Source organism: Lithobates pipiens, unplaced genomic scaffold (assembly GCF_037356315.1).
Source record: "Lithobates pipiens isolate NorthernLeopardFrog02 unplaced genomic scaffold, aLitPip1_a1.2 Scaffold_8, whole genome shotgun sequence".
Lineage (NCBI taxonomy): Eukaryota > Metazoa > Chordata > Amphibia > Anura > Ranidae > Lithobates > Lithobates pipiens.
In genome coordinates, this window is record NW_027507903.1 from 565,859,404 (window position 1) to 566,003,582 (window position 144,179).

At 44.4% G+C, this 144,179-nt stretch overlaps 2 protein-coding genes and 1 pseudogene across 4 annotated transcripts in view; all 3 read left to right on the forward strand.

Annotated features, from left to right (window-relative positions):
- Positions 1 to 21,100: 21,100 nt before the first annotated feature.
- Positions 21,101 to 116,777, forward strand: LPAR2 (lysophosphatidic acid receptor 2). Of its 3 annotated transcripts, none has more exons than XM_077470119.1 (3): positions 21,101 to 21,238; positions 73,929 to 74,681; positions 114,684 to 116,777. In XM_077470119.1, the coding sequence occupies exons 1-3, from the start codon at positions 21,232 to 21,234 to the stop codon at positions 114,980 to 114,982; spliced, it is 1,059 nt and encodes a 352-aa protein (XP_077326245.1). In that variant the 5' UTR covers positions 21,101 to 21,231; the 3' UTR covers positions 114,983 to 116,777. The 3 variants fall into 3 exon arrangements, with proteins under 3 accessions (XP_077326245.1, XP_077326247.1, XP_077326246.1); XM_077470121.1 differs by lacking the exon at positions 21,101 to 21,238 and adding an exon at positions 36,836 to 36,983; XM_077470120.1 differs by lacking the exon at positions 21,101 to 21,238 and adding an exon at positions 59,014 to 59,241.
- A 13,695-nt stretch (positions 116,778 to 130,472) lies between these two features.
- On the forward strand, positions 130,473 to 130,557 carry LOC143964622 (U2 spliceosomal RNA; annotated as a pseudogene).
- A 3,509-nt stretch (positions 130,558 to 134,066) lies between these two features.
- The window catches only part of UBL5 (ubiquitin like 5), a 17,027-nt gene continuing 6,914 nt past the window's right edge, over positions 134,067 to 144,179 (forward strand). The window contains exons 1-2 of the mRNA XM_077470122.1: positions 134,067 to 134,225; positions 142,746 to 142,809. Coding sequence (XP_077326248.1) covers positions 142,754 to 142,809 — 56 coding nt within the window. The 5' untranslated portion in view covers positions 134,067 to 134,225; positions 142,746 to 142,753. The remainder of the gene's footprint in view (positions 134,226 to 142,745; positions 142,810 to 144,179) is intronic.

A 144,179-nucleotide genomic window follows, 5' to 3' on the forward strand; every position in this document is an offset into this window, starting at 1 on the left:
GTCCTGAAAAGAACCTTTGTGGAACTAATAATAACAGCAAGTCTTTAAAATTACCCTCACTGCCTGACAACACTGCTTCCTTCCTGTCCCTATACAAATTGGCAAAAAAAGAGAACGATTAGTGGTTACTGGAACAGCTCTTTTGTGGACCTTGATAGTAACAGCTAATGATGATGATGATGATGATGATGATGAAAGACTAATCTGGCTGTCCCTGTAGCATACACCGTCCTTTCCCTTTCTCTAAACTAACAAAAGACACTCAGGCTGCTGCAAGAATCAGCAGCACAGCAAACCTATCAACACCTAACACCTATACCAGTCCTGAAAAGAACTTTTGTGTACCAAATAGCTAGTGGTTTATCTCTCCCTACTCCACACAGGAACCTGTCCCTATCTTAACAGAAGAAAGAATGTAAAATGGCCACCGGATCGGGTGTATTTATAGGTTAGGGGGAATGTACAAGTGTCCATGTGCTGTCATGTCTCAATTGGCTGTCCTGTATCACATGATAAACGTGTCACCAAAGGTTAAAGCTCTTGTATACATTAAACACGTAAGTCCGCCGCGGCGAACGACGGAAAAAGGCGTTCGAACGTGCGGACCGCGAATGTCGGAAATTCGCCGCGAAACGACCGCCGGGCGAACCGTTCGGCCATCACTACTCAAAAGATTCGAAGATAAATGTAATATCGTCTCCACTACAGGTAATAAATGGAACGTAGAAAAAGAAAAGACAATATATGTATATAAAAAATATAAAAAATATATATATATGTATATATAGTGAGGGACCCTCACTCCTATGCGTAGTAGTATTTTGAGTGGTAGACAAATGGATAAGAAAAACAATTAATGATAAATAAGACTGGTGGTCCCAATGCGATTTTTTAGGTAGCAGAGTTGCATAAAGTGGCAGTGCTGAATATAAAGAAAGTCTGTGAAAATAACTACTACTGTATTTGTTTCAGTGACTAAAGTACTATACATAAAATAGTGGACGAAATAAAAAATATATAAGGTGAATCACCATGCGATTTGTTAAAAATTACGAAAAACGCAAACAAAGTGCTAGTGCTGAACAATAAATAAATCTGAAAAGAAGATCTGCTAAAGTCAAAGTATATGTGTAACAGTGTACAAAAGTAATCATTAGCTAGATAAGGCAAAAGATGTAAGTAATGCTTGCCTTGTGACTAAAGAAATCGCATATGGTGTTAAAGCCAAGGGAGGGTTAAGCAAAGTGACTCTGTGCGGGTGTCTTTATACCATAGACTTAAATATCGGTGCAGTGCACTAAATTGAATCATACAATCAAAGAAAATAAATCAAATTGTTGAATCAAAACAAAAACGCATAAACGATCCAAGTGTTGGTGAGAGGGAAACAACCCTCTAGGAATAATCCAAAACAGAAGGAAAAAGGTGCACAGTGTTTGAAGCTATAAAAAATATAAAAAACAACAATGGAACAGTAATCCTAGTTGAAATTGTCCATTCAGCTGGTGCAACAACAAGTGGCGATTAGCCCAAAATCGCATGTAACAAGACAGTCGCCTGCAGTGCTGGTGCTTAAAATATATGTGCACTATAAGGTAGAGATTTAAACAGTGATAATGGTGGATGAAGTCACGTGACCGTGACGAACACTAGTCAGGACGCTACCGGAAGTGACGCAATCGAGCTCGAGGCTCGTTTATACACCATACAAAAACTCTGTCTGTTTGTGAGTACCAAAGCTGTTTTTATAAATAAATTTCAATACTGTTGAAAAATACTATACTATGGGGCTCCCTTCCTCCTTATCTGTTTAACCCCTTGCATAAAACCGCCAAGGTATACCACCAATTGCCCCCCCCCACGCTGAAGTACCACTGAGGGACCACTTAAAGAGCCCAATACGGCACAGTAAGCAGGAGACGCCAGGACCCGGGGACACGTGAATAGGACCTCGAGGGATAAGGACCACCAGGAACCCTGAGGATACATATACCATATGCTGTTACCTTACAGCTGTAAGGTAAGGGGACACCCATATTCTGATTACACAGGACCACGTGGGAGATATCCACCATCACCATTATCACTGTTTAAATCTCTACCTTATAGTGCACATATATTTTAAGCACCAGCACTGCAGGCAAATGTCTTGTTACATGCGATTTTGGGCTAATCGCCACTTGTTGTTGCACCAGCTGAATGGACAATTTCAACTAGGATTACTGTTCCATTGTTGTTTTTTATATTTTTTATAGCTTCAAACACTGTGCACCTTTTTCCTTCTGTTTTGGATTATTCCCAGAGGGTTGTTTCCCTCTCACCAACACTTGGATCGTTTATGCGTTTTTGTTTTGATTCAACAATTTGATTTATTTTCTTTGATTGTATGATTCAATTTAGTGCACTGCACCGATATTTAAGTCTATGGTATAAAGACACCCGCACAGAGTCACTTTGCTTAACCCTCCCTTGGCTTTAACACCATATGCGATTTCTTTAGTCACAAGGCAAGCATTACTTACATCTTTTGCCTTATCTAGCTAATGATTACTTTTGTACACTGTTACACATATACTTTGACTTAGCAGATCTTCTTTTCAGATTTATTTATTGTTCAGCACTAGCACTTTGTATGCGTTTTTCGTCATTTTTAACAAATCGCATGGTGATTCACCTTATATATTTTTTATTTCGTCCACTATTTTATGTATAGTACTTTAGTCACTGAAACAAATACAGTAGTAGTTATTTTCACAGACTTTCTTTATATTCAGCACTGCCACTTTATGCAACTCTGCTACCTAAAAAATCGCATTGGGACCACCAGTCTTATTTATCATTAATTGTTTTTCTTATCCATTTGTCTACCACTCAAAATACTACTACGCATAGGAGTGAGGGTCCTTCACTATATATACATATATATATATATTTTTTATATTTTTTATATACATATATTGTCTTTTCTTTTTCTACGTTCCATTTATTACCTGTAGTGGAGACGATATTACATTTATCTTCGAATCTTTTGAGTACCTATTGAATATATTAAACCTGTTTTAACTAGATTCTTCACCATAGTACCGCGCACCACTACCTTTTTACCTACTGTATGGGTATTGATCCGGGATGCATCCTCAAACTGAGTTTCCAGGCTCCTCCAGAGACACCAGCCTTGCACTCGGTCCTCCACTGGAAAAGTCCTCCTCTGGATCCTTCAGATTTCCTTGGCTTCTCCCCGCAGGCGAGACAGCACAGGACCACCCCTGGATCAGCAGGCCCCAAGACATTCCTGGGCCTACACTCTTAGTTGCAGAGCCTCGGGCCAGCAGGCCCCGAGGCGCAGGACCATGCGTCACAGACCCCAGGCCAGTTGGGCCCTGGGGTTGGGATCACGGACCCAAGAAAACAACGAACCCCCCTGAAAAATGGCGTCGTTACCGTAAATACCCTCTCCCAGAATGCACAGCAGGGAAACCACACCCACTGAACCATTTCTGAGCAAGAGGCGATATTGAATACCTCCAGCCTGTTGATGTTCCACACCCACGGTGAAAGCGACCCCTACGGTCAGTTGGGAATCAGTGCAACCCAGCTTAACTGGTACGGAAACCAGAACTTTAGAGAAATTAGTCTAAGCCAAACTACAGCTTCAGATAATTAAATGTAAGAAAAAAAACAATAGCGTCTTGTTTTGTTTTGCATCAGGAGCAGGGCGCTACATATATATATATATATTTGTGCCTCCTAAAACAAAAAAAAAACTTTCATGTACGTTTGACCCTAGATGTTAATACATGTAAATTGACTGTAGCCCAGGGGGGAAACTAATTAGAGCTGAGAAAAGCTCAAACAAATAAACAGCCCGCAGTGTTTGTGGTATTGTTATGTGTGATGAGCGTATACAGGACTAGAAGAACAGTGCAGATGGTCGGAAGTGGTAATGAGATGCAGCAGACCACATACAATATACACACAGACCCAATACACAGCTCAGTGTGAATGGATGAATGTGTGCTATGTGATATGCAATGATCTGTTACTGAATGAGGCTGTGTATTACTGAGCAGAATAAACTACATATACAGTACATCCAATATATCCCACAGGAAGAGTCTGATTTATTATGTCGGATAATCGGGTCCTATAGACCACATTCACACCAGCCTCCTACATTCATTTTATAAGCATATCATGTACTCCTGGCTTCTCGTTTTCTGTTTTTGCATTTTTTTTTGCACATATGTTCAAAGTGTAAGTTCGACTTTACAGAAAAAATGAGAAGGTGAACTGGCAACGATCACCCCCTGCCCACTGTACCTACCTACCTGGCTAGCACTCTCACCTAGCAGTGAAAAGGGTCGCTGGTTCAAATCCCAACCACAACACTACCTGCCTGGAGTTTGCATGTTCTCCCTGTGCCTGTGTGGGTTTCCTCCGGGTACTCCGGTTTCCTCCCACACTCCAAAGACATTCTGGTAGGTTAATTGGCTTCTGTCCAAAATTGGCCCTAGTGTACAAATGTGAGTTGGATTGTGGGCTCCTTGGGGGTGAGGAGTGATGTGTGTGTGGAGCGCTGTGTAAATTGACACTATATGTGTACCTTAAATATAATAAACTATATAATGAAGGAGCATCTTGATGAGATGCAATGTGCCGGGATAGAGACAATTGTGGACCCACACTCACTCAGGATGGGCTGGTGTCTTTATTCAACCTTACTAACTATGTAACTATGTACCTCCATGGGTGATGAGCTGGCCGGTGTAATAGGTCCCCCTCATCTCTCTCTTCTTTCTGCAGTACTTTCAGGATGGATCACAAAGATTTTTATTCAACAGTTCCGCCACAAAGCATCACTCTGATCTGTCCTGAAAGCACTGCAGAAAGAGGAGGGAGAGCCGGGGCCCACTACACCAAGTGCATGGGAACTGACAGCTCATCACCCACAGGGGTAAAGTGCCGTGAAAAAGTATTCGCACCCATTGAAATTTTCCACATTTTGTCATGTTACAACCAAAATGAAATTGTATTTTATTGTGATTTTATGAGATAGAGCAACACAATGTAGCACATTGAATGTCTCATACCCCTGGAGGGGGAGTAATGTCTGGTGAGTGCAGTCACAATAAGAACATGAATAAACCACGCATGCTGTGTTCACCCTTCAAGAGGAAATAGAGCAGCGGGGGGTCTCTTCCTTCACCAGCACAAAGCACTTTCACCTATTCTAAAATACTTTTTGGGGCTATGAACTGTATAATTAGTTTTTTATATTAATATTGAAGCAGGATTATTCACGTTGGAGATATATAATTATTCACGTTGGAGATATATAATTATTTTTGCACTTGTTTACGGCTATTTTTTTTATGAATTAATTTGTGTAGTTTTATATTTTATGTTTTTTCCTGCATTTTTTCTGCATTTTTTTACCTATTTTTTGTATATGTAGCACTAACCCCCGAAGGAGCTGCTGGTTTTATTCAGGCTTACCGTTACCGCACCTCTTCATCTTAGGGGGGTCCCGTGGAAAGTAGCCCAAATGATGATAGATCAGACACGTGGTCCTTTTTGAAGATTTATTTAGGGGTAACACTAAAGAAAGACACAAGACACAGCCCTTCAATAGAGGGTTGTAGGATAAGGGGGAGTTCAGGCACCTAGTAATTGCGGGTTAGAGGTATTAGTCAGATCCAGAGGACAAACAGCTCCACAGACTGGATCCAGCAGTCACCGGATAGGCCCCTCTCATATGACATAGCAGCCGCTGAGATGCCAAACAAAGTCTCTGCCACAGACTTGTTAAATGAACTTAGAGGTTTTGAGAGTAGATGCACAACAAAGTCTCTGCCACAGACTTGTTACTTGAACTTAGAGATTCTTGAGAGTTTTTAGGAAGAACTACCATACAGTACCAGATTCTTTCAGCCGACCCAGCGATACTGTAAGGATATTGATCCGGGTTGCGTCCTCAAACTGTATCCAGGCTCCTCCAGAGACACCAGCCTTGCGCTCGGTCCTCCCCTGGAAAAGTCCTCCCCTGGATCCTCCAGCTTTTCTTGGCTTCTCCCCGCAGGCGAGACAGCGCAAGACCACCCCTGGATCAGTAGGCCCCAAGACATTCCTGGGCCTACACTCTCAGCTGCGAAGCCTCGGACCAGCTGGCCCTGAGGCGCAAGACCATGCGACATAGACCCCAGGCCAGGAGGGTCCTAGGGTTGGGATCACGGACCCCGGAAAACTAACCAAAAAAAAATGCCGTTGGTACCTTAAATACCCTCTCCCAGAATGCACAGCAGGGAAACCACACCCACTGAGCCATTTCCGAGCAAGAGGTGGCATTCAATGCATCCAGCCTACTGCTGTTCCACACCCACCAACAGTGACAGCGACACCTACGGCCAGGTGGAATCAGTGCAACCAGCTGGACTGGTACAGAAAGCAGAACTTTTAGAGAAATTAGTCTGAGCCAAACTACAGCTTCAGACAATTAAATTTGTAAAAAACAATAGCGTCTGCTCATCAGGAGCAGGGCACAGGCGTTGATCTACCAGTCACCTGGCCATAATTTACTGGTAGATGACGATCTACAGGTTGCTGACCCCTGTCATAGCCTATGATGCAGGTTCTTTAACGAGATCGGATATGCGGTGTGTCAGAGAGACACACCGCACTACCAGTCGCCATGCTGCGTGCCCTCTGGGGCAGGAGCAAGCTGCTTATCCTGCTGGACATCATATGATGCCCAGGTCAGGATAATGAAACCACAGGATTTGGTTAAAGCCCCTACAGGTCATTAGTGTAGAGTTAACAATGAAAAATGGGCCTAGAGTTATTGCTCCCACTCCAGCATGCTCTGCAATATGTAACATGTGTAGCACAGGCAACCTTTTGATATGTAGGCGCCCCAGACGCATGTGTTTACATTTGTATGTGCGTGTACCTGGGGACAGGCTCAATGTTTTTTTTTTTGGGGGGGTGGGTTTCAGGGCTTAAGTGTAACTTTATTTTTTTTACATTTCTTTTCACAAAAACTTTATCATCATCATGGGTCTATTAGATTCCTGATATCTCACCTACTCTAAGCTAATGGAGTGCAGATCACGCTACATTAGCTTCTTCCCCAGTCACCGTGGATGGATGTATTTATCCAAGCGGGTGCATTCCTCCACCCCACGTCACAGGCGCTGACAGTCTGCATCCAGGGTCATACTGTTGTATGCATGTGTGATGTGTATGATTACACAAGTGCTGGTGTATACCTGTGTGCAACCATTCATTGTTATGGACAGTTGTACGCAGCACTTATGGCTAACAGATGGGAGAAGGTAGGAGTCAGAACTGTCAGGTTTTTACTTCCATCTGTGACTCCATTGAGGAAATTTCTCCTCACCACATTGGAGCCATCAGGCCAGGAAGGCACCGGCAGCAATGAAAACATTATCAGACATTCTAACCCTTCCCCAGTCTTTTAAAAGAATGTGTTTTTTTTTTTTTTCTGTGTCCCCATCAGAGAGATTTCTCATCACTTCCTGCCCTAAATGGAAGTGAGGGGAAATTTTCCCAAGAAGGGCAAAGATTGAAGTTGAGAAAGAAAACCCTTCCCTCTCTGTACAAAAGTAAAGAAAATGCTTTGGCTGGACTGGTAATGTAGAATATCAGGCATCCAGGCACAGCAATTTTTTCATAGACTTCTATTGTGAAGAGACAGAAGTAAAGCATTAGCGCTGTGTAGCACAGTAAGACGTAAGAAGTAAAGCCTGAATATGAACAAATATGGCTGCCCCATGTACATACAGTATACATTTAAAAACTGTACAGAAAAGTAAAAGAAAATATTTATATATATATATATATATATATATATATATATATATATATATATATATATATATATATATTGCTAAGAATATTTATATCAAATCCGCAAAAATGAAAAGACTGTAGATCCCCTTTATTTTTTTTGGGGGGGGGGCAGCAATATTATTATTATACAGGATTTATATAGCAGATAAAATGTAAATATTAAACCCGCGCTGTGGAACTAAAATGTATATATGGGTGCTGCTGTAGTGCAAGGTAAGTACCCCTAAAAGTGACAAAAGAATTTATACTCAGCACTGCACCTATGAACTACTAACATACATATACAAACATCAGAATGTGCCACATAATAACAACATGTATAACAAAGTGCTCAGTGCAAAATAAAGTGCAATCAATAAAGTTCATCAAATGTGAGGTACAGGTTTGGTGACACATTGGTATAATCCAGGTGCTCCCCTCCTGGGTCCCCACTCACCAGATGAAGATGACAAATACGCCTATATTATATATCAAGATGGTGCCTCCTGTCCAACAAGTAGATTGGTTTGTCGTGCCTTAGGAAATGAGATCTCCTATCCTCCACCACATGGTCCACGTCCTACACACTTTACCCGGTCAAAGGGCGACCGTGATAGCAAAGTTTAGACAAATGACGGAAAGGGGACATATAGTGTAATACTGCGAGATTTATTAAAAGGTTTAAAATCATTACACTTACATCAGAGTCTTTAAAAACGTGCAAAATTGCCGCCTTGGCATCCAAACAGCTTTCACAGATTCTCCTTAGCTTGACGCGTTTCGCTCCTCCCACTGGGTGTCATCGGGAGCTTCATTGTATGGAACACCCGTACATGGATCCAAATTCAGCTGATTCCTGCTAGTCCATGTGTGGCCAGCCTAAGTGTTGTGGGGGCGGGCTACCATAGGCTTCTTAGATCTCTTGTGAGCTCCGATAGTGAGCTTTCCTTATCATAGTTCCACCTCCTAGGAGTTTTGCATATTCTCATGAGATGTGCCAACTCCTCCAGTTGCATGTACCATTAAACACAAAAAAATACGTCAAGGGAAGAGTGCTGCCCCTTGTCAGCAGAGAACTCACCACCACAGATGCTGGAGACCTTGAAGTCCCTGGGGACTAATCAGGACCGAAATATTGACAATAAATGTGTTATGTTTTGTAAAACCTTCTAGTATCTGAAGAAAGATCCCAACACTCACCTGTTATGTTTGAAAATGCAAATAAAAAGATGAGCTAATTTGGTTTCTAGAAAAAATATGTGCACATATAACAGGACAACCTGAGTGTCTTGAGCATTCCAACTCGGTTCGTATTGATTAATATCTACCAAAAATAAAGTGGAGTTCAGGCATGGGGGTTGATTTACTAAAGGCAAATCCACTCTGCACTACAAGTGCACTTGGAAGTGCAGTCGCTGTAAATCTGAGGGGGTAGATCTGAAATGAGGGGAAGCTCTGCTGATTTTATCATCTAATCATGTACAAGCAAAAATGCTGTTTTTTTATTTTTCTTGCATGATCTACAGCAACTGCACTTCGAAGTGCACTTGTAGTGCAAAGTGGATTTGCCTTTAGTAAATAACCCCCATTATCTACATTCTCCTAAAATTTGGCAGAACGTTCCATGTATTCCTCAGCTTAAATGTTTTTGCAAGTAGCTTCACCCTGGTAATATGTGATTGGTTCTTGCTGCGAGGATTTCAATTTGCGCAGTCGTTCTTTATCCATACGCAGATCTGTTTTACAACCAATCAATACTAGGGACCAAAACAACAGACAGGGAGACAACAAAGCGTTCTCGGACCTTAGGACCACCATCCCATGTCTGCAAGAAGCCTTGTATTAGGAGGATGTATGGAGGCGACAACAGACATCTGTACATGTGTTTATAGGAATGGTCAATGATGTATACAATCCATCACCAGTAGGATATACAGGCCTGAGTGCTGAGTACACACATTGCTGAGCGGAGAAGATCTGTTTATTCAATGCCGATCCCTGGACATTCCCCCCAGATGTCCCCGGTTACATATCGATCCCTGGACATTCCAGCAAGATGTCCCCAGTAATGTACCGATTCCTGGACATTCCTTGAAATGTCCCTGGTTATATACCCATCCCTGGACATTCCACCAAGATGTCCCCAGTAATATGCTGATTCCTGGACATTCCTTGAGATGTCCCTGGTTATATACCGCTGCCTGTACATTCCACCGAGATACTACCAATTTTATGCCGATTCCTGGACATTCCTTGAGATGTCCCTGGTTATATACCGATCCCTGGACATTACTTGAGATGTCCCTGGTTATATACCGATCCCTGGATATTACTTGAGATGTCCCTGGTTATATACCGATCCCTGGATATTACTTGAGATGTCCCTGGTTATATACCGATCCCTGGACATTACTTGAGATGTCCCTGGTTATATACCGATCCCTGGACATTACTTGAGATGTCCCTGGTTATATACCGATCCCTGGATATTACTTGAGATGTCCCTGGTTATATACCGATCCCTGGATATTACTTGAGATGTCCCTGGTTATATACCGATCCCTGGACATTACTTGAGATGTCCCTGGTTATATACCGATCCCTGGACATTACTTGAGATGTCCCTGGTTATATACCGATCCCTGCACATTACTTGAGATGTCCCTGGTTATATACCGATCCCTGGATATTACTTGAGATGTCCCTGGTTATATACCGATCCCTGGACATTACTTGAGATGTCCCTGGTTATATACCGATCCCTGGACATTACTTGAGATGTCCCTGGTTATATACCGAAATGGACATTCCTTGAGATGTCCACGCCACGGTTATATACTGATCCCTGTACATTCCACCAAGATGTCCCCGGTTATATACCGATCCCTGGACATTACTTGAGATATCCCTGGTTATATGTGGATCCCTAGATATTCCACTGAGACATTCCCAGTTATATGCTGATCCCTAGACATTCCACCAAGATGTCCCCAGTTATATACCAAACCTTGGAACTTCATTGAGATGTCCCCAGTTATATACCGCTGCCTGTACATTCCACTGAGATATTCCCAGTTATATTCTGATCCCTGGACATTCCTTGAGATGTCCCTGGTTATATACCGTTCCCTGTACATTCCTTGAGATGTCCCTGGTTATATACCGTTCCTTGTACATTCCTTGAGATGTCCCTGGTTATATACCGATCCCTGGACATTACTTGAGATGTCCCTGGTTATATACCGATCCCTGGATATTACTTGAGATGTCCCTGGTTATATACCGAAATGGACATTCCTTGAGATGTCCACGCCACGGTTATATACCGATCCCTGTACATTCCACCAAGATGTCCCCGGTTATATACCGATCCCTGGACATTACTTGAGATATCCCTGGTTATATGTGGATCCCTAGATATTCCACTGAGACATTCCCAGTTATATGCTGATCCCTAGACATTCCACCAAGATGTCCCCAGTTATATACCAAACCTTGGAACTTCATTGAGATGTCCCCAGTTATATACCGCTGCCTGTACATTCCACTGAGATATTCCCAGTTATATTCTGTTCCCTGGACATTCCTTGAGATGTCCCTGGTTATATACCGTTCCCTGTACATTCCTTGAGATGTCCCTGGTTATATACCGTTCCTTGTACATTCCTTGAGATGTCCCTGGTTATATACCGATCCCTGGACATTACTTGAGATGTCCCTGGTTATATACCGATCCCTGGATATTACTTGAGATGTCCCTGGTTATATACCGAAATGGACATTCCTTGAGATGTCCACGCCACGGTTATATACCGATCCCTGTACATTCCACCAAGATGTCCCCGGTTATATACCGATCCCTGGACATTACTTGAGATATCCCTGGTTATATGTGGATCCCTAGATATTCCACTGAGACATTCCCAGTTATATGCTGATCCCTAGACATTCCACCAAGATGTCCCCAGTTATATACCAAACCTTGGAACTTCATTGAGATGTCCCCAGTTATATACCGCTGCCTGTACATTCCACTGAGATATTCCCAGTTATATTCTGATCCCTGGACATTCCTTGAGATGTCCCTGGTTATATACCGTTCCCTGTACATTCCTTGAGATGTCCCTGGTTATATACCGTTCCTTGTACATTCCTTGAGATGTTCCTGGTTATATACCGATCCCTGGACATTACTTGAGATGTCCCTGGTTATATACCGATCCCTGCATATTACTTGAGATGTCCCTGGTTATATACCGAAATGGACATTCCTTGAGATGTCCACGCCACGGTTATATACCGATCCCTGTACATTCCACCAAGATGTCCCCGGTTATATACCGATCCCTGGACATTACTTGAGATATCCCTGGTTATATGTGGATCCCTAGATATTCCACTGAGACATTCCCAGTTATATGCTGATCCCTAGACATTCCACCAAGATGTCCCCAGTTATATACCAAACCTTGGAACTTCATTGAGATGTCCCCAGTTATATACCGCTGCCTGTACATTCCACTGAGATATTCCCAGTTATATTCTGATCCCTGGACATTCCTTGAGATGTCCCTGGTTATTTACCGTTCCCTGTACATTCCTTGAGATGTCCCTGGTTATATACCGTTCCCTGTACATTCCTTGAGATGTCCCTGGTTATATACCGTTCCTTGTACATTCCTTGAGATGTCCCTGGTTATATACCCATCTCCTGGACATTCCTTGAGATGTCCCTGGTTATATACCCATCTCCTGGACATTCCTTGAGATGTCCCTAGTAATATACTGATCCCTGGACATTCCTTGAGATGCCCCCAGTTACGATCCATTATGTCTATTATCTATATATAGCTTCCACACTTGTGGCTCAGTAAGCAGTCTGGGGGGTTTCTTTCTACTCTGGATTGTTGAACCGTAGTAGGAGGATGTCCTCTCTTAGCAGCTACTTCTTCTTGAAAAGCCACTTAGCAACAGCTCTTGAGAATGAACAGTACTGAGGCACCAAAGCAATGTTCCTGTCCAGGTGAACCTCAGTCTCAGTTCAACAGGAGATTACAAGCAGCATTCACCCAAATCTTGCTCTCAGGTCTGTACTCACAAGTCCTTGGGTGCCTCTCTCAGCGTCAGGCATATAGTTGCTTAGTAGACTCTCCATACTGGATCCTCTGTGAAATCCACCCTTCCCTAGCTTTAAGTCTCTTTGAAAGAAAAGCCCCAGCCTCAGGGTAGATGAGGGCCTTGCTGAGCTGCTGAAAAAGGTGCAGGGTTGCCTGGGAGGGCAGTAGCCCTCCAGACTAGGTGCTTCTCCTACCGGACAAGGACCTTGACTGATGCAGCCCCAGACTATTTATGTTCTCTCAAGCCACCTTCTGAGCACACCCCCTCAGGGATTGGCTGGGATCTCATAAATATTAAAACGTCTCATTTTGCCTGCTCCGCTCCTACCGTATGTTCTGGATCTTTCCAGAAAGCAAAAAGAAGCAGTCGAGTATGCAGCTTGTGTGATCAGCCCAGAAGCTCCACTGATTATGGAGGTGCACAAAAAGAACTATATTTACCTGACAGCCTAGCACCTATTTAGGAGGGTGCTACATCATTTCAAAATGCAATGCTAACATGTCGAATCGCACATCAGCGTGTTCAGGAGCCATTCATTTCAATGGCACCTAAAACTGTGGTGCGATTCTGCCACGTGACAAGTCGCACCGCAATTACGCAAACCAATTTACACAATGTGTGTCACCCAGAAAAAGTTCCAGGACTTCTTTTCGGCGACACACGTCACACGATATGGTTTGTGCAATTGCAGCGTGATCTGTTGTGTGACAATTGCGGCAGAATCGCACCGCGTTTTTAGGTGCCATTGAAATTAATGGCACCTGAAAATGCTGATGTGCGATTTTACTTTTTTTTTCCATAATTTGTATTGTTTTCTAGATAATTTGTACAAACAAGATGTTATCATATAGAATGTGGCTTATATCGCAATAATGGTAAATACGGTATATGTGGTTCATCTGATTTGACATTTTAACAGCAGGGTTTTGAAATCACGGGCAGAATCGCGGCGATTCCACCCGTGATATAAAATGCCTATGTGTGAATGGAGTCTCACTCATTTACCTGTGTGTGTAGTCGGATCTGTCCTGCTAGAAAGCTGGGCTGTGTGTAAGTATAATTAAAAATGTATCTAAACCCAAAAAAGCTAACATTGTATATTTATTTGGACCCTTTTAGTATGGTAATATAGGATTGAAAGCATTTTGTTATATATATTTAATAAGTTTAGAAAAAAAACTCTTGATCCTGACAAAAATCTAGTCATCTGATAACTTTCCCTTAGCAGGGGAACAATGTAACTGATCAAGTGCTGCAATGTTATCAGTTACATTGTTCCCAACTTTCTCTGAGACTACAAGACCTGATATGTAGAAAAGGAGATGGGTGGAGTTCTGTAGTCATATCTTGTTTCTGTTGTCCTGATAGTGTACAGTGAGTGTTGTGACAGTAGAACTTTTTTGGATCTACTAATGTACAGTACTGTGCAAAAGATTTAGGCAGGTGTGAAAAAATGCTGTAAAGTAAGACTATCAAGTCAAGTGTATGATTAACCAACTATACCAAGAAGATGCTAATGATCATCCATTTCATATATAGGGTGAAACATTACCTGTAACATTATCTATAACAGAAATAGCTCTGTAGGAGGCTTTAGTCTCAGTTCACATTCCTGCGACTTAGGATCCGACTTGTGAGACCCAAAGTCACAGGTCATGTGAAATGCCATGTATCTCTATGAGAGCAGTTCCAATTGAAACTACTGACTCACTACTGCAACTTCAGAAAAGGTTCCTGCACTACTTTGGCACGGCTTTAATATGGCTTTAGTGCCACCAAGTGTAAACAAAGTGATACATCAAAGTCATATGAAAGTCAGACTCCAAAGTTTCACTGAAAATCGTGCAACTTTGGAGTCGGCTAGTGTGAACCGAGCCTTAGCCTGGGTGAGAAACAGCCAAACTCTGCTACTAAGGTGAGGTTGTGAAAGACAGTTTCATGTCACAGGTCAGTGATCCATTAGGGACGCACGGGCGCTGCCCCCCCAGCCATGCATCCGGCCTTCTAATCGGTATGCAGGGTGCCCCGGACACATGGATTCCAATGAGGGAGGTGTTTTTTTTGTTTTTTTTAAAGCACATGATTAGAACCAGAGGCTCTGATAGGCTTCAAAAAAGGGTGGGTTCGGGGCACAGAGCACTGCACTCTGAGGTCATCCAATTGTGTGACAATAATGAATGAATATTCGCTATTTTCACACTGATTCTCCTCCCGGCCAATCAGAAGGCGGGTCTGAGACTCGTTTCCCAATTGGCCTAAGGGAAAAGCATTCCGATTGGCCACCGAGGAGGAGGGAGGAGACGGATGCCGCTGTGATGCCTGCGGAGGGGAACAGGGAAAGCTGCCCATGATTGCAGAGGAGGAGAGAAGGGGAAGGAGAAGCTGACTGTGATGCCCATGATACTGAGAAGGAGAGCAGGGGAAAGAGAAGCTGCCGTTGTCGCCCATATGAAGCGTTGCCTGCCATAGATGAGCTAAGTGCTCTGTTACTGCTGATGACCCCACTGGCTGACCGGACCTGGGGGTGGGCACTTTTTGCTGCCCCCCCCAAAAAAAATTACCACCAGCCGCCACTGTCACAGGTCATGTTCCATAATAAGACTGAGCACAACAACAAGACACATGGTAGTTATGCTGCATCAGCAAGGTCTTTCTCAGGCAAAGATTTCAAAGCAGACTGCGGTTTCAAGATGTGCTGTACAAGCTCTTTTAAAGAAGCACAAAAAAAACGGGCAGCATTGAGGAACATAGATACAGTGGTGGACCAAGGAAACTCAAAGCAGAAGATGAAAGACAGATCATGTTTACTTCCCTTCGACATCGGGAGATGTCCAGCAGTGCTATCAGCACAGAACTGGTGGAAACCACTGGGACCCAGGTACACCCAGCGATCCGGAAAACTGTGGCCAAAAGTGGTCTTCATGGAAGAATTGCGGCCAAAAAGTCATATATCCGACATGGAAACAAGGCTAAGCGACTCAACTATGCATGGAAACATAGGAACTGGGGTCAGGTGTAAAAAAATGGCAGCAGGTGCTCTGGACTGATGAGTCCAAATGTGAAATATTTGGCTGTAGCAGGAGGCAGTTTGTTGGTGAAGGGCTGGAGAGCGATACAATAATGAGGATCTGCGGGCAACTGTGAAGCATGGTGGGGAGTCCTTGCAAGGTTGGAGCTGCATTTCTGCAAAAGGAGTTGGAGATTTGATCAGGATCAGTGGTGCCCTCAATGCTGAGAATACTAGCAGATACTTATCCATCATGCCATACCATCAGGGAGGAGTGTGATTGGCCCTAAATTTATTCTGCAGCAGAACAACGACCTCAAACATACAGCCAATGTCATTAAGAACTATCTTCAGTGTAAAGAAGAACAAGGAGTCCTGAAAGTGATGATTTGGCCCACACAGAGCCTGGATTTCAACATCATAGAGTCTGTCTGGGATTACATGAAGAGACAGAAGCATTTGAGGCAGCCGACATCCACAGAAGATCTGTGGTTAGTTCTCCAAGAAGTTTGGAACAACCTACCTGCTGAGGTTCTACAAAAAGTGTTGCAAATGTACCTAGAAGAAGTGGTGCTGTTTTGAAGGCAAAGGGGGGTCACACCAAATATTGATTTGATGTCTCTTCTGTTCATTTATTGTCCATTTTGTTAATTGATAAAAATAAACTATTAACACTTCTATTTCTATCACAGTCTTGCTATAAATTGCTGATCGTCACCATTACTAGTATGAAAATAAATAATTCCATAAATCTATCCCATAGTTTGTAGACATTATAACTTTCATGTAAACCACTTTATATACGCTAACTGGTATTTTTGTACCAAAAACATGAAGCAGAATATATATTGGCCTAAATTTATGAAGAATTTTATTTTTTTCATTGGATATGTTTTATAGCAGAAAGTAAAAAATATTGTTTATTTTTATTTATTTCTTAAATTTATTTTTTAATTATCGTTATTTTTTATTTATAGCACAAGAAATAAAAACCCAGTGTTGAACAAATACCATCAAAAGAAAACACTTTTTGTATGAAAAAAATGATATCATTTTAATTTGGGTACAGTGTTGCATGACCGCGCAATTATCAGTTAAAGTAACTCAGTGCCAAAAAGGAAAAAAAATGGCCTGACCAGGAAGGGGGGTAAATCTTCCAGAAGTGGTTATAAATGCTGTGTGCTTCTGTGATTGACCCAGAGGACATCCCCCATGCTGCTGACAAAGGATATATTGATCCCCCAGTATATTCGTTTTAGACCAGTTTAACTTTTAGTTTTTATACGACTATTTGTAAGTTATTTTTACTGTGTCCTGTAGTAAACCTCGAATCCGGATTTGACTTGTGCAGTAATTCCTTTTTTCCTCTAGATGTCACCAGTCTTCCAGGTTGAATGAAGGCTGGCATCATCCAACCCACTTCCTTCAAGACCAGCCTGTCATGGACTCACCCATGGTGGAATCATGCCATCCTGGGTTCAGAATCCTACTGAATGGAATGGCACAAGTCATTACAAGGGTGCCGTTTACTGCTGGAGATAAGTCAAATATGTTGAATATCTAAATATAGGTGTGCAATTGAGTCTCTTCCCTTCCTGCGGAGGAGAGTGCTCCGACCGGTGTAACCGCCATCCACACAGACCTGAAGCCTACATACTCCTCGCTCTCGGGGGGTCAAGAAAAAGTGAATATGGGGGAGGGGCTGTTCCAACTTTACTGTAAAGGCTCGTTAACACAGCAGGCAGTAAAAACAGGTGGTTGAGCCATGGTATTACCACTCCCAGACCACCACCCACCTAAACAAGGAAGTGCAGTCACTCTGGGATGTACACATGGTGGGTTCACCTCTGAAAAGGCCGAGCCATCCCGCTACAACCACATTCCTTGCACACGGTTTCAGAGCGGTGGTGGGGTGGCCCCATTCACAGCTGTTCTGCTTTTTCAGGGTTAAAGTGTTACTAAACCCACACCAGTAAAATCAGTCTGTATATGCAGTAAAGCATGCTTGTTATACTCACTGTGGAACCTAAAGGGGTTAATACTCTGCATTGTGTAAATAAGGCTGTTTGATCCTGCCTTCTCTGATCCTCTCCTTCTTCCACTGTCCCCAATCTATCTCCTGACAGTACAGAGTCTTGGGGGCACTTTGCACATGCTCAGTTTGGTGTGAATTTATTGAGAGGTTTTTTTTTGTCTTGGGAGGGTGCATGTGATCAGCACATGGCCAATAAGCACTGTCCAGACAGAGGGTCAGGAGTCCTGCAGCCTCATAGGACAGTCAGAGGAGAATGAAAACCCCTCCTACAAGCTTTAACCAGACACTGATAGAAGTCACAAGACTAATGATGAGAAAAGGTATTTAGCAGTTTATAGTTACTAAAATAATGGCATTTCCATGTCCTGTGTACTGTGGGGGACCAGATATAATGAATGCAGGGTCCTGGGTTTGGTAGGAGGTGACATACCGCCTCCAAGTCACCTGTCAGATGCCCTCTGAAAAGCGATTTGCAGGGGCTGATGATCTTCCCTGAGTGCAGCAACTCCCAACTGCACGGAATTCCAGCAATGGTCTTTATAGCTGACTTCCATTGGTCCAGCATGGCACAATATACAGGTAACATCATCAGATATCCAGATGAAGCGCTGGGGAAGCTGACAATAGCTGTAATATTTAGTATTATTATGTACTGTACAGCGATCACTGCGATCTTTTCTGGGTCCTGTGTGAGCGTCTTCTCCATTGAGCACAGGGGGTCACTTGCTCAGCACCTTCACCATTCATAGAACTTGGATTTTTTTTTTTATTGAATAAAAGGCATCCTCTTATTGGACAAGGTGGAGACCGTAACATCACCGCACCTCCTCTCCACCTCATCCAATTAGGGAATGCCTTGCAGTCATTGAAAAAAAATACAAGGTGTTCTATAAATGGTGGAGGAGCCAAGTGAGCGACCCCCCATGTTAGGTATAGAACAGTGGCAGTGGTGTAGTGATCGCTGGATGTAGTGATGAACAGAACACTATGGAGCTTCCACAGCGACCCCTCAGGTATAAGATCTCCGTACTTCCATTGTGCAAAGCCCGGCCCATGGAACTATGCGATTAACCTGTTGCTGCCCTCGTAACACATATGTGCAACAGCAAAAGGGTGAGGTTGCATGAAGATTCCAGAAGATTTACCCCCTTTCATGACCAGACCATTTTTTGCGATACAGCACTGCGTTACTTTAACTGACAATTGCGCGGTCATGCGACACTGTACCCAAATTACATTTATGTCTTTTTTTCCCACATATAGAGCTTTTTTTTGGTGGGATTTGATCACCTCTGCGGGTTTTTATTTTTAGCGCTAGAAACAAAAAAAGAGCGACAATTTTGAAGACACAATATTTTTTACTTTCTGCTATAAAACATATCCCAAAATATATATTTTTTTAAATTGAATTTCATTTTGTCCAATATGTATTCTGCTACGTATTTTCGGTAAAAAAAAATCACACGTTACAGCGTCTACAAACTATGGGATATTTTCATTTTATTTATTTACTAATAATAGTGGCGATCAGCGACTTATAGCTGGACTGCAACAGTGCGGCAGACAGTCGGGACACTAACTGACACTTTTTGGGGACAGATGACACGAATACAGCGATCAGTGCTAAAAATATGCACTGTCACTGTACTAATGACACCGACAGGGAAGGGGTTAACATAACCAAAATAAATGAATAATATGCAATAATACATTAATAAATAATAATTAAATGAATTCATTCATTGAAATGAATGGGTAGCGCTGCTGAAGCGCCTAAAAAGTGCATCGACAAAGGCGCAACACGGGTGCTTTTAACCCTTTCTTTGGCCAGTAGCGGGGGTTAAAAGCTCCCCTCTAGTGGCTGAAAAGTGCCACTAAAGCGGCGGTGAAGCGCTAAAACTAGTGACGCTTCACCGTTAATGCACCTCCCGCTCTGGTGTGAAAGTATCCTAAGGCATTGTTTCCACTATTGCGTCCCCAAAGCCGTGCGATTTTACCACGATTTTTTTGCCACGACTTGAAGCAATGCCTGTGTATTCTTGAGGTCTACGGACCTCAAGTCGCATCAAAGTGGGACCAAAGTAGTGCAAGGACCACTTTGAAGTCACACCGATATGAACGGTACTCATTGGAAATCATGGGGTACAACTTGTCATGCGACTTTTCAGTCCCAGATCGCATGAAGTCGCACTAGTGGAAACCGAGCCTTACAATGAATGCGTGGCGGGTGTTTCTGAAACGCACAGCAAAATGCGTGTTTTCTGCGCGTTTTGTCCGGGTGTGAACGGAGCCGCACTGTTCTGGTGACAACCCAAAATGTGGGATTTTCTTCCATTTCCCTTGATAACAGTAAGACCCCATTCACACTGGTGCGACTTGTCATGCGCCTCTGAAGTCCCGGGACAAGTCGCACCCCCGTGTTTTTCAATGACAACCATTCAAATATGTGCAACTTAAAGTCGCAGCAACTTTCCGTCACTACTTTGGTTAGAATTTCATGCGACTTGCGTGCCACAGACTGCAATGTAAACCCTGGAACGTTGCACCGGATGGTTATAAATGTGACTGTTGTGCTACATTATCATTGGTTGAAGCGAAAGTCGTATCCAAGTCACAGACATCCACAGGCACATTGAATTTGCACATCCAAAGGGGCACAGACTTTGGAGTCGCACAAGTGTGAATGGAGCCTTAACGGGACAAATGGCTGGAGGGTGAATCTCCCTAATGGGGGGGGGGGGAGGGGGTCACAGACAATAAAAACCTGGCGGGGGTTCCAATCCTTCTCTACTCTAATACTTATTTATTCTTGGAGTTCAGCTTTCATTCTTTAGACCTCTGTAGGACTTCAGAGTGTAAGCTCTTGTGGCAGGAAAGTCCGACTTGTATGCAATCTGTATGAGCTCCCCATGGAGTCCAGGACTCCAGTACTGCAGCTGAGGCCCCGCCCACCCATGCAGCATGCACAATGTTTGGAGATGCTGAGTGATGTAGAGGAATGTCCCCCCCTATAAGCAATGATGGTATCCGCCCTCTCCCCATCCCGCTCCGCTCCTGGCACTGTACCATTGTCACACACGGGGGGGAGGGGCTCAGCACACGGCTCTGTAATCTGACTCGTTGGTAAGGCGGCTCGGCCCCGCCCACCTCTCCAGCTGATAGTCTCGGAGGAGCGGAGGAGTCCCCGGACTCAGTATTGGGATCCCCGGACTAGTGAGCCGAGATGTTCGGTGAGTACTCCGCCTCCAATCACTGTCTATGGGGGGATCGGACATCCGATCTGCCATACTTTACACTTCTTATTGTTACTTTGTATTGGATGTCTCCTATTCCATCCCATCCGGCTATTATTATCACTATGGACCGATATTCATCTACACTGATCGATCCAATGTCTCCTGATTGGCTGCAGTGGAAAAATCTCTTTTTTTTTTTTATACCTGCAATGGTGACCATACACACTTCCATCGATGTGAGATTCCATCAAATCAGCAAACAATGGATTTCGCCTTAAGCCCGCGTTCACACTTGTGCGCCTTGTGTAAATCGCACTCAAATCGCAAAAATGGTGCAGGATGTTTTTTTGGCCGGATTGGATGTGTGTGTGAACACCCAATGCGATCGGATGCAGACAATCGCAATGCGTTTCTCCAGCTGTTTTTGTTTTCTAACTTTAACACCCGCAGCAGATGGCATGGGACATTGCCGATTTCAATGCAGTGTGGGAAAAGCACGGGATTGGCTGCGTTTCACCCACATTGCATATAGGGCTGGTTCACGCCACAAAAACGCACTCAAGATCCATTCCGGTTGCATTTTTGCTTGCGCATTACAGGGTGTTTTTGATGGGTTTCCGAATGCTTTTTTCCCCACTCTTTGTTACTGTTTTTTTTTCTTCATGGTACTGTGCCTTTTTAATGCGTTTTTGATACAATCCAGTAGAGTCTGGTGCAGGAAAAATGCAGCATGTTCTACTTTTTTTCTCTCTGGAATTGGAACTGGCGGCTTCCCATATCCAAGATGGTGGCTCTGTGGACCTGAAGCCTGGTGAAGAACTTACCCGGATGAGGGCAGCGCTGGATCCCTGGACAGGTCAGTGTCTTTTTATTAAGGACTGGTTCACACCAAAAAAAAACGCACTCCAGTTCCCTTCCCGATGCATTTATGCATGCATGTTTTTAGTGCATTCCAGTGCGTTTTTGATGCGGTTCCGGATGCATTCCAGGTGCTTTTTTTCTTCTTTTTTTTCCTGTTTTTTTCACTATACTAGGGTCCAGTGTGTTTTTAATAATTTGATGGATTCCAGTGCCGTCAGTTCCAGAAAAAAAACTAGAACATGCTGCATTTTTCGCCACTGGATTGTCCTGGAATGCAGTAAAACACATAAGGAGTGCACTGAAATGCATCAAAAATGTATTAAAAACACACTGGACCCTAGTATAGTGAAAAAAAAACAGTAAAAAAAGAAGAAAACAAGCATCCGGAACCGCATCAAAAACGCACTGGAATGCATAAAAATTGCGTTAAAAATTGTGCATGCAGAAATGCATCGGGAACGGATCTGGAGTGCGTTTTTGTGGTGTTAACCAGCCCTTAATAAAAAGACACTTACCTGTCCAGGGATCCAGCACTGTCCTCATCCGGGTTGGTTCTTCGCCGGTCTTCAGGTCCACAGAAGTGGGAAGCCAGCTGTGAGTCCCTGTGGCTCCCCCCTTCCCTTGCAGGACCATGCGGACCCGCGGCCTCCTGGCACATGTGATGTGTTGCGGGAGGTTGCGGTGGGGAAGAGGAGGCCGAACGTCCTGGGCGATGCGACCACAAGTGGGGGGGGGGTACCTGTCTGAAGTAACTACCCGCTCCTTAAAACAAAACCTTACAAGCGTGTTGGGCTCCTTTCACATTAGCGCATCTCCAAAGTCGCACGATTTCCAGCATGGCTTTGATGTGACTTTTGGTGCAATTTTGATTCAACTTTACATTCTATGGATCAAAGTCACATCAAAGGTCGCACCAAAATTAGTGCAGGCACCTTTTCAAAGTCGCACCGTATTAGTGCAAGAACCTTTTCAAAGTCGCTGCAGCTTTTAGGTTGCAGTTATTTGAACGGGTGCCATGGGAAAAAATGGTGTGCGATTCGTCATGCGACCATGATGTCCAAAGTTGCATGACAAATCGCACAAGTGTGAATGGACTCTTAGCCCCCCGGTCACACCAGTGTGACTTGCCATGGAATATGAACGTTTCAAATCGCATGACAAGTCGCACCCTATTGTCTGCAACGGAAGCGGTCAAATTGGTGTGACCGATTTTGAAAGTAGTTCTTGAACTACTTTTTGCAAGTTCAGGTGTGACTTGCATAGACATGTGGATGTCTTCCAAGTCGCACTGACATGTGGCTTAGAAATCTTGCTATATCAAGTGAAGTCGCACGATTTCAAAGCTGCGTTCGGTGTGTTAGGGCCAATTTGCACTGACTTGCGCTAAAACGCATTTACATTTCCATCCATTTTAGTCGCATTTTAGCGCACTGATGTCTGTTGACATACATTTCGCATTTTAGCGCAGTGCAATGTTATGGCGTGAATAGGATTCATTGGAAATCATTGTTTTTCAGATGTCTTTCCGTTGATCTGCACTAAATCGCACTAAAGTGAACTGGCTCTTAGAGGAGGGGAATTAGAAAAAGCCGAGCACCCTTTTTCAGATGTAGTTCTGTTAAGACTCCATTCACACCTGGGTGTTTTGGGATTGCAGCAGAATCGCTGTGATTCTGCCCACTATCTTAATATGCACTACAATTGCAAAACACGGGTTCAGGTGGCATTATTTTCATTGGCACCTAAAACGTGGTGCAGTTTTGCTCCGCTTTATCGTGTGATTTATTCACAAATCGCATCGAGTGAAGCTTGAAAAGGAGCAGGAGCTTCATTTGGGTGACAAACTTCATGCGATGGGATTTGCTAGATTGTGTTTTAGGTGTGGTTAAAAATAAAATGGCACCTGAAACGGCAAACTGCGTTTTTTTAGATTGAAATCCCAAAGCGCTCAGGTGTGAATGGAGCCTTAATTTCTCATCCAATTGATGTAAGCTGGCCATACACTAGTAGATTTTGTTGAATGAAAAATTGTACGAATTTTCCCATTATATTCGATGACGGGACAAATGTCGCTGGAAAGCCCTTCAAGATTTAGTTTTTCATCTTACATGCGATTTTGGACTGAACGGTCCTATTGAGCACAAATGACATTTACCAGGGTCCCTATCACCTTCCTTACTTACACCAGGGTCCCCATCACATTCCTTCCTTACATCAGGGTCCCCATCACATTCCTTCCTTACATCAGGGTCCCCATCACATTCCTTCCTTACATCAGGGTCCCCATCACATTCCTTCCTTACACCAGGGTCCCCATCACATTCCTTCCTTACATCAGGGTCCCCGTCACATTCCTTACACCAGGGTCCCCATCACATTCCTTCCTTACATCAGGGTCCCCATCACATTCCTTCCTTACACCAGGGTCCCCATCACATTCCTTACTTACACCAGGGTCCCCATCACATTCCTTCCTTACATCAGGGTCCCCGTCACATTCCTTACACCAGGGTCCCCATCACATTCCTTCCTTACACCAGGGTCCCCATCACATTCCTTCCTTACACCAGGGTCCCTATCAAATTCCTTACACCAGGGTCCCCATCACATTCCTTCCTTACACCAGGGTCCCTATCAAATTCCTTACACCAGGGTCCCCATCACATTCCTTCCTTACACCAGGGTCCCTATCAAATTCCTTACACCAGGGTCCCCATCACATTCCTTCCTTACACCAGGGTCCCTATCAAATTCCTTACACCAGGGTCCCCATCACATTCCTTCCTTACATAAGGGTCCCCATCACATTCCTTCCTTACACCAGGGTCCCCATCACATTCCTTCCTTACACCAGGGTCCCTATCACATTCCTTACACCAGGGTCCCCATCACATTCCTTACACCAGGGTCCCCATCACATTCCTTACACCAGGGTCCCCATCACATTCCTTCCTTACACCAGGGTCCCCATCACATTCCTTCCTTACACCAGGGTCCCTATCACATTCCTTACACCAGGGTCCCCATCACATTCCTTCCTTACATCAGGGTGTAAGGAAGGAATGTGGACATCTACAGTATTTTGAAATCCGTCTGACTGTTTTGATGTTGAATTTTAAAAGCAACGGCAAGCCTGCTGATCTCACAGGTTTGCTAATCTGACAGAAGACCGCTGATTTTAAAATTAAACTTCAAATCAGACGGATTTCAAAATACTGTATTTCACTATATAAGCTCAGTTTACTGTTAAAAATAAGTGTGAAATGCAAGACTCCGGTGAGTGTAAAAAGATGTCCGCTTGGCGACTTCAGCTGTATCCTTACTGTGGACGAGTGCAGGGTGTACCAAGATGGCCGTGACGGAACATCACTTCTGTTACAAAATGTGACGGGTCGCCTAATCTGACGAAACCCCGGCATCTGAAGTAAACAGGAAGTAAGGCCTTGCGGCGAAACCCCGGCATCTGAAGTAAACAGGAATTAAGGCCTTGCGGCTTCAGAGTGGGTTTCCTATTGCACATGCGCGAGTTGTGCTGCACCTTGTGAATGCAGTCTACTTGCACCTGCGATGTGTCTCAGGAGACTACAGGGGGAGGAAGGGGCCGAACTAATTTGCAATCTGAGCTGCAAGTGGGAGCGGGTACCTGTCAAAACCAGGTACCCGCTAAAAATGGCAACTGTGGCAGTGGAGGGGGGGGGGGGTGCAAACAAGCGGCACTTCCCTTTTGGGTGGAGCTCCACTTTAATTGAACAAGCTGAAGTTAGAATCTGATTGGCTACCATGCAGAGCTGCACCAGGTTTTGCACTCTCCAGTTTTAGTAAATCAACCCCATTGCGCTGTGCTTAAAACAAAATAGTGCACGCCGTACATATTTCCAGCACCGGGGAAATGTGACGCATCGCAGCACGCTGGTGTGAACTGCATTCATAAGGAAACTATTCTTTTTTGGTTGCCGTGTGTTGGGAATGCGTTTAGAAACGCACTTGGTGTGAATATACACCAAGATCTGCAGATATATGTCATGGCGTCCTACTTTGTTTGTACACCACCAAATGCGGTAGATGTAGGTGTGCGTTTGGCCCCATTGATTCCTATAGTGGTGCTTAGAGAACTGTGCGCTTTGTGAATCTAAAGCGGCATTTTTGATGCTTGTGTGAATGAGCCCCTAGGTTTCATTCACATGGGCACATGCGTATTTTCTGCATCTTGCTGGTAAAGCTAACAGAAGATCCCGCATAGAATACGCACGTAATGTAGTTGCGTTTAGATGCATGCAGTTCTTCTAAAGACTTGCGTACGCACACCGATATGCATGGCCCTGGACGCAGCGGTCTCCTACTTTTTTTTATCTGTCGCTAAACGCAGCCCACATTTTCATTTGTAGACTTAGCTGTGTGTGTGGCCCTATCAATTCCTCCAGTGCTGCATTTAGATGTGTACAAGACTATTCGCTGTGTGCATCTATGGGGCGTTTTAGACAGTCATGTGAATGAGCCCCTTATGCATACATCATATGGGAGGACAGAGCCCAGCCTCTGCAGATTGCATTCACCAGCAGCAGGTCACCCCACCATCCCAGGTTCATGTCCGTGTCACATTCCTAACGTGTTTCCGCTATGTTCCTCTCCACACTGCGCCCAATGTTAGCGGCCAATAAGAGAGCCAAGTGACGCTGCAGAGGGGCAGCGCTACTTGCATCTCTCAACAATCGCCAAGAACAACAGCGGCATGTTTTGTCTCCCGGAGAGACGGCGGTGTCCTGCTAAGATCTGTGCCGGTGGATGTGCTGCGCTCTGGAATATTTTCCGGAATCTTGGAGGGGATCATTGTGGTTCTTGGCCCCGGGATGATTTGCTTTCATTGGAAGAGGCTGCCTTCTAAAGCGGAGAAGATTCCTCATCTGTTCAATCAGGGCTAACATGGGAAAATCATTTCATAGTTTGGTGATGCTGAACATGTCCTTGATCGGGGCAGGAGAGCACATCCCGCCTGCTACAGGATTGTATCCAGCCCACAGCTAGGGATAATGGGGTATCCTCAATGTGTAAAGTCCTGAGGATTAGGGTCATCAGAGCCTCCCTTTTGTCTCTGCTTCAACACCCCCCTTGGAATGGGAGACTCTGATGGCAACTCTAAAATAAGGGGGGCTCAGATCAGCACTCTGATGTAAGGAAAGACTCTGATATCATGTAGATTCTGGTGTGGGGGGGGGGGGGGTGTTTAATTCAGGACTTTGATGTTAAGGAGGACTCTGATGAGGACCCTGATGTAAGAAAGGAATGTGATGGGGACCCTGATGTAAGGAAGGAATGTGATGGGGACCCTGATGTAAGAAAGGAATGTGATGGGGACCCTGATGTAAGGAAGGAATGTGATGGGGACCCTGATGTAAGGAAGGAATGTGCTGGGGACCCTGATGTAAGGAAGGAATGAGATGAGGGCCCTGATGTAAGGAAGAAATGTGCTAGGGGCCCTGATGTATGGAAGGAATGTGATGAGGACCCTTATGTAAGGAAGGAATGTGATGGGGACCCTGGTGTAAGGAATGTGATGGGGACCCTGTTGTAAGGAAGGAAAGTGATGAGGACCCTGGTGTAAGGAAAGAATGTGATGGGGACCCTGGTGTAAGGAATGTGATGGGGACCCTGATCTAAGGAAGGAATGTGATGGGGACCCTAATGTAAGGAAGGAATGTGATGGGGACCCTGATGTAAGGAATAAATGTGATGAGGTCCCTGATGTAAGGAAGGAATGTGATGGGGACCCTGGTGTAAGGATGGAAAGTGATGAGGACCCTGGTGTAAGGAATGTGATGGGGACCCTGGTGTAAGGAATGTGATGGGGACCCTGGTGTAAGGAATGTGATGGGGACCCTGGTGTAAGGAAGGAAAGTGATGAGGACCCTGGTGTAAGGAAGGAATGTGATGGGGACCCTGGTGTAAGGAAGGAATGTGATGGGGACCCTGGTGTAAGGAAGGAAAGTGAATAGGGCCCTGATGTAAGGAAGGAATGTGATGGGGACCCTAATGTAAGGAAGGTGATAGGGACCCTGGTGTAAGGAAGGAATGTGATGAGGACCCTGGTGTAAGGAAGGTGATAGGGACCCTGGTGTAAGGAAGTAATGTGATGCGGACCCTGGTGTAAGGAAGGTGATAGGGACCCTGGTGTAAGGAAGGAATGTGATGGGGACCCTGGTGTAAGGAAGGTGATAGGGACCCTGGTGTAAGGAAGTAATGTGATGCGGACCCTGGTGTAAGGAAGGTGATAGGGACCCTGGTGTAAGGAAGGAATGTAATGAGGACCCTGGTGTAAGGAAGGTGATAGGGACCCTGGTGTAAGGAAGGAATGTGATAGGGACCCTGGCGTAAGGAAGGTCATAGGGACCCTGATGTAAGGAAGGAATGTGCTGGGGACCCTGATGTAAGGAAGGAATGTGATGGGGACCCTGATGTAAGGGGGAGATAAGATGGGTACTCTGATGCAAGGAGGGACTCTGATGTATGAATGGGCACTGATCGGGGACTTTAATAAAGACTCTGATGTAAGGAAGAACTCTGATGGGGAGTCTGATGCAAATGGGGACTCTGCTGAGGAGGATTTTTTAAGAGAATGTTTGTCTGATTGTAGTACATATTGCAATTGTGCAACTTTACGTACAACAGACATTGGCACACTCCTTCTGGCATTTTAGTGGGCCTGTGAATGACAAGAGCAGCATCATAGTCATAGTTTATGGCGCTAAACTCCCTGAATTGTATACCAGGCCCCCTATAGGAGGCGCTCATTGTCGGGGTTTACACACCCTTCATCTTCTAACCACTGAGCTGAGAACGCCCTCCTATCATGGTCTCGGTATGTCTGGCACAGAGGAGAAGAGGTCCTCTAATTAGATTTGATGTTCTCTTGAGTTTGTAGAATGCGGGAAGTGCATCCAAAGTTTGCTTGGGGGTCTCCCTGATGACTCTGGACTTGCGCAAAGTTTTTGGCTGTGAAGTTGATGATGACTTTGCTTAAACCTCGGTACAGAGCGTGTTCTGATCTCTGAGGGTCTGGACTGGAACCCATGACATCAGAGGGGGACCGGCCAACAAAACCCACTGTCGCCACACTCCCAAAATGCTTTGAGGAAGAACCATAGCATCACCCCAGAGGTCAGCCAAGGCCACCTTCTATAGGTCTCCAAAAGATCTACAAGCAACTGTTCTTCTTTTTTATGACCTCATACAAGGACAGTTTATTAGTACAGCGGGGGATCATTTTGTGTATGTTTAGGGTCCCATTCACACTTGCAAATGGGGCTGTTTGCAATTACCTACAGGAGAGTAAGCGGACCTCCCTGTGATTAGCGGTGAACGGGAAGCCCATTGACAGCAATGGAAGGCTGATATTGCACGCATTAAAGCTGGCTATACATTATCCAATTTTTTTTGTTCCTTTAGATTTACCTTCAGCTATGTTGTGCAAGGGCCTTTCTGATTGCATACAAATTGAAAGTGTTTAAGTTTGACCTCCATATTATATGGTTTTGGTAAATCTAAAGGAAAATTGTACAAGAAAATTGTGTAATATGTAGCCAGCTTTATTTGCGGCTGTTCGCATGCAATCAGACATGCAGCCATAAATTGCAGATGACCATCCCTGGACACAGACTGCCTGTGTTCCCTCAGATTAGGCAACCCGTCAAATGTTGTAACCGAAGTGACGTTCCGTCGCGGCCATCTTGGTGCACCCCACACTCAGCCACAGTAAGCCTACAGTCTGAAGTTGCCACCAAAATCTTGCATGTCACACTTATTTTTACCCCTAAACTGCGCTTGTATAAATAGTTGCATGAAAGATACGATAGCTGCGGGTGATGTCCGCTAGATAGCTCCTTCCCCGTACGCGTTACGCCCTACGGGACTTCCTCAGCAAGGGCCCTTGCTGACGAAGTCCCTTAGGGCGTAACATGTGCGGGGGAGGGGCTATCTTTGGTTTTCCGGTCCATTGGAGTGCTGGTTAGCATTATCCTGTTGAGGATACAGGCTCGTTTGACCTTCTGTTAGCTCAGAGGTCCAGTGGATCTGGTAAGCACCCAATTTATATAAACTGGTGCAGGTGGTGTCACACAGGAATCTGCAGTATTCATCACTGGGTTTCTTCATCACCTATCCTGGGACTTGTGGTTCCTTTGCATTTTACATTGTGCTCATAGACTCGTTATTTTACCATTGCGCTGCACTTATTTTGTTTTGTATTAAATAATCTGTGTATTCTGACAGTGGAGGATATCTCAATCCACCTCAACTGTGCAAATGGGGGAAGCGCAAAAACACGTATCTGTACGTGATTTCTTTCAAGGGCTCTGGGCCACGTGCGCACACAGCTGGAGCCAATCAGCGGGTCCAGTGGACCCAACGTCTGCCAAAAACCCAGCGATCTTTCAGAGAGAGGCAGAACGGTGGTCTACCTATGTAACCAAGGCAGATCGCCGTTCTGCTAGTAAGGAAGACAGAGATCTTGTGTTTCTGCTAAGCCGGAAAAGAGATCTCTGTCTTTCTTCAGTTAAGCCATCCCCCACACAGTTAGAAAGCACTCCCACGGAACACAGTTAACCCCTTGATTGCCCCGATGTTAACCCCTTCCCTGACAGTGTCATTTGTCTAGTGATAGTGCATTTTTTTTAGCACTGATCACTGTATTGGTGTCACTGGTCCCCAAAAAGTGTCACTTACACCCCTTTCACACTGGAGGAGTTTTTCAAACGCTTTAGCGGTAAAAATAGTGCCTGTAAAGCGCCTGAAAAATGCCTCATCTGCAATCCCAGTGTAAAAGCCCGAATGCTGTCACACATGGGGGGGGGGGGGGGGTTACTGAGCTAGCAGGATGTCAAAAAAAGTCCTGCAAGCAGCTTTTTTGAGGCGCTTTAGGAGTGGTGTATACACCACTCCTAAAGCTCCCCCTGCCCATTGAAATCACACTAGAGCTGCGCAAATAACCGTTAAATAACCGTTAAAGTGGAGGGCCACCCTAAAAAAAAAAATAGCATTAATATTCTTAAAAAAATTTGAAAAACTATTTTTTTTTTAACTTACCAGAAACCCCTGTTGCTAGGCAGTCTTCCTAATCTGCCTCTTCCTACTCCATGGTGATCTCCAGTCTTCTCTCGTCATGATTCTTTGTAACAAATGCAGAGAGTTCTCACAGCTGAAAAAAAAATAATCCAGGCAGCCTGCCAAATTTTATCACAACACACTAATAAGTAGAAACAACGTATCTTTTTGTTCTTTCATCAAAGGAAAGAACTCCTGTGTGTAAATGAGGGAGGTTTAACCATTTAAAGACCAAACCTTTTCTGACATTTGTTGCTTACAACTAAAAATCATTATTTTCTGCTATAAAATTACTTGGTACACCCAAACATTATATATATATTTTTTTTTTTTTTGCAGAGACCCTAGAGAATAAAATGGTGGTTGTTGCAATATTTTATGTCACACCATATTTGCGCAGCGGTCTTTCAAGTGCAATAAAAAATAAATAAATACACATTAATGAATAAAAAAAAAACAGTAAAGTTAGCCCAATTTTTTATTTTTTTTGTATAATGTGAAAGATGATGTTACACCACGTCAATCGTGATCTTTATTTTAAAAATCGAGATTCTCATTTTAGCCAAAATCGTCCAGCTCTAGTACACATGATCTGAATATACGGAAAATACCGCTTTCGAAGTGATCGTACGATAATCGGATCGTTAGTACAGAGCTTTTCGAGAGCCGATCATGACAGTTCGTCCGATATTATCCGATCGGACAAATGCGAAAAAATAATTCTCGTACGATACCAGATCGTACAATTTTCGTTTAATCAGTACAGTTGTCCTCCAAAAATACAATAGAAATACACTACAACTGTTTCTGGAGTGATGAGCAGTTACAAAATGTACCCCTGTTACAATAAAGTCTCCCCAGGCTGTTAGAATTCCGGGTCTTAGTTTCCTCTGATGGGGAGGGTTGGGGAGCTGAACTGCAAGTATTATCCTGTAGGATTGCACTTGGTGCCTGGGAGCTTAATTAACATGTACCCACGTTGGTGGGAGGGTCAGGACTGTGTATATCTGTTTGGGCAAGTATTGTATAGTGTGCGTTTTTTTTTAATTTCTGTCTTTTGTTGCTGCGCACTGGTTTTCTACTATAACCGGTGGCAGATTTCCGCAATTTGCGGCTGCTGTTGTATGTATACTATAAAACGTAATAAAATAATTTGCAAAGAAAAAAAAAAGAAATACACTACAACACATGACATCACTTCCGATTTTTTTATTCAGTCGTACGAGAATTTTCGTCGCTTTAGTAACCTCTCCATTTTTGATATGCGACTAGCATGCAAAAAATAAAATAAAAAAATTCGGACGATCCGTCGTCTGATTTTCGGATTGTGTGTACATTAGGCTGGGTTCACACCTCCGACCGATGCGGCTCGCAGCAGGGGTCCGGTGCGTCGCCGTTCTCTGTTTCAGGGACGATTTAGAGCTGAATTTTTGCCTGAAACTGAGTCAAAGACGCACAGACGTTCCTGTGCAGCAGGGTTGCCAACCTCCCGCAGCATTTTTTACTGACAAAACATGGAAAATTTACTGGCGGAGCACATTTTTTTACTAGCAACCTGAGAAATTACAGAACTCCTACTGAAAACAAACAGTGAATATTTGAACAGTATAAACATGATATGGAAGCACTGACAATACCTATAACAAAGTCATTTGCTTGATTTACACTTAAAATATCAACACAGCGTGAAAATATCAGCCCCTGATATTTACTGGCAGTTGTAAAAAAAAGTCATTGACTGTCAGTAAATTTACTGGCGGTTGGCAACCCTGTTTCGCAGCCGCAACGGAGATGTGTGAAACGGCTCCATAGAGAGCTGATCACAATCTCCTGTCATGCGAATTGGATGCGGAGAATTCGCAAAGGGAAGAACCCAGCCTTAGATGTAGTATTCATTAGCCCTTGTACAAACGGTCGGACATTCCGACAACAAAATCCGTCTGATTTTTTCCAACGGATTTTGTCTGAAACTGGTGTTGCATACACACGGTCGGACAAAGTTGTCGGAAAATCCGATCGTTCGGAACGTGATGACGTTCATTCGTTGCAATGGGACTATGTTCAGGCTAGTAGCCAATAGCTTTGGTCTTGTAATTTGATTTGAGCATGCGTGGCACTTTGTCCGATCGGAATTCTCTACAAATGATTGGACAAAGTCCGATCGGATCATGTTGTCGGAAAATTTTATATCCAGCTCTCAAACTTTGTTGGTCGGACATTCTGACGGAAAAAGTCAGATGGAGCCCACACACGGACGGATTATCCAACAACACAGTCCGATCGGACATTTTCCATCGGAGTTTCCGACCGTGTGTACAGGGGCTTAGATGCAGAACTGCATAGTGTCGGAAAATCTTCCTGAGTGTATTGGGGTGCCATTGAGAATGAATGCAATGTGTGTTGCATTAATGCAATACGATAGATTGATTGGCCAGTTATTCAGTGTTTATATAAGTAAATCTTCTATAATCTATAGTGTGTATGTAAGTGAGGGGGAGAAGAGGAAGGAGTGAAGTCAGACACCTCTCTGGGGAATCAGACGCGCTCAGAGTTTTCAAACAAGTCAGTCCGCTATTTCCTGACATCTGTCAGCTACTGGCATCTCCATCTGCTTGTATCTCCCAGCTGTTGTGGAACTATATGGCCCAGCCTGCCTTGATCTTCTGGCTGAATGGTGATTGAGGGACCATCCATATATACACACAGCAGGGTTGTATAGGTGTCACTGCCCCTCCCACACTTGTCTGCTCACCATCTGCTGATGATAGAAGTTCTCATGTAAACAGTTTCATTTGTTCCTGGTTATTGCTTTGAATATACACAAAGCACAGAGTGAATACACATCAAAGAATACCACATACATTGCCTGGGGGGGGGGGTCGTTACCAGTAAACCACATTACCATGATGCTTTGAGTCCGTCCCACGCTCCGTAATAGGGAAGCGCAGGCAAGCTGCTAGAGATGCTCATATGCATCCCCCGCTGGCCTTATTCAGTGGAAATATCCTGTTCTTAAGGGCCGGTTCACACAGGGGGCGATGCGAGGCGACACGACTTGCCTCGCCGCGACCTGACAAGTCGCCCCCGTTCTGTACAATGGAACCGTTCTGAGAGGAGCGACTCGAGTCGCTCCGACTCAGAAAAAAGGTTCCTGTACTACTTTTGGGCGACCTCGGGCGACTTGCATTGACTTCTATACAGAAGTCATTTGCAAGTCGCCGCTGAGGTCGCGGCAGGTCGCGGCGAGGCAAGTCGGTGTCGCCTCGCATCGCCCCCTGTGTGAACCGGCCCTTAAGTGTTTGTCAACCTGAAAAAATAAAAATGGAGCCTCTTCCCTTAAAGAGAAGAGAACCTTCCCGAAGAGCAACCATCTCTGCAGCACTCCACCAATCAGGCCTGTATGGTAAAGTGGCCAGATGGAAGCCACTCCTCAGTAAAAGGCACATGACAGCCCATGCCTTGAGTTTGCTAAAAAGCACCTAAAGGACTCTGAGACCATGAGAAACAAAATTCTTTGATCTGATGAAACAAAGATTGAACTCTTTGGCCTGAATGGCAAACTGGAGGAAACCAGGCATCATGTCTGGAGGTAAACCAGGCGTCATGTCTGGAGGAAACCAGGCACCGCTCATCACCTGGCCAATACCATCCCTACAGTGAAGCATGGTGGTGGAAGCATCATGCTGTGGGGATGTTTTTCAGCTGTGGGAACTGGGAGACTAGTCAGGATTGAGGGAAAGATGAATGCAGCAATGTACAGGGACATCCTTGATGAAAATCTGCTCTGGACCTCAGACTGGGGCGATAGCTTACCTTCTGACAGGACAACAACCCTAAGCGCACAGCCAAGATAACAAAAGAGGTGGCTATAGGATAAATCTGTTAATGTCCTTGAGTGGCCCAGCCAGAGCTTAGACTTGAACCCAATTGAACATCTCTGGAGAGATCTGAAAATGGCTGTGCACCGACGCTCCCCATCCAGCTTGATGGAGCTTGAGAGGTCCTGCAAAAAAGAGAGGGAGAAACTGCCCAAAAATAGGTGTGCCAACCTTGTAGTATCATACTCAGAAAGACTTGAGGCTCTAATTGGTGCCAAAGGTGCTTCAACAAAGTATTGAGCAAAGGCTGTGATACTTACCGTATGTACATGGGGTTTTTATTTCCTTTTTCTTATTTTTTAATACATTTTCAAAGATTTCAAACAAACGTCTTTCACATTGTCTTTATGGGATATGGTTTGTAGAGTTCTGAGGAAAATAATTAATTGAATCCATTTTGGAATAAAGCTGTAACATACCAAAATGTGGAAAAAGTGAAGCACTGTGAATACTTTCCGAATGCACTGTATGGAACTATTTTCCAGTGTGATGTGGCCCTCATGCACACAATGGGGTTTATTTACTAAAGGCACTACATGTGCACTTGGAAGTAAAGTCGCTGTAGATCCGAGGGGGACGTGCAAGGAAAGTAAAAAACAGCATTTTAGATTGAACATGATTGGATGATAAAATCAGCAGAGCTTCCCCTCATTTCAAATCTACCCCTTATGCCAGGAATTTTCAAACTATGGCTCTCCAGCTGTTGCAGAACTACACATCCCATGAGGCATTGTAAAACTCTGACATTCACAGACATGACTAGGCATGATGGGAGTTGTAGTTCCTGAACAGCTAGAGGGCCGTAGTTTGAAGACCCCAGCCTTATGCCCTGTACACACGATCGGACATTCCAACAACAAAATGGCATGTTTTTTTTTTCTGACGGTTGTTGACTCAAACTTGTCTTGCATAGACACGGTCACACAAAGTTGGTCAGAAATTCCGAAGGTCAAGAACGCGGTGACGTACAACACGTACAATGAGCCGAGAAAAATGAAGTTCAATAGCCAGTGCTGCTCTTCTGCTTGATTCCGAGCATGCGTGGAACTTTGTGCGTCAGAATTGTGTACAGACGATCGTAATTTCCGACAACAAGCTCCAGTCGCAACGGATTTTGTTGTCGGAAAATTTGAGAACCAGATCTCAAATTTTGTGTGACGGAAATTCCGATGAAAACTGTTGAATGGAGCCTACACACGGTGGGAATTTCCAACAACAAGCTCCGATCGCACATTTTCCGCTGGAAATTTTGACCGTGTGCCTTTAGATTTAGAGCGACTGCACTTCCAAGTGGATTTACCTTTCGTAAATATCCCCCTACGTATCCTTTTTATATCTCAAAGCAGCCTGAGAAGACCTGGGACATGTGCCCTATGTGGCGGGGTCCAGCAAAACCCCTACCTGGCTTCTTAAAGCGGAGTTCCACCCACTTTTAGAACTCATCATCAAAATCATTTTTGCAGCATATAGATTGTGCAATGGAAAGTTGTTGTTTTTTTTTTTTTTTTTTCTGACAGCTAACCTGGATAGCACTGTTTTCGATTGAGTTATCCGCGGATATGTCCGTCATATCCGGCGGCGCACTGTCTCCTGGGAGCTATGTGTCATAATTCCCAGGAGTCAGTGTGGATGGCCGCCGCTCGTTATCACGATATTCCGAATCCAGAAGGGACGTGATGACGTGCTTTTACTGTTTTTCTTATCTTGGTTGCCATCGCAACGGGGCGGGCACTTCCGCCGCCCATTGTGATGGCAACAAGATAAGTTCTGCGCTGCAAGCTTTTCACGCTGCGCAGAACAGGCAGTGCATGCTGGTCATTCAGCTGCACCGTATCCCGGAGCTAAATGCTTGTGGGCATCACATGCCCACAAGCAATATGGGAACTTCATACACAGCGGAATATAAGGTATTTTTAGATCAAATATGTTTATTACAGCGGCAAATTTTCTTGAAATCGTGAAGGACATTAATGTATGTTAGGATCCTAAGTTTGGCTTTAAAAATAAATAAATAAATTAACGTGTCGGTGAAACTCCACTTTAAAGAGGAAGTTGGAATTTTTTTTTTTTAAAAAGGAACCTGCAAGGCAAAGGCATAATGAGCTAGTATGCATAGCATACTAGCTCATTATGAATAACTTACCTGAGAACGAAGCCCCCGAAGCGGTCCTCCGTCTTCATGTTCGCCGCTGCCATGTATCCCGGAGTGACTTCCGGGTCTCGCTGCTCCGGCGCTGTGATTCGCCGGTGCAGCGATGACGTCACTCCCGCGCATGCGCACAGGAGCCGACACGAGCGGCATATTGCCGCGATTTGCGGCCTGCCCAGTGCACCTGCGCGCTGCTGTCTACGGCGCATGTGCCGTAGACAGCGGTGGCTGTCTTTTTGTAAATATCTCCTGAACCGTATAGGTTTAGGAGATATTTCTTGGACCTACCGGTAAGCCTTACTCTAGGCTTACCTGTAGGTCAAAGTGGTTTGTAAGGGTTTACAACCACTTGAAATCTTCTTGGTGATTACAGACAGACAATACGCATCCTACCAGACGTGTTGCTGCTTGTGTTTTTGCTTACTGTGCACTGTTTGTATCCAGTATTCCTGATTTCCTGAACAGCCCACAGATTCTTTAGTAATTACCATGTGGCTCTCATGGTAGACATTCCGTTTTTTTTTTTTTTTTTTATTTGGCTGATCCAATGGTTAAGTACAGCTTAGTTCTTGTTGCTGCGGGTGACACCTTCACTCTTTCTTTATTCCACATTTAATAAAATTGGAGACTGGCCATAGCGAGACCCCAGCAGGAGCCAGAGAGGGGGATGGAAGCAGGAGCAATCTCCAGCTTAGACTAAAATGACTTCCCGCGGTGCCCAGGGTCCACCAATCTCATCCTGAATACAAGTTAGTGTGTACTCACCCTGCACCCCTGCGGTGAGTGCGGCTGATTGTCACCATTACTGATTGTTATCAGCACGACAGGATTTAAATGAAGAATCCAATACACTGATAATGAATGCTGTTCTCTCATTCCTTAACAAAGGATGCAACTTCTGGTTAAAAAACAAAGGATGCAAAGCCACGTACCTGGATTTTACAAAAGCCTTTGAAACAGTTCCCCACACACGGTTAATGTGTAAGGTAACGTCTACGGGCTTGGAAAAGTCAGTTTGTAAATGGATGGAAAACTGGCTAATAGACCGAATTCAGAGAGTAGTGGTTAACCACTTCAGCCCCAAAAGATTTTTACCCCCTTCCTGACCAGAGCCCTTTTTGCGATTCGGCACTGCATTGCTTTAACTGACAATTGCGCAGTTGTGCGACGTTGTACCCAAACAAAATTGACGGCCTTTTTTCCCCACAAACAGAGCTTTCTTTTGGTGGTATTTGATCACCTCTGTGGTTTTTATTTTTTGCGCTATAAACAAAAAAAAGAGTGACAATTTTGGAAAAAAAAAACCGCAATATTTTTACTTTTTGTTATAATAAATATCCCCCACAAATATATAAAAAAAGATTTTGTTCCTCAGTTTAGGCCGATATGTATTCTTCTACATATTTTTGGTAAAAAAAATAGCAATAAGCGTATATTGATTGGTTTGCGCAAAAGTTATAGCGTCTACAAAATAGGGGATACACTTATGGCATTTTTATCATGATTTTTTTTTTATTAGTAATGGCGGTGAGCTGCAATTTATATCATGACTGCGACATTATGGCGGACTCTTTTGACACTATTTTGGGACCATTGTCATTTATACAGCGATCAGTGCTATAAAAATGCACTGATTACTATGTAAATGACACTGGCAGGGAAGGGGTTAACCACGAGGGGATGGTGATGGCGTTAAGTGTGTCCTAGGGAGTGATTCTAACTGTGAAGGGGGGGAGCTACCTAGGACATAACAGTGATCACTGCTCCCAGTCACAGGGAGCAGTAGATCTGTCATGACACAAGGCAGAATGGGGACATGCCTTGTTTACATAGGCATCTCCCCGTTCTACCTCTCCACACCGCAATTGATGGCCGCCGGAGAACATCGAGTTCCCGGGACCTGTAGGCAGTCTCTCGTGGTGGGTGGCAGGCATGCGTGCCCAGAAGGTGGCAAATTTAAAGGGGCATATACCTGTACGTCCTCGGGCTTTCACATTGGAGTGACAGGAAAGGCGCTTTGCAAGCGCTATTTTTAGCGCTATAGCGCCTGTAAAGCGACTCAGTGTGAAAGAGGGTCTGAGATTAAAAGTACTATATCAGTATTTGCAGATGACACCAAGCTATGCAGTGGAGTAACGTCCTTACAGGATGTCTCCAAGCCGAATGTAAAGTTCTGCAATTGGGGCTAAGAATATGCATGCATCATACATGCTGGGGGGAGCACAACTGGGGGAATCCATGGTGGAGAAGGCTCTGTGAGCAAAATAATTTCTTGTATTAAGAGAGGTATGAACTCCAGAGAGAGAGATCATTAGTAAGACTTGATCTGGAATATTCAGTTCCGTTTTGGGTACCAGTTCTCAAAAAGGATATCGGGGAACTGGAGAAAGTGCCGAGAAGGGCAACCAAACTGCTAAGAGGCATGAAGGAGCTCATCTATGAGGAAAGATTAGAGGAACTGAATTTATTCCCTCTTAAGAAGAGGTGATTAAGGGGGATATGATCAATGTGTACAAATACATACATAGTCTATATAGTGAACTTGGTGTTGAGTTATTCACCTTAAGGTCATCTCAGAGGACAAGGGGCACACTTTATGTCCAGAGATGTTCTGGCCAGCTTAGTAGGTTGTTTTAAAAAAAGGCCCTGGATTCTTTCTAAAATGTACATAATATAACTGGGTACTAACATTTATAGGTAAAGTTGACCCAGGGAAAATCTGATGGTCTCTTGGGGGATCAGGAAGGAATTTTTTCCCCATCTGTAGCAAATTGGATCATGCTTTGCTGGGGTTTTTCGCCTTTCTCTGGATCAACTGTCGGAATAGATTTGTGTATATATGATTTTTTTTTTTTCATTTGTTGAACTGGATGGACTTGTGTATTTTTTTGAACCTGACTAACTATGTAACTATATACCTACACAGATGGTTGTATAAGGTGATCATTTGTGATCACTCCAAAGACATGCTGGTAGGTTAATTGGCTTCTGTCCAAAATTGGTCTTAGTATATGAATGGGGACCTTGGATTGTGGACTTCTTGACGGTAGGGACTAATGTGAGTGTGCGACGTACATTTATATTGACAATTGTAGACACTCACTCAGGTTGAACTGGATGGACTGGTGTCTTTATTCAGCCTTACTAACTATGTAACTATATGTTTAGAGACCTGACCACAAAGATGGTTGGATCGTGTCTGCATTTTGTGTCGCCATCTAGGCTCTGGTTGAATATGCCAGTACAATACAGCCACCGAGAACACAGATTTGCAAGCTTGGCTGAGTTGGGGAAGGGCTCAGGATAATAGAGATTGTTCATACTTGTGTTTATACTGTCACCCCTCTGAAAAGAGATCCCTTTTTTAGGGGGCAGTTGACAGACAGCTAGGAGGAGATATGTTGCTTCCTCGTCGCCTGCTTTAATGCCAACCCACCATGCCACAACTGAAATGCACATGTTGCAGGGCAGTTACAGTACGGCCCCCATTCACTTTTTTATTGTTTATTTCTTTATTTGACATATTACAAGTTATAACAGACCAAGTTACAGTATCAGTATATATTTTACAGTTTTGTTTCCTTATACCGCGAGTACATCCTATTCTCGTTTTCCTATTTATTTCAATTGATCCGTGCAAAACAACTTTTTATATTTTTCTCTTATTCTTACTTGCCACTATCATATATACTACCTAACCATCCTTTAGACACAAGTATTTACAAACATACACACAGACATAGACACAAAAAAATAAAAAAATAAAAAATAAATAAAAAAAATAAAAAACACACACACTCTCCGGGCGACAAATCCATGGCGTAGTTTCCATAGTGAATTATATATCACAAGCTGACAAAGGAGAAGATTGTTTCTACCCACATCTTTTATCGTTACAATTTTTTCTTTTTTTTTCCTGCCCTCTGGTATAACTCTCTACCCCATTTTCCTTTGAATACCGCGTTTACTGTCCCACTCAAACAGAAAAAAAAAACGATACTAACCACTCAATACAGACTCCCCCATTACCAATGAGGGTGGAGCTAACCGTGGATCCATCGTTATCCTTCTATCTATCTATCTATCTATCTATCTATCTATTGTGGCAGCAGGCAGGTAAAGTCACCTGGTTGTATCCAGGATGGGAAATATGTGTGCCCTAGATTCAGGCTTTATGCAGACTTGTACAACTAGAGGGGAAGAGTTAATGAGCCCAGCTGAAGTAAATGGGCTCATTAAGACCTCTACAAAAAACCCCAGCATGCTTAGGGAGATGCTCCATCCTGGAACCAGTTTTGTGTTGTATAGACTGGGGAGTGTGACACCTGTTCTGTGCGGTGAGTTAACGCCTGTGTGGCAAACCTTTACAACAGAGGCAGGGACTGGTACAGCACAAGGCTGCACCCAGTTGTTAGACAGGGAATCTAAGTGTGTAGTTAGAGGTCAAGCTGACCAGGATTTATTTTCATGTTTTATTTTTTGTTTGGCTGTTATATGTATCACTGCATGTAGCATAAATAAACCGGATCTTTTGTTTTTTGCACCTACAACGCTGTCTGCTGTGCCTGATTTTGTATTGTGAACCCATCCAGGGGGGTCACACACACCCGCTGCCGAGCTAACCCCTCACACTATCTATCTATCGTTATCCAGCTATCTATCGTTATCCAGCTATCCATCGTTTCCATATTTTAATCCAGTTATTGGATTCTCCCCTATTGCAATCAATTTGCTGTTCTTTCAAGATGTTTTCATTTACCTGAAGACGCCAGTCCTCAAGTAAAGGTGCATTCGAAGATATCCACCTTAGAGCAATTAACTTACGTGCAATAAACAATAGTCTGGTAACTAATATCACCTCCCTGGGAAAGAAGCCTTCCTCGTCAAAATATCCCAGTAGACATGTCATAGGGGTCCTGTCGATGTGTGTATTACATGTAGCATTGATTGTATTAACCACCTCTTGCCAATATCTAACCACTTTTGGACAATTCCACATCATGTGTATTAAATCAGCTGGAGACTTTTGACATCTAGGACACTCCGGAGACTCGCGTCTGCCCCACTTAAATAATTTAACTGGTGTTCTATATACCCTGTATATTATAAATAGTTGCGTCAGGCATTGAGCTGGTGATAATGATACTAGGGGTACCCTTCACTTGAATGGGTCACGTTTTGGTGGCGGTACTGCCTGCCCATGTCTTTTTATTTTAGCCACAGCCACGAACGCTAAGCATCACAGCTGGGATATGGGCACAGCCCTTAAAAGCTGCAATGCTGTGTCTAGGTGGGCCCTCAGGGAGGCAGCAGAGCCGCGGCACAACCCCCTGCTTTTACAGTCGCCCATGTGAACAAGCCCATAGAAAGGTGCCAGTTTATTGTGGGTAGGAAAATAGCATACTTCCCAACTCGGGGCAATTGTAGGCAAACGTTTCATCCCTTCTACAGATCGATTTCTGTTGAGTGAGAATGGCCATAGATCCCAACAGCAGCTTTACCTTGTCCAGTCATGGAGATCACCTAACTGTATTGCTCAACTGCAGTAGGGAAGCATTTGGTCACCGACCTGGCTCTGGCTGTCTGGTAGGTTTGGCTGTCTGGTAGGTTTGTGTATATATCAGGACTGGATTGGTCCAACTTGTATGTATACATATGTGATATCTGAGGGTTCGCTGGAGAAGCTGACAATCACTGTAGTATTCTGCGTTACTACAGTGATGGCCACGATTTTCTGGGTCCTGTGCTGAGTGGCTTCTTCTCTACACCCTGACCAGAGGGAGGTCAATTGCTTGGCACTGCCGCCATTTACAGAACGCCTTGTATGTTTTTTTGAATGAATGCAAGGCATTCTCTGATTGGATAAAATGGATATTATGACATCACCACTCCTTCTCTTGACCTCTTCCAATTAGAGAGTACCTCGTAGTCATGAAAAAAAAAATACACGGCATTCTGAAAATGGCAGCAGTGTGTGTCCATCTCTGTAGTGGGGCCAAATACTACAGTGATTGCCAGCTTCCCCAGTGACCTCTCAGGGATGAGATATGCATACATAAAAGCTGGACTTTTATAAGTATAACTCTCTGGCAGGAGTCTGCCTGCTCAGAGGGCAAGCCGTCCGCTGATCCCTGCTGTGCAGGCAGATGGCTGGTCTGTGTTCTCTTTGCTTATGCAGAGCGGACACAGATACAGCCTCCTGTCTTCTATGGGCAGTCGGATGTAAACAGACTGCCTGTCTGCTTACACCTGATGGCCATATGATCTGATTCACAAGATGGAAGGGGAACTCCATCCATCTGTTTTTAGTGGATAGGATCAGATTGGATGCCCGCCCGTCCATAGACGGCAATGTATGCTCCGATCGGGTCCGCCTAAAAAAACAGACAGGCGGATTGGTCTGCCTGTGTGAAAGGGGCCTAAAGGAGGCCATAGATTGATCAAACTTCAGTTGGTTCAGCATGGACCATCCTAATTCCGATCTATGTGTAGCTGCTGCAGTTAAATAGAATCGAGAATGCCAATCGAGATCTGTTTAACTGCTGACCAATAAGGCCTCATGCACACTAAATGTTTTTATAGCTGCTGTTTTTGGCTTCAGGTGTTTTTTTCTGCAGCCAGTAAACTCCCCAGCATGTTATCCTATGTGTCCATGCCCACATGGACTGCAAAAAAAACCCAGAACTAGTGGGTTTGAAGAGGAGTTTTTCAGCTGTAAAAACGCTCTAACTCTGAAAAATGCGGCTATTCTGCGTTCATGAGCATTTTTGAGCCATGCGCTTTTGAGGGAGTATAGTTTTGCTGAAAAATGCTACTACAAAAACGCTGCTAAACTCATTATACAGCTTTCTACAGCTAACGCTACTGACATTTTTATATGGTCCAGTGTGCATGAGGCCTAAAAGCTGTTCAATCAGCCAATGGCTGCAGTGCTGATCTGTCTATTCTGACAATAGTATTCGGGCAGACTGTCTATAATATTTAGCTAAAACTTTTTTTTGCCATTGATTGAAGGGAAAACCACAACAAAGAAATTCCCAGTTCAACTTACCAGCAAGCCTGCAACAAACCGAATTGCCCTGTGTAACAGTTCACGTTAAAAACAGGGATTTAGTTTGCACGCATTTGCATATACATACGTAAGCTGCAGAGGTCGCCACAAGACACCCCAGTATTATCTGCAGTCCTAACTCTAAAATTTCAAAGCCTCTATAGTAGGAGCACATATATAATAATTGATAGATTGAGGGCAGGTGTCCCTGGAGGGAGCCCACTCCTGCTTAAAGCGGGAGTAAACCCAGTTTCAAAAAACACTTACATTCCCGGCATGCCGGAAATGCTAACTTTCACATTGGTTGTGCTCTCAACCAAACTTTCAAATCATCCAATGGCTGGTTTCATAACTGATCACATGTGCAGCTTTATGGCAGTTGAAGAATCATTAGAGGCCAAGATGGCAGCTTCCTTGACTGAAAACGATAGAAGGGTTTACTTCCACTTTAAAGGCACAGGGGTGCACTAGACACCCACAAATAGCACAATGGCAGTGAAGGTGTCCAATGCGCCGCTGTTTCAAGATGCACAATAAGGAGGCACTTGAAGAAAGATGGGCTGCATGGTCGAGTCGCCAGAAAAAAGCCATTACACAAATGCCACAAAGTATCCCGCTTACAGTACACCAAACAGCACAGAGACAAGCCTCAAACCTTCTGGCAAAAAGTAATTTGGAGTGATGAGACCAAAATTTAGCTTTTTGGCCACAACCATAAACGGAGAGGAGTCAACAAGGCCTATGACGAAAGGTACAACATTCCTACTGTGAAACACGGTGGTGGATCGCTGATGATCTGAGGATGTATGAGCTACAAAGGCACAGGAAATTTGTTCAAAATTGATGGCAAGATGAATGCAGTATGTTATCAAAAAATACTGGAGGAACATTTGCATTCATCAGCCAGGAAGCTACGCATGGGACGTATTTGGACATTCCAACATGACAATGATCCAAAAGGCCAAGTTGACCTGTCATTGGCTACAGCAGTAAAGTGAAGTGAAGGTTTTGGAGTGGCCATCTCCGTCTCCTGACCTCCATATCATTGAGCCACTCTGGGGAGATCTCGAAAGTGCAGTCCATCCAAGACAGCCCAAGAATTTACAGGAACTGGAGGCTTTTTGCCAAGAGGAATGGGCAGCTTTACCATCTGAGAAGATAAAAAGCCTCATCAACAAATACCACAAAAGACTTCAAGCTGTCATTGATGTTAAAGGGTGCACTACACATTATTAAAGTGGTTCTGCACCTAAAAAAAAAATATTAAAAGCCAGCAGCTACTAATATTGCAGCTGCTGACTTTTAATAAAATCACACTTACCTGTCCCAGGGTCCAGCGATGTCGGCGGCAGATGACGAGCGATCGCTCATCTCGTTGCTGCACCCCCCTCCCCCCTGAAAGGTGCCGATTGTGGCACCGGAGGGGGGGAGGGATCAGATTAGCGGAACTTCCCCTTTAGGGTGAAGAACCACTTTAAGAACTGGGGTATGTAAACTTTTGATCAGGGTCATTTGGGTAGTTTCTGTTGCCATTATGATTTAGAAAGAGTAAACACAATTGATTGATAATAAATGGCTTCAGCCAAACACTCACCATGAGTGAAAGAAAAGTTTTTGTGTTATCATTCATATTCTTGGAAAAATGGCCAAGAAATCATAAATACTGCCAGGGTATGTAAACTTATGAGCACAACTGTACATTGGAGGTCGGATTGTGTCCTCAGGAGCGGCATTTGAACAACCAATGAAAAGTTTAGGATTGATCTTTACAGCTTGTTGGTTTTCTGCAACAAAAGGGTTCCCCATTTGGCCTGACCTCTAACCTCAACTTAACTCTTTTACTGACCATGACATTTAGCTAAAACTTTTTTTTTTTTTTTTTAGCCATTAATTGAATGAAGGGAAGGTTAGAAATTCTGTACACTTTTTAAATTTATTTTCTAAACGGTAGACTAAAGGCGCTGGAGTCTTTAGGTAGGCCTGAATGGAATCCCAGATGTATTAAACAGGTTTCATGACAATATACATGACTTTTCCTGAACCAATATCACTCTCATAATCAGAATTTTGTTCATCTTCTGATTCAGATTCAAACATTGATCTGACCCCAGAGAAAATTGAGTACTGTCCGTGATACTTTTTTTATTTGCACTAACATACAATTTTTCAGGACAAGCTTTCGGGTATGTCCCCTTCTTCAAGGTCCAAGCAGTACTGATTTACAAATTTTTAAGCAGAATGTAAAAACAAAAAAAAAAAAAAAAAAAAAAACACCTCTGAGGGAAAGAACAACAAAAAAAACATACAAATCAATGGCAATAAAGATAAGAGAAGAGTTAGTGAGATAAGACAGAGGGAGAGCTATGGAATGGGGGGGGGGGGGGGGAATGCTAGTCACAGAGGGGGTTGTAAAACTTTAGTATAATGAGTAAGGAAACCTATATCTAAATTCAGGCCATTATTTTTTGTGTCAAAAAGAATTATCATTCTTAGTTCAAAGGTTTTCCTTTCCTGGATAGTTCTGAAATTCCCTTTAAGAACTAAAACATTGAGGTCTTCTATAGTGTGGTCCGGTTGTGAGAAGTGATGTCCCACAGGTGTACATAAACTGTCTTCTTTATGTTCCTTGATGGTATGTCTGTGTAAATTCATCCTCGTTTGCAACTTCTGTCCTGTTTCACCAACATAAGATCCTTTGCTGCACCTTTTGCATTGGATGAGGTACACAACATTGCTGGAGGTACAGTTGTAAGATCCCATGATATTGAAGGTCCCGTTTGTGTGTGTGACACTTTTGGATAGATTGATCTGGTTGCATAGTTTGCAGCGCTTTTTATTGCAGGGTTTGCTTCCATTATTTGTGTCATCATAATCAGAGTGAAGTTTCCTGCTGATTAGTTTGTGTCTGAGGTTGGGTGGTTGTCTGAAAGCCAATAATGGGGGTTGTTGGAATATTCCTTTCAGAGTGTCATCCTCTGTTATAATGGGTTGTAAATCTTTGATTATCTTTTTGATCCCTTCTAGTGTTGGGTTGTATGTGGTGACGAGAGGTACTCGGTTATTTGTTTTTTTCTCTGTGTATTGGAGGAGATTTTCTCTTTGGGTTTTCAAGGCTGTGTTTATGCTGTTGTTGATGGTTTTCTCTTTGTAACCTTTCTTGTGGAAGGAGTCTGCCAGTGTTCTGAGATGTTTATCTCTGTCTTCTGGGTCTGAACAAATTCGGTGGTATCTGATGGCCTGGCTGTGTATGATGGCCCGTTTAGTGTGTTGCGGGTGAAAACTGGAACTGTGAAGATAGCTACATCGGTCAGTCGGTTTTCTGTATATCGAAGTGTGAAGCTTGTGATCCCTGATGTATACTGTAGTGTCTAGGAAGTTGACATGTGTGTTTGAAAACTCCATTTTTAGTTTAATAGATGGGTGAAAAGTGTTGATCAATGAGAAGATTTGGTTTAGATTTTAATCTAAACCAAATCTGACCCCAGAAATTATTGGAAACGAATGTTCAGAGAATGAACATTTTCAAACAAATCTACTGGTGCAAGGCCAGCTTGGCTGGGCTTATGTACTGTCCTTGGTAATGGTTGTTGAAGGAGTTGAGGAACATCAGATAAGAATGTTGTCTTAGCTCAACCCCTTGTTGTTGTTAATATCAGCGGTGGTCAGTTAGATAAACATAAGAGATGAAGATCTAGGTCTGGTTTTAGTTATCCGATAGTTGTTTTTATAGTAGGTCAGGAGATCTTTGTGGAGTTGTGCGTTGCTCAAAGATGGGCTGAGCATGACTTACTGGCACTTATTCTGCACATTCCGATGCTTTGTTCGGCTTTTGGTTTTATAGGATGGCTTCTTAAGCCTCTAATTCTTCCTCCCTGCTGTCAGGGATTTGTCCTGATCTTTTATTATTTCCTGGCTGTAAAACTTGATAACTTCGGCCTGGTTTGGATTAACCAGTAACTGAGTAATATTGTTATCTGTTACTGTTTGTAAATTGGAGGAAGGGTAAGTAAGGTTATTTTTGATAAGAAATACCCCAATGTGTATATTACTTGGATGGTAGCCATAGAAAGGCAGATTAGTCTCAGAGAACAGTGGGCCAAGTGGGATTGTGTCCTCGGGAGGGGCATTTGAACTCCAAAGAAAAGTTTAGGTTTGATCTCTACAGAATGTTGGTTTTCTGCACCAAAAGTGTTACCCACTTAGACCCCTTTCATACTGGGGTGTTTTTCGTGCGTTTTTCAGGCACTTTAGCGTTAAAAAAAATCGCCTGTAAAGCGTTTGAAAGAAGCTGCAACTGCAATCCCAATGTAAAAGCCCGAGTGCTTTCACACTGAGGCGCTGCGCTGGCAGGGCGTTAAAAAAAGTCCTGCAAGCAGCTTCTTTGTAGTGCTTTTGGAGTGGTGTATACAACGCTCCTAAAGCGCCCCTTCCCATTGAAATCAATGGGAAGCGCCTGTAAAACGCCTGAAAAGCGCCTGAAAAGCACTATTGGCAGCAGCGTTTTGTGAGCACTTTTAACCCTTTATTTGGCCACTAGCAGGGGTTAAAAGTGCCCCAATAACGCTCGAAAAAACGCTGGTAAAGCGCTGCTAGTTTAGGCGGTGCTTTACAATGTTTTTCTGCCGCTGACATTGTGAAAGGGCTCTTAAAGCACTTGGGCTTTCACAATGGGACTGCAGATGAGGCTTCTTTCAAGCGCTTTACAGGCACTTTTTTAACGCTAAAGCGCTTGAAAAACGCATGAAAAATGCCCCAGTGTGAAAGGGGTCTAAACCTGACATCTAACCTTAACTTAACCCTTCGACTGACCCTAACATTTAGGCTGCTTTCACACTGGGGCGGTATTCAGGCGTTACAGCGCTAAAAATAGCGCCTGTGTAGCGCCTGAAAAAAACCGGCCCCTTTCCCTCCAGTGTGAAAGCCGGAGGGCTTTCACACTGGAGCGATGCGCTGGCAGGACGGTGAAAAAAGTCCTGCTAGCCGCATCTTTGGAGCGGTGAAGGAGCGGTGTATTCACCGCTCCTAAACCGCTCCTACCCATTGAAATCAATGGGACACCGCGGCAATATTTGCGGGCGGGTTTAACCCTTTTTCGGCCGCTAGCGGGGGTTAAAACCACCCCACTAGCGCCCGCAGACCGCCGCTAAAACGACGGTAAAGCGCCGCAAAAAATAGCGGCGTTTTACCGCCGACGCCGCTCCCGCCCCAGTGTGAAAGCAGCCTTAGCTAAAACTTTTTTTTTTAACCATTGATTAAATGAAGGGAAGCTTACAAATTCCATAATTCTTTATTTTTTTTGTTGTTTAAAATGTTAGATTAATGTCTCTGGAACCATAGGTAGATACTTCTTTTGTACTGTTGGTGTAATTTATGAAATGGTAGTATCCCCATGGGACACCAGTTCAATGGGCTTCTCCCACGAAATAAGGAATTGCCACAGAGGCCTCAGAATGTGAAGGTATTACCAGGGGCGGACTGACCATTGGGCCACTCGGGCACTGCCCGAGGGCCCCCGAGCCACTAGGGGGCCCCATCAGGGTTGCCAGCCTCAGTAAAACCAGGGACAGGACCTGACAGCTTATTATTCTAAATAGGAAACCTTCATTTTTTTTGGAAATATTAAAGCGGGAGTCCGCCTTTTTTTTTTTTTAAAAGCCAGCAGCTACAAATACTGCAGCTGCTGACTTTTAAAATAATGACACTTACCCGCCCAGCGCGCCCGCGATGTCGGCACCCGAAGCCGATCTCTCGATCGTCTCTCGGGTGCTGCCGCCGCCATCTTGGGTATGGGAATCAGGAAGTGGAGCCTTGCGGCTTCATTTCCCGGTTCCCTACTGCGCATGCGCGAGTCACGCTGCGCAACAAGGATGGTCCCCGCTGTCTCTGAGATCCGTGTGTTTCCCAGCAGACAGCGGGGGACCTTCGGAAAGGGGCGTAGATTCTGCGGAAAGGGGCATACCTTCTGCAGATAACTATGCCGGAAGTGGGTGCAGATACCTGTACTGTACAGGTATCTGCACCCCCCTCCCCCCTGAAAGGTGCCAATTGTGGCGCCGGAGGGGGGGAGGGTTCCAATGAGCGGAAGGTCCACTTTAGGGTGGACCTCCGCTTTAAAGATTCCAACTACCAGCAAGAATTAGTCCTTACATTTATAGAGCACCTGTCATTTCAGATCCATCATGGCAGCGCCTGTTAGCGGGAATCCACTTACCTGCTGCCGCCACATCCCTCACCTTGTTGTGTCACTGCCGCATCACCAGCCGTCCCATTAAAGTGAATGGGATTGTCGGTGAGTTAACAGAAAGTCAGAGGAGGAGCTGCGAGACAGAGATGACAGTTGCTTTTTGAAAATTATTATTTAAATCAAATGCACCTTGGTCCCGCCCCTTCAAACTTTCTGGTCTCTGCACTTGAAAACAAATGTTAGTTCTGCTAATATCTGAGGTGCAATGTGGCTCCTGTACAGGGGCGGACTGACCATTGGGTCACTCAGGCACTGCCCAAGGGCCCGAGCCACTAGGGGGCCCCATCAGGGTTGCCAACCTCAGTAAAGCCAGGGACAGTATGTAAAAATCTGTGTTTTTTTTTACATCTGTCTCTGAAATGTCCCTTACCGACATCCTTTTGGTCTAAAAATCCTGAGATTATAGCTGCCCCACCTCTCCAGTACCTTCTCAGCCAATAGAAACTTGTCTGTGTATACTGTGTGTACATGTATGTGTATACTGTGTGATTGTATACTGTGTGTGTATACTGTGTGGCCCCATAATCTTGGATTGCCTGGGGGCCCCATAATCTCCTATTGCCCGGGGGCCCCATGAGTTGTCAGTCCACCCCTGGGTATTACCTAAATCTGAAGATCAAATGTGCCGATGCTGAGTACTTGCATGAGCACTCGTGAAAATGCTACCCAAAACCGATTTTTGGCGGTGTGATTTGAGCCCATACAAAATGATTAGGCTCAAATCACACTGCAATGAATTGCATTCAATTTGAACAGGAATGCAGTGCGATTCCTGTCTGATACGCATTTCCCGCACCAATCCCGTGTGAAGCCAGGCCTGTCATAGTAATTTCAGCCTGGGTTCACAAATGAGTGGTGCGGGAAAACACATGTGCTTTGGACTGGAATCGCACTGCATTCCTGTTCAAAGCGCATGCGATTATTTGCACTGCAATTTGAGCCCATTCATTTTGTATGGGCTCAAATCGCACTGCAAAGGTATCAGTACTCGATATCTGTGAGTACTTGACCAAGAGTATCGGTACTTGTACTTGCCGATTAAAAATCCGGCATCGGTGCAACCCTACACTAAAGCGTTACTGTCCAAAATAAGGTTTTCCAAGTAAATACCTAATAAACACAAGGATTATGTAACAGAATTTATCTGATACTTTAACAAGTGGTTATTTGAGTTACTGTTGCCTTTCTAGTAGGGTTGCACGGATACTAGTTTCGGTATCGGTGCCGATACTAATTATTTGCACAAATATCGGTACTCGTGCAAATGCACCGATACCTGAAACCAATACTTTCAGGCTCGGCTCTTTGAGCTGTCAGTGGGTCTCCCCAGTGTTAAAGTCCGGTAATTGGGGCTGTCAAAAAAAAAAAAAGCCAGCAATGTTTATTACCAACATTGCTCAGCCCTGAAACCTAAAATAAAAAGAAACATTGTTTCTTTTTGTATATTTCTGTTTCTTCATCTGCAGATCAGAGGGATGAATAAATGTTCCTCTGTTTAACCCCTTAATAACCCTTAATTTACTCTTATTAGCCTTAATTAACTCCCTATTCTCCTCCATGTAATTATTATTTTCCTACTTTTCTTCACGTCTATTTTATAAATGATAAACAAGTAAAACTTTTTGTTTGTGAATATTTTTACACATATGTATTAACATATATTTACACATTTCACATTGAAAAAGCGCTAAATTTAAAAAGAAATTAATTTATTTTATTTGTAAATAACTTTTCAATGCTTTGTACTATTGCTGACGGCTGAAGTTAAAATAAACAGTTGCGGTAGGTATTGGTAATTGGTATCGGCGAGTACTAAAAAAAAAAAGTATCAATACTCGTACTTATTGTAAAAAAAAACAAAAAAAAACGGTATCAGTACATCCCTACTTTCTATGATCTCCAACCTGTAGTAGACCAATAGTCTGCCTATTCTCTTCTGACCTCTGACATCAACAAGGCATTTTCCTCCACACAACTTCCACTCGCTGGATATTTTCTCTTTTTCAGACCATTCTCTGTAAACTCTAGAGATGGTTGTGTGTGAAAATCCCAGTACATCAACAATTTTTTAAAATACTCGGACCAGCCCATCTGGCACTAACAACCATTCCATGTTCAAAGTCACTTAAATCCCCTTTCTTCCACATTCTGATGCTCGGTTTGAACATCAGCGAGTCGTCTTTGCCACGTCTAGATGCCTAAGTTACTGCCATGTGATTGGCTGATTAGCAATTTGTATTACCAAGTAATTGAACATGTGTTTAAAGCTGCCAGTGAGTGTATGTATATATATATATATATATATATATATGTGTGTGTGTGTATATATAATATATTATAATATATACATGTGGCAGACTCAATGGACCTCATGGTCTTTCTCCATCTCTCACACTTTTATGTTGCTCTAGCATACTTGGGTAGATGTACTCTTCATACAGCTGAATCCTCTATCTTTCACATTCACCACCTCTTTTACCTGGGCACATTCCAGTTAGATTTGGGATTTGCTTCAAATGTGTCTTCATTGCAGCAGTGGGCAGCTTCCAGGCACCACATTTGAATAGTTAGATCAGTGATTCTCAATCAGGGTTCCTCCAGAGGTTGCTGGGGGTTCCTTCAGCATTGGGACATTTCTGCCTCTCAGATAAGTTCCCACCGACACCATTGATCTTTTTAGCTATCTGTAAGTAGGTAATTCTTCCCAATGACCACAAGTGTGAGGACCATTCTTCCCACTGACCATTACACTAATGTATCATGAGTTGTAGATTTCTAATTTTTAGCAGGGATTCCCTGAGAACGGAGAACTATTTCAAGGGTTCCTCGGTGTTGAAAAGGTTGAGAATGGCTGAGTTAGATGGACCTCTGTCGATCACTTCTTGCATAAATGATTGCAGAAACTGATCCCTATGCTACGCTCTACCTACAACCAGCAGAGATCACCCAGTGGCAGCACACCTTGATGAGCCTTGTCTTGACGGTTACAAAGCAGACAATAGCAAAGGCTTGCTTGTCTAATACATTATTGATATCTGAAGTTCACTCTCGCATGCAATGGGTCCTAGTCAACGAAAAAGCTTACGACTAAATTGCAAGGAACCATGGCAATATTTTAGAGTTTGGGACCCCTGGGTGTCTTATTTTCTTCTTCTTGTCCTCTAAATTGGCTTTAGTCTCTGGGCTGGACTGAGGTCACCCCCGACAGTCTCTACCCAAACTCTCCTTTCTTCTCCCCTTTTTTCTGCCCCTCACTTTGATCCTTTTCTTCTCCTTTCCTTCCTTTATACTTTCTACCTTTTCTATACATTGCTCATTGGCAATACTCTCGCTGGGACCAGATCCCTACACAGGATCCTTGTGATAGCAACTCTAACATGGTCTGATACCATCAATATATACCTGTTTGTTTTTACTCTTTATACAAATGTTTACAAAGTTGACAAGCCTTCTTTTGCATTGTATTTGTTCAAGCGTGCTTCCGTGCGCAGAGCTGTGTATCTACAAACCTACAAATCTACAAACCTTCATTATTTATACCTGAAGCGACTTGCTGTATTTCTCCCTGTTTGATTAAAATCGATAAAAACATATTGAACAAGAATAGTTTAGATTTGATTCATGTTTTGGGACCTAAAAAGTATACACTATAACTTCAATGGCATTCCAGTATTATGCTGCGTACACACAAGCGGATTTTCCGTTGGAAAAATCTTCGGATGTTTTTTTCGACGGAATTCCGCTCAAGCTTGGCTTGCATACACACACGGTCACTCAAAAGTTGGCTGAACTTTCCACCGTCAAGAACGCGGTGATGTACAACACTACAGCGAGCCGAGAAAATGAAGTTCAATGCTTCTGAGCATGCGTCGAAATTTTTCCGAGCATGCGTCGAGTTGTTTCCGAGCATGCGTAGGAATTTTGCACGTCAGAATTGGTACAGACGATTGGAATTTCCGATCTGAACTTTTTCCGACCAAAGAATTGAGAACCTGCTCTCAATCTTTTGCTGGCTTAAATTCCGCCAGCAGAAGTCCGATGGAGCATACACACGGTTGCGTTTTCCGTCCAAAAGCTCTCATCGGACTTTTGCTGGCAGAATTTCCGATAGCATGTACGCGGCATTAGTCCATAGGGTTCAATTTTGAGTTGGTCCACCCTTTGCAGCTACAGAGCCTTGAAAAAAAAAAATCATACGCCTCGAAATTTTCCACATTTTGTCATGTTACAACCAAAAACGTAGGTGTATTTTATTGGGATTTTATGTGATTGACCAACACAAAGTGGCACACAATTGTGAAGTGGAAGGAAAATTATAAATGGTTTTAAATTTTTTTTTACAAATAAGTGTATGAAAAGTGTGGCATGCATTTGTATTCAGCCCCCTTTACTCTGATACCCCTAACTAGGTGGAATCAATTGCCATTGGAAGTCACCTAATTGGTAAATAGAGTTCACCTGTGTGTAATTTATTCTCAGTATAAATACAGCTGTTCTCTGAAGCCCTCAGAGGTTTGTTAGAGAACCTTAGTAAACAAACAGAATCATGAAGGCCAAGTAACACACTAGACAGGTCAGGGATCAAGTTGTGGAGAGGTTTAAAGCAGAGGTTTTAAAAAAATATCTCAAGCTTTGAACATCTCATAATCCATCATCCAAATATGGAAAAAAATATGGCACACCTTCATACCTACCAAGACATGGCCAGGCAAGGAGAGTATTAACCAGAGACGCAGCCAAGAGGCCCATGTTAACTCTGGAGGAGCTGCAGAGATCCACAGCTTAGTTGGGAGAATATGTCCACAGGACAACTATTCGTCATGCACCCCATAAATCTGGCCTTTATGGAAGAGTGGCAAGAAGAAAGCCATTGTTGAAAGAAAACCATAAGAAGTTCTGTTTGCAGTTTGCGAGAAGCCATGTGGGGGACACAGCAAACATGTGGAAGAAGGTGCTCTGGTCAAATGAGACCAAAATTTAACTTTTTGGCCTACAAGCAAAAAGCTGTGTGGCAGAAAACTAACGCTGCATATCATCCTGAACACACCACCCCCACCGTGAAACATGGTGGTGGCAGCATCATATTGTGGGATGTTTTTCTTCCGCAGGGACAGGGAAGCTGGTCAGAATTGATGGGAGGATGGATGGAGCCAAATATAGAAAAATCTTAGAAGAAAACCTATTAGAGTCTACAAAGGACTTGAGACTGGGTCAGAGGTTCACCTTCCAGCAGAACAACGACCCTAACCATACAGCCAGAGCTACAATGGAATGATTTAGATCAAAGAATATTCATGTGTTAGAATGGCCCAGTCAAAGTCCAGACCTAAATCCGATTGGGAATCTGTGGCAAGACTTGAAAATTGCTGTTTACAGATGCTCTCCATCCAATCTGACAGAGCTTGAGCTATTTTGCAAAGAAGAATGGGCAAAAATGTCACTCTCTAGATGTGCAAAGCTGGTAGAGACACACCCAAAAAGACTTGCAGCTGTAATTGCAGTGAAACGTGGGTCTACAAAGTATTGACTCGGGGGACTGAATACAAATGCACCCCACACTTTTCACATATTTTATTGGTAAAAAAAAATTAAAAGCATTTATGATTTTCCTTTCACTTTACAATTATGTGCTACATTGTGTTGGTCTATCACCAAAAATCCCAATAAAATACAATTACATTTTTGGTTGTAACATGACAAAATGTGGAAAATTTCAAGGGGTATGAGTACTTTTTTTTAGGGCAGCTCTTCTGGGAAGGCTGTCCATGAGGTTTAGGAATGTGTCTACGGGAATGTTCTAGAAGTGCATTTGTGAGGTCAGGCACTGATGTTGGACGAGAAGGCCTGTCTCGCAGTCTCCGCTCCAATTCATCCCAAAGGTGTTCTATTGGGTTGAGGTCAGGACTCTGGGCAGGCCAGTCAAGTTCCTCCACCCAATCACTCAAACATGTCTTTATAGACCTTGCTTTTTGCACTGATGCACAGTCGTGTTGGAACAGGAAGGGGTCATCCTCAAACTGTTCCCACAAAGTTGGGACTATGAAATTGTCCAAAATGTCTTGGTATACTGATGCCTTAAGAGTTCTCTTCTCTGGAACTAAGGGGCCAAGCCCAACCCCTGAAAAACAACCCCACACCATAATCCCCCCTCCACCAAATGATTTGGACCAGTGCACAAAGCAAGGTCCGTAAAGACATAGATGAGCAAATTTGGGGTGGAGGAACTTGACTGGCCTGCACCTGAACTTGACTAGGTACCCCCTACTCATTCACTTGGGGAGCACCAGGATCTGGGTTCCCCCAGGGTTGTAGGGAAAAGGTCCGTGTCCCCATCATCGTGGGGACAAGGTACTTGTGGCGGGTAGCCCCCTGCCCTAAATCGCCTCCCCATGTTGAGGGCATTTGGCTTGGTGTGGTTCAGGAGGGGCGCTCGCTCCTCTTCCACCTTTCCTAGCCTGCCGAGCTGCATGCTCAGATAAGGGGCTGCTATGGATTTTGGAGGAGAACCCGCAGTGTCTTTATTTTGGTGTGGAGTTCCCCTCAAAATCTGTACCAGACCCAGTCCTGGTATTGATTGGGGAGGGACACTTATGCAGTTTTAAAGTTTTGTTAAGGACGCAACTAGGGCTGAAACAACTAATCGATTAATCGATTATGAAATTAATTGATTACTATTTTCATAATCGATTAATCGGCCAGTAACATAATGGGGTTAAAAAAAAAGTAAAATGAGCCCTTTATAGTACAAAAATATAATCACTACTGTAAATATTACTTTCACTGTTCTACAGTGAAAAATGTAACCCCTTCTAGTAGTGATTATCTGCTTTTTTTGTACTATAAAGGGCTAATTTTAGTCTTTTTAGCCACATTATGTTGCTACACGTCTTAGGCCTGGTTCACACCTATATGTTTATTGGTGCTTTTTGCAGAAACGCACTACAGTTCATTTACATGGTTTCCTATGGAACACGTTCACATCTGTGCTTTTTTTCAGCCGCTACATATTTGGAAAGGGTCAGGGACTTTTAACACAAAACGGTGCTTTTTTTGGTTCAATATACTTCAATGGAGAAGCTGCAGAAAATAATGTAATGCGTTTTTGCAGCAATTTGTGTTTTTTAATCTTCCCAAAAAACGCAAATTTCAGTAAAATCACGTGCACAAAAATCAAAACGCACAGCAAAAAGCACTGCATAAACAGATCAAAAGCTAAAACTGCATAGGTGTGTACCGAGCCTTATGCTGGACACGCGGATCAATTTTCAGGTCAGAATATTCATATATTATATATTATGAAAATAATCGTTAGTTGCAGCCCTAGACGCAACAGCCACCCCTGCTCCTACAACCTGCTTTTCACTGCTAAAGGCTGGCACAACAACTGCCGGCACAAAAATTTGAATATGAGCGCTTTTTTATCCAGTGTTTTTCTGTTGTTTTTTTTAAGCTCTTAGGCCGCGTACACACGGGCGGACTGTTCGCCCAACTAAGTTCGTCAAACAATCCGACAAACAGTCCGTTCAAAATTAGCATGAACGGACTTGACCACACACGATGAACGAACAGTCCGCTGAAAACGTGCGTGATGACGTGTACAGCACGTACGACGGGACTAGAAAAACGACGTCCTATACACTGCAATGCAACCTTCGGCTGTGTAAACCCTTTCTGAGCATGCGCGATACTTATTCCGTCCAACTTGCCTACACACGAGCGGACTGTCCGCTGAAACCAAGTTTGGACGGACAAAACCAAGTTTGAACGGACTGTCTTACGGAAATTCCGTAAGACTTTGTTCGTCAGACTGTCCGCTGAAACAGTCCACTGAAGCCCACACACGAGCGGACTGTCCGCTGAAACACTGTTCAGCGGACTAAGTTGGGCGAACAGTCCGCCCGTGTGTACGCGGCCTTAGGCTCGGTTCACACAGCGGGCGGCACGACTTGCAGCGCCGCGACCTGCACACGATCAGCGGCGACTTGCAAAACGACTTCTGTATAGAAGTCAATGCAAGTCGCCGCAAAAGTAGTACAGGAACCTTTTTTGTAAGTCGGAGCGACTTGAGTCGCTCCTATTAGAACGGTTCCGTAGTACAGAACGGAGCGCGACTTGTCAGGCGGCGAAGTCGCCTGGACAAGTCGCCCCTGTGTGAACCGAGCCTTAGTGTGCATGGAGCCTCAGAGTGATTTCTCAACAAAATAAAGCATGGAGACATGGATGGGGAAGTTTGCTTTGAATACAAAAAATGAATTAAATTGCCTTTTCAGTTTCTGGTGCTCAGACACAGTAAGGTTCCGCTTTAGGAGGTAGTCGTGCTTTAGCAGTATTGTTCTCAGGTTCCCTCTAAAGCAGTGTTCGCAAGCTTAAAGGGATTATTTCTACCCAAATATGCAGGCTAATCTGGCTTCCTAATAAATGTAGATAAGTAAACACACTTGTGCATTTCATGCTTTGTGTCATCCTCCCCTGTTAGGAGTGTGTTAACTGTAACCTGAGTAGGAAGGTATAGTCCTCCAGCAAGGTGAGGTCCTCCTTCCTGTCACACCTTGTTGGTGGCAGGTATTTGGTAGGAGTCATTGCTGGAGTTACAGGTAGTGGCTTGTAGATCCGAAGTAAGACGGTGTGCTGCAGAGGGGGAGGAGAGGCCGCTGTGGACTCATGGAAGCAATAAGGGAACAGAGGGCATCTACGGGCTGACATTGGCAGGAGTGTGCCGAGGTAAGATGTTTGGTCTTCTGGGCTTTGGGGTTTATGGGAGACGGACATCTGACTGTAAAAAAAAAAGGAAGCAGTAGATGTCAGGTAAAGAGTAGTACATTTTATGACATAGGTCATTCGGGAGGGGCAGGTATACGAAGGACAGAAATGAATAGAAACTGCAGGGAACAGCTTCAGAAAGCCCCAGCTCTATCAGGAACTGAACCTTCTTGTCAGATGGGATCTTGTGGAAAAGAGACAGTAGGATCATAAAGTAATGTAGGATCGATATAACCTTTTATAACCAAAATAATGACTTTAAGATGCTGAAACTTCATGAGATGATCCTGAATTGGACTCTACAGACGTGTTTTTATATTCTGATTGCTTTTATCATTTTGTTTTTTGGACTGGTTGCCTTTTATTCAGTTCATGACCCAATTGTTGAAGGTGGTGAAGGTGTAATTTACGGTACTGGTTGCAAAAGTCGCAAGGCCAGGCCAGCTTGGGTGAAGAGCACCCTACAGCCAGAGTTTGACTTTTTATAAAAACTGTTAAATAAGGAAAAGATTAGGGGTGCCCATGGACCACCCTGCATTTTTAGAAATCCAGACGCAATCTGACTACCCTCAGGCTTCAACGTTGCATGGTGCGGGCATAAACACAAATTAACTCAGATGACCCTATAGAAATGTTTTTGCATTCTGATTGATTTTCTCCTTTTGTTTTCTGTACTGGTTGCCTTTAGTTCATTTTACTATCCAGTTGCTAAAGTTACTTCCATTCAGAGCCGGTTCACACAGGGGCGATCCGTCAGGCAACTTAGCCGCCTGACAAGTCGCGTCCCGTTCTGTGCAATGGAACCGTTCTAATCGGTCGCTCCGACTTAGAAAAAGGTTCCTGTACAACTTTTGGGGCGACTTGCATTGACTTCTATACAGAAGTCATTTTGCAAGCCGCCGCTAAAGTCGGATCCCGGTCACCTGAGGCAGTCGCGCTTCAAGTCGTGTTGCCTCCAGTGTGAACCGACTCTTACTTTACTTTAATTTTACCCAGTTTCTTTTATTTACTGTCCTGTTTGCAAAAGTTGCAAGACCTGGCCAGCATAGGAGAACGCCAGCCTACAGCCAGAGGGACAGAGGTTGAATTTTCTGAAAAAAACAGGCTTATTTAATAAAGAAAGACTTAGGGGTGCCGTGAACCTCCAAGGGTGTTTAGAAATGCAGATGCAATTTGACTCCCCTCAGGCATCAACGTTGGTACCGACCTAAACACAATTGATTGGATAAGCTGAGCATTCATATTTTATTTAATAGTGGTGGAAGGGTAGGAGTAATGCAGTGTAGGAAGAGGTTGCTAGTAATAAATATTTTAGTGGTGGCGTGGGAATGACAGTAACAACTGGAACGTGTTTTACGAAACTTAGAATTTGCATTCCACCAGGAGTCACATGACCTGGCCAGCATAGGAGAACGCCAGCCTACAGCCAGGGGGCCAGAGAGTCAGAGGTTGACTTTGCTGAAAACTGGGTTTATTTAATAAAGATAAACTTAGAGGTACCCATAGACCTCCAAGGGTGTTAAGAAACGCAGATACAATGCGGTTCATTTACTAAAACCGGAGAGTGCAAAATCTGGTTCAGCTCTGCATGGTGGCCAATCAGCTTCTAATTTCAGCTTGTTCAGTTAAGCTTTGACAAAAAACCTGGAAGCTGATTGGTTTCTATGCAGAGCTGCACCAGATTTTGCACTTTCCAGTTTTAGCAAATCAACCAACCAATTTGTCTATCATCCAATGTTGTATGGGGCAGACCTAAACACAATCGATTGGATCGGCTGAGGATTCGTGTTTAATTCTACTACTGGGTGGAGGGGGAGGAGTAGTGAAGTGCAGGAAGATGTTGCCAGTACCAAATATTCCCATGGTGGTAGGGGAACAACCACCACCACGGTGGCACAGTGGTGTAGTGGTTAGATCACCTAGCAGTAAGAAGGGTCACTGGTTTGAATCCCAACCATGGCACTACCTGCCTGGAGTTTGCATGTTCTCCCTGTGCCTGTGTGGGTTTCCTCCGGGTACTCCAGTTTCCTCCCACGCTCCAAAGACATGCAGGAAGGTTAATTGGCTTCTGTCCAAAATTGGCCCTAGTATATGAATGGGGACCTTAGACTGTGAGCTCCTTGAGGGTAGGGACCAATGTGAGTGTGCAATGTACAGGGATAGGGGTGGACACCCACTCAGGTTGAACTGGATGGACTAGTGTCTTTATTCAACCTTACTAACTATGAAACTATGTAGTAGAAGCTTGAACGTGGTTTTTCCTAAATGTATAATTGGCACCTAAGAGTGGTCGGTCTACGTGCATCTGTTCACTCATAAATAAGAGGTTGTTGGCAAATACAGCCAACAGTCAGGTGACTTTCCAATCATGTGACCGCTGTGACAGCCAATCACAGCAGTCACATGACCCGAATGCCTGCCCCAGCCTCCCAGCATTTAGAATCCTTAAGGGGCCAGAGAGCGGTCGGTTTGATGGGGTTAAAACAAAAGATGTTCCAAAGAAAATCTATACATGTATGGCCAGCATGAGAATCAGGTTATCGAGCATTTTTTGGAGCAGAATTGCATGTTTTTGCAGCTTTGTCCAGAATTTATGTACTTGTTTGAGCGACAGGAGTTTTGCTACAAGCAGCAGGAGGCTCAGATGGGAACAGAGGCTCTTAAAGCAGAGTTCCACCCAAAAGTAGAACTTCCGCTTAACTGCTTCCTCCCCCCTCTGGTGTCACATTTGGCACCTTTCAGGGGAGAGGCGGGAACAGCGACCTGTTTTTGACTCCCCACTTCTGGGAGACCAAGCCGTGGCCCGATCTCCCTGAATTTTGGCCCCTCCTCCTTCCTCCGCCACTGGGCCAATCAGAAAGCGCGCTTCGCATATGCGCAGTAGGGAACTGAACATGAAGAAGAGAGGCTTCCCTTGCCTGGAATGGCGGTGGCTGCACCCGACAGTCGATCCAAAGATCAGCTGGGACGCCAACATTGAGGGCTCCCTGGACAAATAAGTGTTCATATAGTAAAAGCCAGCAGCTACAGTATTTGTAGCTGCTGTCTTTTAATTTATTTCCCCAAGGCGGAACTCCGCTTTAAAAACAATTAGGTTTTTGTTAGTTGTGCATTTTTGAGCTTCGAGCTACAAACTACAAAATGCTCAAGTGTGAACGGGGCCTAAACCTTGCAGTGCAGGTGGAGCCCCAATGCAAGGGATCTTTTTATTTTTTTGCTTGGAGCTAGGTTTTACATTTCCCTTTCTTACCTATAATTGGAAATAACTGTTAGGATGGAGCTGATTGCTATGGGCCACGTTTCCTGTCACCTGGTTATAGAGCCCCGCTGTGCCTTACTGCTGCGGATGCAGAGCAACATGCTAGCCAAACCACCTTTTTAGATGGTTGAAGCGTGCCGCCATTGATGTGGATATAAATAGCTGGACTGAAAAAGATGATTCACCTCCGTGGTCACTGAGAGGGGCAAGAGCGTGTAGATGAAACAATTCATCTGTTCATGTGAGATTCACTTCCTGATTCCCAGCATGAAGTATAGACCTGTGGCTGCATTTAGGGTAAGCGTGCAATTAAAACGACACGCATGCATTGTCTGGAATAAACGAGGTTGTATCAAGATAATTGTATAGACTTAAAAGGCAATTTGCTTACAAACTTATCTCTTGTGTGTAAGCTACTAAATGTTATAGCCTGTCTCCATAAAGATACTAGGGTTGGTATCATCTCATTAAGATTACATAGTAACCAAACAAGGTTCCTTTTTTTTTTTTTTTTTTTTTTTTTTTTTAAGCTGATATTTAAAGCAAGCTAATTAAAGATTTAGCTGCACAGGCGATTGTTCACTTGTCTCTCCTCTCATGGGGTATTATGGCAGGAGTATGAAAATGGGAATAGTCATTCTGATTAAAGTTGGCCCTATATACGGGATCCAAGTGCGCTTAATTATGTGCTAGCTAGTGCTAACCCTAAGCCCTTGTACACACGGTCGGACATTCCGACAACAAAATCCGTCGGATTTTTTTCCAACAGATTTTGTCCAAAACTGGTGTTGCATACACACGGTGGGACAAAGTTGTCGGAAAATCCGATCGTTCGGAACATGATGACGTTCGGTGGTTACAACGGGACTACGTTCAGGCTAGTAGCCAATCGCTTTGGTCTTGTAATTTGATCTGAGCATGCGTGGCACTTTGTCCGATCGGAATTCTCTACAAACAGAGCATGTTGTGGGAAAATTTTATATCCAGCTCTCAAACTTTGATGGTCGGACATTCCGACGGAAACAGTCCGATGGAGCCCACACACGGTCGGATTATCCGACAACACGGTCCGAACAGACATTTTCCAGTGGAATTTCCGACCGTGTGTACAAGGGCTAAGGCCTCATACACACTATATAAGCCCTTGTACACGCAGTCGGACATTCCGACGGAAAATGTCCGATCGGACCGTGTTGTCGGATAATCCGACTGTGTGTGGGCTCCATCAGACTGTTTCCGTCGGAATATCCGACGGACATAGTTTTAGAGCTGGGCTATAAAATTTTCCGACAACATGATCCGATCAGACTTTGTCCGATCGTTTGTAGAGAATTCCGATCGGACAAAGTGCCACGCATGCTCAGATCAAATTCCTAGACCAAAGCTATTGGCTACTAGCCTGAACGTAGTCCCGTCCTAACTAAATAACGCCATCACGTTACGTACGATCGGATTTTCCGATAACTTTGTCCGACCGTGTGTATGCAACACAAGTTTCGGACAAAATCTGATGAATTTTGTTGTCGGAATGTCCGACCGTGTGTACAAGGACTATGATTTTCTGAAGATTTTTATCTTCAGATTTAACAAAACCATATAATAAGAGTTTCAATTTGTATGCAGTCAGGCAGGCTTAAGTCTAGGTTCACGCTTTTTATTTATTTATTTATTTATTTTTTGTGCGTTTTGCAGTTTGCAGAAACGCACTACAGTCACTTTAACATGGTTTCCTACAGTACACATTCAGATCTATGTGTTTTTCAGTTGGTGCGTTTTTTTGGAAGGGGGTCAGGGACTTTTTTTCCCGAAGCAGATTGCTTTTGCGGGTAATAGACTTCAATGGACCCGCACCAAAAGTGTTGCATTATTGATCCATTTTTACATGCGTTTTTGCTTTATTTTAATCTCCATAACAAACTGTGTATAGCTGGTTGTTGGAAAGCTGGCTGCCGTGTCCTTTAATTGATTAATTATCAGCTGTCAGGGAGGTTCCCCCCCTGACAGCTGAATGTAAAAACAAAAATTGTCATAAATTGAAAAATCTGCAAAACAACTGTGTGGGTGACCCCCCCCAATCCATACCAGGCCATTTTGGGTCTGGTATGTATTTTGAGGAAAGTCGCACACCAAATTTTTTTTTTTGAAATTGGGTTCCTTGGAAAATCCATACCAGATCCTTATCCAAGTATGCAGCCCGGCAGGTCAGGAAGGGTACGTCCCCCTCCCCCCCGAATAATACCGGGCAGCGTACTCTCAACATGGGGGGTGCTTTGGGGCAGAGGGACATTTTGACGGGGAGAAGGGCCTCATCCCCACAACCAGGGGTGGTGCTTTGGGGCAGAGGGACATGTTCACAGGGACAACGGCCTCTTCACCACAACCCTGGCCAGTGGTTGTGGGGGTCTGCGTGCAGGTGGCTTATTCAGAATCTGGACTCCCCCCAGATCCCCCCCAATTCACCAACAAAGTGTAAAATGTGAGTAAAGACACAACACGAGTTTTTGACAAGCCCTTTATTAAAAAAAGAAAAATGTCCCCCCTCTCTTTTTGCCCCTCTGCCTTAATTGTTTCAACTTTTCACTTTTGGAACCTGGCACTCTAAAATCATTCTTGTTTTGGTGTCTTCTATAAAAATTTTAGAATTTGTGGCTTAAAATGAATCTGTTTTAGAGACGTGTTTTAAATGTAAAAAGCATGTTTTAAACTAGTTCAGAGATGACATAATAGTGATTGCAGTAGAGCGTGGTCCTGTGGGATATATGGGGAACATGCTTGGCCAAGGATTCGCTTGTTCAGCAGTGAAGTATCCCTGAAAATTATAATGTTGGCAACTCTGCTATGGGGCAATAGAGACGGCCTCAGATAACCTTAGAAGAAAAGTATGGAGGGGGGGAAAAAAAAAAAGTTTAGTGTCTACTCATTGAGCTTTTTGAATTATATCCATGTTTAAAGTAAATTTTGATGGGATTTTATACCTAATCTTATAATTGTGATTGTGTGTAGAGATCTGAAGACTAGCCATTATAGGGGGGGGGGGGTAGACTACTTTTCCCATGATGCTCAACTACACTGCAGAGCATATGAGCATCATGGGAAATATAGTTCCAAAACATCTGGGGTGCCAAGGTTCACCAACATTGCTCTAGAGCAGGGGGTCACCAAACTTTCTAAACAAAGGGCCAGTTTACAGTCCTTCAAATTTTAGGGGGGCTGGACTGTGGCTATTGGGAGTAGAAAAGGTAATTTGTCTCACTGGGAGGAATTGTGCCCCATCTTTGGGGTCATTGGACCCCATAATTGGTGTCACTAGGAGGAATTGTGCCCCAACTTTGGGGTCATTGGACCCCATTATTGGTGTCACTGGGAGGAATTGTGCCCCATCTTTGGTGTCATTATTTCCCATTGTTGGTATCAGTGGATGAAACAGTGCCCCGAAGGCCTCATAAAAGCAAGCAAAGGGTCGCATCTGGCCACCGGGCCGCAGTTTGGAGACCCCTGCTCTTGAGCATTGTTCCAAGCCTGTAAACTCATCCTGCTGGGATGGAAATCAATCTCACCGCCCATGGATAACACACATGGGGAACACCTTGATCATGGAAAGATATATGTACCAACATAGGTGAAGCCCAGGTAGATTCCAAAGAATCTGGTCGCCATGGCTAGACACCCCTGGACTAAGCCCCAGGGAACTGGTGATGTCCAGAATCATGCAAGGTCCTATGGGAGGAGCCCAATAAGCTTGAAATGTTCAACATCAGCTGAAACATATGAGTGCATGTACCTCAGTATATAGTTAGTAAGGTTGAATAAAGTATATTGTGGACCTGAAGGTCGTGAGGACAAGATAAATGTAAAGAGCGCTAAGATGACCACGAAATGTAAATGTAACCATATGCTAATGCATTGCTTGTACATTGGATATTGTTTAAACTTGTTCAATAAACATCTTTTTGATAAAAAAAAAAAAAAAAAAAAATTAAATTTGGTGCAGATCCCTATTTGAATGGAATCCCAGGTTCCAATAAAATATGTAAAATTTTTCCTAACGAAAAAAAACACAGTTGCAATTTCGTTGGAGAAAATTTTTTCCATCCTGCTCCTTTGGAATTTTCTCATCACTACAGACATAAATTTGACCCCACTAAGCAAGAAAAAAGTCTAACAAATGTTTGGAAAATGACAATTGTAGGACAGCATTTTATTGGCATAAAGCTGGCCATACACTGCTCAGATTTCAGATCATTCATGCTGGTTTGGCCAAAATTGGAGCAGTGTATGGTCACTTCTATACTCAACAGAGATTGATCTGTTCAATTGACTTTTGTCAAAGTATGTCAGAAAATTGTCAGTCGAACAGTGACTGCAGGTGGGGTATTCTGACAACCGCCGTCAATGGCTATCAGAATAAAATAGCCTGGCAGGGGGATTTATCCATCTGTGCTGTTTGTGTGTATGGAGGAATCTATTAGTGTATGCCCAGCTCTATAATAGCTGCTTGCAATCAGATGTGCATTTACTACATTTTTGTACTGGGGCCTATGTGGGTGCCATGCCTGGGCTCCTGCAATGCTTTCCCCTGACCTCAGGTCCATACGGAGTTACAGACGTGGGGGGACCTCTACAGACCTCTCTATGAGTCCCATCTGCTGCAAGTGTTACTTGTAGTAAATAAATGTAAAGCATAACAGACTTGGATAACCAGATTTTCCTGGAACATACACCCCAAACCTCTGAAAAGTTTTTTTTTTTTTTTGGAGGGGAGAGGTCTCGGTGTGGGCTTTGAGAAGGATGTTTTAGCCTGCAAAGCATTGCAACCACTATCAGTGGAATTTAGATGCAATGATCTGGCCCATGCAGACTCTTCAGGTCCATATCAAGGTACAGACCTGCAGTTACAAAGCTGCAGGAATATCCATGGGCTGCAAGTGTGGTGATCCATTAAAAATTTCAGTCTCCGCTGCAGTGGAAGATGGTACTTGTAGTTTTTTTCATTCACCACCCGATTATGTAAGTGTAAGGTCTGTGAACTCTGACCATGTTTTATGGTGCACCCTAAGCCCCCGTTCACACAGAATGCAGCTTTGAAATTGTGCGACTTCACTTGAAATTACACAATTTCAAAGCTGCATGTCAGTGCGACTTCAGGTCCGACTTGTGCATGAAGTTGCACAGATGTGAAATCGCCAAAAATAGTGCAGGAACTACTTTTTCAAATTGATGCGGCATCGCAAAGTCACGTCACACCGATTTGAACAGTTCTATTGCCGACGATAGGGTTTGACTTCGCATCGGTATGAATGGAGGCTTAATATGAGTACAACATGAAACATAAAAAAAAAAAAAACTGGACTAATTCTTGGCCATGCATGGCTCTGTGTTTTTTCATCCAGTCAGGGGGCTGAGTGAAAAAAAACTGAACAGATTCCCCCATCCATATTGTATTACGACAGTGGAAAAGTCTGTTGGACTCCTCCGGTGTCAGGATACAATGCAGCCAGTGGCGGCCGGTCCAAGGAGGGACCTACATACAGGACTATGGATTCCAATGGGGGGGGGGAGTGTTTTTTGAAGCATGTGATTAGAGCCAGAGGCTCTAATAGGCTTAAAAAAAAGGTGGGCTCCCACTCAGTTGTGTGAGATAGCGGATAAATATTAGCTATTTTCACACTAAATCTCCTCCCCGCCAATCAGGAAGCGGGTCTGAGACCTGTTTCCGGATTGGTGAAAACGTCAGGCGATCCTATTGGACGCCTAGAGCTTAGGAGGAAGAGAGTGGAGACGCACGTCAGAAGCCACTGGAGGAGCATACACCAGAGCCGCTGCTTGCACCTCACCATCTAGATGGAGCCAGCGCATCTGCTTGCAACCCACCACCTAGATTCGCTAGTGCCTCACCGCCGGGGGAATTGGTAGCGCCGTTCCGCTGGGGTGGGGGGGGGTGTTGGGTTTTTTGTTTGCTCCCAGAAAAAGAAAAAACACCAGCCGCCAATGGCTTCAGTCAACAGGCTAACCAACGTTTTCCAGCAAGCCTGTTTGTGAACAGTCAGTCAGTAGGTCGGCTTCTCTCGAACAGGACCGGCCATAGCTGGATTGAAATTTGGCCTATTCCTGCTTGAACTAGACAAATTTTAATCCATCTATGGCTAGCACGCTGCATGAAAAAAACTGAACTGATTCCCCCATCCAAACATTCGAATTAGATGGGAGAATCCTCCTCGCTGCAAGACTTCCTCGCTATCGGAATGCAATCAGCTGATTGAGCAGCTTCGATCTACCTTGTACAACTACAACGTCCACACATGGATCGAAATACGTCTGGTCCCTGCTGAACCAGACAAATTTCCATCCATCAATGGCCACCTTTTAGCTTTTAAGCCTAGGTTCACACTTGTGCGACTTGGGAACCAATGCGATTACAGCGCCGTTTCCCGCATCGCATCTCTCCCGCAGGCAGCTCACACTGCCCTCTGCGAACCACTGAGGGTGTCAATACAATGTTAAAGGGGTTGTAGACCCTTGAGGTTTTTAACCTTAATGCATTCTATGCATTAAGGTGAAACCCCTTCTGTGCTGCAGCCCCCCAGAGCCCCCCTTTTACTTACCTGAACCCGGTCTTTCCAACGACGGGGATGAGCACAGCAGCTCCAGCCGGGTTCTGATTGGATAGGTTGATAGCAGTGCAGCCATTGGCTCCTGCTGCTGTCATTCAAATCCAATGACGTGGGGGGCGGCGCTGGGTTTTGCTGTCTGTGTCAATAACACAACATACACGGGAGCGTACCCGCACGAGTGCCCCGAGAGAAAGTGGCTCTCCCAACTGAGCACTCAAGAAGAGGAGCAACCAGGAGTGCCGCTGAGGGACCCCAGAAGAGGAGGATTGGGCCACTCTGGGCAAAACCAAATGCACAGAGGAGGCAAGTATGACGTTTAAAAAAAAAAAAAAACCTTCCCATATGCTTTAATGACACCCCCACATTGGTTCACAGATCGCAATGCAAACTGTGAACTTGCACAGGAATCGAATCGCATAGCTGAGAACACCCATGTGATCTGATTTCAGTGCAGGGGAAAGTCCCTGCACTTTTTTTTCCTGCGAATCGAATGCGATTTCAGCCATACAACTGTATGGCTGAACTCGCGCTGCACAGACCTCGCATGTGACCTGCGGTGCGGGTGCGAATCACATGCGATGTCGGAGATCGCAGATGCGCGAACCTAAACTCAATGAGGGATTTAATAGACCTTTTGGCTGTAATAGATCTTCAGATTGTGTGTAGCAGGAATCGGAGCCTGTGTGTATATAATGAGCAGATATGGTCGCCCCCGTCTACATGTGTAACTACAAACTATACACAGAAACAAGGTTTTTAAAACATTAACATACATTGGTAAGATGATTTACAACAGACTGACTGTCTTCAGTGAATATCTAATAGAATAGTCTTTGAAAAGGTTTTAAATTCCTTAACAATAATGAAATTAAGAAGCTTTGTCTCCAAGAGCTAATCTGTCACCTCATTTGTGTAGATGATGTTATCTGGTCAGTCAGGTGACACTGCGGTTAACCTTTCAGTCATTGTCATTTGCATTTGTATGGCTTAGATAAGTTAGACTAGACATAAAGAGGTTGGGGCCAGGGAGCCTGGCACAGGATGTGGTTGTGGATGCGCCACTGCCTGGAGCTCAAATTTTTTTGCAGATTTTGCTGCAGATTTCTCAGCTGCACATCCATGATGAGAATCTCCCGTTCCACCACATCTTAAAGGTGTCCTATTGGATGAGATCTGGTGACTGTAGATGCCATTGGAGTAGAGTGACCTCATTGTCATGTTCAAGAAACCAGTGGTGAGATGATTTGAGCTTTGTGACATGGTGCATTATCCTGCTGGAAGGAGCCATCAGAAGATGAATACACTGTAGTCATAAAGAGATGGACATGGTCAGCAATAAAACTCAGGTAGGCCGTGGCATTTAAACCATGTTTAATTGGTACTAAGGGGCCCAAATTGTGGCAAGAAAACATCCCCCACACCATTATATCACCACCACCAGCATGAACCGATGAAACAAGGCAGGATGGATCCATGCTTTCGCGTTTACGCCAAATCCTGGCGCTGCCATATAATTGTCGCAGCTGAAATCAAGACCCATAAGACCAGGCAACATTTTTTCCAATCTTCTTCCAATTTTGGTGAGCCTGTGCGAATTGTAGCCTCAGTTACCTGTTCTTAGCTGACAGGGGTGGCTCCCGGTGTGGTCTTCTGCTTCTGTAGCCCATCTGCTTCAAGGTTCGATGTGTTTTGCATTCAGAGATGGTATTCTGCATACCTTGGTTGTAACAAGTGGTTATTTGATTTACTGTTCTCTTTTTATCATCACAAATGCCCGTTCTCCTCTGACCTCAAACATCAACAAGGTATTTTTGTCCACACAACTGCCTCTCACTGGATATTTTCTCTTTTTCGGACCATTCTCTGTAAACCCTAGAGATGGTAGTGTGTGAAAATCCCAGTAGATCAGCAGTTTTTGAAATACTCGGGCCAGCCCGTGTGGCACTAACAACCATGCCAGGTTCAAAGTCACTTAAAGCGGGATTCCACCCTAAAGTGGAACCTCCGCTGATCGGATCCCTCCCCCCCTCCGGTGTCACAATTGACACCTTTCAGGGGGGAGGGGGTGGAGATACCTGTCAAAGACAGGTATTTTCACCCACTTCCGGGCATAGACTCCGACGGGAGTCTACGCCATTTCCTGTCCTGCCGCGCTGTCTGCTGGGACACACACGGGTCCCAGTGACAGCGCGGAGATTTCCTATTGCGCGGCTCGCGCATGCACAGTAGGGAACCGGGAAGTGAAGCCGATTCGCTTCACTTCCTGATTCCCTCACCTAGAATGGTGGCGGCAGCAGCCGAGGGCCGAGCGATCGATCGGACTCGGCTGCCGGCATCGCTGGAACCCGGGACAGGTGAGTGTCCATTTATTAAAAGTCAGCAGCTGTAGTATTTATAGCTGCTGGCTTTTAATAATTTTTTTTTTTTGGTGGAATCCCTCTTTAAATTCCATTTCTTCCCCATTCTGATGCTTGGTTTGAACTTCAGCAAGTCGTCTTCACCATGTCTAGATGCCTAAATGCATTGAGTTTCTGCCATGTGATTGGCTGATTAGCAATTTGTTACCAAGCAATTGAACAGGTATACCTAATAAAGTGGTTGGTGAGTGTATATGCTACTTATCATTTTGTAGATCACTGATATCTCATATAAGCGTTAAAACTTGCAGGTTTTGTTAAGGGCTTTTTCACGTAGGTGGCCGAGCTATGGTTTTGACCCCCTCAGTTGCCCACCTGAATTATTACAGGTACTTATATAGCGCTGTCAATTTACGCAGCCTTGTCCCCCACTGCCACAATCTGTCACTGCTTCTTCCGAGTCCGGTGATGGTCCTCAACTTCTGGACAGCTACTGTAGATGCACAGGAGTTACGTTGGAGGAGTTTCGTTGTCCTTGACACCTGGATTTTTTTTTCATCATGCCGAAAATAGAGCTGGGGTGTAGATTGCATTGCACAATCGCCTTACAGTTTACACAAAAGACAAAAGTTACCAGGAGGTGTGGAAAAGGTTTTAGGGGAAAAAAAGACCCTGCATATTTCTTCTGCTAAAAAACTCATTAGCTCCTAGTGATTTATATTTTTTGTTGCAGGACTTTATTTCTGCTTTAAATAGTATTTGCTTCCCCAACATATCTTTTACGGATTTCACTCCTTTTACAGTAAGCTTTATCAGGTAGTACCCTCCAGAAATTCCTGGAAGAACTGGAACTTCCAACTGTCTCATCACACCATATGGAACTTATGGACAAACCATCATTTACATGTGATGAGATCTCTACACAAATTTCCAGGACCAGATGGACATCCAAACGGATGATATGAAAAAAAAAGTACTATCTCCGAGTAGCTCCCTTGACTTTATATTTGAATCACTTGAGGAGTAGTGAGTATATCTTACCCACAGAAAATAGGGCCTTTTATTAGTGTAATACCCAAATCAAGTAAAGACTACATACTGTAGATATACAGTTGAGGTAGGATTCTACTGTTGCTGACTGCTGGAGGTTCTATTCATGCTGACTGCTAGGAGATCTATTGTTGCTGGGGGTATATTGTTTTGGGGGTTCTATTGTTTCTGGATGATCAATTTCTTGCTGGGGGGGGGGGGGGGGCTATTGTTGCTTGCTGTATGGGGATTTATTTTAGTGCTTTACTTGTTATCAACACATTCCATACAAATTACTTAGCATGATACTTGTTTCCAGTGGTGGCTGGTGCTCAATATATAAACCCCCTCCCCGCTCGGGAGACCCGGCTCATCAGCAATGACAGTCCCCTCACCTGCTCACATGCAGATGCCTACCATCCACGTCCTCCGAATGAGTCAATCTCCGAACACAGCAACCCCAGCAGTGGTGGCTGGTGGGTGGGTCAGTCGTGCTTCTTGTATGTCTCCTCCACTGCATCATGGCAGCCGTGCATCTCTTCCCTCCTCCTCCTAGGCCAACAGAATCTTATACTTTCGACCAATCGTGAAACGGGTCTCAGGAGCCGTTTCCTGATTTCCCGGGAGGAGAATCAGTCTGACATTAGCAACTATTCATTTGCTATTGTCACACAACTTGGTGGGCTCAGGGTGCAGTAATCTGCGCCTGAGCCAACCCCTTTTTGAAGCCTATTAGAGCCTCTGGCTCTAAGCACGTGCTTAAAAAAAACCCCATTGGAATCCATGCTTCTGGCACTCCTCATGTAGATTAGGGGGCTGGTTGGATGGGGGGGGGGGCGGTGCCCCTGCGCACCTAATGGAGCGGCTGCCACTGCTTGTTTCTGTATTTCCTAAAAGGGGCGATACTGGGAGGTGGGTAGGAGGTGGAACCAAGGGACAGTCCTCAGAGGTTGGGTGGGGGTAAAGACAAGGGGACTCAAAAGTGCGGAGTACTTTCACCTATTCTCTGAAAAAAAAATTATTACCCTTTCACATGCGCTTCTGATGGAAACTACAAAAACTACAAGCAGCCATACTTACACACAATGCTCAGGCATGGTCCACTGTTGTCATTAGGAAAATGCTCCAGAGAAATTATGAAGGTGGAGCTGGTGCACGTAGACGAGAAGTGGCTTAAAGAGGCTGGAGGTGATCAGTAGCATTAAGATGCAAAAAATCTGCAGAAACAATGAACACAGTGTAAAAAAAAACATGGCAGTTGCTTAAACTAAATGTCATTATTTGTGTTTTTTTTTTTTTTTTTTTTAATTAAGCATTTTTAAAACAAATTTGTAATGGTCAAGTGTTTAGCAGTCTTTTTACTAGCGTTCCTTTTTTTTTCTTTTATTTCAGGTTTCTTCGAACCCATCAAAATGAAGCAGTGCTTTTTCAATGAAAGCATCTTATTCTTCTACAATAATAGCGGGAAAGAATTATCAACAATATGGAGACCGAAAGATGCTCTGGTGGTCGGCTTGGGACTAACCGTGTGTGTCTTTGTGCTGTTGACTAACACCTTAGTTATAACAGCCATTATAATCAACAAACGCTTTCACTACCCTATCTACTATCTCTTAGGGAATCTGGCGGCAGCTGATTTATTCGCTGGAGTGGCCTACACTTATCTCATGTTCCATACTGGACCACGGACGGTCAGCTTGACTGTGAAAACATGGCTGCTCCGCCAGAGCTTACTGGACACTAGCTTGACAGCCTCCGTGGCCAATCTGTTGGCCATAGCTGTGGAGCGACACCAGACAATATTTGCTATGCAGCTTCATAGTAAGATGTCCAACCAGCGGGTTTGCATCCTCATAGCCTGTATATGGCTTGCGGCGCTGTTACTGGGACTTATACCATCTTTCGGTTGGCACTGCGTTTGTGATCTCAAGGCTTGCTCGCGTATGGCCCCCTTGTACAGTCGGAGTTACCTCATCTTTTGGGCGGTATCCAACTTGGTGGCCTTTCTGATTATGATGGTGGTATACATGCATATCTTTATATATGTCAAGAGGAAGATGGTGAGGATGTCTAAGCACACGTCATCTCATCCAAAATACCGAGAGACCATGATCAACTTAATGAAGACAGTGTTCATCATTTTAAGTAAGTATTGCTTTGTAGTTGTTGAAGTTTAAGTAGCAGTAAACCCAAAACCCAATATATGTTGAGCATGTTAATGAAATTTCAAAAGCAATTTTCAATACTTAGACATCTGCAGCTATATTTGAAATAATAGATGGTGATCCTGCTTAGAAGGTCCTTATTCATATTGTGGCAGGGCAAAGCCGTCCCACTATTTTAATATGGTGGTCTGGGCCAGGTTTTCCAGGAAAGGGGCACACTAATGATGCAGGTGTATCCTGCATTAATCTTGGAGCCAAAGTTAGAATTCAGGGCCCAAGGCCTGAAAGGGTCAGTGTGTGAAGGGAGCAGTGAGAGGTGCATGTCTGCATCGTACTGTCCAGGTTAGGACAGACAAAGGCCCGAGCCTGTGAAGGATGTAGCCACTGTTTGGCTGACAATTCTTCACCTGGCTTATTTGACTTTTTTGGTCAAAGTTTGTTGACACAGGTGGTGCCAACAGGGCTACCAACAGCTTGAATTTTGAAATTCAAGCAGAGTATGGCCAGCTTTAAAGTGGCTATTTCAACCCACACAATGCAGTTGTGGTCCATTGTTGTCACCATTAGGAAATGCTATGCAGCCTTTGCAAGAGTGCATGTAGACAGCAAGTGGCTACTAGAGATCAGTAGCACCGAGATGCAACAAAGGATGAAAAAAAGGGCGAAAGACGCATTATAATTAGGCAAAATGGCAATTACTTATGATATTTAATGATAGTAAGCCAACTGTTAGAGTTTACATCTACTTGTTTAGATTTTTTTATAGCTGCTTCCATCTACCAGGGGTGTTGGCATGCATGATAATAGGTTCCATTAAAGGTTACGAAGGTGTGGTGGGTGTATTACTCCACATCCAGCAAGTCATGTGAGATTTCTGCTGGGGATTAACATGATTCAAACACCAAAAGACAACTTTACTTCATTATGTGTAATGGAGCCTTGTGTATGTTTGTATTTTGTCACTGTTGAGATTATTGGGCAGTTTACATTGGTCAAGGTGTATCCAAACCCAGGAACAGGTATGTTATATATTACAGCTTACCAATAAGCTGAGGTGGTCGTATTAGTTTTCTCTTTTTTAAAGCCAAGCTTCAGGATCGTAGTAATCCCGACTCCCTCTCACTGAATGCTAGTTTGAAAAAAAAAAAAAAAAAAACTTCCTAAATACCTTTTTAACTTACGTTAAAGTGACACTAAAGGTATTTTTTTTTTTTAAATAACAAACATATCATACTTATCTTCACTGTGCAGCTCGTTTTGCACAGAGTGGCCCCGATCTTGCTGTTCTGGGGTCCCTCTGCGGCTCTCTCGGTTTCTCCCCGCATCAGATAACCCCCTAGGAGAAGCACACTCCCGGGGGGGGGTTACCTTGCGGGAGCGCTCCTGTGTCCAGTATTCGTGTCCATAGAGACCGAATGCAGGACTCAGCCCCGTTCCCCAGCCGCGGCGTCATTGGATTTGATTGACAGCAGTGGGAGCCAATGGCAGCGGTGCTATCAATCTGTCCACTCAACAGCCTAGAACCCCCCAGCAGAGAGCTAGGATGCATTAAGGTGTAAGAACACAAACCTTTACAACCCCTCTTAAGGCCCCTTTCACACAGGCTGTAATCAGGTCTGCCTATCAGTTTCCCAGGTGGACCTGATTGGACCCTCCAGTCTCTTCTATGGAGTGGTGGATGTGAGTGGACATGTCTGCTGACACCCGCCACCATCCGATCCTGTCTGCCAAAAACAGATGTATGGTGGTCCTATTCCCCATCCGTCCGGTGGACTTTTCCATTTGAATGCAGAGTGGGACCTGTCACCCGCCTGCTCAACGGGGATCAGCGGAGAGATCCCCCACTGAGCAAGTGAGTTCCCCTCATCAGAGGTGCCCGTGTGAAAGGGTCCGAACTGCTTCCTGTCCATATAGAAACATCCTGGATGGGAAGTTCTTATACCAGGATCATGGCAGCAGCTGCAACCATGATCCGGGTATTGTTTTTTTTAAAAGCAATGGGCTTTCATATAAAAGTGATCCAAGCAGCTTCATAAGGCTCCGAAAGGGCCAACCGCCACTGTTGCCAGGCTCTCCCATTCCACCGCTGCTGCAAGCGGTCAGTTCAGCTGTCCACAGAGGAGAGCAAGGAACATCCTTCCTTCATCTCCTCTGTGACAAATGAAGCCGGAAGCGACAAAGATTTATTGATATTTGGTTTTGGTTCTATGTCTCTGTTTGATTGGCTGCCGTGGAGTACAGAGGAGGGATCAAGGGACTTATAGACTCATGATCTCTCCATAAAGTATACCTGTCACCAGGGCTGGTGCAAGGATCGTTGACACCCTAGGCGAAACCTAATTTTGCCGCCCCCCCCCCCCCCCCCCCGGCTGCGCACATGACTCCACCTTACCCTGCCCTTGCTACACATGACCTATCTGACCCCTACACTGACCCCTTGACACAAACTAATCCACCTGGGACAGGCTGGAGCAAAGGAGTCCCGGAGCGGCGCTGTGAGATAAACACGTGTGAGCGCTCAGCGGGAAACATGGGGGATTGGTGGCGCCAGCGGCACACCATGGGGGGCGAGAGAACACTGGACAGAGGCCGTGGTTGCGCCCTAGGTGGTAGTGCGCCCTAGGCGGCTGCCTACTTCGCCTAGTGGTTGCGCCGGCCCTGCCTGTCACTGCCCATACCCAAACTATCACAAGGGGCATTGTTCACCCCTTGTGATAGAAATAATGTTGAATAATAAAAAAAGTGTAAAATTATATTTAAATAAAATTATTAAAAAAATGAACATACTCCTATTTACACATGAGGAATTTTCCAATTCCTCAAGCTGTCCATAAACCTGAGAGAATAGTTATTTGCAAAGGCTAAAATTGACATTTCCAATGGCTTTCCCTCCTTATGGAGGGTGTCAATGATGGTTTTCCGCACAACTGTCAGGTCAGCAGTCATTCCCATGATTGTGATTCCTACTGAACCAGACTGACAGACCATTTAAAGGCTCAGGAACCCTTTGCAGGTGTTATGGCTTAATTAGCTGATTAGAGTGGGACACTTTGAGCCTAGACTATTGCACCTTTTTCACAATATTCTAATTTTCTGAGATTGTGGATTTGGGGTTTTCATGAGCTGTAAACCATAATCATTACAATTATGACAAATCACGGCTTGAACTATCTTGCTTTGCATGTAATGAGTCTATCTCATATATTAGTTTCATCTTTTAAGTTGCATTAGTGAAATAAATGAACTTTTGCACAATATTCAAATTTTTGGAGTATTGCCTGTAATTGGGTATTCACTGTGAACATAGCTTCAGCTTGTTGAATAAGGTAGAGGAACGTTCCTTTTTCTAACATGAACAGCTTCTATTTTAGTAAATCATCATAAATGAGCTCCAATATCTTTTGTGTGCAGTTAGAGAATAGAATAGAGGAAATGATCTGGTGAGTACTTCACCAAAATTTCCCATAATGAAATGAATCACTGCACCTGAAAAGCATCGTCCCATACCCGAAGGTACAACTGTTGCCTGTATGCAAATAAGGTGGTTGATTTACTGAAACTGGATAGTGAAAAATCTGGTGCAGCTCTGCGTGGTAGCCAATCAGCTTCTAACTTCAGCTTGTTCAATTAAGATTTGACAATAAAACCTGGAAGCTGATTGGTTTCTATGCAGAGCTGCACCAGATTTTGCACGCTCCCAGTTTTAGTAAGTAAAGCCCAAAGTGTATCTAAAACCAAAAAGAAAAAAACATCTATTGCAGTTTACTGGTTCTTAGTGAATAAGCCGAGGTTTCAGCAGGTGTGCAAACGATGTAAGTGTGATAGAGAATACGTATAGATACTGTATACTATCAGCTGAGTGCTGAGGTAGCCGGAATGAATACTGGATGTGAATTCGGCCCCAACAGGTGTGTCGATGGTGTTCCGGGAACTTGCCAGATCTACAAGTTCAGAAATCTGACTATTCCTGTGACCCAGATTTGGGCTTCTCTCCAGTGGAAATGGATGCCTGGCAGGTGGGGTGTGTGAGGAGAAAGGTGAGGTGATCTTACAATGAAATCAGCATGACATTGTTGTACACGGCATGCTTCCTGTTAGTAATGCCGGAGCGGCCTCATCTCAGCCTTTTCCGGCTCTGATGACTAGGGCTGCCACCTCATCCCTTTAAGGCCGGGTTCACACCGCTGCGATGCGGGAACGCCGCGAATCTGCGGCGTTTTCCCGCATCGCACGACTCCCGCCGGCAGTTCACACTGCCCTATGCGAACGGCTGGGAGTGTCAATGATATGTTAATGACACCCCCAGATCCGATCGCATATCGCAGTGCGATCTGCCGACTCGCACAAGAATCGGATCGCATGGTGTGAACGCCCATGCGATCCGATTCTGTTGCGGACGAAAAAAAGGGTCCCGTGCGAGTTTGCTGCGGGACCGCTGCGAGTTCAGCCATACTATCTGTATGGCTGAACTCGCAGCGCTACGGAGATCGGATGTGATTTGCGGTGCGAATCACATCCGGATCTCCCCCCGCAGCAGTGTGAACCCAGCCTAAACCCGAACACATATGAATTACACAGGTTCTGAGGCAAATTTAATGCAGATAAGGCACCAAGTGAGTCTAATTACCACCTCAATCAGCCACAAAACCTGTGTAATGAATATGTGTTCGGCCTTAAAGGGATGAGGTGGCAACCCTACTGATGACAGAAGATTGTCTTGTGAATGTGGCGCTCATGGACGCAGTGGCTGAGGAGGAGAGGACCTCCTAGACAAGCCTTGTTTAAAAACTGTGTGGAGCTTCCTTCTGAAATTTCGTTTTTTTTTTCGCAATGACGGTAAACCTTATCTATTGTATCTATCTATTGCGCTCAATGACACGGATAGCAGAAGACTTTCCTGCAAGTAGTGTGGTGGCTGCCATTGCTGATCTTCTGTTGCCTGGCTGTGGTGCTGGTTCTCTGTATTCAATAATTTGAGGCACTGGCCTAGGACATGTATGCAGAAGAGGACTCCTGAGTTTACTTCTGTTTTCCTGATCTACAGTACATACTTGTTCAGGGTGGTGACACTGATTCCGAAAACTTTTCAGTATGAGGGTCACCTTGTATATTTTACAAATATTTGCTGACCAAAAACAATCCCCATCAGAGTCCCCACCTTAACACCCACGTTCACACCGACGTGACATGCAATTTACAAATCGCACCTGAAGTTGCATCTAATGTATTTCTATGGCCCTGTCTTAATCTGTCCGAGGAGCGCGATTTAAAAAATAGTTTCTGCGCTATTTTTCGCAATTTTATGTGTGACTTACATTGACATCTGTGCATGAAATCGCACAGATGTTGGAAAGCTGCAGATGAAATCGCACTGTCCTATGGCTTTAAAATCACACTGAGGTAGCACAATTTCAAAGATGCATTTAGTGTGAACGGGGACTTACAACAGGATCCCCATCAGAGTCCCCCCTTACATCAGGGTCCCCATCAGTGTCCCTGTTATTATATCAGGATCTCCAATAAGGTCTCCCCTTGCATCAGGGTCCCCATCAATGCCTCTTTTACATTAGAGTCACCATTAGAGTCCCCCTTTACATCAGAGTCCCCATCAGGGTTCCCCTCAGTGTCCCTGTTACATCAGGGTCCCCATTAGAATCCCCCTTACAACAGAGTCCCCTCTTACATCACATTAGAGTTCCTCTTTAAATCAGAGTCTGCATTAGGGTTCCGCTTTACATCAGAGTCCCCCCTTTCATGGGGGGAGGGGAGGTATGGAGAAGCATAGTCAATAGGCAGCCTCTCGTGACCTTAGTCTTCCATCTGTACACATTGAGGTTATGCCACTGCAGCCCTTTGCTTGTCTTTATCCGACCCTTGGGTCACTGGAACAAGACACTATTCCTCCCACTGACACCAACAATGGGGCACTATTTCCCCCATTGATGCCTAAGATGGGGTACTATTCCTTAAACTGACACCAACGGTGGCATGTTATTTCTCCCACTGACACCAATGATGGGGCACCATTCCACTGACACAAACAATGGGGTACCATTCCTTTCACTGACACCAACAAGGAGGTACCATTCCTTCCACTGACACCATCAATGGGGCACTATTCCTCCCACTGACACCCACGATGGGACACTATTCCTCCCACTGACACCAAAGATAGGGCAGTATTTCTCCCACTGACACCAAAGATAGGGCAGTATTTCTCCCACTGACACCAAAGATAGGGCAGTATTTCTCCCACTGACACCAAAGATGGGGCAGTATTCCTCCCACTGACACCAAAGATGGGGCAGTATTCCTCCCACTGACACCAACGATGGGGCACTATTCCTCCCACTGACACCAACGATGGGGCACTATTCCTCCCACTGACACCAACGATGGGGCACTATTCCTCCCACTGACACCAACGATGGGGCACTATTCCTCCCACTGACACCAACGATGGGGCACTATTCCTCCCACTGACACCAACGATGGGGCACTATTCCTCCCACTGACACCAACGATGGGGCACTATTCCTCCCACTGACACCAACGATGGGGCACTATTCCTCCCACTGACACCAATGATGGGTTGCTATTCCTTTCCCTAATAGCATTGTTTATTCCCCACCCACCACCTCTAAAACCAATCCAGTGGCTAATTAGCAGCTAGAAGCAAGGGGGTTTAGGTCGCGCTATGGATTGTGGTTCGGGTAAGAGCGGCCCCTATTTTAATTCCAACCCAATGAGGGTGGGAACAAAGATAAAGTAGGGGGGAGAGAAATAGGCTTGGCGCTATACCCTTTAAAATGTAAAAATTTGAAATTTGAAACTTAGATACACAATTAGCAAGAAATTTCCAGCGTGCTGGATAATAAAATGAAATGAATTTGTATAAATGTGTGTGTGTGTCAGTAAGTGTCAACAAACAATTATTATATCCTTAAAGACCATAAGTGTCATAAAAAATCATAAATTCATAAACCATAAATCAATTGTAACAGCATGCAGTATGCAAATGCTAAATATAAAGTGCAAGGTGCTGGTGAACAAATTGCAATCACTGGTGTTGTGACAGAACTATATGAGTGGGAAGTAGAGCTCAATAGTATAAAGATTAAAATATATAGATATAGAAATAAAAGTATATATATATATAGTCCGTTTTATCTGTTATACATATCGGGTCCTCGCATAGTGCAACTATGGTAAAAGGTGCATATTAAATAATTAAATAAAGGTGAAAAAATGTGGTAAAATTTTCCAGAAAAATATGGCGATATAAAAATGTAAATAAAAATAAAACGTAGAGGTAGGGATTAAGATAAAGATAGTAAATAATGTCCCAAAAAGATTGGTGTCCAAAAAAGAAAAAATGGTGATAAATTAGTGGGGTGTCCTCTGTGGGTGAAAGTGGAGTGAAGAGGGAAGGTGGCTTCAACTGTTGCTCCCGGTGCTCTGTGAGCACTTATGCAATTGCTCTCACCAGAGATATGACCCCTTCTGGGGTGGATCAGCCTTCACAGTATCAGCCACTGTGTAGCTCTCTGGCTTGCCTCTATTGCGGTTCTGGGAGACCCTCGTTCATCCGTTCATATGCCCTGCTCGGTTATATGTAATGAATAAGAGGCATATCCATGGTGTAGTATGTTTTATAAAGATTCGTATTTATTATATAGGCAAAAAGTTACTCACAAACATCCGTTCGTATATGTGTTAAAAGGAAAGATCCCGTTCGGCTATCTCGCCGTCTGAGTTAGCGGTGTATGCTGTCTGGCCACTTACATTTTTATATCGCCATATTTTTCTGTAAAATTTTACCACATTTTTTCACTTTTTTGTACCATTATTTAATATGCACCTTTTACCATAGTTGCACTATGTGAGGACCCGATATGTATAACAGATAAACGGACTATTTTTATATATATATATATATATATATATATATATATATATATATATATATATATATATATATATATATATATATATACTTTTATTTCTATATCTATATATTTTAATCTTTATACTATTGAGCTCTACTTCCCACTCATATAGTTCTGTCGCAACACCAGTGATTGCAATTTGTTCACCAGCACCTTGCACTTTATATTTAGCATTTGCATACTGCATGCTGTTACAATTGATTTATGGTTTATGAATTTATGATTTTTTATGACACTTATGGTCTTTAAGGATATAATAATTGTTTGTTGACACTTACTGACACACACACATTTATTCAAATTCATTTCATTTTATTATCCAGCACGCTGGAAATTTCTTGCTAATTGTGTACCTAAGTTTCAAATTTCAAATTTTTACATTTTAAAGGGTATAGCGCCAAGCCTATTTCTCTCCCCCCTACTCTAATTAGCAGCTAGGTTTGCTTTTAGATGAAAGAGCATCACCACCTTAAAAAAAAAATACCGGGGTTATGGCATACAGCTGCAGCCATAACCCCAGTATAACCACTTGAAACCAATCACGTACATGTACATGATTTGGTGACAAGTGGATATGCAGTGAAAGTGTTTTGTTATATGTTTAGTAAGTGTGCAGAAGCTAAACGCCCAGTGTACAGGAGGCCCTAAGTGACGGGGTTCCTGTTGATGAACACTAGGCAGAGCGGGAGCATCCAGAAGCAGAACAGACAGGAATAAGCAGGCCAGGTATGAGATGGGGATGGGCCAAGGCACGCTGTAGTGTAGAAATTAGCGCCAAGCCCCAGGCTCCACTTTCTTTATCGCTTTTTTTTTTTTTTTGAACATCCATCTATCTTGCATTCATTTGTATGTAACATGATATGTGTGTCAAAGATTAAAGTTAGAGGCTGTTTCCAGAGTTTCTCAACCATCAGACTGCAATTCACTGCCAGGGGTCACCAAGCTGAGGACAGGTCAGGATGATTCAGTAATGTGAAGCAGATTGGGACTTGCATGGTTGGATCAGCTGAGATCTGATCAGTTTTCCTAGTTCTGTCTATGGCCAGGTCATTCACACAAGCCTCCTGGGGTTGGTTTATTTAAATGCTGCAGAAAATATCTGGGAAGTATGAAGAAACTTTGGGCCTCGTGCACATACAGTGCATCCGGAAAGTATTCACAGCGCTTCACTTTTTCCACATTGTTATGTTACAGCCTTATTAAAAAATGGATTCCATTCATTGTTTTACCTTTAAAATTCTACAACCAATAACCCATAATGACAACATAAAAGAAGTTTGTTTGAAATCTTTGCAAATTTATAAATAAAATTAAATGATCCCATGTACATAAGTATCACGGCCTTTGCTCAATACTTTGTTGAAGCACCTTTGGCACCAATTACAGCCTCCATTTTTTTTTTTTTTTTTTTTTGAGTATGATGCTACAAGCTTGGCACACCTATTTTTGGGCAGTTTCTCCCATTCTTCTTTGCAGACCTCTCATGCTCCCCCTCACAGATAGGATGGAGCGTGTCGGTGCACAGCCATTTTCAGATCTCTCCAGAGATGTTCAATCAGGTTCTGGCTGGGCAACTCAACGACATTCACAGTTGTCCTGTAGCCACTGCTTTGTTATCTTGGCTGTGTGCTTACGGTCGTCCTGTTGGAAGACAAACCTTCGCCCCAGTCTGAAGGCGAGAGCGCTCTGGAGCAGGTTTTCATCAAGGATGTCTCTTGTAGGGCTGGGGAAAAAATCGATTTAAATCTTGAATCGAGTTTAGAGGTCAAATCGATTCCAAATTTTAGCAAATCCATTTTTTTTAGATTTATTTTTTTTCACCAGGACCAGCGCTGACACCGTGCCGGTCCTGAGGAGCTGCAGGCAGGAGTTTTTAGGTGAGGCCGCGGAGTAGGCCGAAGCCGTGGCCTTGCCTAAAAACTCCTGCCTGCTGCTCCCCAGGACTGGCGCTTACACCGCGCCGGTCCTGAGGAGCTGCAGGCAGGAGTTTTTAGGCGAGGCCACGGCTTCGGCCTAGTCCGTGAGGCCGGATGGCTCTGACTAGGCCGAAGCCGCGGCCTCGCCTAAAAACTCCTGCCCGCAGCTCCTCAGGACCGGAGCGGTGTCCATAAAAAAAAAAAAAGCTTGAATCGAATCGTGAATCGAGGTGTTTTTTTTTTAAAAAGTCACAGATTTTTTTTTTGTGAAAATCGCCCAGCTCTAGTCTCTTGACATTGCTGCATTTCTCCTTATATGTGTGCAGCGTGGGTACATGCTAATGTAGAAACCAACCGCATTTACCTGAGCCTGGCCGCATACAGCCATTCACTTAAAGCGATTGTAAAGGAAAAAAAAAAAGATAACAAACATCTCTATACTAGTGAGCCGTTGGTCGGAAACAGAACGGAATGTGGATGCAGTGAGGTCTGTTGTCAACCGTGACCGATGGCTCACTATGAGAATGATTTCAGAGGAAACAGGAATTATCAAGTGAATTGTTCATGAAATCATGACTCAGGATTTGAACATAAGAAAGGACAACATTTTGGTAGTGTGGAGAACATCCAAAGAGCCACTGTGCCATCCCACTTGAAGACTTCCAGGGATGCTATAAACAATACAAAAATCGCGGATAGAGCTGGGCAATTTTCTAAAAAAAACAAATCTGCGATTTAAAAAAAAAACGATTCACGATTCGAATCAAGTTACCTTTTTTGATGGACACCGCGCCAGTCCTGAGGAGCTGCGGGCAGGAGTTTTTAGGCGAGGCCGCGGCTTCGGCCTACTCCGTGGTGTCCTAAAAACTCCTGCCCACAGCACCTCGGGACCGGCACAGTGTCAGCGCCGGTCCTGGTGAAAAAAAAAATCGATTTGCTGAAATTTTGAATCGATTTGACCTCTCAACTTGATTTAAAATGATTTTTTTTCTCCAGCCCTAATCACGGGGAGCGTTGTGTACACTCACAAGGTGTATACTTTTGAAGGACACAATGTTCAATTGTAAAATTTTTCAATAATTTTTTATTTTTTTTTTAAATATCATTCTTATTACTTAATTACTCTCTGGACACACCTCGTATATCGCATATTTGAATTAGTACCAGCAAATTGGGTCATCCTCACATCTCATCCCTATTTGTATCACAGAAATACCATTGAAAGTAATTGATGGAACTTTTTGGGTGCTAAAGAAATATACAATATCACACGCGTTACTTTATAAAAAATAATCTTTTTATTGTCGCAGTTATGCATATCTAAAAAAGTTTAAAAATAACAAGAACAAAGGCAGAGCTTTGGCATGCCATTAACAATAATTGCTTAGTGTTCAACAATAAATTATAGCAATTAAAATTTCCACATGTTGCCCTTAATGCCCCACCCATCCGTGGTTTACAAATCTGAAAAAAGAACTCTTCAGTTATGCCAAGCTGGGTGTGATGATGGGTTGGGGTGGCATTTGACACATTTCTCAAATCTCCTGATCTGCTTCATCAGAAACTGTGGCAGCTCTATGTACAGCATGTGCTGTGCCATGCTTTAGACAAGCCAAGTGGCCAATCCCATCAAACCCTGATAGCCCATAGAGTTGGAAAAGGGTAGAACTAATCTTGCCACCTTTTCTGGGAAAAAGTCCTTTCACGTGATCTCTTTCCTGATACTCCAGCAAAGTGTGCCTGTCCCAGAACAAGCAGGGGTATTAGATTGTATTATTATCATGATGTGATTTAAAAGAAATGAATATAAATGAAATGAGCAATAAAGAGAAATACCCTACAAAAACTGATTATAAAAAACTTTTTCAATATTTTGGTAAATTTGTCAAATTTTGCAATTTTAACACTGGGCTGCTGATTGTGTTTAGTGTGTGCTAAAGCCTCATTCACAGGAGAGGCACACTTTACCGCTGTCCGTGGTAGATCGCTTTTCAGAGGGCTGTAGAGCACTGGCTGCCAGGCATTCAGGAAGCTATACTGTTTTTATTATTTTTTTTCTATTGAAATCCTGTACCGCAATGGTGATCCAAGCATTTGTCTTAGCCCTTGTACACACGGTCGGACATTCCGACAACAAAATCCATCGGATTTTGTCCAAAACTGGTGTTACATACACACGGTCGGACAAAGTTGTTGGAAAATCCAATCGTCCAGAACGTGATGACGTTATTTCCTTACGACGGGACTACGTTCAGGCTAGTAGCTTTGGTCTTGTAATTTGATCTGAGCATGCGTGGAACTTTCTCCAATCGGAATTCTCTACTAATGATCAGACAAAGTCCTATCGGATCATGTTGCCGGAAAGTTTTATAGCCCAGCTCTAAAACTTTGTCGGTCGGATATTCAGACGGAAACAGTCCAATGGAGCCCACACACGGTCAGATTATCTGACAACACAGTCCGATCGGACATTTTCCGTCGGAATGTCCGACCGTGTGTACAAGGGCTTAAAGTTTCAGCGCAGCCCCATTCACTTGAATGGGTTATATTTGGCTACGGGATTGCCTGCCAAGAGTGACATGCTGTGTGTTTCTTCTGAAGTGCGACACCTCTAAACCTCTAAACCAGTTTCTTGGTAAATTAGGGATTGGTAGCATGTCTTTGGGTAAGGGGTGAGAAGATTTTCCTTGGACTTATTTATAGGCTGTGAAATCAGTGATTGCATAGTGTTTGGTTGGAGCAGGTGTGATTGGGTGAAAAGTTTGCAATTGATAAGGAAAATCTGAGATATGGGAAACGGCTGTGAGGCCGTACGGGGAGGGGGAGGGGTATCACAACACGAGCGTAGAAGGCAGAAAATACTTTCAGTTTAGTGCAGGTGTTCGGATTGTGAAATTTATAGAGGTGGAAGGTAGCCGTGTCCTCAGCTTTTCACGTGATTCTCTTACATGGCAGCATAGAGGCTCATTCACACCAAATGTATTAAACTGCATTGATCAATGCAGGCTCAGCACAAAGTCACTGATAGAAGAGCTCTTCTCTATGTGCCCCCTTCTTATCATACAAGTAGGAGAGATAAGAATAACACCATCTTTGTTTTAATGCAACACAACACATTACAGTGCACATTATCACGTCACAATATGCTGGTTGGGCATGGAGTTCAAAGCCTTATTTCACCTTTCCAACAAATGTTTTCATGTGTTCAAGCATCCCCAGTAGATTAAAAATCACTGCGTAGGTTTTAAAAAGGAGCTTCTGTGTGGGTGTGGCCTCTCCCAAGCCTGCCAGAAAAACTCCAAGTGTGGTTGACCCATCTGCCCTGCCTAGATGCCAGGTTGTGCCATAGATCGTTCTGTGAAAACTCAACTAACTTAGCTTTTATGTTATTAAGAGTTAGCAACAAGTCCTATTTTTATTAGCCAGATAGTGGCCCTACTTGGATCCCCGGTTGGGCCAAATCTTATCTACAGGGGACAGATCTTATTTACAGAGGGGCGGATCTTATCTACGGAGAGGGGGGGTGGATCTTATCTACAGGGGGGGTTGATCTTATCTACAGGGGGACTGGATCTTATCTACGGGGGGTGGATCTTATCTACAGGAGGGGTGGATCTTATCTACAGGAGGGGTGGATCTTATCTACAGGAGGGGTGGATCTTATCTACAGGAGGGGTGGATCTTATCTACAGGAGGATGGATCTTATCTACAGGGGGCAGATCTTATTTACAGGGGGCAGATCTTATTTACAGGGGGCAGATCTTATTTACAGGGGGACGGATCTTATCTACGGAGAGGGGGGGTGGATCTTATCTACAGGGGGGGTGGATCTTATCTACATCTACAGGGGGACTGGATCTTATCTACATCTACAGGGGGACTGGATCTTATCTACATCTACAGGGGGACTGGATCTTATCTACAGGGGGACTGGATCTTATCTACAGGGGGACTGGATCTTATCTACAGGGGGTGGATCTTATCTACAGGGGGTGGATCTTATCTACAGGGGGACTGGATCTTATCTACAGGGGGTGGATGTTATCTACATCTACAGGGGGACTGGATCTTATCTACAGGGGGTGGATCTTATCTACAGGGGGTGGATCTTATCTACAGGGGGTGGATCTTATCTACAGGGGGACTGGATCTTATCTACAGGGGGTGGATGTTATCTACATCTACAGGGGGACTGGATCTTATCTACATCTACAGGGGGACTGGATCTTATCTACATCTACAGGGGGACTGGATCTTATCTACATCTACAGGGGGACTGGATCTTATCTACATCTACAGGGGGACTGGATCTTATCTACATCTACAGGGGGACTGGATCTTATCTACAGGGGGACTGGATCTTATCTACAGGGGGACTGGATCGTATCTACAGGGGGACTGGATCGTATCTACAGGGGGACTGGATCGTATCTACAGGGGGACTGGATCGTATCTACAGGGGGACTGGATCTTATCTACAGGGGGACTGGATCTTATCTACAGGGGGACTGGATCTTATCTACAGGGGGACTGGATCTTATCTACAGGGGGACTGGATCTTATCTACAGGGGGACTGGATCTTATCTACAGGGGGTGGATCTTATCTACAGGGGGTGGATCTTATCTACAGGGGGGACGAATCTTATCTACAGGGGGTGGATCTTATCTACAGGGGGGACTAATCTTATCTACGGGGGGAGTGGATCTTATATACAGGGGACGGATCTTATCTGCAGCGCCAGGATCACTTAAGTGCTTCTGCTCCTCATTCCAGCATCCGGGTTTTGGCTGCTTCATTCTCCCTGTCTGTGTCCACCTGCTGGGTGATTGATGTGGTCGTCACCTGTTATAGGCAGGCCAGGCCAGGCGCTGTCCTTTGCTTGTGATGGTGAATGATACCTGTGTTGTTCCTGACCGAGCTCCTTATCTGCCTGCCCTGCTCTACTAGTTTGGATTTCCCTGTGTATGACTTCAGACCTGATTATTGGACTATTCCTTGAAATTAACCTGCCCTTTACCTGGACTGTCATTGAACCACGCTATCAGCCTGCTAACTGCAAGTATCTCTTGGCTTTGCTCAGTTTGTATCTGCCCTGGTGTGTTGACCAGGCACTATCGCATTGTGTATGTGATAATATAGAAAATTATTGCGCTACTCATATAAGGAAAAGTGAGCTGCCAGCACCAGCAGTAAGACTAACTGCATATCATATATGGGGGGAAAATGGAACACTAAAAACTTTTAATGTGCCATAGATATACACCTAGGGCAAAGGTGAGCGCAATAAATGGTTGTGCTGAAAAGTGCAAAAAAACTACTCAAAGATATTTAAAAGTGTTTTTGTGAAGAAGAATATTAAGTGCACCAACTCTCTCTATCTCTCTATCTCGATCTCTATATCTCTCTCGATCTCTATATCTCTCTCCATCTCTATATCTCTCTCCATCTCTATATCTCTCTCCATCTCTATATCTCTCTCCATCTCTATATCTCTCTCCATCTCTATAAATTTGGGCTGCCTAGGAGAGAACCGGGAGGGGGGCGGGGCGAGTGCCTTTAGATTACATACAGCGAGAATCTCCTGTTTACTCAGCGGCCTCTGTAATAGGAAGTCCCGTCTCCTGGGCTGGCATTGGACCAGTGCTCTGTCTATCATGGAACCTTGTATTAAAGAGGCCGCCGAGTAAACAGGAGATTCTCGCTGTATGTAATCTGAAGGCGCTCATCGCACTCCCCTCCCTGTCCCCTCCAAGCCAACAGTAATCTGAGGTGATCAGGCTGCATTCATGGCAATTGTGAGGCTGCTTTGATAGGAAATTGTGAGGCTGCAGATGGTCAATGGTGAGGTTGCATTGATGGGCACGGACCCTTATTTTGCTTCAAAGTTATTTATTTAAAATTTAAGTTTTCTTTTCCACAAACTTCCCTCCTAAAATTAAGGCGTGTGTTATATACCGATAAATACGGTATCTTTGAGTCGTTTTTTTTTTTTTTTGCACTTTTCAGCACAACCATTTATTGTATTCACCTTTGCCCTGGGTGTATATCTAGGGCACATTAAGCGTCTTTAGCACTTTTTCCCCCAACTATAGCATTGTGTATAAGTCCTGGGGGCAACCAAGTACCGGTAGGCCTGCTTGCCTTAAGGGAAAGGGACCTGCTATTATCTATAGTTTCTGAACACCTATGTTGGGGTTTGACGTGACATACGGGGGACGGATCTTGCGTACGGACAGATATCATCTGCAGGAATCATATTGAACATGGAGCAGATCTCCTGTAGATAAAATCTGCTCCTGTAGAGAAGATCCAACCCTATAGATAAAAATCTGCCCCCTGCAGATAAAATCGGTCCTCTTTAAATTAGAACTGTGGCCTGCAGAGAAGATCTAACGTTTGTAGATAAGTTGTGTCCCCTGTAGATGAGATCTGTGCCCTGTATCAGTTGTGTCTGTATTACAATAATATAAGTGTGTGACAATGCAGCAAGTGACCGAGGGACAGGGACACTCCGTACCAGCCAGGCCCTGACTAGTTATTGCTGCTGAAGACTGGATACATTGTACTTTTCTTGTCGGTCACCGAGAACAAACAAGAGGAACGTTACATTGTCTTTAAATATACAGCCTGTCACTACTTAATATATTTCCAAGGATATTTTATTATACCTTACCCTGCAGGACCACTAAGAGGGCATTGTGCCCGCTATTGATAAGATTTGCCTTTAATGTATTACTAAAGGCAAAACTTTTTAGGTTCGGGTGGAGTGGAGAGGGGATAGAACCCCTGGCAGGCTTTTAGTGTCTGTCCCCATTTGGGAGCTATGGTCACATTATACACTTTTATTTTATTTTATAACATCAGCATTGTAATACCAATACAAACAATAGTTATTTTTGGCAATCCAATATAAACTTACTTAGGAAATCTCCTTTCATGTTCTAAGATCTGCCTGTCTGCTGGACATCTAGTTCCACAACTTCCTTTTGCCTGCATGCTTTGCAGCTTCTCCTCTGCTGTTTACGTTCCATTTCTGAGGACTACATATCCCATGGTACCTTGGTGCCTGCAAGCTGCGATTCCTGTACTGACTCCGCCTCCTGAAACTCCTCCTCTCAGCGCCTCTGTAGTTTTGCAGAGCCTGCTTTTCCGGAATGTGTGACAGATGACTGTTAGATGGAGCCTTTACCAATCTGCATATGAAATATGGACCAGCAAATGTGTAAAATGTGAAAGCCACCTCTATAATGCCTAATTTAGAATGCGTGTTTTAGAAATTCAGTACAGTTGTCAGGTCAGAGCAGTATGTTGATGGTAACGGACATGGCAAGAAGCGGCGTGTCTTCCAGGAACATTCGTATAGAATACATATACAAACATATACATTGTAAAGTGCTATATAAATCATGTATAATAATCTAGAATTCAAGGATGACGGGACCAGGAAATGAAGGAAGGGACAGACATGCATACAACACATGCGTGGACATAAATCGCAGTCTCAGCTGCTCTATCTCACATTGTTGTGAAGCCGGTTCCCCCCCAGTGACTCGATGGGCCCTATAAAGGAGGCTCTCACTACAATCTCCTCCGATAAGACAAAAATGCAGAGCTGGGGAACAGTCACGCTACACAAATCTGTTTATTCAGCAAGATTCCGACTCCACTGCAACATCGAGGAAACTTTAAAGTGAACCTGACTATGGCCTACATCGGGGATATGCAATTAGCGGACCTCCAGCGGTTGCAAAACTACAAATCCCATCATGCCTCTGCCTCTGGGTGTTATGCTTGTGGCGGTCAGAGTCTTTCTATGCCTCATGGGACTTGTAGTTCTGCAACAGCTGGAGGTCTGCTAATTGCATATCCCTGGCCTACGTAAACAATACATTCCATTTGTGTCCAATCAGGCAGGCTCTCACATGGGAGATCTGAAAGAGATTGTACAGTCAGGTTGGAACGTGTATGGTGAGCGCTAGGCGCCCCGTTCACATATCGTGATTTAGGATTGCGGGCAGAATCTCTGCGATCCCAAATTGCGTGGCAATCGAAGCACAACGCGTTGCACATGGGTGCAATTATCCTTCACTGGCACCCCAAACATGATGTGACTCTGTTGCGACTGTCGCCTGAAAGCATTGCGTGGTAGTCTCAGCAAACCGGTCCTTTCAAAATCGCCTGAAGCTTCTCACCCGAAAATGAGCAGGAGCTTCTTTTCAGGGGAGAAAGGCGCCTAGGTGAGTCCATCCAAGTGAATGGGCTGCCCTATGTGACACGCAACACCATGTGACAGTCGCCTGGCAAGAACGCTTGCTCCCGTTATGCCAAAGTGTGAATGCAGCCTCGGACTTTGAGAGCCTTTTATTTCGATGCACCTGGAATGTAGTATGTAGCTGATTTAAAGGACGATTGTCCTTTAACCACTTGCCATCATTAACCCATTTTTAAACATCCTGGACTTCAAATAGTTAAAATAAGTTCATAGCTGAAGCTGCGGCTTCAAGTTTGATATCACTTTTTTTCTGCCTGCTATTAGCTGTTCAGTAAAAGTGATCCAGGAGGCTCTACAGCCGCCCAATCACTTTTAGTGCTCTTCCAGATGGGCCCTTAGCTGCCCATCTGAACTGTCCCAATACAGCTTGATGGGGCTGTATCATTTTAACTTGAACCACCTGCCAATCTCACCTATTGAGTTTAATGAGGCATCCGTATTCAATGCATGCAATTGGGGCAGGGTACAGGGTCGAATTGAGTGGTACCACATGTCAAATGCTCTCTGAAAATCAGCCTGCACACAGATCACTTTTCAGAGGGCATTGCACCACACTGCATGTTCTCCATTGAAGCTAATCAAGCACAATATTTGCTTGATTAGCTACAGCGGAGACATTTGGGGGGGGGGGGGGGATTAACAACAGTGTCTCTAAGTAAAAACAAGTTTTAAAAAAATTTAAATAAAGTAAAAAAATGAAAGCTGCTGCTTTAGCAATGAACTTATTTTGGTGATTGTAAACCTTTTTTTTTTTTTTTTTTTTTATATCACAAACTTTCTACTTTCTTTCTGTGCAATGGTTTTGCTTAGAGCATCTCTGATCCTCCTCTTCTTGGTCCCATGCCGGCGCTCCTGTCTCTCCCCCCCCTTCAGCTTGCTATGGGGGGCACTTGTGTGTGCTCGCTTCAGAGCACAGCTTGGCCCTACCCCCCCCCCACTAGGTGTGATCGACCTACAGCAGGAGCCAATGGCTTCCACTGCTGTCTCTGTGCCAATGAATAGGGAGCGAGGCAATGGTCTTATGCACATCGATGGATCGATATTGGGCTCAGGTAAGTACAAGCGGGAAATTGGGGGGGGGGGGCTACATGCAGAAGGTTTTTTACCTTACCATAAGACTCCTTTCACACTGAGGCGCTTTCACGCTAAAAAAAGCACCTGAAAAGTTCACGAAAACCCATTTCCATTAAAATTAATGATGGCTTTCTCACTGGGGCAGTGCACTGGCAGGGTGGTGGAAAAATGCCCCTCTCCATTGAAATGAATGGAAAGCTCTTCAGAAGCGCCTGAAAGGCTCTTCAAAAGCATGCAGTGTTTTACTAGCAGTTTAGAAGCGCCTCAGTGTGAAAGGAGCCCAAAACGCATTAGGGTAAAAAACCTAGCCCCCGAAGGCCGTGTTATTTATATACAGCCTGCGGACAGAAAGTGGTTGGACTGGTAAATGTGAATTTACAATATAACTTCCTTTTAAAAGTACAAATTGACCTTTACAACACGTTCTGCCAGGAACATATTTTTCGCATTCTTCTGTTATATTTAAATACATTTATTTCGGCAAGCTTCTTCACATTTTGATGCACAATTGTCATCCTTTCCATTCTCCTCACATTGTGCTGATTGTGAACTGTACACCCAGGTGGACTGTTAGGAAGCTTCTCGATGGTATTCGGGATGGTTAATGTGCCTGGGGAGCAAAATACTAGTTCCTAGGCCAGTGATGGTGAACCTTGGCACCCCAGATGTTTTGGAACTACATTTCCCATGATCATGCATTTTGCAGTGTAGTAGAGCATCATGGGAAATGTAGTTCCAAAACATCTGGGGTGCCAAGGTTCACCATCACTGGCCTAGGCTGTCCGTACTTTCTGAGTCATTTACCTGATAGCAGGAGGCAGATTAGGGGACAACCAGAAAATTAGCATTTTTAGAAGCTCCTGCATTTCTGTTAGGCCGCGTACACACGCGCGGACTGTTCGCCCAACCTTGTCCGCTGAACAGTGTTTGGGCGGACAGTCCGCTCGTGTGTGGGGCTTCAGCGGACAGTTGGCCGAACAAGGTCTTACGGAAATTCCGAAAAACTGTCCGCTGAAACAAGGTTTCAGCGGACTGTTCGCTCGTGTGTAGGCTTGTTCGGCCAACTAAGTCTCGCGCATGCTCAGAAAGGATTTCCACGTCGGAAGGTTGCATTGCAGTGTATAGGACGTCGTATTTTTCGTCCCGTCGTACGTGCCGTTCACGTCATCGCGCACGGTTTCAGCAAACTGTTCGTCCGTCGTGTGTGGCCATGTCCGTCCATGCTAAGTTTGAGCGGACTGTTCGCTCAAACTGTTGGACGGACAAAGTTGGGCCAACAGTCCGCGCGTGTGTACGCGGCCTTAGGCTGGGTCAACATCACAATGTTTGACCTTATCACCTTGGCTTGAGACCAATGTTCTCAACACACAATATAAGTTCTTAACGTCCAGCAACTAATGTGATGGTTGAGGTGGGCAGTAAAAGTTGAGCCTCTCTTAGTAACATCCTAGCAACATCCTGTGAATTTTCCAGTCAGGTTTCATGAGGTACATAAATGGCCTACACCTATAGCAGGGACATTATCCCACTTTAGTCAGGGCAGCATAGTTTGTTTTTATCTACAGACGTCCCTTATCTGCATAGGCAGTTTTTTAGTAAAGGTGAACTAATGTCCTGCATACACGACCGGACTTTACGGCAGACTAGGTGCGACGCGACAATCCGATCATGTGTGGGATAGTCTGATTGTTTTTCCGGGGGAAAAAAATCAGACGAACCTAGAAATAAAACATGTTTTAAATCTTTCTGACGGACTTGAGTCCGGTCGAAAAATCTGTTCGTCTGTATGCTGATCCGACGGACCAAATATAACGCAAGGACAGCTATTGGCTACTGGCTATTGAACTTCCTTGTTTAGTCCTATCTTACGTCAGCATGTTCAAACCAAACAGACTTTCGAACTGACTTGGTCCATTCGTGTGTGGCCATGTCTGTTAGTTTGGAAAGTCAGTCGGACCTCCGCTGAAAGTCCGTCAGGAAGACCGTCGGACCTAGTCCGTCAAAGTCCGGTCGTGTGTACGCGGCATAATGCTTTAAAGCTGTGGTCTCCAAACTGAGGCCCTTTGCTAGCCTTTATCCAGCCCTTACGACACTACTCCATCCAATGACACTAACGGAGCATAATTCCTTCCACTGACACCAACAATGGGGCACTATTCCTTCCACTGACACCAACAATGGGCACTATTCCTTCCACTGACACCATCAAAAGGGCACAATTCCTTCTATTGACACCCACAATGGGGCATGGTTTCTTCCATGGACCCCATAAATGCGGCATCATTCCGTCCATTGATATCAACATTGGGCCACTTTTCCTCCCACTGACACCAATGGAAGGGCAAAATTCCTCCAAATGACACCATTGAAGGGGGCGGAATTCCTTCTATTGACACCAATGATGGGGTGCTATCCCTGCAACTGACACAAACAATGGGGCACTATTCCTTCAATTGACATCAACGATGGGGTGCTAGTCACCAAAGATATGCCAGGGCATTTTCTACTCCCACTGGTCCTAGTCAGGCCATCCTAAAATAAACTGGCCTTTTGTTTAGAATGTTTGGAGACCACTGCTTTAAAGAGGAAATAAACTTCCTCTGCAGACATTTACCTATAAATGAGCCTATAATAAGGCTTACCTATAGGTAGTGTAAATATAAAAAATTTAAAAATGTGTACCGTTTAGGAGATATTTACATTATATACAGCCAGTGACATCACTGGCGCATGCACTTTGAAGGAACAGCCGCTGGTGCCGATCCTTCCGAGACCTGTGCTGTAAACGGCGGCTGCGCAGGAGTGACTTCATCGCTGCTCCGGCCAATCAGAGCCAGGGCCCACGAACGCAGAAGCAAGGCAGGTGACAATGGAACGGCTGCAGCGCTAACATTACGGAGCTGGAACAGCTTAGTTTTTAAGAAAGTTTCACATAATGTGCTAGTATGCGATGCATACTAGCACATTATGACTTTACCTTGCAGGAAGAAAAAAAAAAGCAAATGTCCAGCGGTATACAACCGCTTTAAAGTATACCTTTTGTTAACAATCATACTTCACCTGAACCCACAGAGCTTATGATAGGGTTGCCATTATTATTATTATGCGAGGGGAAAATGTAGACAAATGTGTAATTCATGGATTAATTGTGAGTGGTTGGCCCTGAACAGAGACTGTATGTGTCACTTCTTGAGCGATTGCATGTGAGCAGCCGCTAATAGCTGTGGGAGATGTCTGCCTCCCAATTCTTTCAATGGGGCTTCCCACCTGCAGATAATCGCAGGGAAGCCTCACTGGTTCTTGCATCTAATCGCAATTTGCCCCATTCGCACCAGGGACTGCATTTCAGCTATTCCATTGCAGTCCCATCACAGGTAAAGGCAAAATGCCTTTTCTCCTACCTGGCCCATTCACAGTTCCACGTTGCGGTGGTGTGGTACTTCAAAATAGTTCAGCCACTGGTGGGAACAGGCCCTCAGACTAGTGGCAGATCTTGTCAGGTTTGAAAGACGGTGAGGGGGCAATACGTTGCCTCTTCACTGCCTGTATTAACCCTAAAAAGCACACTTGAGTAGGTTGTAAATGTATTCTGTGCAATGTACCACTGGGGAGGAGTATATTTTTTCCTAAGGCCACATTAGGCCTGTTGTACAACTCACTCTGCAGCTTAAAGGGAACTAAACCCTCCTTGCATTTTCAGGTAAGGAAGATGCCATCTTGGCTTCTGTTTGATCTACAACTGCCATGGTGCTGCATATGGGATCAGTTATGACATCAGCCATTTCATGGTTTGACAGTTTGGTTGGGAGCACAAGCAAAGTGACAGTTATCATTCCTGGCATGCCAGGAATGTAACTTTTTTTTTTAGGGCTAGTTCACACAAGATGCAGTTTCGTGCGCTTTTTTTCTGCACTAAAAATGCATGCACTGTGTTTTCCATGTATTCCAATGGCTCTAGTTTACACCAATGCAGTCAGTTTTGTTCAGTTTCTGCACCTGGAACTGACTGCACTGGTGTAAACTAGAGCCATTGGAATACATGGAAAACACAGTGCATGCATTTTTAGTGCAGAAAAAAAGTGCATGGAACTGCATCTGGTGTGAACTGGCCCAGGGTTTAGTTCTGCTTTAAGGGCTCATTTGCACTTGCTTTGGCTTCAACACACATTAACGGCTAGTATACACTTGCTTCAAAACAAGGCTTCGGATAGGCTTTGTTAAAGCTCTCTGAACGCTAGTCAAAGCTCTTGTCAGAAAATAAAATGGTTAACAAAAAATGCAAAAATTATACCCCATGTAGCTTTAGTTGTGCTTCAAAGTATCTTCAAAGCCTCCATAGAAGTCTATGGCAAAGCTCACGTTGAAGCCCCAGAAAGCCCCACCAAAGCCCCATCGAAGCCCCCATGAAAGGACCAAGCTAAAGCAAGGTGTAAACAGGACTGTAAGATAACTATTTTATTTAGTGTCAGTGGCATTCAGAGAGCTTTAACAAAGCCTGTCCAAAGCCTTGTTTAGAAGCAAGTGTAAACTAGCCCTTAAGAGGGGCAATCGGGGTGCAGTAAAACTATCTCAACCACCTACTTTTACTGCTTCTGACCCCAAATGTCCTAAGCTCAGTGCCTTGGAATGGTGACTCAGGTTTTCTTTTGAATTCTTATATACTATACCAGTAGAGAATATGGGAGGGTACAGGTGACATCATTGCCTGATGTAAAGCCAAGCCCAAGTGTGTCATCATAGAAGGTACGGCCATATATTACTATAGAGTCTCGGCACCTTGACTTTCCTTCACTTCTCCATGATGGGCAGTCTGCTCTCCACCTTTCATCGTCCCACCTGATTACAGATATGGGGTTTTGTTTCACAGAAAACTCAGAAGCATCTGAATCTGGCCTGAGACCAAATAGTTTTACAGAATATTCACATGAATAATGTGCCATGTCTACATTCTATATTAAGATTAAGCATGGGTCATGGTTCTAGGTTTAGATTCTTGAAAGCAGACTTGGTGTCAGATGGATTCTCTTCCCATGTTAAGTGCAAGTGCTAAGTGATGTGTCAGGATAGCATGTCCAGGTATTTATTGCCTCTCAGAGCTGAGAGTACTCCCCCGACCGACCATGCCTTCGCCTTCCTTTCTTCCTGAAATCTTTGTTCATGCATCATCCAGGGTCAGAATTTTTTTGTTTTTGTTTTTATAAATCTTTTTATTTATTTCCTTAATAAACAAACAGACAAAACCAAACAAAACAACACATCATATAAATTGTGCCAAAATGTAGATGCAAGTTCAGGATCCAATCACATTGCATAGCATCCATCCAAAGATAGGAAATAAAAAAAAGGGAATAAAATGATTAACAAAAAGGTATTTTAACTGAGCTGTGATCTAAGCCTTATTTGTCAAATTAAATATCAATCCACATCTACTAAAGCAAAACTAAATGTTTAGTCCCTTCTATCCCAGTCCACGCCAAGGGAGCTGAGCTCTTGCCCTCTGCATGTCTTCCGGGTTCGCGGCTCCGGCGCTGTGAGTGGCCAGAAGCCACGATGACGTCACTCCCGCCCAAGCGCAGGAGTTTTCTTCCCGGCAAGGTCCGGCAACGCTGCCGGACCTTCAGCTGGGGCATTCAGAGCGCATGCGCTGCTGACGTCAGCGCCTGCATGCATAGGGAATATCTCCTAAACCGTACAGGTTTAGGAGATATTCATTTTACCTACGGATAAGCCTTATTATAGGCTTACCTGTAGGTAAAAGTGTAAAATTTGAGTATACAACCGCTTTAACAAACACTCGCTCAGATACTGTAGGGAGAAAAGCCTCCACCAGAATCAACATACATACAGACAATAAGAACGGCAGAGGAGCGGAAGTAATAGAGTTCTAAAATCCACCACTTCCACCCAAAAATAACTATATATGGACAGGTCCAGAAGATGTGTGTGAAATCCCCCTGAGCCGCTCCACACCGCCAACCAGTGGCAGCAAAAGTGTGGTGCTCAAAAGTTTTTTTTTTGGGGGGGGGGGGGCGCAAATTTTTGAAAAAAGTGCCATATCAAAAACGCAGCCGCTGTGCCATATCAAAAACGCAGCCGCTGTGCCATATCAAAATTCCCACTCTCTGTTAAATGCTGTCAGTGTGCCCCCTACCCGCCGTCTGCACTTACCCTGTCTCGGTGGGACAGCTCCTCAATGTCTTCTCCCATCCTCTCTTCCCATCCTCTGCTATGATTGGACGCATTTAGAATAATAAGGTGTCAGGCTAGTAAAACGGTGATATCAGAACTGATTCAATCATACAGTTTGTAGTGTACATAGATTTGCAAAACAATGGGATAAAGGAATATTCCTGAACTTTGTTTTATCTCATTGTTACTGTGACATTGTGTGAATGCATCAATGCAGTGCATGTGGATTCATTGAATGCATTTACCAAAAATGTAAATATTGCAGAATATACAGCCTCATACTACATAACTAAGCTCCATTTCATGCTGAATAAAACTGTATTATTAATGTATCTTAAATAGAAAACTATTTTTGGATAGATTTTTACTCTGAATCCACACACAGCCCAGGTCTTCTTGCGGTCTTTCTCCAGTGTTCTCGGTCTCAACCCCTCATCCCCAACTACTTATTATCCCTTGACCTGCCTGGGTAGAAAATCATCACACACTCCATGACTTGCTAAAGTAAAAACCCATCACTGTCTTATACAGAACGTTTATTGGGGGAACATTTATTTTATAGTGCCCAAATAACCTACTGAGCATTTAATGCTGCTTTAAAGTGTTACTAAACCCACAACAGTAAAATCAGTCTGTATATGCAGTAAAGAATGCTTGTTATACTCACTGTGGAACTTAAGGGGTTAATCCTCTGCATTGTGAAAAAGGCTGCTTGATCCTGTATGCACAAGTCCTCCCCTCCCTGGACAAGACAGCCTTTTGGAGTCAGGCTGCACATGCTCAGTTTGGTGTGTATTGCTAGAGATGTGTGTGTGTGTGTGTGTGTGTGTGTTTTTTTTTTTTTTCTTGGGAGAGTGCATGTGATCAGCACAGGGCCAATCAGCACTGTCCAGACAGAGTGTCAAGTGTCCTGCAGCCTCATAGGACAGTCAGAGGAGAATGAAAACTCCTCCTGCATGCTTTAACCAGACACTGATAGAAGTCACAAGACTGCTATATACTGCTGATGAGAAAAGATATTTATCAGTTTATATTTACTGAAATAATTGCATTTCCATGTACTGAGGAGACCAGATATAGTGAATGCAGGGTCCTGGATTTAGTAACACTTTTTAGCTTCACCACACACGTTACAATTTGACTGAACTCCTTTAAATCTAGTAACAACGATGTAGTGCAAGGACCTGCCTTGTCAGATACAGATTGATTGGAACAATTATGTAGGTTCTCCATATTCCATAGTTTTGGTGTTTAAATAAATAATGCAATGTGTATTGTGTGCTATAGAGAAAGTGAGGGCTGCTATGTAATCATAATTGTCCTGTGTCCTTCTTTTATAATTATATTGTTTCTGTATATCTTGTGACATGTCTGGAATTTATTCATGCAGGCTTGGGCAATGTCTTCACCAAAAACGGTCAGATTAGGGTGGAGTTGGTGAGAATGTAATGTGGTCAGAGATAGATGTAGGAACAATGGGTAGTGCCAAACCTCTGCGTCACCTGAGCATTGGAAGCAGCTCCAGTACTCACCCGGTGGTGATGGCCCTATGGTCAGCCCCATGAGCGTTTTGTCGGAAAAAAAAAACGCTTGACCTGTGTAAACCCATCTAAACGCACATTAATGATAGGCATGTTTAGTGCTTGAGCATTAATTCATTTAAATGTAAAGTCTCATGTTTTTTCACCTTAATGTATTCTATGCATTAAGGTGAAAAATCTTTGCTACAGCTCCTCCCAGAGCCCCCCCGTTTTCTTACCTGAACCCGTCCGTTCCAGCGACAAGTGCGAGTCCAGCGGCTCCACCCAAGTCCTGCTGTCTGTGTCAATGGACGCAGCAGCTGGACTCGAAGGGTGCCCCCATGGAAATCGGCTCCCACAGGGGCACCCCAGAAGAGGAGGATCGGGGCAGCTCTGTGCAAAACCATTGCACAGAGCAGGTAAGTATAACATGTTTGTTATTTTTATTTTTTTTAAAAAGTGAAACTTTACAACCACTGTAGTTTTACTAAACCGACAGCAGTAAAATCAGTCTGTATATGCAGTAAAGCATGCTTGTTATACTCACTGTTTAACCTAAGGGGTTAATTCTTCACACTGTGTAACAAGGCTGTTTGATCCTGTCTCCTCTGATCCTTCCCTTCTTCCACCGTCCCCAATTAATCTCCTGATAGAATAGAGCCTTGGGGCATGCTGCACATGCTCAGTTTGGTGTGTATTGCTAGAGGTTTTTTTTTTTTTTTTTTTTTTTTTTTGGGAGAGTGCATGTAATCAGCACAGGTCCAATCAGGACTGTCCAAACAGAGGGTCAGGGGTCCTGCAGCTTCATAGGACAGTCAGAGGAGAGTGAAAACTCCTCCTGCAAGCTTTAACCAGACACTGATAGAAGCCATAAGACTTCTATATACTGATGATGAGAAAAGGTATTCAGCAGTTTATATTTACAAAAATAATTGCATTTCCATGTTCTGTGTACTGTGGGAGACCAGATATAGTGAATGCAGGCTCCTGGATTTAGTAACACTTTATATTGGACCAGCTTGGCTCAATATAAAGTATAAGAATATAATTCCTGGAGTTCCGCTGTGGGCTCCTTTCACACTTCTGCGACTTGGGATTTATGAGACCTCAAGTCGCAAGACATGTGAAATTCAATGTATTTCTATGAGATACAAAAATATAGAATTTTGCCCGTGGGGCTTTAGATGAAGCGTGATACAGCCAATAAAAACAAAGTTTATTACATGTAATACCAATAGGTCATCTGAAAAAGGGTTCTATATTGGCCCAACTATACATCTATACAATATTTCACAGCATCTTGAGTGATCCGACGCGTTTTGTGCGTATGTTCTCAGTTCTTCAGGGGTTGATGCATACACGCATGTCTACCAACTATAGCAGGCGCTGCATGGCGGGGGAGCTGATGTGCGTGGCCAGCACCCGCGATCTCCGCCGACCACCTGCGATCGCTCCACAGAGAGCCAGAATGGGGATCTGTCAACGTAAACAAACAGATCCCCATTCTGACAGGGAAGTACAGAGTGATCATCTGTTCCTAGTGATTAGGAACAGCGATCTCTCTGTGCTCTGTCAGTCCCCTCCCCACCGCAGTTAGAAACACCTCCCAGGGAACACATTTAACCCCTTGAACACCGCTAGTGTAACCCCTTCACTGCCAGTCTCATTTATACAGTAATCAGTGCATTTTTATAGCACAAATCCCTGTATAAATGTCACTGGTCCCAAAAAAGTGTCAAGAGTGTCCGATCTGTCCACTGCAATGTTGCAGTACCGCAAAAAAAACGCTGAACACCACCATTACTAGTAAAAAAAAAAAAAAAATGCCTTAAATCTATCCCCTATTTTGTAGACGCTATATTGCGTGAAACAATCAATATAGGCTTCTTGCAATATCAGCTCCCCCGCCTTGCGGCTTCACTTCCCGGTTCCTTGATGTGCGGGGGGGGGGGGAGAGGTGTAGACCCAGAAGTGGGTGCAAATACCTGTATACCTTATACAGGTATCTGCACCCCCCCTCCCCCCGAAAGGTGCCAATGTGACACCGGAAGGGGAGAGGGTTCCGAAAATCAGAGGTTCCATTTTTGTGTGAACCACTGCTTTAACCACTTCAATAGCAGTGGTTCTGTTATCCTGACTGGGCGTCATATGATGTCCTTGAGGATAACATGCCGCTGCGTGCCCATGGGGGCACGCATTGTGGCGATCAGTCTGACACACCGATCTCGGTAAAGAGCCTCCTCGGCTTTTCCTCACTTGCGTCTGACCGATCGGCAGCTCACCTGACAGGGGGGGTCTGCGCTGATTGTTTAGCAGCACAGCCCCCCTCAGATGCCCACACTAGACCACCAGGGAAGTGGGCAACATGTGGATGGCCAGGCATGTACATCCACATGTGTAAATTATGCCAAATCTGTGCCAGTCAGTGCCCACAAATGGGTACTGACTGACACCAACATGTACCAAAATAAAAACAGTGATGCCTATCAGTGCCACCCATCAGTGTCATCAGTGCCTATCCGTGCCACCCATCAGTGCTGCCTATGAGTGCCCATCAGTGCTGCATACCAGTGCCACCTATCGGTGCCCATCAGTGCCACCTATCGGTGCCCATCAGTGCCACCTCATCAGTACCACCTAATTGGTGCCACCTCATCGGTGCCCATCAGTGCTGCCTTATCAGTGCCTGTCAGTGAAGAAGAAAACCTACTTATTTACCTAAAAATTTAACAGAAAAGTTTTTTTCAAAATTTTCGGTGTTTTTTTATTTGTTGCGCAAAAAAATAAAAATCGCAGATTTGATCAAATGCCACCAAAAAAAAGCTTTATTTGTGGAAACAAAATGATAAAATTGTTTGTGTACAGTGTTGTATGACCGCGCAAGTGTCATTCAAATTGCTACAGCGCTGAAAGTTGGCTTGGGCAGGAGGGTGTCTAAGTGCCTGGTATTGAAGTGGTTGAGGAGGAAAATCTTCTGGGATTGAAGTGGTTAAAATAAAGTCCACCTATAGTTTGCAATGATCAAAGGACTGCAGGTCAATGCAGGCCATAGACAATGGAGTGCCGGGTTGTGTAGCTTCTCTTATTCTTAGACAACTGTGTAAACAGGAAAAAAGTCCCAGCAGGGATCCCATCCCACTTCACTCCATCCATAATGGGAATTCAGTTTTTGCTCGGAGTTTTCCTTTACTATAGTATTGTTTTATGGTACCCATCCAGATGATATCACATGATAGAGATGTTGTGCATCCTCCAATGTAAGCATTATGATGGATCTGTGTTTAGATCTCATGAAATGCTGACTATGGTATTCTGTACAATGTCTGGGTTATAAAGCAGAGCTGCGGCTGGTCTGGTTAGCCTATGTAGATGTGTAGGGATGCTATAAGCTGAAACATCTGGATTTTCGGAGCCTTTCTGCCTGTTAAGGAAGGAATGACTGAAATGTTTGCACAGCTGGAGTCCTTTTATATAAGTGTGAGTCAGTGTCACATCGCGGTGACACACGGGGACGCTCCCTGCAGGCTAGGCTGGACTCATGAGACATTCAGCTGCCACTGAATAAAGCCGATTTATAGGAGTATAAACAGCCATCCCATTACATTTCCATCATTTGTGTCTCAATTAAATATACTAAAAGTGAAATCGTATTTATAAGTGTTACCTGACCTTGTCAAGCCGCCACCTCACTCCCATTACAGACTCTAGCTGTTGGCTGACCGTTTATGTTCTATTGTTAGTAGCAGAGTCTTGTATTGGGATAGTCATTCATTACTGCAGAAAATTTTGAGCTTAAAGGGTTACACAAGCCATAGATGATGCAGTTTTCTTTCCTGCAACCTTGGGCTGCAGAAAAGAAAATCGCTCAATTCCCCTATCAGCATATTTAGTGCTGATGTGGGGAATCCCTCCTGCAGCGCTATTGTGTTCTGCCGGCAGGGAGCCCTTGCTTCAGGCAGAACACAATGATTACAAGAAAAAGAACCGCTGCTCCAGGTGTATGAGACAGGACTAATTGGAATATCTCATGGAGTGTCGGCACCGGCCCGCCTCCGTGGGAAACTTGGAAAAGAAGAAAGTAATGGCTGCACATCCCGAACTCCCGATTGCCTTTTATTGTTTACAAAGATAACATCAAGGACACCAAATTGTGGTGATGTAGACGCGTTTCACACATACATCTTGTGCTTAATCATTACTGATTAGTAATGATTAAGCACAAGATGTGTGTGTGAAACATGTCTATGTAAGCACAGTTTGGTGTTCTTGGTGTTAATGATTAAGCACAAGATGTGTGTATGAAATGCGCCTATGTAACCACAGTTTGGTGTGAATGATTAAGCACAAGATGTATGTATGAAATGCGCCTGTGACCACAGTTTGGTGTGAATGATTAAGTACAAGATGTATGTGTGAAACGCATCTACGTGACCAAAGTTTGGTGTCCTTGGTGTTATCTTTGTGAACAATAGGCAATCGGAAGTCCTGGATGTGCAGCCATTTCTTTCTTTTCCAAGAACACAATGACTGATGGAAAGACTTCAGTACAACCAACCTGCCCCACAGAAGGAATGAATCTTGGCTGGTTACAAATGGTCATTTGTAACCAGGATCTGAAGAAGGTTGGTCCTTCGAAATGCGTCAATCAGCAGGGTCCCATTCAGGACCCCCTAACTTGGTCTAGTAGCCCAAGCGACTTGAGAGAGACTAGCCACCCATGTGACTTTTTGTTGGTTTTATAAGATATTTTTAAAGAATTTGTTGGATAATGCACTAGGGCAGTGCGCCCTCTTTTTACTTATAGACTGTATATAGCTGAGGTTACATACAGCATGCCGTACTGTGTTCCGGATTCAAGCCGAAACTTGTGACTTCATCAGCCTGCCTCATCCAGTTTTAGTAAATCAACCCCATAGTTCATTAGGACCAGCTTGGCCCAAACAAGCTTTGTAAAGTGTAGCAAAAGCTGGAGTTCAGCTTTGACCTTCTCTAAAGAAAAAAGACAAACATAAAATCACTTTATATGGTCTAAAAGGATGTTGTTTGGGCATTAATTAGAATTCCTCTGCTTGCATGTCAATGCTTGGGAAAGACTGGGACTTTGAAATGCTCACAGATGAGGAATATGAAGTCACGCTAATACCAAATGTTCTCCATGCTTCATTACGTCTAGCTCCAGGGAATGTATACACAGTGTACAGCTGTGTGCGTTTTTCCAGGGGTGATGGCAGGCTCCTTTTTTGTCTACATTCTGCCATGTTTCCAAACCTTAGCCAGTTAGGACCTCGCCAACCATGAAAAGATGCCCCCTGCCTTGTAAAGGGAATCGTTCACATTATGAAGAGCTTTAAAAAAGGATCACTAAGGCCGCGTACACACGCGCGGACTGTTGGCCCAACTTTGTCCGTCCAACAGTTTGAGCGAACAGTCCGCTCAAACTTAGCATGGACGGACATGGCCACACACGACGGACGAACAGTTTGCTGAAACCGTGCGCGATGACGTGAACGGCACGTACGACGGGACGAAAAATACGACGTCCTATACACTGCAATGCAACCTTCCGACGTGGAAATCCTTTCTGAGCATGCGCGAGACTTAGTTGGCCGAACAAGCCTACACACGAGCGAACAGTCCGCTGAAACCTTGTTTCAGCGGACAGTTTTTCGGAATTTCCGTAAGACCTTGTTCGGCCAACTGTCCGCTGAAACTGTCCGCTGAAGCCCCACACACGAGCGGACTGTCCGCCCAAACACTGTTCAGCGGACAAGGTTGGGCGAACAGTCCGCGCGTGTGTACGCGGCCTAAGGGTTTGTTCACATGTGTGGCAAGGAGTGGCTGTAAAACCAGGTGGTTACATTGTATTTTTACTGCCCGACAACCACCCACCTGAACCAGGGCATGCAACTGGTAAGGGCTGTACACATGTTATAGCACAAATGCATAGTGGCCAACAGTCCCGATTTGCCCAGGACATTCACGGAATTCAGACCCATGTCCAAGGCAAAATCCCGGAAAATAGGGTTTGTCCTGGGCAGGACTGTGCCAAGGGTCTGATTTCCCAGCCCCATAAAAACTCTGCTCTGGTAGTAGGGGGCAGGCTGCACCATGTCCCAGCCAATGGGTGCGCTGTCCGCGTCCCAGCCAATGGGTGTGTTTCCAGTATTGAGGCATTGAGCTGCCCTGCAAACTGCACGAGGTGAGGAATAAAAAGCTTTATTATGCCCAAACACTAATTGAAAGTGTCTTTCTTTCTTTTTCTTTCTCTTTTTTTTTTTTCTTTCTTTCTCTGGCCCCCGCTTTACTTTTCTCTTTCTCTGACCCCCCTCTTTACTTTTCTCTCTTTCTCTGGCCCCCGCTTTACTTTTCTCTTTCTCTGGCCCCCGCTTTACTTTTCTCTTTCTCTGGCCCCCGCTTTACTTTTCTCTCTTTCTCTGGCCCCCGCTTTACTTTTCTCTTTCTCTGACCCCCCTCTTTACTTTTCTCTCTTTCTCTGTCTCTTTCTCTCGCTCTCCCTCCCTCCATGCCTATTTCTTTCTCTTTCTTTCCTCTCTCCCTCTTCTTTTTTTTTTTTTTTTTTCCTTTCCATATATATTAACACATTCCCCACTATGGAAGCATCTCAGACTCTATTTAACCACACCCATTTTAAGCCACGCCCAATATTTATCATAATTAAGACTACGCCCATTTTTCATTTTGCATGCCACATGTTTTATCACCTGCTAGGCCACGCCTACAAGTAAGTGCCCCACCCCTAATTAAAATGATACTCCGCCTACATCGCAAATAGTGTCCCTAAAAATGTTTTGACAATGTTGGCAACTATGCAAGTGTAGCATTCAGTAGCTGTTATAGCTGCCAAACATAGGCCCATGCAAGTCTATGGGGCTACTGTATGTTGTACAATATCGTGGTGCAGCACCTACAGGGTTAGAATTCTGGGGGTGAGGAGGTAGTATGTTGCCTCCTCACCGCCTGTCAAACACCCTCTAAAAAGTGATCACATTTTTTTTTTTTTGGCTGCACATGTGAATAAGCCCTTAGCTCACCCTAAAGCCTCATACACACGATCAGACTTTGTACAAAGGGTGTCGGCCGTGAACTTGTATTGCATACACACGGCAGGACTTTTTCAGCCAACTTTCACCAAATCACATGGTTTTTCTGCTCTTTACCGCCACCTTTGGTCAACCTCTGTATTGTTGTCTAATCTTTTTGCATTGGTTATGAGAATGCGTTGTTTGTACTTTATACAAAAGTCTGATGGTCTGATCGGACTTTTGTTGCCGGAAAGTTTGTCCATTTGCACAGCCAACAAAAGTCAGATAAAAACCGAAAATGTTTGTTCGGTGGAGCGTACACACAGTCGGATGTTGCCTTAAAACATCTAATTTGCATGTTTGTTGTCAAAAAGTCTGATCGTGTGTACGGGCCTGTAGATGTGCAGATCTCCCGCTGAGGACGATAGATGGTGAGAGACTCGCATGTCCTCAGCTGGGCTCTTCCATTTACCGTACTTGGGCAGTAATTGGTCACAAGGAACGCGCAATGAAAGGATTAGAGAACATCCTATTCCAGCTGTCCTTTATCTAATGCTGGTTACCAAAAAACAAGTAAAACATCCAACTGGTTGCTATAAACAGTACAGACACTTTTTTACTTTTTCCGCTTAGAATGAGGTGCAATGGGCACTACTTTTGAAAGTGTCTGAACATATTAAAGCTGATCTGCAGGCAAACGGCTAAATACACAAATAAAATGTATATAATGTTGTACCTGCCCAATGTGTTTGTATGTCTGTCCTGAGATTTACACAGCTCTGTCAGACAGCCAGAGATGTGACCTGAACTTTTCCTGCTACAGCTTCACTTTCACTTACAGGTCTCCTCCCCACCCACGCCCAGTGACTGGACAGTGAAAGAAGAAGCAGTAGTCTGATAAGTAAATTCTAGGGCTGTTACTGTTTAAAATTTTCGTGTCCGATTAATCGATTTTATTTATTTATTTATTTATTTTTTCGACTAATTTCGATTAATTATAACGCACATACAGATCCAACTACTTTTAGCTGATCTCCTTGCAATACAACTCTGCATTAGTCAGTGGTAAATGTATTTCCACAATCCATGACTTAACTTCACAGTTCACACAAATACGTTTTAAATTCAAACTGTAGCAAAGACGCAAGTCATTTTTTTTTTTTTCCCCCACAGTAGCGTGTCAATCCCTCCACCTCCGGTCTAACTAATCACTCTCACCGTATGGCATGGACCCCTGTGTAAACAGGTGGTCATGCAAGCGGGTATTAAGAGTTAACATGGACCATAAACTTCTCTCACATCTCCTTAGATCTCAGCAAGGACGCCAGGTCATTGGTAGAAAGAAAAGATCTCACCGTTTTAAAGTGGTGGTCCACATAAAAAAAAAAAATTCATGAAAATTCCTAAAAAATAAAAAAATAAAAACGACTAAAAAAATAACATTTTGTACATTTTTTTTTTTTAACTCACCTCTAAATGCCTGTTGCTAGGGGGTCCCTCGTAGTCTGCCTCCTTCAGTGCTTGGGCTGGTGACATCACTTCCCCTCGATGCAGGAAGGGCTCAGCTCTGCCCCCTCCCTCCTGTCAGTCATCTGGGACACGTGACAGGTCCCAGATTACTGCTCGGCCACCCACGGCATGCGCATGGGTGCCCGGCTGTGAAGCCACAGCCGGGTGCCAACAGTTAGAATGCCAGCACCGCCAGGACAGGTAAGTGTCCGATTATTAAAAGTCAGCAGCTGCAGTATTTGTAGCTGCTGACTTTTATTTTTATTTATTTTTTCGGGGGAACACCTCTTTACGTATAAGATTTAATTTTTGTGTTCAAACACAAACTACTCGCATAAAGATGATAAAAACACAGCATGTAAAGCCAACAATTGTGTTAGTTTTGTAGGGCAGAAGCTGGTGGCGTCATGCATAGCTCCTCCCCCATACGCGTTGCGTTCAATCAGAAATTCAACGTTACCGGACTCCTCCCCCCCTTCCCTTCGTTAGCAGATGGAGCCACTTGGGGAAGGGGGAGGAGTCCAGTGACGTCGATCTACGTGACGTCACCAGACCTCCGACGGAACTCCCTGAAGTCCCGGAAGCTGGCGGAGAGGTAAGTACGGAACAAAAGAATTTTGATTGATCAAAAAAAATGAATCGCTTAATCGAGGAATTAATCTTTCATTACCACAGCCCTAATAAATTCATATCTTTGTCACTCTGCTCTTGTCTTCTATCAGTGTATTTTCATTGCAGCACACCTGATCTTGCCCTGTTCAGGTCAGGGCTCTGTATACACCAAACCACATCTTTACGAAGCTGGCCTTGTGCAAGGTCTTGCTAGAACAAAAAGGTTCTCCTTGAATTGCTGCCGAATGGTTGGAAGCAAACAGATGTAAACCGTACTTTACACTAAAACTACCTGAATGCAATAATTTTCAGGGGTGTCGCATGCTTTTGACCTTATAGCAGGCTTTCTCAACCTTTTAACCCTAGAGGAACCCCAAAAATAATTTTCATGTCTCGAGGAACCCTTCCTAATACCAATCTATATACCAATGCTCCTTGCATTGGTGGTCAATAGGAAGAATGTCCCCCTTAAAGTGGTGTTCAGAATGCCACCCTTTAAGACAGTTATAAAAGATATTTTGTGCCATGCTGCTGGCTTTGCTAAGTGGTGCTGAACCTTGAACTCTGTAGACACCATCAAATAGGTGGTCCATCAGCCACAGCTCAAGGAACCCCTAGCAACCTCTGGAGGAACCACGGAACCCTGGTTGAAAATGGCTGCCTTCTAGTGTAAATTCTCTCTACTCTAAACTTATTTTGAGAAGAATTTGAGTTCAACTGTGTTTTCCATCACAACGCTATTATCTTCATCCTTTTTCTTTTCTGATCTCCACTGGAAACGCGTCAGCTGGAATTAGATTGCCATGAAAATACAAACAGCCAATTCTTTACCCTTGTCACTGCAGAACCCCAGCCTTGTTTCAATGCAGTTTGTTCATGGCATTCCTATATTATGTCTAAGAAGATGTCTAAAATGTGTTATTTATATGTCTGGAGAGGCATGTTTAGCAGTGCAGTCACGACAAGATAGGGACCTCGCTAAGAGCCACTGGAGACATGAAAATGCAGAAAGCCTGCAACCCATTATATAAAACATTCCAAGAACTCACTGAATGGCCAAGGTCATTGTAATTATTATTACGTCTCTAAGAAGAGGCGTTTTTCCATTTCACAGATTTAGGGTGGATTAATTGCATTTAACTCCTTGTCTGCTGGATTTAGGCATACACCCATTTTATATGGCAGAGCTGGCTGCAGTTTTATGATATCAGAGAGCAAGTCACTAGGGCGTAACCATTAAACAGGTCTAGTGGCCTATGATCTGGCCTATGATGCTGGGGCTACAAGCACTATAGCCCATAAATTCACAGTCCCTGTTCTTGATTGCACCATCTTTTAATATATATTACTAAAGTGTAGTCTGGTTTAAACTTCTATTATGAAGGAAAACCAGCCACAGATTGCAGCAGCTGTGAAGGCCCATACACACGATCAGAAAATCGGACAAAAAAATCATACGATAATATGATCGTTGGCACACATCTTTCAAGAGCTGATCATCTGGTGGGACAAGCACAAAAATCTTTCTCGTACGATTTTTGTTTAATCAGTACAGTTGTCGTCCCAAATTTTCCAAATTTTTATTCTGTCATATGAGAATTTTTGTAACTTTACCTTTTATTTTGAATAGCGTGCAAAAAAAAAAAAAAAAAAACGGACGATTGTTCGTCCAATAATTTGTAGCATTAGACATCAGGTAAACTCTTCCAAGCTGTCAAACTCAGACAAGAAAGCATAGACGATGCGATTTCTCTTTCCTGCAACCACTATGTTGATTAAGGGAACAGTAATGCCACCTACACACAACCGGACTTTCTGGCTGACCAAGTCCGATGGTCTTCCCGACGGACTTCCAGCGGAGTTCCGATGGACTTTTCTAACGGACTTGGCCACACATGAACGGACTAAGTCCGCTCGAAAGTCCGTTCGCTTTGAAAGTGATGATGTAAGAAGGGACTAAAAAAGCGTGTGTCGTATTTTTGGTCAGTCTGACCAGCCTACAGACAAACGGTTTTCCCGATAGGAATTAAGTCCATCGGACAGATTTGAAACATGTTCTATTTCTAGGTCCGTTGTATTTTTTGAACGAAAAAAGATCGGATTAGCCCACACGTGATCGGATTGTCCAACGGACTGATTCCGTCGGACCTAGTCTGCCGGAAAGTGTGTACACGGCATAAGGCTCCGTTCACACCTGGGCGTTTTTAATTGCAGGCAGAATTGCCGCTATTTTACCCGTAATTTCAAAACGCTCTGCTAAAATGACAAATTGCACAATGCAAATTTCAGATGCCATTCATCTTAATGGCACCTAGAAATGAAGTGCAGTTCTGCCACGATTGTCGCAATCACAACAAACCTCATCGCGTGAATCTTGTTGCCCCGAAAAAAGATCAGGAGCTCCTTTAGGGCGACAAGCTTCGTGTGAAGCAGTTTGCCGTGATTTATTGAGGCAGAACCGCACTTCACTTTTATTCACATTGTGCAATTTGTCATCTTAGCAAAGTGGTTTGAATTCTGCCTGCAATTCACAAAGTTCAGGTGTGAATTCAGCCTTCTTAGTGTTTCTGCAACAGTATTGATGGGGAAATCCCCTCCTATGGAGCTAGAGACAGGGGGGTCTGTCCCTGCCGGAAGAACACAATGATTATTGCTAGCGGCTGTAGCTAGAAGTTCAACATGATGGTTATACCCAAGCCGATTGATGTATGCATTTTGGTGCAATCAGCCTGTCCATAGATGGTTCAGATCTCAGCCAGGTTCAGCATTGACCAGCTAAGATTGGAACCATCTATGGCCGGGTTAAATGAAGGGGAAGATATCAACCTTTAATTACTGATCATGCATATAATTCATATTTTTAAACCCAGTTCTGACTGCTTCTCCTAAAACCTGTGGCCAAAAAGGTGTTTACATGTTTCCAACAATGCTTAAAGAGGAAGTAAACCCTGATGGGTTTACTTCCTCTTTGATTCCCTGCAAAGGTAAAGCATAATGGACTACTATGCATTGCATTGTAGTCCATTATGTGTCACTTACCTGACACAGGAGCCAGCGAAGTCACTGCTGTCCCCTGTAGTTCCGAGCGTCCATCTTCTTGGTGGGTCTCTCTGCTCCGGCGCTGTGATTCACCGGAGCAGCAATGACGTCACTCCCGCGCATGCGCACGGGAGCCGACACTCGCGGCATATCGCCGTGATCTGCGGCTTACCCAGTGCGCCTGCGCGCCGCTGTCTACGGCGCATGTGCCGTAGACAGTGGTGCCTGTCTTCAGGTAAATCTCTCCTAAACCGTGTAGGTTTAGGAGATATTTCTTGGACCTACAGGTAAGCCTTAATCTAGGTTTACCTGTAGGTCAAAGTGGTTTGTAAGGGTTTACAACAACTTTAAATAAGCTTGAAAACAAGCTGACCTTGATAGTTTTACACACTGAGGAGTAGCTCATCCTCAAAGTTCACAGCAGAACCTCTGAAGTCGCCTATGTGTTTACATTAAAGATTAGAAGGCTGATTGAGTCACTGCTGGGAGAGGGACCCCTATTTGTTGGAATGGGCAAACGGGGTAAACTGAGCTGCCAAGGAAAAGTCTTCATGGGCCTCAGTTGTGAACTTTGAGAATGAATTGCTGCACAGTAACTGGTCTGTAAGAGCATTGCTGTAAAGCTCATTTACTGCTTGTTAAGAATAGTTAAATGAACTGAATTTACGATTCTCTATAAAAATGACCGACCTGCTTGGGTCTCCATGTTGGTGTTATCCTTCTGTTTGGGTTCTGCTTGGGTTCTGCTAGTAGTATGACTGTTCTCTTGTATTTGTTTTCTATCCTTTTTTTTTTTGGAATTCTGTATTATAATTCCCCTAACTAACTTCCCTACCTGTCTGTTTTTATTTCATAGGCGCCTTTGTGATCTGCTGGACACCAGGGCAAGTGATCCTCCTTCTGGATGGATTGGGCTGCAAATCTTGTGACGTGTTGACCGTGGAAAAGTATTTCCTTCTTCTTGCTGAAATCAACTCCGTCATCAACCCCATTGTCTACTCTTATAGAGACAATGAGATGAGAGCGACCTTCAAACAGATCCTCTGCTTATGTTGTAACCGAGGCTCCAAATACTCAACTTCCGTCAAGTCTACAAACACAGAGAGGAGAATACTGGCTGACAATGGACATCTGGTTAGGGACTCCACACTTTAGAAATGTCTGTCGGCTCTCACTGGACTGAACCTAAAAGGAGATTTGCCACTATGGTGCCATGGATCTGGAACTGACTGACATCAATAACCAAATAGGCTGCAAGGCCGGACTTTTATATTTTATGTGAAGCATGGCCAAGTTACACCACCAGTATGTTTCTATAAGAAAATACAGGGCCTGGGTCCTGGATTGTGTACACTGGTACTAAGTGATGGTTCTTCCAACTTTAAGCTAAGCTAAGGTACCACAATTTGGACCAGTTTGTCAATATGAACGATGGGATGCCACATGTTGTCAAGCTTCAGATACCATGAGAAGAAGTTGGCAGCAGGAAGCAGCCAGTGACTATACCGAGATGTCTACAGAACAATGAGATGTTGTTTACAAGGCTTATGAAAGCCCTAAAGAGAGAAAAATGAGCCTTAAATCGAAAGTTGGTTGCTAAGAGGGAAAACTCTGGGACATATTGTAGTGTGTTAACATTTTAGGAACAATGATTTCTGGAAAGACTATAGTTTGAAATTATCTGCAATATATATATACTGTATGTGTAAAATATACATACATATATTATACACGCACATTTTTTTTTAATTTTTTTTTTTTTTTTTTTTTGTATTAGCGTGATTATGGTTTACAAACAGTCACTTGGAGTATACAAGAACAATGTATATCTTTAAAGGTTTCCAGACCAACTTGCTACTTGAAACATAGCCTACAGCACCCGTCTCTTTAAGACTAGAAGGTGCCATTCCAAAATTCATTATATTGTGCCACTTGCAGGGTAAACCTGTTGCTAGTGTTGAACCAATGTGAGGCAACATTGCTTAACCACTTGCCGCCCACCCACAGTAGTTTTACTGCAGTTCAAGTTGAACTGCACAGGCGGGCTGGACAACATTCCTGTACGTTGCTGGCTTGCCTCCGAGATTGGGGCTCACATGCACACGTCCCACTGCTGACCTTTACTATGATTGGACACAGCACAAGTTTGGCAGCTGATTTCAGCCAATGATTTTGGCTGAAGTCAGCTGTGGCCAATCACACAAATATACAAATCCGTGTACTGTGAATAGGGATGAGCTCAAGCGTGTTCGCATGGAACAGGTGCAGAGCCCGCCAGGAAGTCGGCACAGCGCTGCGCTAATCACAGGCAGTGAGACATTGCCCGAACTCTGCAGCCGCGCCTCGGGGGCAATGTCTCACTGCCTGTGGTTAGCGCAGTGCTGCGCCGACTTCCTGGCAGGTTCTGCGAGTGTTCCATGTGAACACGCCTGAGCTCATCCCTAACTGTGAACAGCGATCTGGCTGTTTCTTCTTCCTGCAAAGCTAGATAGTAAAGTAAAAGCTACACACAACATGCATTGTTAGGCACACAGTTAACCCCTTGATTGCCCCTAGATGTTAACCCCTCCCAAGCTAGTGTCATTAATACAATGTCGGCATACAGTATTATTACTCAATCATTAGCGATGTCAGTGTCGGTGACCCTAACTAGGATATGTTTTATAACAAAGTAGAAAAAAAATCATTTTTCCTACCCAAATTTTTGGTCTTTTTAATAAAAAAAAAGTGGCTTTCAAATACCACCAAAAGAGAGCTCTATTTGTGTGAACAAAATGATACAAATTTCACATGTGTACACTGTGTTGCGTGACCCCCAATTTCCAGTTAAACTAACAGTGTTGAATAGCAAAAAATGCCCAGGTCATGAAGGAAGGGGGTAAAACTTTCCAGAGGTCAACTGGTTAATTTAGCACAGAACACTACATTCTTTTTCTTGGCTTTAAGTTAACCACTTTCAGACCGGACCATTTTGCTGGTAAATGACCAGAGGTCTTTTTACACTTTGGCACTGCGCTGCTTTAACTGGTAATTGCGCGGTCATGCAATGTTGTACCCAAACAAAATTTGCGTCCTTTTCTTCCCACAAATAGAGCTTTCTTTTGATGGTATTTGATTGCCTCTGCGATTTTTATTTTTTGCGATATAAACGTAAAAAGACCGCAAATTTTGAAAAAAAATGATATTTTCTACTTTTTGTTATTAGAAAAATCCAATAAACTCAATTTTAGTCATACATTTAGGCCAAAATGTATTCAGCCACATGTCTTTGGTAAAAAAAAAGTCAATAATTGTATATTTATTGGTTTGCGCAAAAGTTGTCACATCTACAAACTAAGGTACGTTTTCTGGAATTTACGCAGCTTTTAGTTTACGACTGCCTATCTCATTTCTTGAGGTGCTAAAATGACAGGGCAGTACAAAACCCCCCCAAATGACCCCATTTTGGAAAGTAGACCCCCTAAGGAAATTGATAAGAGGCATGTTGAGCCCATTGAATATTTTATTTTTTTGCCTCAAGCGATTGAATAATGACAAAAAAAAAATTTTTTTTTTTTTTTTACACAAAGTTGTCACTAAATGATATATTGCTCACACATGCTATGGGCGTATGTGAAATGACACCCCAAAATAAATTCTGCTGCTTCTCCTGAGTACGGGGATACCACATATGTGGGACTTTTTGGGAGCCTAGCCGCGTACAGGGCCCCGAAAACCAAGCACCGCCTTCAGGCTTTCTAAGGGCGTAAATTTTTGATTTCACGCCTCACTACCTATTACAGTTTTGAAGGCCATAAAATGCCAAGATGGCACAAAACCCCCACAAATGACCCCATTTTAGAAAGTAGACACCCCAAGCTATTTGCTGAGAGGCATGTTGAGTCCATGGAATATTTTATATTTTGCCACAAGTTGCGGGAAAATTACAAACTTTTTTTTTTTTTTTTTTTTTTTCACAAAGTTGTCACTAAATGATATATTGCTCATGCATGCCATGGGCATATGTGAAATGACACCCCAAAATAAATTCTGCTGCTTCTCCTGAGTACGGGGATACCACATATGTGGGACTTTTTGGGAGCCTAGCCGCGTACGGGGCCCCGAAAACCAAGCACCGCCTTCAGGCTTTCTAAGGGCGTAATTTTTTGAGTTCACTTCTCACTACCTATTACAGTTTTGAAGGCCATAAAATGCCAAGATGGCACAAAACCCCCACAAATGACCCCATTTTAGAAAGTAGACACCCCAAGCTATTTGCTGAGAGGCATGTTGAGTCCATGGAATATTTTATATTTTGCCACAAGTTGCGGGAAAATTACAAACTTTTTTTTTTTTTCACAAAGTTGTCACTAAATGATATATTGCTCACGCATGCCATGGGCATATGTGAAATGACACCCCAAAATAAATTCTGCTGCTTCTCCTGAGTACGGGGATACCACATATGTGGGACTTTTTGGGAGCCTAGCCGCGTACGGGGCCCCAAAAACCAAGCACCGCCTTCAGGCTTTCTAAGGGCGTTACAGTTTTGAAGGCCATAAAATGCCAAGATGGCACAAACCCCCCCCCCCAAATGACCCCATTTTAGAAAGTAGACACCCCTAAATTTAGGGGTACACTAGTGAGACTAGGTAATAAATGGCGGGTGCCCTGAAACTATAAAAAAATAACTAACCAACCAGCGTCACCTGTAACAGTTATATGGTGATCACTGGTGAAAGGGTTAACTAGGGGGCAATCAGGGGGCTTTATGCGGTAGTATATGGGGGTCCCTGGCGCTATAAAAAGCTGCGGCGAACCTAAATACCTACCTGCCTAACTAGCGTCACCTGTGACACTAATACAGCGATCAGAAAAACGATCGCTTATTAGGCTGGGTTCACACTGGAGCGATGCGGGAACGCCACGAATGCGCGGCGGGTTCCCGCATCGCATGCCTCCCGGCGGCAGTTCACACTGCCCTATGCGAACTGCTGGGAGTGTCAGTGAAATGTTAATGACACCCCCAGATCAGTTCGCATATCGCAGTGCGATCTGCAAACTTGGATCGCATGGTGTGAACACCCATGCGATCCGATTCTGCTGCGGACCAAAAAAAGGGTCCCGTGCGAGTTTGCGGCGGGTGCGGCGGGTGCGACACGAATTCAGCCATACTATCTGTATAGCTGAACTCGAATCGCACAGAGATCGGATGTGATTTGCACTGCAGTGCGGTGCGAATCACATCCGTTCTCATAAACCGCTGCAATGTGAACCCAGCCTTAGTGACACTGGCGACGGGGGGTGATCACGGGGTTAAACCTTTATTGGGGGGGTTAGGGGGGTACCTTAGAACTAAAGGGGGCTAACCCTAACTGCCCTAACAGTTATTAGTCACAAATGACACCTGCCGGGTGATCAGGGGGTTAAACCTTTATTAGGTAATAAATGGCGGGTGCCCTGAAACTATAAAAAAATAACTAACCAACCAGCGTCACCTGTAACAGTTATATGGTGATCACTGGTGAAAGGGTTAACTAGGGGGCAATCAGGGGGCTTTATGCGGTAGTATATGGGGGTCCCTAGCGCTATAAAAAGCTGCGGCGAACCTAAATACCTACCTGCCTAACTAGCGTCACCTGTGACACTAATACGGCGATCAGAAAAATGATCGCTTATTAGGCTGGGTTCACACTGGAGCGATGCGGAAACGCCGCGAATCCGCGGCGGGTTCCCGCATCGCATGCCTCCCGGCGGCAGTTCACACTGCCCTATGCGAACTGCTGGGAGTGTCAGTGAAATGTTACTGACACCCCCAGATCAGTTCGCATATCGCAGTGCGATCTGCAAACTCGGATCGCATGGTGTGAACACCCATGCGATCCGATTCTGCTGCGGGCCAAAAAAAGGGTCCCGTGCGAATTTGCGGCGGGTGCGGCGGGTGTGGCGGGTGCGGCGGGTGCGGCGAATGGCTGAACTCGAATCGCACAGAGATCGGATGTGATTTGCACTGCAGTGCGGTGCGAATCACATTCGTTCTCATAAACCGCTGCAATGTGAACCCAGCCTTAGTGACACTGGCGACGGGGGGTGATCACGGGGTTAAACCTTTATTGGGGGGGTTAGGGGGGTACATTAGAACTAAAGGGGGCTAACCCTAACTGCCCTAACAGTTATTACAGTCACAAATGACACCAATGCAAAAAAAAAAAAAAAAAAAAAAAAAATGACATTGGTGTCACTGTGACTGGGGGGGCAGGGGTAATTGGGGGGGTGATCGGGGGGTAAAGGGGGGGTGTGAGTGTGCCTGGCATGTTCTACTGTGTGTGGGATGTGTTGGTGCAACTCACTGATCCGCTCTCCTCCGTGTCGGAACGAAAAATACCGACACGGAGGAGAGAATACATCACTTCCTCTCCTGTGTTTACATTACAGGAGAGGAAGTGATGTCACCGGGGATTTCCATTCGTCGGGAGCGATCGCGAGGGGGTGGCCATGAATGAATGGCCGTCCCCTCGTCCGGGATCGCTCCCGAACGAAAACCGACCGCCGCAGGCACCGGGCGGGGGCCCGATCGGGCCCCCGACCCGCGGGAGGCAAATCACGTACATGTACGTGCTTATGCCTGCCCGTGCCATTCTGCCGACGTACATCGGCGTGAGGCGGTCGGCAAGTGGTTAAAAAAAAAAAAAAAAATGGCAAGAGTTAGCCCACCAATGAGAGGACAACACGCCAGTGTTCCTTGAAGTCCTGGGCTTCACATTCCAAGGTGTAGACCAGGGTTTCTCAACTGCAGTCCTCAAAACGCCCCAACAGGTCATGTTTTTCAGGCTTCCCATTATTTTGCACAGGTGATTTGATCAGTTTCACTAACATAGTAAGTACCACAGCTGTTTCATCTGAGGGAAATCCTGAAAACATGACCTGTTGGGGCGCCTCTAGAACTGGAGTTGAGGAACACTGGTGTAGACATTAAATTTGTCCACACCAGTACGAAGGCCTTACACAAGGCGTTGTCTGGTAAAACTAAGCAATGTAACTCTGGATATAGTAAAGGATTGTGGGGCGGTTTGAGCTCCTTTAAGTGGAAGAGAGACACATGTTTGTCAAGTCAAGCACCTTTCTTTTTTTTCATTTCAAGTTTTGGGAGGATGAGAAATTTTGAACAACTGGATCTAATGTTTGAAATTACCCCTTTTTTTTTTTTTTCATTGTGAATCCCAAAGTGGACTCCCAGATGGACCAGTAATACCACGGCTAACATAAAAAGAAACATTGTATATAAAAGATATGCTTAAATATGTATATAAACATATATTTTGTCTCTGACGTCTTTATAAATGTTTTTTGTGGTTACAGAAATTTTTTCCTAATTTTTAGCATGTTTATTGAAAATTTGTTGAACAAACGTGGCGGCTCTTACAACCAGAGCAGTGGTCCCCGTCCATATAGTTAATGAACCACATGGGGTTTGTTATAGCAGCTTCTTTATCTGTTATTCAGCTGCAAATTTTAGTTTTCATGAGGTCCTCAAGAAATCAAGCGTCGACTGCTTGCCGACCATATAACTTGTATATACACAGTACGGCGGCAAGGAAGCTCTGCTGTGCAGGATCACGTACCTAGTACATGATCCTGCACTTCCGGGTCTCTGGTGCGCCACTTCTGATGATTATACACAGCGGGAGCTGATCTGCAGGTACCGCAGACTTCATGTCAGCCGGCCCCTGCCGATCATTAGGCAGAAAGCCAGAATGACCATCTGCCTATGTGAACAAGTCAGATCACCGTTCTGTCAGTGGGGAAGGCATTGATCCTGTGATCCTGCAAAGCAGGGACATGGATCAGTGCCTTCCCCTAGTAAAAGCACTGGTCAGGCACGCAGTTAACCCTTTGATCGCCCCCTGATGTTAACCCCTTCCCAGCCAGTGTCATTAGTACAGTGAAAGTGCATATTTTTAGTACTGATCACTATATTGGTCTCGCTGGTCCCCAAAAAGTGATTTGTCCGCTGCAATATAGCAGTCCCACTATAGGTCACTGATCTCCGCCATTACCAGTAAAAAATTAAGTATCCATAAATCTATCCCATAATTTGTAGACTTTATAAACCAATCAATATACGCTTATTGTTTGTTTTTGTTTTTTACCAAAAATATGTAGCAGAATACATATTGGCCTAAATTGATGAATAAATTCGATTTTCTTTTTTGCATTTTTTTATTGGATATGTGTTATAGCAGAAAGTAAAAAATGTTGTTGTTGTTTTTTCAAAATTTGTCGGTCTTTTTTTTGTTTATAGGGCAAAAATAGAAAAAAAAAAATGCAGAGGCGATCAAATACCACAAAAAGAAAGCTCTATTTGTGGGGAAAAAAAATGGCATAAATTTGATTTGGGTACAGCATTGCATGGCCTGCAAATGATCAGTTCAAGTAAGTCGGTGCCGTATCAGAAAAAATGGCCGGGTCAGGATGGGGGGGGGGGGGGGGGGGGTAAATCTTCCGGAGGTCAAGTGGTTAATTGGCCATTTATTCCTCACTCTCGAAGGCTTCTTTCCTGCCAAACTCCTCTTCACCACTGTTATCTCTCTGGCCATGTACTGGTGGTTGTAGCTCAGGGAAAGATGTTGAAGGTCTGTCCAAATTCTGGTAGTAGAAGAGGGCGCTGGCTGCCAGATGGCGCATAAATTCTGGTACAGCTGGCTGAACACTCGGTAGAATTTTGAACATTGCGTGTTTTTTGTTTCTCTAAAACCTTCACACCTACATTGTAGATTTATTTCCTGACTGCTGGGGGATTTACCATGTAAGTGTCAGAGCTGTCAATGTTTTATTGTCTGTGACCCAATGAAGGGCATTTCCTCTCGCTTCCTTCTGGGCAGGATGTAAGAAGAGCGCTCTGATCTGAACAGGTGGCACTTCAGATCACTTCTTTCTAAAAAGAAAAAAAAATGGACAGATCAGAAACTTTAAAGGTGTGACCAGTCACAACATACAGCAGCAATATAGTTGTTCAAAAAAGCTTTACCCAAAATAAGGCCCCGTTCACATTTCCCTTTTCTGATTGCGTGGCAAAACGCACCAATAATTTGGGCTTTGTCACGTGTCTTGGAAACATGTTACAAACGCGCATCATGCGTGTGTTGCCTTTTAAATGTTGATGGCACCTAAACGCCGATAATGGGCTCACGTTTGCTTCATCTTTTTTGGTGCAACAAATGCGCTGCAAACTCCCCAAAAGGCTTGGTAAAAAAGCGCTACATTCCGCTCCAAAAAAAGCACAGGGGCTTCTTTGGGGCATTTATCACATTCAAGTGAATAGGCTGCCCTATGCATCACGCATGAAAAATGCACAAAAAACACGAGTTTCTGCTACTCGCAGATGTGAATGGGGCCTTAAAGACAGTGATTGAATTTTGGTAGAGAGGAGCACTGATGTCATCATTCTGATACAGGCATGGTTTGCTCTTGACCTATAATCGCTTAGACCAGGGGTCTTCAAACTTTTTACACAAAGGGCCAGTTTACTGTCCTTCAAAATTTTGGGGGCCAGACTGTGGCCAGTGGGAGAAGAAAACAACCTGGTGTCAGTGGAGGTCAACAATGCCCCATCATTGGTATTAGGGGGAGTAATAGTGCCCCATCGTTGGTGTCAGAGGGAGGAATAGTGCCCCATCGTTGGTGTCAGAGGGAGGAATAGTGCCCCATGGTTGGTGTCAGAGGGAGGAATAGTGCCCCATCGTTTCTGTCAGAGGGAGGAATAGTGCCCCATCGTTGGTGTCAGAGGGAGGAATAGTGCCCCATCATTGATACCAGTGGGAAGAAAAGTGCCCTGTTGATGTCAGTGAGAGGACTAGTACCCCATCAATGGAAGGAATAGTGCCCCACTGTCAGTGTCAGGAACTATACCCCACTGTTGCTGATAGTGGGCGGAATAATGCCCCAAGGGCCGGATAGAAGCAAGCAAAGGGCCGCACTTTGGAGACCACTGACTTGGACTGTACATTGTATCTTTGTAGCAGAAAGCCGGCTGCAGAGTGGCTGATCTGTGTGAAATATTGAAGAACATAAAGCTCTATTCATGGGGAAAAAAAGGACATAAATGATTTTTGGTACAGTGTTGCATGGCCGCGCAATTGTTAAAGTAACGCAGTGCCGTGTTGCAAAAAATGGCCTAGTCATGAAGGGGGGGGGTAAACCTTCTGGAGGTCAAGTGATTAATTGCATCCCAAAAATTGCGTGCACCAGAACAAGTTGATGCTGTTTATCAACTATAAAAATGTTGGCGCTAAATTATCATGTGCTACGTAATCGGTGCAGAAAAAAAAAAAAACTTGAAAATGATCTTGTGTTTCTACTTACTGGATATGCATACTCGTACTCCGTACCGGTCATATATTCTCCATAGGAATTCAGACTACCTTCAGATACTATTACAGTTTTGTCTAATAAAAGTCCATCAATTGTGAAATTGTACCCCCTAGTGGGGAATCCGGGTACTGCACACTAGATGTAACTTCTGGCATGCCAAATTCAAATAACACCGCCGGCCAAACAAATTGGAATGAAAGGTGAACTCCAGGCACAAAAACTTTTATGCAAGATATTTTTCGAACAGCCACAAAGAATATGAGTCCATCTTGTGTGCGTCAAATGCCTTTGCAGTCCCAGTTATTACCTTGTAGAAGAAGCAGTGAAATCATCCCTGTGCAGAGAGCAGAGCTGTGGGAGGGACCCAGAAGACCCCACCCACTACAGACTGCCTGCAGAAAACTGCAGAAGGGGCGGAGACAAGACCAGCCACCCTGCACAAGAAGAGAGAGCAGCAGTGACCGGTCTCTATTCCAGGAAGCTCCTACACAGAGGTAAAATCTCACCCTAGATTTCTGCACAGATCTGGAAGAAATACACGAGGCACATCAAGATTCAAGGAAGAACACATGTCTTTTTTATATAGGCCATATCTACTTATCCTGGAGTTCAGCTTTAGGCCACATTATATCTATTGGGGGCCACTCCTATTTAACCACTTGCCTACAGGGTCCTTTTACCCCCCCCCCCCCCCTTCCTGCCCAGACCATTTTTCAGCTTTCAGCGCTGTCACATTTCGAATGACAATTGCATGGCCATTTTTTCCACACAAATAGAGCTTTCTTTTGGTGATATTTAATCAATGCTGTTTTTTTTCTTTTTATTATTAGTTGTTAAATAAACGGATAAAGTCCAAAAAAAAAAAAAAAAATTACAGTTGGTTATAAAATTTTGCAAACAGGTAATTTTTCTCCTTCACTGATGGGCACTGATAAGGAGGCACTAGTGGGCACTAGAGCTGCAGGATTCTGGATAAAATGAGAATCACAATTTTTTTTTCATGAATAAATTTCATGATTCTCGGCGTAACATCATCTTTTAAATTATACAAAAAAAAAAAATTGACTAAATTTACTGTTTTAAAAAAAATTGAAGTGTATTTTTCCTTAAAAATTGCGTTTGAAAGACCGCTGCGCAAATACAGTGTGACGTAAAATATTGCAACGGCCGCCATTTTATTTTCTAAGGTCTCTGCTAATATATATATATATATATATATATATATATATATATATATATATATATGTAAAAGAAAGAATTAGAAAGTATTATAAGAAGAAAACAGTCTAATTGCTGTAACGATCGGACACTAAAACAACGCTAATTTTAAAATAATTAATGTTGTAAAGCGCTGAGCAAACTGTTGGCGCTATATAAAACCTGTATAATAATAATAATAATAAAGCAAATATCATGTGGCCAACACCACATCAGTGATATGTAGTGATGATGAAGCAAAACCGTTCAAAATATTATAGGTGACTGTTACATAGTTTGTCAGATTGAAAAAAGACACAAGTCCATCCAGTTCAACCACAAAAACTGTAAACGACTGTCCCAAGTGTACACCTTCGTATTTTTCACACTCCCCCAGGGGGTTAAACTCACCAGAAACCTCTAATAAACCAGCCTTAAGGGAAGTGTTCCTCAACCAATTAGATGTGTATCATCATCATTCACAGAGTTCCAGAGGTACAAGGGCTAAAAGAATGTCATAAAATGCAATAAAAAGTGCACATAACCCAAATACCAAAGCAATCCCCTTATACCAAACTCATCATACAAAATATAAAAGAATTTGAGCAAATAAGTGAGCAATGCGCTCTATCACCGTTAATGCAGTCCAGCGTGCACTCCCTCTGTTGAAGTCGGATATGACGAAACGCGTAAAGTGTGACCTACAAGACATCTACAGGAAGTGACGTTTGCACTCCACTGCTAGCCAGCCCCGTACCAGGAAGCGATTGTGGTGTCTCCAGGGAGACACGCTGACCCGCTGGACTGCAATAACGGTGATAGAGCGCATTACTCACTTATTTGCTCCATGCATCTATGACTTTGGAGTGCAACTTTGATGCATCTTTGGATGGGTGCAACTTAGATGTGACTTGTTGTCCCTCTGCAAAGTCAGACCCACTGCTGCATGTAAAATATTTAGTTACAACTTTCATGTAACTTTTGAGGGTTAACAGTCTATGGTCCTCAAGTTGCATGAAAGTTGGTGCAATAGTTCATAAACTACTTTAAGTCGCACATACACTCACCGGCCACTTTATTAGGTACACCTTGCTAGTACCGGGTTGGACCCCCTTTTTCCTTCAGAACTGCCTTAATTCTTCATGGAATCGATTCAACAAGGTGTTGGAAACATTCCACAGAGATTTTGTTCCATAATGACATGATAACATCACGCAGCTGCTACAGATTTCTCGGCTGCACATCCATGATGCGAATGTCCCGTTCCACCACATCCCAAATGTGACCTATTAGATTGGGATCTGGCGACTGTGGAGGCCATTGGAGTACAGTGAGCTCATTTTCATGCTCAAGAAACCAGTAGTGAGATGATTTGAGCTTTGTGACATGGTGCATTATCCTGCCGGAAGGAGCCATCAGAAGATGAGTACACTGTAGTCATAAAATGATGGACATGGTCAGCAACAATACTCAGGTAGGCTGTGGCGTTTAAACCATGCTTAATTGATACTAAGGGGCCCAAAGTGTGCCAAGAAAATATCCCCCATACCATTATACCACCACCAGCCTGAACTGTTTATACAAGGCAGGATGGATCCATGCTTTCATGTTGTTTACACCAAATTCTGACCCCACCATCTGAATGTTGCATCTGAAATCAAGACTCATCAGACCAAGCAATGTATTTCCAATCTTCTATTGTCCAATAGTGATGAGCCTTTGCGAATTGTAGCCTCAGTTTCCTGTTCTTAGCCGACAGGAGTGACACCCGGTGTGGTCTCCTGCTGCTGTAGCCCATCTGCTTCAAGGTTCGATTTGTTGTGTGTTCAGAAATGGTATTCATCATACCTTGGTTGAAACGAATGGTTATTTGAGTTACTGTTCTATTTCTATCATCACAAACCAGACTGCCCATTCTCCTCTGATCTCTGACATCAACAAGGCATTTTCAGCCACACATCTGCCGCTCACTGGATATTTTCTCTTTTTTGGACCATTCTCTCTGAACCCGAGAGATGGTTGTGCATGAAAATCCCAGGGGATCAGCAGTTATTGAAATACTCAGAAGAGCCCGTCTGGCACCAACAACCATGCCATGTTCAAAGTCACTTAAATCCCCTTTCTTCCTCATTCTGGTGCTCGGTTTGAACTCCAGAAAGTCGTCTCCACCGCGTCTAGATGCTGCCATGTGATTGGCTGATTAGCAATTTGTGTTGCCAAGCAATTAAACAGGTGTACCCAATAAAGTGGCCAGTGACTGTATAAGAAAGGTTATCATTGGAAGACATGGGGTGTGACTTGTCACGCCACTTTGATGTCCAAAGTCACATAACAAGTCACATAAGTGTGAATGGGGTGTTATGCTGAGTCCAAAAATTCTCCTGTAAGCTACTGATCCCAAGAACTCCCATGTGATGGAGATTATTATTATTATTATTATTATTATTATTATTCAGGATTTATATAGCGCCAACAGTTTGCGCAGCGCTTTACAATATGAGGGCAGACAGTACACTTACAATACAAATCAATACAGGAGGGATCAGAGGGCCCTGCTCGTTAGAGCTTACAATCTAGAAGGATGAACCAAGGTAGACATGTTTGAAGTCCAGCCCGAACATGGATACAGTGGAGGAGTGAGCGTAGCCACCCAGGGACAGGAAGTGCATTATTTGTCAATTAATGTGAAAGTAATGGGGAAAAAAAACGAACACAGCCTCCACATTGAAGGACTTGTAAGCTCTAATATTTTGTAAGCTTGTAAGCTCTAGTACATTTTCAGGTTTAGATACGTTTCAAGGCCCCGTTCATGCCTGAGTGCGGCAGGAACATTTGTTCTGGCTCGTGTTTTTTTTTTATTCTTTCACGCGTTTCACCTTTTTTCACCTGTTTACTTGAATGGGCTGCCCTGGAAAAGAAGAAAGGTAACAGCGCTCTCTGCAGGGACAACTCAATCCATACACCAGGTCCACTCACAGGTGCCAAGGTTCAATGTGACCCAACACACTCCAATGCAACAGTAGTAAGAAGAGCCTAGCTACGACTAAGGCTATTGCCGAAACGCGTCAGTTTATTGTTTTATTGTCACTCTGATGTACCAATAAACGACGCTTCAAGGATTACAGTTTTGCCGGTGTTCTGCCATATAGTGTCCTGGCATTGGATACTTTCCCCCCCGTACTGCGCATGCGCAGCACGGAGCAGAGGAAGCTTCGCAAAATCTCTGAAGATGAACGGCGCCTGCGCCGTGAGTCGAGGTGGTAGCCCCACCATCCAAGTGGACAAGTGGACATAGGGCTGGCAATATTAGAGGGCCCCTCTGTCTATACAGAGTATAGACAGCGATCTATTAGTTTCCCTGCACAGTCCCCTTCCCCCTTCAGTTAGAACACTCCCTAGGATACATATTAACCCCTTCACTGCCCCTAGTGTTAACCCCTTCACTGCCTGTGACATTTTTACAGTAATCAATGCAATTTTAATCGCACTGATCGCTGTATTAATGCCGATGGTCCCAAAAATGTGTCATAATTGTCCGCCATAATGTCGCAGTCACAATAAAAATCGCTGATCGCCACCATTACTAGTAAAAAAAAAACATTAATAAAGATGCCATAAATCTATCCCCTATTTTGTAGACGCTATAACTTTTGCGCAAACCAATCAATAAGCACTTATTGTGATTTTTTTTTTACCAAAAATATGTAGAAGAATACGTATCGGCCTAAACTGAGGGAAAACATTTTTTTTATATATATTTTTGGGGATATTTATTATAGCAAAAAGTTAAAAATAATGCTTTTTTTCAAAATTGGCGATCTTTTTTTGTTTATAGCGCAAAAAATAAAAAACATAGAGGTGGTCAAATACCACCAAAACAAAGCTCTATTTGTGGGAAAAAAAGCACATCAATATTGTTTGGGAGCCACGTCGCACAACCGCGCAATTGTTCCAATTGTTCCAACTTTGACAGTGCCAAATCGCAAAAAGTGCTCTGGTCAGGTAGGGGGTAAATCCTTCCGGGGCTGAAGTGGTTAAAGCGATGCAGTGCCGAATCGCAAAAAGTGGTCTGGTCTTTGGTCAGCTAAATGGTCTGGGGCTTAAGTGGTTAAAGGAGAATTATACAAAAATAATGATTGGTTAAACCCATAAGTGTTTTTTTTTTTTACCACTACTATTTCTTTATACTGGCTTTTGAAATGTATAAATGCAGCAATTTAGAAATTGTATGAAAGGTTTAGCGCTGGGAAACACTTTTTTAAAGATAAAAAAAGCATTTTATATACAGCTATATGGATCAGACCAAAATGAGGGAAGCATGAGGAGGAAAGAGGGACAGATGGACTTTGTTCCACATCAAGGACAGTCCCTCAAAATCAGGGACAGTTGGGAGCTATGTGACATCATGCACAGCTCTCTCACTCTCATGAGAGGAAGGGAGGAGGGGATGAGTCATAAGAGGGCCAATGAGAGCTACAGAGCTGGAGGTCCAGGAAGTGAACAGGCAGCAGCTTCAGCTGCCCGCAGTTAAAATGGCTGCAACCAGACTCAGTGGAGAGAGATATTTGCAGCATATTTGGCAAGCACAGAATCACAGTATGGAAAAGAAGAAAGGTAACAGCACTCTCTGCAGGGACAACTCAATCCATACACCAGGTCCACTCACTCAGTGTGTCCCAACACACTCCAATGCAACAGTAGTAAGAAGAGCCGGCAACAGTCTGTAATCTTTGAAGTGCCATTTATTGGCACATCAGAGCGACAACAAAACAATAAAGCTAATCACAGTACAGTGGAACCTCAGATTGTAACGCATATTTACGAGTGTTTCACAATATGACCTATTTATTAAAAAAACATTCTGACACGATTTGCGAGCATTGTCTCGCAAGATGAGCAGGATTCAAGGGGTATGCAGTACCGCATGTGATCAGTGGTGTGGGGGCGCCTGTGAGGCTCAGAGACCACTCTGAGATATCGCTGACATCACTGTCAGTGTCTCCAAGTATCTCAGATCGGTCTCTGAGGTTCTCCAGCGCCCCCGAACCTCTGGCCACATGCGGTACTGCATACACCAGCAGTGGCACTAGAAAGCATTATCGCTTCTCTGCCTTTTGGCTAAGATCAAGTGTAGTATCTGTTCTTATCAATTACAAGGAGGTGGCGCTTGCTTCCGTCCCTGTTCTACGGCGAGGTGGAGCAGGGGTGGCGGTTGCTATGCAAAACCTGATGGTGTGAAGGTAACCCGGAGCAGTTTGTAGCCGAAAAGGAAGCCTTCTGAGGAGGATGGAGAACCACTGGTCGGCGCCAGGGGAGGGGACCCTGGCCTTCTGGCCTGGATTGGGGCAACTTTAGCTCCAGTCAGTTTTTCGGGAGGGAACGTTGGTTCCCCTTTCTCCCACCAGGGGAATGGCCTGTACTTCCCGAATGTACAGTGCCTTGCGAAAGTATTCGGCCCCCTTGAACTTTTCAAACTTTTGCCACATTTCGGGCTTCAAACATAAAGATATAAAATTTTAATCTTTTGTGAAGAATCACCAACAAGTGGGACACAATTGTGAAGTGGAACGAAATCTATTGGATATTTTAAACTTTTTTAGCAAATAAAAAACTGAAAAGTGGTGCGTGCAAAATTATTCGGCCCCTTTACTTTCAGTGCAGCAAACTCACTCCAGAAGTTCAGCGAGGATCTCTGAATGATCCAATGTCGTCCTAAATGACTGATGGTGATAAATAGAATCCACCTGTGTGTAATCAAGTCTCTGTATAAATGCACCTGCTCTGTGATAGTCTCAGGATTCTGTTGAAAGCGCAGAGAGCATCATGAAGACCAAGGAACACACCAGGCAGATCCATAATACTGTTGTGGAGAAGTTTAAAGCCAGATTTGGATACAAAAAGATTTCCCAAGCTTTAAACATCCCAAGGAGCACTGTGCAAGCGATCATTTTAAAATGTAAGGAGTATCAGACCACTGCAAATCTACCAAGACCTGGCCGTCCCTCTAAACTTTCAGCTCAGACAAGGAGAAGACTGATCAGAGATGCAGCCAAGAGGCCCATGATCACTCTAGATGAACTGCAGAGAACTACAGCTGAGGTGGGAGAGTCTGTCCATAGGACAACAATCAGCCGTACACTGCACAAATCTGGCCTTTATGGAAGAGTGGCAAGAAGAAAGACATTTCTCAAAGATATCCATAAAAAGTCTCGTCTAAAGTTTGCCACAAGCCACCTGGGAGACACACCAAACATGTGGAAGAAGGTGCTCTGGTCAGATGAAACCAAAATCAAACTTTTTGCCCACAATGCAAAACGATATGTTTGGTGTAAAAGCAACACAGCTCATCACCCTCAACACACCATCCCCACTGTCAAACATGGTGGTGGCAGCATCATGGTTTGGGCCTGCTTTTCTTCAGCAGGGACAGGGAAGATGGTTAAAATTGAGGGGAAGATGGATGCAGCCAAATACAGGACCATTCTGGATGAAAACCTGTTGGAGTCTGCAAAAGACCTGAAACTGGGACAGATATTTATCTTCCAACAAGACAATGATCCCAAACATACAGCAAAATCTACAAGGGAATGGTTCACAAATAAACGTATCCAGGTGTTAGAATGGCCAAGTCAAAGTCCAGACCTGAATCCAATCGAGAATCTGTGGAAAGAGCTGAAAACTGCTGTTCACAAACGCTCTCCATCCAACCTCACTGAGCTCGAGCTGTTTTGCAAGGAAGAATGGGCAAGAATTTCAGTCTCTCGATGTGCAAAACTGATAGAGACATACCCCAAGCGACTTGCAGCTGTAATCGCAGCAAAAGGTGGCTCTACAAAGTATTAACGCAAGGGGGCCGAATAATTTTGCACGCCCCACTTTTCATTTTTTTATTAGTTAAAAAAGTTTCAAAAATCCAATAGATTTCGTTCCACTTCACAATTGTGTCCCACTTGTTGGTGATTCTTCACAAAAAATAAAAATGATATCTTTATGTTTGAAGCCTGAAATGTGGCAAAAGGTTGAAAAGTTCAAGGGGGCCGAATTATTTTGCAAGGCACTGTAATTAGGTAGGAGTGATGGGAGCGAGGGTTAGGCCTGATGGCAAAGGGCTCTCACTAAGCTCCTGGATCTCCCCATGCCTTTCTGGCTGGGGTGGGGGATGCTTTTGTTGAAAAGCCTATGGTGATGTGCCCCTGAAGTGGCAGTTCAGGGGTGCTTTACTATCACTGTGATTTAATCACTTTGATGTATGGCACCTTGGTCACGTCACTATAATACACCTTTTTACCACCTGCCTCTGGCTAGGACCAGAGGAATTTTTGATTCCTGGCCAGAGGGCCTGTTCATTGTGTTCACACAATGGACACCTTTGTCACGTTTTATGTTTGTCACTGCATGTTTGGCGAGTAGGGTGACGGTCCTTGGGCCAACCCTGAACGTCTTGTGGGAGGGTGGACATAGGCCTTCTGGCTTGGTTCGCCCTCTTTTTGGGGGGTCTCCCTTCGGGGGAACCCCTACCCTAGTACCTGGGTGGGTTTGTTTCAGCAGACCTTCCTGAGAAAGGCGGTCGTCCGACTTCGGCTGGATGGGCCATGTATTGGTACCTCAGTCCCCGTCTGGAGCCTAACGCCCCAGGGGATCAGGGTAAGGTCCTTCCTTGTGGAGGATAGTAGACACCCGTTGCACGTTTCTGTGTGTCACTCTTTATGTGTGTGCACTTTTTTTGGCACCGAGTGGAAGTTTTTGGGTGTGTTTTGTACACCATAGGCTTTAAAAAAATAAAAAATAAAAAAAACTGGAAAGCATTATCTGAGTTTCCACTGATTCCTATGGGGAAACTCGCTTTGATATACGAGTGCTTTGGATTACAAGCATGCTTTTGGAACAAATTATGCTCATAATCCAAAGTATTACTGTGTGTATATATATATATATATATATATATATATATATATATATATATATATATATATACAAAGTGGCTAGAGGGAAGCTTCAGAATGGAAAAGATGTTTTTATTACAAATTGTGTGAGCAGCCTGCAGTTCCTCTTTTAAGTGCCTACCACAAAATTGGGTAGTAAGTAGTTTGCGTGCATTAAAATTCATTTTAGTGTATTTTTTCTCCTGAAAACATGAGTTTGATAAGAAGCTGCGCAAATACTGCACGACACAAAAAATTAAAACTGCCCCCATTTTATTCTCCGGGGTCTCTGCTTTCACAAAACATGTAATGTTTGGGGGTTCCTCGTTATTTTCTAGCCAAAATGAAAAATCTTTTTTTTCTATTTTTTTCAGGGGTTTATTTGTTTTGGTTTTCTTGCATCAAGTTTCTGCTGAGCTGTCCTATAAGAATGGAGATTACCGAGCGAACCCGGTGACCGAGCGTAACAATGACAGAGTATTGTTTTCAATGACTGAGTCACAATGAAACTCATTACAGGGCAACTGGCAGGTATGATTACAAATGCTTACTGGCAAATAAAACAGACTAAAAGAGACCCTGTCACCAGTGGGAAAAAATGCTGCTGAAAGCACAGAAATCAAGTGTCTCCAATGCTTACTTGCAGCATCAATGACCTCCCCTAGGAGGATAACTAGAAGCAACTACATGTGACGGCTCTTTGGTGTGTGAGCGCCCTCTGGTGTACATTCCAGGAACAGCCCGGCAGTTCTACAGACAGAAGCCCACAGCCAACCATAGAGCGGTCCTCCAATAGAGCGGAACACCTGCCGCACTTATCACAGAGGACAGGGGAGCCGCCCAGCGCGCCTCTATTCCGGCGGATGTTACCATAGAGTCGTAGTGCCTGGCGAAGGGATCATCTGCTTGGTGTTTGTGGTGGAGGACCGGTAAGAGAATGGTTATAAAGTGTGAGGATGATGTTATGTGGGGGGGGCACAGTATAGATCATTATAATATAATAAGTCTCAGTGCTGTCACTGATAAATGAGCCTCTATTTACACGTGGTAGGCTCAGTGATAATTATGTTCTCTTCTTGGGGCTCCTCTGCTGGGGTCCAAGGAATTACCAAACTCACCAGGGTGCCTCCTCCTGTCCAGCGCACTGCCTAAGTGGCCAATCACAAGACCTGGTTGCTGTCACGTGGGGGTGACCAATTGGGATCCTGTGTGGATGGTCCCTGGATTGTGGACTGAGTCCTGCAGGATCCAGCTGGGTGCCGAGTACTGAGACCTTCCATGCTGCAGGACTGCGGTTTTATGGGTGGAGCCAGCAACTGCAGGTCTGCGATTATGGGTGGCTCCAATGACTGCAATTATGGGTGGAGCCAAGGACTGCAATTATAGGTGGGGCCAACGTCTGCGATTTATGGGTGGGTCTGACTGCAGAGCTATGATTATGGGTGGGGTCAATGACTGCAGGACTGAGATTATGGGTGGAGTCAATGACTGCAGGACTGAGATTATGGGTGGGACCAACGACTGCGATTATGGTTGGGGGCCAATGACTGCAGGACTGGGATTATGGGTGGAGCCAATGACTGCACGACTGCGATTATTGGTGGAGCCAAGGACTGCGATTATGGGTGGAGCCAATGACTGCACGACTGCGATTATGGGTGGGGTCAACGACTGCGATTATGGGTGGATCTGACTGCAGAGCTATGATTATGGGTGGGGCCAACTACTGCCCGACACTGTCGGCATAGTTTTGGTGTCAGATACAGGCTGGATCGCTGGATCATGTGGGAGGAGTGGGTGCCCAGGAAGTAACCAATGACCGTTTACTGCTGCTGTCACCAACAAAGGAAGTCTTAAGGCCTTTACACAAGATCAGACTTTTTGACAATGACAACAAACATGCAAATTAGCTGTTTTGGAGCAACATCCGACAAAATTTTTCGGTTTTCATTGGACTTTTGTTGGCTGTGCGAATGGACAAACTTTTTGACAATGTAAGTCCGATGGAGCAGAGTTAGATCGTGTGTACACAAAACCATCGGACTTTTGTACAAAGTACAGACACGCAAGCTCAGAACCAATGCAAAAGATCAGACAACAATACAGAAATTGACCAAAATTGACTTACGGCCAACGCCCTTTGTGCAAAAGTCCACGGGAAAGTTTTTACAAAGTCTGATCGTATGTATGAGGCTTTATTATTATTATAGCCACTGATCTGAATGATGTAAAGTCCTGTGGTGAGCCATCAAATATTGAAGAGGGGTTTTGGAGGCTGTAGCAGAGAGATAAGTGTACAGTTTTCTATTGCAAGGAAGTAACAATCTTAAAGTGGGAGTAAACCGCAAAAAAAAAAAAAACCCGGGACCCCTGCATTATAATGTTGTCATGGTGTGCTAGTATGCATCACATACTAGCACATTATGACAGATCTACCCTAAAACCGATCCCTCCAGTGACACGCTGTCAGCCTTGATAAAGGTTCCATCTTTAACAGCTCTTCCTTTCTGATTCCTGGGCTCCGGCTGTTTCATTGAGCTGCGACAACGGAAGTCCCAGCCATGGCAAAGCTCTCTGTGGACAGCATGCCATTCATTGAGAGCGCATGTACCAGTGACATCACCGGCTGCTACACCTGTAAATATCTCCTAAACTATGCACATTTGGGAGATATTAAAGGGGCTGTAAAGTCTTCTTTTTTTTTTTCTAAATAACAGACATGTTATACTTGCCTCCTCTGTGCAGTTGGTTTTGCACAGAGTGGCCCCGATCCTCTTATGGAGTCCTTCCATGGTGCTCTTTGCTCCTCTGTTTCTCTGCTTCTCCATCGGGGCACTCGTGCAGGCGCGCGCTCCTGTGTCCTGCTGCTGCGTCCATTGACAGACAGCAGGATCCGGCTCCCGCATCATTGGATTTGATTGACAGTGGCGGGAGCCAATGGCTGCTGCTGCTATCAATGTATCCAATGAGGACCCAAGACACCGGCTGGAGCTGGTGTGCTCATCCTAGTCTCTGGAAACACTGGGTTCAGGTAATTAAAAGGCGGGCAGCTGCAGCACAGGAGGTTTTTCACCTTTAATGGATAGAATCCCTTAAGGTGAAAACCCCTGAGGGTTTACAACCCCTTTAAAGTAGTTGTAAAGTCAGAAGGTGTTTTTTTTTTTTTTTTCTCTTTATGTATTAAGACAGAAATTCTTATGTGTGCAGCAGCCTCCCCTATATACTTATCTGAGCCAATTTCTATCTGGCGATGTTGCAGGAGTGTCTCGGCTGCCCAAGACTCTCTCTCCTTATTGGCTGAGACAGCAACGTGACGCCATTGGCTCCTCCTGCTGTTAATCAAATTCAGTGAGCCAATGAGGAGCGAGAGGAAGCATGGCCATGCTACGGCTCTGTGTCTAAATGGACACCTGGCGCTGCGGCTCGGCTCAGGTGCCCCCCATAGCAAGCTGCTTGCTGTAGGGGCACTCAACAGGAGGGAGGAACCAGGAGAGCCGAAGAGAGACCCAAGAAGAGGAGGATCTGGGCAGCTCTGTGCAAATCCACTGCAAACAAGCAGGTAAGTATAACATGTTTGTTATTTTTAACAAAATAAAATAAAAATGAGACTTTACAATCACTTTAACTGTACCTACAGGTAAGCTTTATTCTAAGCTTACCTGTAGGTATAAATAAAAAAGAAGACTTTACTACTGCTTTAAAGCGGAATTAAACTCCAAAATAATAACCTCTGATTCGACAATCCATTACTTTTGATGTTCCTCACTGGCATCTTCTACCTGGCTTCTTCCATGTGCCAGCCTGCAACTGTCTTGATTGACCAGCAGTAGGATGACATCACTCCAGTGCCTGTGCAGGAGTCATCCTTGTACACAAACATTGTGCCAGAATGTGAACTGAGCTGTGCATGCACTGGAGTGTCTTTGTTCTGTGTGCAGAATAGCATATGTAAGAAAAGTTTAATTTACAAAAAAATATATATTGATCCTTTTGTCCTGAGGTTTATGTGTGTCTTGAGATGCTTGCTTTGGTTTCTGCTGAGATGAATGAACTCCTGTGCATGCACAGGAGTGATGTCATCCCAGCGCAGCCAATGAAGATGGCCGAAGATTGGTATACAGAAGAAGACTGGCAAAAGATGTTGGTAGCAGTTGAGGGAGCTGAGGACCAAACAGTGCTGAAGTGGAGGCGAATCTAGTTCCACGTTATGGGTTATTTTGTTGGTATATGGCTCGCAACTTATGTGTGCAGTGTGTAACCGGAGAAGGCTCAGACTTCATTATACCCAATATTCAGTGTAATCATGTTCTCTCTCCACTGTCTTCAGTTGACCCTCAGACCCTTTTTGTGTAAATAGAAAAACTATAAACCTTGAAGTGATGATTTTTTGATACCTGTCAATGGGGTTGATTTACTAAAACTGTAGAGTGCAAAATATGGTGCAGCTGTGCATGGTGGCCAATCGGCTTCTAACTTCAGCTTGTGCAATCAAGCTTTGACAAAAATAAACCTGGAAGCTGATTGGTTTCTTTGCAGAGCTGCACCAGATTTTGCACTCTCCAGTTTTAGTAAATCAACCCCTATAAGCCCTTTCACACTGAGGAGTTTTTCAAACACATTTGCATTAAAAACAAGCACCTGTAAAGCTCAAAAAAAAAATGCTTCCCTTTAAAATCAATGAATGTTTTCACACTGGGGCGGTGTGCTTCCACTGCGGTGAAGAAAATCTTGCTTACAGAATCTTTGGAACATGTTTGGGGAGCTAAAAAAATGCACCAAAAACGCTTCTCCCGATTTTGAAATGAATGGGAACCACCTCAAAAACGCCCCCGCTGAGGCCGCGTACACACGGGCGGACTGTTCGCCCAACCTTGTCCGCTGAACAGTGTTTGGGCGGACAGTCCGCTCGTGTGTGGGCTTTCAGCGGACAGTTTCAGCGGACAGTTGGACGGACAAAGTCTTTTGGAAATTCCGAAAAACTGTCCGCTGAAACTGTGTTTGAGCGAACAGTCCGCCCGTGTGTGGGCCTGTCCGCTGTACTTTCGAAATGAGCGGACTGTTCCCGCTCGGAAAGTCCGCCCATTTCGAGCGCGTGTACAGGTAGGCGGGGCCCGCGAAGGAGACGTCGCGGGCTCCGCCGCCTGGAATGGGCTTAAAGGGGAACCCCAACGCCAAAAAAAATCGGCGTGGGGGTTCCCCCCAAGTCCACACCAGACCCTTGTCCGAGCACGCTACCCGGCCGGCCAGGAAAGGGGGGCGAGCGAGCGCCCCCCCCCTCCTGAGCCGTACCAGGCCGCGTGCCCTCAACATGGGGGGTGCCTTGGGGAAGGGGGGGCCGCGCGGCCCCCCCACCCCAAAGCACCTTGTCCCCATGTTGATGAGGACAAGGGCCTCTTCCCGACAACCCTGGCCGTTGGTTGTCGGGGTCTGCGGGCGGGGGGCTTATCGGAATCCGGGAGCCCCCTTTAAGAAGGGGGCCCCCGGATACCGGCCCCCCACCCTATGTGAATGAGTATGGGGTACAATGTACCCCTACCCATTCACCTGTGAAATAAAGTACAAAAAAAAACACAACACATGGAAAAAGTATTTTATTGCACAGCTCCGGGGGTCTTCCGTCTTCGGGGGTCTTCTCGCCGGACTCCTCCGCTATGTGTGTGTAGCTCTTTTGCTAGCGGAGGAGTCCGGCTTTCTTCCTCCCCGCCGCCGGCCTCTTCTCCCGACTTCGGGGGTCTTGTCCCCCTCTTCGGTTCTTCTGCCGGGCCACCGCGCCTGGTCCGGTGGCCCGGTCTTCTGTCGCCGTCTTCCGTTCTTCTGTCGCCGCCTTCGGTTCTTCTGCCGGGCCACCGCGCCTTCTTGTAGCTCTTTTACAGGCGGTGGCCCGGTCTTCTGTCGCCGCTGTCGTCGTCGCCGCCGCCGCCTTCCGTTCTTGTTCTTCTTCTTGTTCTTCTTCTTCTCCTGGAGATGTTGACTCGACGATCTCTCCGGCCAGAATGCCAGAGCCGCGCTGTGCGGTCACTTATATAGTGACAATGGGGCGGTGTCACATGGTATATGTCACATGGGTTGGTCACATGGTGACCCCGCCCCCTTACGATGTCATAGTCCCCATGTGACATCAACCCATGTGACCAACCCATGTGACATATACCATGTGACACCGCCCCATTGTCACTATATAAGTGGCAGCGGAGCGTGTCCCTGGCATTCCGGCCGGAGAGCTCGTCGAGTCAACATCTCCAGGAGAAGAAGAAGAACAAGAAGAAGAACAAGAACGGAAGGCGGCGGCGGCGGCGACGACGACAGCGGCGACAGAAGACCGGGCCACCGCCTGTAAAAGAGCTACAAGAAGGCGCGGTGGCCCGGCAGAAGAACCGAAGGCGGCGACAGAAGAACGGAAGACGGCGACAGAAGACCGGGCCACCGGACCAGGCGCGGTGGCCCGGCAGAAGAACCGAAGAGGGGGACAAGACCCCCGAAGTCGGGAGAAGAGGCCGGCGGCGGGGAGGAAGAAAGCCGGACTCCTCCGCTAGCAAAAGAGCTACACACACATAGCGGAGGAGTCCGGCGAGAAGACCCCCGGAGCTGTGCAATAAAATACTTTTTCCATGTGTTGTGTTTTTTTTTGTACTTTATTTCACAGGTGAATGGGTAGGGGTACATTGTACCCCATACTCATTCACATAGGGTGGGGGGCCGGTATCCGGGGGCCCCCTTCTTAAAGGGGGCTCCCGGATTCCGATAAGCCCCCCGCCCGCAGACCCCGACAACCAACGGCCAGGGTTGTCGGGAAGAGGCCCTTGTCCTCATCAACATGGGGACAAGGTGCTTTGGGGTGGGGGGGCCGCGCGGCCCCCCTTCCCCAAGGCGCCCCCCATGTTGAGGGCACGCGGCCTGGTACGGCTCAGGAGGGGGGGCGCGCTCGCTCGCCCCCCTTTCCTGGCCGGCCGGGTAGCGTGCTCGGACAAGGGTCTGGTGTGGACTTGGGGGGAACCCCCACGCCGATTTTTTTCGGCGTTGGGGTTCCCCTTTAAGCCCATTCCAGGCGGCGGAGCCCGCGACGTCTCCTTCGCGGGCCCCGCCTACCTGTACACGCGCTCGAAATGGGCGGATTTGCCTCCTCCTTACGTGGGCGAGTCCGTTCATTTCAAAAGTTGAGCGAACTGTTTGCCCAACCTTGTTCGTCAAACAGTCCGCTCGTGTGTGGGCAAGTCCGCTCATGCAAATTTTGAGCGGACTGTTTGCCGAAACTGTTTGACGAACAAGGTTGGGCAAACAGTCCGTGCGTGTGTACGCGGCTTAAGGCCCATTTCACACTACCATGACCTGAAAGTCGTGAGATTTTGCAGCTGCAATTTTGCCGCAATTTCAGGGAATGTCTGTGTAAACTTGAGGTCCATGGACCTCAACTTGCATCAAAGTAGGACCAAAATAGTACAGGGACTACTTTGAAGTTGGTGTGACTTGAAGTTGCACAGATCTGAATGGTCATCATTGGGAATCATGGGGTATGACTTGTCATGCGACTCTGATGTCCAAAGTTGCAGGAAAAGTCGCACAAGTGTGAAAGGGACCTAAGCGTTTTTGGTGCAGTTTTTGAGTAACATGTCCTTTAAAAACTGCGCTGTAAAAAAACGCTTCATTAATGCATACGCGTTTTACTGGCAGTTTTGAAGCGAACCAGTGTGAGCGTGCCCTACACAGGGGTTTCAGGAAACAAAGGGTCAGAGTAGTGGATGGAGTGAGGGGAAAGTATCTGCAGGATGCTTATTGTGCCTTCTGTTAAGTGAACCTGTTCCTTTACCTACTATGACAAGGTGCAGCTTGCTTTCAAGAGAATTCATCTTCTTGCCCTTTCAACGTACCCCCCCCCCCCCCCCCCAAATCCTGCTTTTTACATGTCTCTGCGCTCCTCTACCGCTCCATTACTTTGCCAGAGACCTTATTAACCACTTGCCGCCCGCCCTATAGTGGTTTCATAATCCCGATCGGACGTCATATGACGTGATCAGGATTTTGAGCCGCTGCACGCCCCCGGGGGCACGCATCGCAGCGATCGTTGTTGCGGGGTGTCAGTTTGACACCCTGCAACTACGATCTCGGTAAAGAGTCTGACGGAGACTCTTTACCACGTGATCAGCCGTGTCCAATCACGGCTGATCACAGTGTAAATGGGAAAAGCCGGTGATTGGCTTTTCCTCACTCGCGTCTGTCAGACGCGAGTAGAGGACAGCCGATCGACTGCTCCTCTGACGGGGGGGGGGGGGTCTGTGCTGATCGATTATCGGCGCAGTCCCCCCCCCACAAGACCACCAGGGATGACCAGGACAAGGTAATCCTCCCTAGACCACCAGGGATGCCAGTCAGTGCCCACAATGGATGCCAATCAGTGCCCATAATGGGCATCACTGATTGGCATGCATTATTGTTTGGCACTGATTGGCATCCATTAGTACAGTACACCATAATACAATGCCGCCTGTCGGTGCCCACCTGTGCCGCCTGTCGGTGCCCACCTGTGCCGCCTGTCGGTGCCCACCTGTGCCACCCATCAGTGCCGATCAATGCCACCTCATCAGTTCCACTTCATTGGTGCCCATCAGTGCCACCTTATCAGTGCCCATCAGTGAAGGAGAAAACTTACTTATTTACAAAGTTTTGAAACTGAAACAAAAAAACGTTTTTTTCAAAATTTTCTGTATTTTTTTTATTTGTTTAGCAAAAAATAAAAACCGTAGAGGTGATCAAATACCACCAAAAGAAAGCTCTATTTGTGGGAACAATAAGATTAAAAATTTCATTTGTGTACGGTGTAGAATGACCGCGCAATTGTCATTCAAATTGCGACAGCGCTGAAAAGCTCAAAATTGGTCTGGGCAGGAAGGTGTTTAAGTGCCCTGTATTGAAGTGGTTAAATAGGCAGTTCTTCCATGCATGGGGGGCAGGTGATCACCTCCCAGGATGCAGTGCTCTGGCCTAAGCAGCTAACCGTCCGAAGAAGAAAGAGGTTAACCCTGTATTTAGGTTTAGGCATACCGTGCAGACAGGGCTAGGAATGGAAATCTCCATTTGCGTGAGGTTATTGCAGGAGTTCCTGTTACTTTGCCCTGAATGGGCTGGTGCTAGCCACTTCCCTCTTGGATTATAAGACACTCTGCATGATGTCATCTGTAAACGCATTAGCGTGCTCGGCTTCTTTACTTTTACATTTTTACTGGGCTCAGGCAATGATCACTGATGATGTAATCCTACGAGTACATACTCGGCGGGGCTTGAGGTATAGAAGCTCCTTAGTCCTGATCATGTGCAGAACTAAGACTGTGGGAGTACGGGGTTAATCTATTGCCATTATCAAAGCTTATATGTTTCTGGATGTGTGTGTCTTTGCTTTTATTCTATCTCAGCATTTGATCTTCTTTCTTTTTTTTTTTTTTTTCCCCCATTGCTAGGTCTCACCATGATTGAGGTGGTGTGTAATGACCGTTTGGGAAAGAAAGTCCGGGTAAAATGCAAGTATCCTTATCAAAATCGTTATCTGAAGCATTTGAAATGGGATTCCAGTCTAAAATTTCAATCTTGCCTTTGATTTCTACGTATTTATATATCAGGTTTCTTATACTTCTTTTTTTATTTTTATTTTTATTTTTATTTTTTTTTTTATTCTCTACATAAAACAAAAAACAAAAAACAAAAAAAAGTATACCTATTCATCCTGTCAGTTCACACATCTACTTTCTACTTCTGTTTTTGAGCCGACAATTGTCTACCCAGAAGAATGGCAGTTGCTCTTCCCCTTGTCATCTCTCTGTAGCTAATTTCATATTCATGAATGGCACCTGCACATTGGACACTTCCTCCCCAGGGGTGTGGGCATTTAAAAAAAAAAACTACTTGTCCAAGGGACTAAGTCGGGGTGCTGATTTAAAAAAAATACATTTTAACCAAAACTGTATTTAAATCTGAGGTTCTTTTAGGCTGGGTTCACACTGCTGCGGGGGGAGATCCGGATGTGATTCGCACCGCAAATCACATCCGATCTCCGTAGCGATGCGAGTACAGCCATACAGATAGTATGGCTGAATTCGCATCGCTCCCGCAGCAAACTCGCACGGGACCCTTTTTTTGGTCCGCAACAGAATCGGATCGCATGGGTGTTCACACCATGCGATCCGATTCCTGTGCGAGTCGGCAGATCGCACTGCGATATGCGGACGGATCTGGGGGTGTCATTAACATATCATTGACACTCCCAGCCGTCCGCATAGGGCAGTGTGAACTGCCGGCGGGAGTAATGCGATGCGGGAAAACGCCGCGGATTCGCGGCGTTCCCGCATCGCAGCGGTGTGAACCCGGCCTTAGGAATATCTGGGGCCCTTGAAGACAAAGGGGGCTTAATGGCAACTTAAAATTTCCGTGTTTTTATCATTGCATTGTTTATCTCCTACACCCCTCCCTGCTGTCTGCAGCACAGCGCATGGGGAAGAGAGAGACCTTACAGAGTGAAGAGCAATATTTTGGGTCCTCATCAAGAAAGGGAAGTGTCGGGCTGTCTTAAGTCCGTAGGCAATTAGCCTACTCCTATTGTTGTTGTGTTTGTTTGTGTTTTTTTTTTTTCTTCTTCTTTTTTAGTAGCGGCCACGTGTCCCTCCTGCTTTCCTTATCCTGAGCTAAGGGAGCCGAGTAGGAGGGGCCACAGATCTCCCCTGATGTATCTAAGATACGTCAGATGAATCTGCTCTCTGACCTTGTGTCTGTGCAGTGCCCATTGATATCTGATAGCACCTGATCGCTGCTCTCTCCCCAATATTACACTGAGTCAATTCTGCTTTTACTACGAGGCTGGGGAGGAGCAGCTTTAGGTAAACAGTATGGTCATTGAAGGC

Coding starts and splice junctions, on each gene's coding strand:
- LPAR2 (XM_077470119.1), top strand. Junction 74,682..114,683: donor GACAGTGTTCATCATTTTAA/GTAAGTATTGCT, acceptor TTTATTTCATAG/GCGCCTTTGTGATCTGCTGG.